At 43.5% G+C, this 140,439-nt stretch overlaps 6 protein-coding genes and 1 non-coding gene across 11 annotated transcripts; 4 read left to right on the forward strand and 3 right to left on the reverse strand.

Moving 5' to 3' along the window:
* Positions 1-4,344: 4,344 nt before the first annotated feature.
* Lrcol1 (leucine rich colipase like 1) lies at positions 4,345-7,179 on the reverse strand. Its single transcript, XM_057764749.1, has 5 exons — positions 7,081-7,179; positions 5,838-5,963; positions 5,515-5,640; positions 5,275-5,397; positions 4,345-4,365 (listed from the first exon to the last, which is right to left on the reverse strand). Exons 1-5 carry the CDS (start codon positions 7,177-7,179, stop codon positions 4,345-4,347), a joined length of 495 nt encoding a protein of 164 aa, XP_057620732.1.
* A 10,171-nt stretch (positions 7,180-17,350) lies between these two features.
* Positions 17,351-20,465, forward strand: P2rx2 (purinergic receptor P2X 2). Of its 2 annotated transcripts, XM_057765230.1 has the most exons (12): positions 17,351-17,535; positions 17,686-17,821; positions 17,917-17,988; positions 18,068-18,143; positions 18,236-18,332; positions 18,460-18,540; positions 18,651-18,789; positions 19,103-19,230; positions 19,384-19,477; positions 19,618-19,683; positions 19,764-19,841; positions 20,034-20,465. In XM_057765230.1, the coding sequence occupies exons 1-12, from the start codon at positions 17,360-17,362 to the stop codon at positions 20,136-20,138; spliced, it is 1,248 nt and encodes a 415-aa protein (XP_057621213.1). In that variant the 5' UTR covers positions 17,351-17,359; the 3' UTR covers positions 20,139-20,465. The 2 variants fall into 2 exon arrangements, with proteins under 2 accessions (XP_057621213.1, XP_057621211.1); XM_057765228.1 differs by having other exon boundaries at positions 19,764-20,465.
* A 2,529-nt stretch (positions 20,466-22,994) lies between these two features.
* On the reverse strand, positions 22,995-76,007 carry Pole (DNA polymerase epsilon, catalytic subunit). The gene is made up of 49 exons (XM_057764061.1): positions 75,935-76,007; positions 71,669-71,810; positions 71,142-71,222; positions 70,495-70,539; positions 70,269-70,361; positions 69,897-70,051; positions 67,426-67,567; positions 67,038-67,118; positions 66,351-66,458; positions 65,962-66,072; positions 65,637-65,722; positions 65,330-65,449; positions 63,819-63,951; positions 63,496-63,609; positions 63,001-63,213; positions 62,592-62,699; positions 62,105-62,233; positions 61,915-62,017; positions 61,681-61,827; positions 61,174-61,319; positions 60,042-60,190; positions 57,985-58,077; positions 57,649-57,793; positions 55,387-55,544; positions 54,835-55,030; positions 52,458-52,672; positions 47,898-48,000; positions 47,062-47,142; positions 46,850-46,972; positions 42,421-42,630; positions 41,982-42,188; positions 41,606-41,749; positions 37,361-37,501; positions 36,984-37,137; positions 36,799-36,905; positions 36,269-36,445; positions 35,960-36,183; positions 35,559-35,779; positions 34,938-35,142; positions 33,106-33,279; positions 30,377-30,502; positions 29,296-29,428; positions 27,748-27,925; positions 26,410-26,541; positions 26,085-26,278; positions 24,489-24,689; positions 24,033-24,158; positions 23,382-23,471; positions 22,995-23,295 (listed from the first exon to the last, which is right to left on the reverse strand). The coding sequence occupies exons 1-49, from the start codon at positions 75,994-75,996 to the stop codon at positions 23,194-23,196; spliced, it is 6,828 nt and encodes a 2,275-aa protein (XP_057620044.1). The 5' UTR covers positions 75,997-76,007; the 3' UTR covers positions 22,995-23,193.
* A 249-nt stretch (positions 76,008-76,256) lies between these two features.
* Positions 76,257-88,572, forward strand: Pxmp2 (peroxisomal membrane protein 2). Of its 2 annotated transcripts, none has more exons than XM_057766007.1 (5): positions 76,257-76,503; positions 78,986-79,096; positions 82,303-82,354; positions 85,330-85,449; positions 88,256-88,572. In XM_057766007.1, exons 1-5 carry the CDS (start codon positions 76,382-76,384, stop codon positions 88,322-88,324), a joined length of 474 nt encoding a protein of 157 aa, XP_057621990.1. In that variant the 5' UTR covers positions 76,257-76,381; the 3' UTR covers positions 88,325-88,572. The 2 variants fall into 2 exon arrangements, with proteins under 2 accessions (XP_057621990.1, XP_057621989.1); XM_057766006.1 differs by lacking the exon at positions 82,303-82,354 and adding an exon at positions 80,951-81,113 and having other exon boundaries at positions 76,260-76,503.
* Positions 78,518-78,578, forward strand: LOC130872293 (U7 small nuclear RNA). The gene has a single exon (XR_009056903.1). It is a non-coding gene; the product is annotated as a U7 small nuclear RNA (small nuclear RNA).
* A 4,190-nt stretch (positions 88,573-92,762) lies between the features above and the next one.
* Pgam5 (PGAM family member 5, mitochondrial serine/threonine protein phosphatase) lies at positions 92,763-103,220 on the forward strand. 2 transcript variants are annotated; one of them, XM_057766003.1, is made up of 6 exons: positions 92,763-93,007; positions 97,156-97,334; positions 98,340-98,465; positions 98,549-98,637; positions 98,731-98,864; positions 101,949-103,220. In XM_057766003.1, exons 1-6 carry the CDS (start codon positions 92,817-92,819, stop codon positions 102,097-102,099), a joined length of 870 nt encoding a protein of 289 aa, XP_057621986.1. In that variant the 5' UTR covers positions 92,763-92,816; the 3' UTR covers positions 102,100-103,220. The 2 variants fall into 2 exon arrangements, with proteins under 2 accessions (XP_057621986.1, XP_057621987.1); XM_057766004.1 differs by having other exon boundaries at positions 98,734-98,864.
* A 1,812-nt stretch (positions 103,221-105,032) lies between these two features.
* Positions 105,033-138,165, reverse strand: Ankle2 (ankyrin repeat and LEM domain containing 2). Of its 2 annotated transcripts, none has more exons than XM_057766002.1 (13): positions 137,966-138,165; positions 133,748-134,221; positions 132,060-132,266; positions 130,562-130,755; positions 128,425-128,613; positions 122,704-122,826; positions 120,624-120,690; positions 116,394-116,566; positions 114,604-114,710; positions 113,924-114,114; positions 108,519-109,131; positions 107,697-107,828; positions 105,033-107,334 (listed from the first exon to the last, which is right to left on the reverse strand). In XM_057766002.1, exons 1-13 carry the CDS (start codon positions 138,150-138,152, stop codon positions 107,112-107,114), a joined length of 2,880 nt encoding a protein of 959 aa, XP_057621985.1. In that variant the 5' UTR covers positions 138,153-138,165; the 3' UTR covers positions 105,033-107,111. The 2 variants fall into 2 exon arrangements, with proteins under 2 accessions (XP_057621985.1, XP_057621984.1); XM_057766001.1 differs by having other exon boundaries at positions 130,562-130,758.
* Between the last annotated feature and the right edge of the window lie 2,274 nt (positions 138,166-140,439).

Consider the following 140,439-nt stretch of genomic DNA (forward strand, 5'->3'; position numbering starts at 1 on the left):
CTGGGACCCAGCTGTCTCTGTGACCTGCTGTGGTCTCAGGACCTGCCCGCACTTCAAGGACCTGCTTCCCACTGCCTGCCACCGCTCACTGCTGCCACTCAGGGACTTGCAGCATTTTACTTTTTACTTAAACCATTACAAATGAGCCTTTATTTTATGCAAGTTTGCAAACTCTGTGTGTCCAGTGTATTGGAATAATCAGAGAGCCCCGAGCTCAGTTAGAGTTGGGTTTTAATAGTAGTAAAGGTGGGGGTGAGGGGTTTCTGAGGTTCAGGACCCCTGATTGGCTAACATTTGTCTAGCGGTGTCCTGGTAAAAAGTGATGGGTGTGTGCTGGCAGATGGTCCTATCTACAATGGTTGGAACTGTAGGAATTTCCTTTGGATGGTCTGTTCCTGGGTGGTACCTGGATAGTCTCAGTTTATGGTCCTTCCTGCAACCAGGTATTGCCTCGGGGTAAACTATTGAAACTCAGGCCTCCACTAAGCTTGTCATGGCTGAGTCCTACAGAAATCACCCCAAACAACACCCATTTTACTTCTAGATGCTGTGAATGAAGACAAAGTCCCCCCCTCCATCTATGCCCCAGCTATAAAGCTCCCCAAGTCCGATGTGCCTCTGGAGTAGAGTGGGACTCCCAAACTCGGCTCACCCCCTAAGGTACTGTCAAAGCTCTGAGTAACTTCCCCTTTGCCTTTCAGCAACTTTTTGTTTTGTTTTGTTTTTCGAAACTCTGTAGCTTTGGAGCCTGTCCTGGAACTAGCTCTTGTAGACCAGGTTGTCCTTGAACTCACAGAGTTCTCTGCCTCCCAAGTGCAGGGATTAAAGGCTTGCACCACCACCACCACCCAGCCTTTCAGCAACTCTTGCCTCAAGCATCTGCTTCCTTGTACCTGATAAACACATTTGCTCTTTTTCATTGTTTGTGTGGTTTGCTGCTGCCTGGGGCCTTCCCTCGCTCGATAGACTTTCCATCCTCAGGTCCACGCTCACAGTGGGCTCTAAAAAGTCCTGCAGCCTCACCAGCCATCCTGTGACAGGGCAGCTTGTGCTCTTGAGGTAACACCCCACGACAAGCCAAAGGCTCCGCTAAGCTGTGGTCTGTGATGGTAATTGTAGACTCCAGTCCTTCCTGACATGAATAAAAACGTACTGAGCAACAGCCACCTCATTTTCCATAGTATTAAAGCCATAAAGCACTTCTGAGGTGCGACTGCCCTAGAAAGGCTCTCCAGGAATCAACAACACGCAGCCTGTCGCACCTTGAATCGGCCCATCAGTTTTTTACTTCCCATGGACCAAGTTTCTGTCTCACCCTAGGAATCACTTCCCCAGCCAACCCTGATCGCTGACTCCAGAGATTCAATGCCTGTGGTGACTTGGTCCTTAAAGGTTTCCAGCCTGGGGTTTCGCAGAGCTGTACTTCCTTGTGTTTGTTTTACAACCCACTTGGCTCAAGCTGAAGCTATTCATCAGGAAAAAGAAGTGTTACAAAGCAGATCTCCACAGAGCAGCTTGGGCACAGCGGCAGTCTGTTCCACCGCTGCCCGTATTTTGTGTTTTCTGAATCAGGTGCTTTCTTGCCAAGGTGTTTCTGTTCTACCAAGGTCACAGCACCACCTGGTGGCTCATTTTGGAACAGCACAGGGTCTTGAACTGGTTAACATTAACTAGAAGTAATTTCTAAAGAATGAAGGAACAAAAAACTCCATTTTGAAAAAGAACTCCATTTTAGACAGGACCTAACTAGGGGGCTGAATGCAGTCCGGGAAAATCATAAACATTCCCAAGAAACTGTCTGCCCTGATCAAAGTGACCAGGATACCCACCAGGGTACTCAAACAACATCTGTTTAATCTGCTTACTTCAAACGTCCTGGTTAACCACTGTTTTGCCCCTGCGGTTAGCACAGAGTCAGCAGATGTCTGGGGGACGTAACCAGGGGGCTGTTGCTATCCCCCTCAGATACTAATAGCCTATCAGGAGCTAACAGCTGAGCTTTACCTCACCTTTAGCCAATGGTGATATAGGATAAGTAATTTTGTATTTTGAGACTGTAACCTTGGGATTGCTTTGTGGTTTTTTTTTGTTTTGTTTTGTTTTGTTTTTTTAGCTTTATAAGCCCCTTGCAAAAATAGACCGGGTCCTTCTCCCTCCATCTGCTGTGTCAGACTATGAGGCAAGGACCCATGCTAGCTGGTACTTAATGAACAAAACCTTGCTTTTGCATTCGGAAGTGTGGCTCCGTGGTGGTCTTCTTGGGGGTCCTTGAACTCAGGCACAACAAAGAAAACATCAAAAACCTGTGACTCAAGGCTCCTTCGTGCTTTACTCTTGTGTCTTCTTCACTCTAGGATCATGGTTTTCATTGTGTATTCCTGTGACCTTGCTTTAAAAAAAAAAAAAAGCCGGGCAGTGGTGGCGCATGCCTTTAATCCCAGCACTCGGGAGGCAGAGGCAGGCGGATCTCTGTGAGTTCGAGACCAGCCTGGTCTACAGAGTGAGTTCCAGGACAGCCAAGGCAATACAGAGAAACACTGTCTTGAAAAACCAAAACCAACCAAACAAAAAACCTTCTCACAGGTATGTGCAGTCATTTGTGTTTTGATTCCTGATGTGTCAAGTTAATAACCAAGAAGAACCATCACAGAGTCCTCGTGGTTGTTTAAGTAATGTTAACTACTGAGTCCCAAGTTATGTATTTTGAGAAACATCCATCGGGGAGTGAGGTTACCTCAGTCTTTTCAGTGGAAAGACTCAGCTAATTTTCTTTTCTTTCATTAGTAGACATCACAAAATGATATTTTATTCATTTAGACTTGCATTTATTTCATTAGGAAGAAGGCGTGCCCCCCCCTCTCTCTCTCTCTGTGTGTGTGTGTGTGTGTAGATCAGATGGCAGTTTGTAGATCCCAGAGACAAAACTCAAGTTGTCAGCTTTGTGTGTGTGTGTGTGTAGATCAGATGACAGTTTGTAGATCCCAGAGACAGAACTCAAGTTATCAGCCTTGCTAGAAAGTACCTTTACTCACTAAATCATCTTGTTGACCCAAAAATGCTATTTTGTAAGTATGGTTAAAGATAATGCTGAAGCCAAAAAGTTGGAAATAAAATGTCCTAGAAATGTCAGCAATTATTAAAAATTGCATATTACCACTTTGAACTTACACATTTATATAGTTTGCCTTACAGTTGATGTAATAAACACTTTACTATTGAGTTAGTAATGAAAAGGCATCTTCTTTTGTGGTATTGGGTTTAAACTTACAGCCTTGAGCAAACCAGGCTGGGCCACATCCTGTCCTAAGAAAGACACCAACATCTCAAACTCTTTTGGTGATCCCAGCCGCAGCTTGTTCATAGTATCACCTCCACATTCCTCAGCAATGCTCAGGGAAAGACAGAGATGGCACAAGACACTGATGACACAAGAAGACCAGAGACTGTGCTATTTCCCTTCAAACACCAGCAGTCTAAGTGAAGCATGTCTGAGGTCCAGGGCCCTGGCCATGAATAGTCTAGGAAAATATAAAGCAGATGTTGGACTCATAAGCCAAATGGAACTGAAGGACCCCCTTCTACAGAGGGCTCATTAGTAAGGGAGGAAGAAGAAAGGGAGCCGAACAGGGACAAATTCAGCTAGCTCAGCATGGGCAAGTGTGGACAACAAAGGTGGACCTGGGTCAAAGTTGGAGAGTAAGGGGGACCTCAGCAACTCACACTGGAGAAACTGCCAAAGAAAAACAGCCTGGAGAGATGGCTCAGTGGTTAAGAGCACTGGTTCCTCTTCCAAAGGTACTGAGTTCAATTCCCAGCAACCACGTGGTGGTTCACAACCATCTGCAATGAGATCTGGTGCCCTCCTCTGGCCTGCAGGAGTACATTCAGGCAGAACACTGTATCCATATTAAAGAAAGAAAGAGAAAGAGAGAGAGAGAGAGAGAGAGAGAGAGAGAGAGAGAGAGAGAGAGAGAGAGAGAGAAGCTATGGACTGCACAGATACTTTCTCACCAATCAGTAGTTTTTATTTCCATGTAGCAATTGATCACCAAATCTATGATTTGTTCTTAGAAGCTGTAGGACTCAAGTTCATATTAATAACAAGCAATAGACATCTCTAATTTCTACAGATTTTAGAACCCAAATAAGGGAACAGCATGGATGCAAATAGAGCACTCTCTGCTCTCTGAAGTCCAGTTTTAGTTCTGTGGTTGCAGGCTCTTGTTCATTCACTAAAGGGCAGCAAAAATCAGAGAGAAAAATCACATGAGTTTGATCCTAAGCACTAACCACAACACCCTTGTCTGGGTCCAGACGCTGTGACTACCTGACTCTTTCCTTCATTTAAACTGTGCCAGGATGTCCCTAGAGGTAATCAAGGTAAAACAGATCCAACAGGAGGGGGGCCCTTCTGGCAGGGTTGAGACAGGGTTTCTCTGTAGCCTTGGAGCCTGCCCTGGAACTCACTTTGTAGACCAGGCTGGCCCCGAACTCACAGAGCTCTACCTGCCTCTGCCTCCCGAGTGTTGGGATTTAAGGCGTGTGCCACCACCACCCAGCAGGTACCATATTCTTAACCTTAGGAGCCATAGACCCCTGTGCATAGGTTGGTATTATGATGTCAAACAGCAAAATATGTATTTAACTCCACATGGCACCCATGGTCTACACAGCCCATGCATACAGTCTTGCTGCTGACTCCCACAGCGTTCCTTCTCCATAGTCCTCCCTTGTCCTCTGGCTCCACTAAGGACCAGTAGAAAGTAAAGGAAACGGGAAGGAGAGAAGTTGGGAGATATTTCTACTTGGTAATTGTAATGATACCTTTACTTGATAGATACCACAGACAGACAGACACACAGATACGGAGAGACAGATAGAGGGACAGAGACAGACAGAGACAGACCTATGGATACAGAGAGAGACAGAACAGACAGATATAATACACGTGTACAGATATAGACACACTCCTGTAGGCCTGGAGACTGGTTCTGCCCCAGCTCCTGGTACTTTAAACACCAGCTTCCTGGCTTGTGCAAGCTTCTGGTCCCTCCAGGTGGGATCAACAGACCTTTATCATTGTGTAGCTTCACACCCAGAGGGCTCAGTGCCTCGTCCAGGAACTGTCAACCCCCCCCCCCAGCCTGCTCCAACTGTCTCCTCCACTTTAGCAACTGCATAGGAACCCTTAACCACAAGCAGTCACTGTGCCCTTTGTTGGTGGGACCTGCCCTCCGCAGCTTTAGTAGGTGAGGGTTGGGGTGGGTGACTTACCACTGGCAGACACAAGGCCAAGAGCCCAGTTCTCTTTGTGCAGTGGGGAGAGCTGGTCTCACTCAGCGGGAGGCAACATAGGCTCCAGCACTCTGAGTGGCTTTGGCATTTGTCCCCTTCTTGCTGGAGAGAGATGGTCAGATATCATCTAGTCCCAGGGAGGTCGTTCCTTCCCTTTTCTCACCAGGGAGCCCGCTCCCATGGGGTGGCCCCTCACCTGTTCCCTTGCTCCATGCTCACCTTGCGCCAAGATACACACTGCAAGAAGATGGTCTTTGCTGAGCAGAACTTGTTAGGGCTGTCGCCAGTCCTGATGCAGCAGTTGCTGTAGCATTCTAAGTTTTCTTCACAGAAGTGTCCATTTGGCTGTGAGTGAGCAGGAGACCAGCATTTTTTGCTGCCAGGGACTCCCTTCCCTCTAGCACCCTTGGGGACCCCCTTATATCCCGCCCCCCACAGGGGCCACTTCCTTTAGCTCATCCAAAAACAGGTAGGAGTGGGGCCAGAAGGTGTCCCCTGCTGGTTTCTTTCCCTCCCTGGGTGTTACTAGGGGCCCCAGTCACCTTCTTCCAAGGTAAACATTGCAAGAACACAGTCTGGGGTGTGCAGAACTTCTGCGGGTTCAAGCTGTTAGTGACACAGCAGTCACTCTGACATTCAGAATTGTGTTCACACGGCTCTCCGATCACCTGAAACATTCCGATTCTGTTTACCTGCCCCAGGGCAGTTCAGTTGACCCAGTCCCCAGAAGGGCTTCTTCATTCAGACACTGCCACCACCCATTTTGGCTTCCTTAAATCAACCACCCTTCAATTCAAGATGAGCTGTCTGACCTGGGAAGGAGAAGACAGAAAAGGTAGATGGCAATAGGGGAAGGATGAGGAGTGGGGAGAGAGTGTAAGATCATCTTAGGAGAGCTGAGTGGCTCACACCTTTGATCCCAGCCCTTGGGAGGCAGAGACAGGCAGATCTCCGAGTTCAAGGGCAACCTGAACTCTAGAGTGTGTGCCTGGGCAGCCTGGGCTACACAGAGAAACCTGGTCTCAAAAAAACCAAAACTCAGTCCCTCCACCCCCACAAAGCGTCTGTTGTCATAGGCCAGGTGCGCAGAAGGCAAGCTGAGACAGAAGGAAGGACCAGGCGGCAGGGCAATAGGGCCTGGGCAGGAAGCACTACAGACAAAGCCTGCGCTGTCTGGCTCACCCCTGATGCCAGGTGAAGAAATGGATGCTCAGAGACAATCACTTTCCCAGGGTCGCACAGTTAGCTCGGCAGGAGCTAGCAAAGGAAGACCAGGGGCTCCACCCAGATCCCTTTTGTCTTGCTTTTTAAAACAAAAACAGCATGTTGGCTGTAGGTTAACTGCTAAGGAGACCGCAACCAGAGGTCAGCGAGGAGCCACACCAGGGCACACGGGAGAGAAGGTACGGGAGAAGCTAATCACAGAGCAATAGGGACACAGCACCGGGTGATTTGGGTGTGTGCGCGTGCACGAAACCACAGAAAGGAATTATGGGAGATCCTCAGAGAGTCCTTGTCCCCTGCCTTCTGGAGCTTTCTCCAATCTGCTGTCTTTGGGGCTCCATTGGCAGATGGGGTTGCAAGAGGGTTAGGTGCAGCAGTACGGTGTAGCCTCAGACACTTTACAGTTGTGCAACTTGGGGTCTGTGTTCTCAAGTCCCTCCCCACTGGACCTGCCCTGATCATGGAGGCCCCGGCTTCCCCACCCTGCCACAGGCCTCTGTGAACTAGATTCCAGCCTCCTATCTAATAAGCATGCAGTAGGAAGACATAGTCTGAGCTCACCTTATAGGCTAAAATCACCTCTGTCTTCCTATCCTGGAACGTGGGCACAGCCCGTAGCAGCAGCAGCAGCGGCAGCAGCTTCCACACCATGACAGACATCACACATTAGGCCTGCTAGGGTATTATGGAGTAGGTTCTGCCCTTGATACCCAGCAAAATAACCCCTTCCTTCCCCAGTGGTTTCTCTTATAAAATAGCTTTTATAAATATTCAAATGTATTTTTATGAGCAGTTTTGGGTTTACAGGAAAAAAACGCGCATAAGGCCCACGACTGTGTTTCAATCAATGGACTGATTGCCTAGCATATACATCGCCCTCAGTTTGATCCCCAGCAGTGCATAAACATGACTGAACTCCCAGCACTGGGAAGTAGAGGCATGATAATCAGAAGTTCAGGGTTATTTTTACCCACATAGCAACTTTGAAGCCATCTTGGACCATGTGATACTCTTTCTCTTTCAAAAGAAACAAGCAACAACCTCAAAACCTACCTGGCGGCGGTGGCGCACGTGGTGGCACACGTGGTGGCGCACGTGGTGGCGCACGCCTTTAATCCCAGCACTCAGGAGGCAGACACAGGTGGATCTTTATGAATTAGAGGCCAGCCTGGTCTACAGAGCGACTTCCAGGACAGCCAGGGCTACACAGAGAAACCCTGTCTCAAAAAGCCTAAATAAATGAATAAATGTAAAATCAAGACAAAACAAACCCAACATTGTGAAGAAAATTGGTTTCCAGTTCTCACCTACCCACTTTCTTCCTCAGTCCCCTTTTGTCTGCAGTAATGTGTGGCGCCAGTTGGGGTGAGCTGGTCACACCAGTGAATACAGCGACACACACACACTGCTGCCCAGATCCGAGGTTGGCACCAGGCTTCGCACTTGTCAGTCACGTGTCCACTATCAGCACATCACACAGAGAATTGCCTGCCGTTCCTGCTCACCCTCCCCTCTGCCCATCAAGGCTGTTGCTGGTTTTTCCTCTTTTCCTGTTTTTCTGTAGTTCAGCTTTTTCCAGAAGGCTCAAACTGGAACCACGGTCTGTGGCTTCTCAGAATGATTTATTTGATTTAGGTTAAGGATCCTCTGTGTCTTTTTCTTTCTTTTCCTTTCTTTTCTTTTTTTGTTTGTTTGTTTTTCAAGACAGGGTTTCTCTGTGTAGCCCTGGCTGTCCTGGAACTCACTCTGTAGGCCAGGCTGTAGATTCACAGAGATCTGCCTGCCTCTGCCTCTCTGCCTCTGCTGGGACTAAAGGCTTGTGCTACCACTGCCCAGCTAGCCAGCTCACTTCCTCTTTTTTGTTGTTGTTGTTGTTTTTGTTTTGGTTTGGTTTTTGGTGGTTTTTTTTTTTTTTTTTTTTTTTTTTTTCCGAGACAGGGTTTCTCTGTAGCTTTGGAGCCTGTCCTGGAACTAGCTCTTTTTTTTTCTTTTCTTTTTTTTTTTAAAAGCTCTATCTTAAAGCTAATGCATTTATTTTATTTATTAAGTATACATACAGTGTTCAGCCAGAAGAGGGCTCACAACCATTATAGATGGTTGTGAGCCACCATATGGTTGCTGGGAATTGAACTCAGGACCTCTGGAAGAGCAGCCAGTGCTCTCAACCTCTGAGCCATCTCTCCAGCCCTGGAACTAGCTCTTGTAGACCAGGCTGGCCTCGAACTCACAGAGATTCGCCTGCCTCTGCTTCCCGAGTGCTGGGATTAAAGGTCTGTGCCACCACTGTCCAGCCAGCTCACTTCCTTTTAACACTGAATAAAAGTTTGATTGTAATTTGAAAGAGTTGTTTGTTTGTTTTGTTTGTGGATGTGGGTGTCTGTGGGCAGATGCCAGAAGTCTACCGTGGTTCTCAGCAACCTTGCTTTTTGAGACAGGATCTCTCACTGAAACCTGGGCTGTCTCTGCCTCCATAGCACTGGCATTATAAGAGAATGCTACCACATTGAGCTTTTTTTTTTTAAATTGTTTTTTTTCGAGACAAATTTTCTCTGGAGTTTTGATGCCTGTCCTGGAACTAGTTCTTGTAGACCAGGCTAGCCTCGAACTCACAGAGATCTGCCTGCCTCTGCCTCCCAAGTTCTGAAATTAAAGGCGTGCGCCACCACCATCCAGCCCACATTGAGTTGTTATATGTGGATTCTAGGGATGGTACCAACTCAGGTCCTTGTGTTTGTACATCAAATGTTTTATTGATGAGGATGTATCTTCACCTTGACCCTGGACTTTAAACAATCTTTCCTCCCATTGAAGAGTTATTCCAAACATTAATTTATTTTTTAAAAAAGATTTATTTAATGAGGATGTGTGTTTTTCTTGCATGCATGTGTGTATATTACATATATGCCTGGTTTCTGTGGAGCCCCAGAAAAAGGCATATTACTCTCTGGAATTGGAGTTAAGGATGGTTATGAGACCAACAAGAGCCACCTCTTCAGCCCATTATTTTTGTTTTTTAAAACAGACTCTCAATGTGTAGCCCAGGCTGGCTTTGAATGTATGATCATTCTGTCTCAGCCTCTCAAGATTATAGTTCTGTGCCACCAGGAGTGGCCATGATCATTAATTTAAGCAAGATCTACTGCTAAAATAGGGAGTGTGCCTGTACGTCTGGATACATTGGTCTTTAAGCCTGCTTTGTCGGGGATGACTGGTCATGGCTTGGGAAAAGGCCAGAACCCAGACAGTGGCCATCAAGAAGCAACACAGGACTTTTAAAATAAAATTATGAGGAAGAGGTCGTATTTATCCTCTTGTTAGAATGTTAATGGAGAAATTTAATAGACAACAGAGTATTAGAAGAAATAAGGACTTACAACGCATGTTAGCTATTAATAATCATAGAAACCAGGACATCCCTAGTATCACTAGGTAACTGAGTTATTTAAGATGAGGAAAGATGACAGTGCTCAAGTCTTCATGGATAACGATGTCAAGTCCTGGTCTCTGATCCCTCTCCACACGGGGTTTGTGTAGAGCATTCCCTGCCGCAGTGTGCACACTATGGAAAAGGCCCCACTGGGGTCAGGCGAATCTCTCCTCACTGTAGGCCTGGGTTTGCAGTAGACATAAACACCGGAACTGCAACCTCAGGCAGAGAGTTGGTGATGTGCGGAGTAAAACTACAGCTAACTGCCCAAACCCTGTCTGTGTTTCCAGGTTGATTACAATAGTCATCAAGGGAGAAGAGAGGTTTTCACAAGTAATTCAGGAACTGGGCCCAGCGGCTCAGCTCTGTCTTCCCAGCTGCAAGCAAGCCTAAGGCAGGAGAATTACAAATTCAAGGACAGCCTAGGCAACTTAAAAAAATAAAATAAAAAGAGGGCTGGAAATGTAGCTTAGTGGTTAAAGTTCTTGCTTACCACGTGTGAGAAACTGGGGAAAAGGTACTGGTGATCTAAGAGGCTGGTTATAGTGAAAGACGGACTCTCGAGAGCCAGCAGTGACCTGTACTGCAACCCCAGAGTTTCAGGATAGCTTCGATCATGTAGTAAGATCCTGTTTATACAAAAAAGAGACAGGAGGAGGTGGCTCAAGTAGTTAAGAGGGAATCTGCTGCTTTTGCAGAGGACCCAGTTTTTGTTTCCAGAACCCACGTGACTGCTTACAACTTTCGGTAACTCCAGTTCCAAAGGATCTGATGCCTTCTTCTGGCCAGGTATGCGTACAGTGCACAGACATACATGCAGGCAAAACACTTGCACACATACAATAAATATTTTTTTAAAGAGGCCAATTCCAAATGGATTAGATTAACTATGAAAGGCAAAGCCAGGAAAAAAAGAGGCCAAATGAAGAAGGGTAAAGTCAGAAGGGTGGACCATCTGTCTCCTCCCTTTACGGCCGCCACACAGGTTCCAAGAGCTTCACAGCTCCGTCCTTGAGTGCAGTAGTTGCTATGGGAGTTTCTGCTCATCCTGCTCTTGGCATGGGTTCCATTTCTTTGTACGTTTTTATTTCGGTGTGCCCTAAGTGTTGAATGATGTGTTGTTAATGGCCTGGGTTCCTTTGTCTTTAAGAATGGTGTCTATCCATCTCAGCAAGCTTGATAGAGGCCTGGACTGGTTCAAATCTGATTCTGTGTGGATGGCCTAAGTAGTGAACTCAAGTGCAATGGTGACCAGATATTCTGGCGGACTTGTGCAGAGTTCTGGGACTTTGGGATATGCCTCTTCCCCGCCTCTGCCCCTCTCACGTCTGGCTACTGTGGACTTGAGAAGCGTAACATGTGGTAGCTGCCCTGCTCTCAGACAACAGAACACAGTGCTTCCCTCTCTGTCCACAAGTAGGTTCTTTCCTCTTCACCTCCGAATCTCCAGAGTCACTTCTGTGCTGTCATTGCTGCTGTTTGTGAGAGGCTTGTTCCCATGCCAGAGGTAACTCGGAGCTCACAAAGCATGGTGTGCTGGTGGGACAAGCCATCTTTCTTATCTTCTCAATGATGTGAGCAGAATGGAACAGTTCTACCCTCATTACAATCTAACGGAAGATAAGAAGTGTACTCACTGTGACTACCTGCAATGCCATCCTATGAATATTCAAGAGAAAGAGCCTCCCTGAGGGTCTCACCGTGTGGCCAGGCTAGAGCACTGACCCTTGAGCAGTGCTCGTGAGCAACCACGTTCCAGATCATGCCCTGCCAAGGTGGTGCCAGTCGCAGACCTCTTGAGAGTGGTTAGTCAGTGGGTGCTTATCAAAGGGGCAAACTGGAATCCATTTTTCTCAGGCTACATTCTCAACCAACAAGAGTCATAGCACACTGTGAGCCATTTCAAGTACATTGCTCCATGGGTCTTGAACTTGGCATAGACACCACCTATGGTAGTTCTAAAGCATCTACCATGCCAGAGGAAACTCCACCATGGAGCCAGCTTTCCCCATGCTCGATGCCCTATGGCTCAGAGCTCTGTCGGGAGGGTCCTTGGGCCTCTGACTCCAACGTAGACAAGATTCTCCAAACACTACAGTGCAGCAATGCAACCCCCTCAGAGCCCTGATGTGCCCAAGCCCAGCCTGTACAAGCGATCAGGTGAGTCCTTAAAGCCGCTCCTGAGGCTGTCACCCCTAAACTGACCTCCAGCCCAACTCCCATTTCACCTGGAACCCTCCCACTTCACACCCATTCTAAAATCTCCTGGACACTAGTTTTCACTCACTTCAGCCCTTCCAAGCATGCTAGCCTTGGGGTTGAGGTGAATACACTTAGCCTTAGATAGGACACAACACTCTCTGGCCTCCAATCTAGTCTTAGCCATCAGGGACTTCCAGGGACACCGAGGAAATCAATAAGTCTTTTATGAATTTGGTCATCTCCCTTATGAAGTCAGATGTCCTGGTTAGTTTTTGTCAATTTGATACAAACTAGAGACTCCTGGCAAGAAGGAACCTCAATTAAGGAATTCCTTCCATTAGATTGGCCTTTAGGCATGTCTATGGTACATCATCTTGATTACAATTTATGTGGGAAGGCCCAACCCACTGTGGGGAGTACCACCCTCAGGCAGTGGTCCTGAATGCTATGAGAAAGTTGGTTGAGTATGAGTTGGGGGAAGGAAAAGCAAGCCGCTAAGCATCCTTCCTTCATAATATCTGCTTCAGTTCCCACCTCCAGGAATGCTTGAGTTCCTACCCTGATTTCCCTCAGTGATGAATTGTGATGTGGAAGTATAAGCCAAATAAATGCTTTCTTTTCAGGTGCTATTTTGTCATGGCAGCAGAAGGCAGACTAGAACACAAGTTCCATCTAGGCCTCCGGTTTTCAGAGGATTTCCATTGAGGTCTTGTTTGTTTTCCTGTGTTCTTTATGAGAAATTTCTTTCTTTCTTTCTTTTTTTCTTATTTTTGAGACAGGGTTTCTCTGTAGCTTTTGGTTCCTGTCCTGGAACTAGCTCTTGTAGACCAGGCTGGCCTCGAACTCACAGAGATCCACCTGCCTCTGCCTCCCGAGTGCTGGGATTAAAGGCATGCGCCACCACCGCCCGGCTTTATGAGAAATTTCTGTGTTGCAAAGTAGAGTTGGATTGGATGTGTGTGTGTGTGTGTTGTTGTTGTTTTTGTTTTTACTTCCCAGACTGCTTGAAGGCACAAGCAAGGAATCCTGCTGGAAGGAGAAGCTGAAGCTCATCTATTGTTCTTTAGCTAGATCCCCCATCCTGTTGCATGTTTGAATTGGCCCTGATAGGGTGCTGTGACTACAGGATGGAAGAGCTGAGCTTAAAAACAGACACAGACTGGAGTGGGAGGAGGCTCATGGAGAAGTGGGAATTTTCTTAGCACAGTTATGTTGGCCCACGGGCATTCTCTCCTTCCTCTTTGACTCCCAAACTGGGGACAGGAAGAGGGACTGAAGTCTGGAGACACTGAGAAACAGGATCAGGACTGGGAAGTCACAGGGGCTCTGGTTTCCTCCGGCACTCTGTTCCATACCACAAGCGTGGCTTTTCCACGGAGCACCTGTTATATGAGTTATATAAAATCTACTCTGCCCCAAATGATATCTAAAAGTCACCTTTCTGCCCACTGAGTGCCTCCCTGAGCAAGACATCAACCAGTGAAAGACACCTCAACAAAGAGATCCCTCAACAAAGCGGCAGGACACATGGCATTTTAGTGTGAGTTCCCTCAACAAAGCAGAATGCATGGTTTAAGTTTTGGGTTCCAAAACATCAGTTATAGAAATCTACAATAAGCCACAGCCCACTGCATTGGAACATTGTATTCAGGAGTCTGGTTCATTGGTTTTGGAAGAGCACATTGTATTCTGAAGGCAGTGTCCTGTTTTGATCTGCACTAAAAAAGAAAGAGGGAAAAAAAGGGAAGAGATGAAGGAGAAAGAAAAAAGGAAGAAAAAAGACAAAGCCCAGTGAAAGAAAGGTTTAGTAAAAGTACTGACCACTCGAGTCTCTCTCTCTCTCTCTCTCTCTCTCTCTCTCTCTCTCTCTCTCTCTCTCTCTCTCTCTCACACACACACACACACACACACACACACACACAGCCAGGTGTGGTGGCACATGCCTTCAATCCCAGCACTTGGGAAGCAGAGGCAGGCGGATCTCTGTGAGTTCGAGGCCAGCCTGGTCTACAGAGTGAGTTCCAGGACAGGAAAGAAAAGAAACACTGTCTCAAAAAACAAAACAAAAAGAGCGCATCACTATGCCTTTTGTGTGACAGAAGTTTGAAATACATTGTGGCCTTTATTTATTTGTGAGTCTTTCACTTCTTGCTGCCCAACCATCAGCCTTCATGGTTCTGCATGCCACTCAACCCTGAGCCATGTTGTGCTTCAATAAACTCTGCCATGTTCATTTATCTCAAGGTTCTCTCTTTGGGGGTGGGTGTTGAAATAGAGGCTCTCTATGGAGACCAGGCTGGTGTCAAACTCATGCTTTCCTATGAAGAGTTGCGATTAGAGGTATGCGCCACCCTGCCCCGCCTCCAAGTTCTCTTTTGATATGAGGTTGCTAAGTATCTTCACATTGAAAACCAAGAAATACTTTTCATGTTTTGGCTTGGAACGATGGGAATTTATTCTCTGACAGTTCTGGAGCTAGAAGCCCATATGCAAGAAGGCATATGTCCAGCCCGGTCTACAGAGTGAGTTCCAGAACAGGCTCCAAAGCTACAGAGAAACTCTGTCCCGAAAACAAAGCAAAAGAAAATGATAAATGGATGTGGTCTATACATGCACACCAAAACACAGGACACAATACTGAATAAACCAAGTAGCCACAGAAAGGCAAATACTGTATGACCCCACGTCTATGAAGGCCTGGAGTCACTGACTCTATTGAGACAGATGGTGGAGTGCTGCCAGGGTCTAGATAGACACTGTTTAATGCAAAGAGAATAAATCAGATTACACCCTACTCTAAGTTATCCTGTATTGTACAAAATGGGTTTTTCCGGCTGTGCATTGCCCTAAAAGAAGTCATTTTACAATTCACTTTTCACTCTGTTTTGAGGAAAAGAGATGATTACAACCGCTGGGTAGAGCAGAAACTACACTATCTACTCTTTCCTGTCAGGGTCCACCCATCTAGGACAGACTAATAAGACTCATTCCTGGAGGGAGAAAGGAGTCTCAGTACTGCTGAGTACCTGCTGGTCCTACCTCCTTGCCTCAGATCTGCTCGCTCTTCTGTGCAGAGTGAGCCCAGCCAAACTGCAGTTTCCAGAACAGACGTCAGCCTTGAAGGAGAGGTTACAGGTTAGCCAAGGAAATAGCGCTCTGGTCTTTGAGCTGTAACATACCTCTGTTTCCTACTTCCTGCCCCACCCTCAGCACAGGACCTCTTGATATGAACTTGGCCTACCACCACAGTTCGCCTCCTTTTGGCCTCTGTTCCAGGTCGGGACTAACCAATAATAGTCAAACACGCCTCTGGTGGGTGGCGTAGGACACTGGCTCCTTGTGGGTCACTCCTCCCCAGGACAACAACTCCTTAGGCTCCTCCTTGCTCTACCCCCAGGATTCCACAGTCAGGTACCTGTGTCTGGTGCTGACTCCACCTCTGAATAATAGTCTTAGGGTGTTCTCATTTATCAATGCTTAAGTCTGGTCTAGAGTGTGTGGGCAGTTCATTCGCTTGAAGTGTTTTGCATTTGTGTGTGTGTGTGTGAAGCTGTTCATTCCTGGCAGTTCAGACCTGAAATAATCACACAGAAATCTGTATTAATTGCAATACCATTTGGCCAATAGCTTAAGTATATTTCTGGCTAACTCTTATATCTTAAATTAACCCATTTCTATTATTTTATATTTTACCACGAGGCTCATGGCCTACTGGCAAAGCTCCAACTGGTGGCTTGTGTCTTTCTCCTCTGGCAGCTACATGGCATCTCCCTGACTCCGCCTACTCTCTCTATATATATATCTCTTCCAGCCTGGCTATAGTCTGTTAAGCCATTGGCCAAAAGCAGCTTCTTTATTAACCAATAAAAGCAATACATATACAGAAGGACTTCCCACACCATGTGCGTATGTGGTTTTGGGGACTGAACCCAGGGGCTCACAAACATTAGGCAAGTGCCCCACTACTAAGCTACCCTGAGGTACTCCAGCACTCCTTGTTACTTCTTTATGATTGACTATGTATACTTAACGTGTACATAAAATGTACTTTTACGATGTTCAGCCTTAGGCAAATTCAATCAGGCTTTAGTTGAGAAAGGCTGACTCACAAATCATGGCATCAAGGTCAGTGGAGGGTCCTTGGTGGAAAACAGGAAGGATGTAACCAGCTTGATGATTTCAGGTGGTAAGGGATCTGGGCAATTAATGGTCTAAGACAGGCTAAGATCCAGCCTTTTGTTATAGAACATTCTCTAAAATTATGCACTCAGTTGTTTGTTCTAAACTGGGTTTCCTTTGCTACTTAGGCACTGGTCAGTTTTAACCAAATGATTCAAATATGCACCTTCCCTCAACTGTCCTCTCAACAATAGCAAAGAGATGAGGGCAACTACATATTCAGGTCCACCGATAGGATGGAATTACTTCTGGTCTCACTCTGAAGTACTAGCACATGATAAAATCAGACATAAGTATTGTGTCTCATAGAAAAACCTAGATGAACCTAGACATGAAGACTAGTATGGGTCAGAGTTTAGGATGGGGAGCAGAACAGCTGCTCCCTAGATAGGGTTTTATTTTGAGGTAGAGAGCGTTTTGTGTTGTCTAGTGAAGGGTCTGCACCACATTCAGTATGTACTGCCCTCACTGGGTTGTTTATATACGAAGCACAACTTATTTCCATGAAAGAAAATGGCTTCAAATCATCTCTCTGTGACTGATATACTAAGATGTTTGGTATTTGCTTCAAATAACCTGGGCACAGAGGAGATCTAATCAGGTGGGAAACGGAATTACAGTACAATGCTACGTGGTCAGCCCTCTGCCCCCGGGTGGGGTCCTGTCTTGAGCTTTAAATGTGGAGCTGAAGAGATAGGGCTGCGCTCTCCCAGCGTGGCATTTTTTTCTTGGAGCTCTTTAGGCGCCCACCCCAGGCTCTCCTGGCTGGCCGAAGCTCTCCACTCTCCTTGGCACCAAACTGGAGTTGCGATCCACCATCCACCAGGATGCACTCTAAGCCGCACCAGGCAGCACCTGCAGCTTTCAGGGAGACGGGTATACACATACACAACTCCATCAAGCTTTGAAAAAGGACTGGACTGCTACTGTCACTGGGCGGGGCACGAGGCCACACCCCCGGACCGCCCAGGAGAGCACCAGGGGTGCGAGGCCCTCAGGCAGCTCTCTCTGGTGAACCGAGCTGTTTGGACCATGGCCGCTGCACAGCCCCGGCTTCCCGCGGGGGCGGCCATGGTCTGGCGCTTGGCCCGGGGCTGCTGGTCAGCGTTCTGGGACTATGAGACTCCCAAGGTGATCGTGGTGCGGAACCGGCGCCTGGGGTTCGTGCACCGCATGGTGCAGCTGCTCATCCTGCTTTACTTCGTGTGGTGCGCTGGCCGGGGCATGAAGGGCAATCGGGTGGAAGGGGATCTTTAGCTGGGGGCATGCGCGGGAGCCCTGAGGGCCCCAGGAGAGGGACGCCCTGCTCTCTTCAGGGTTGCCTCAGGAGCCGGAGCCGGCACCGCCCTGTCCTGCAGGTATGTGTTCATCGTGCAGAAAAGCTACCAGGATAGCGAGACGGGTCCGGAGAGCTCCATCATCACCAAAGTCAAGGGGATCACCATATCGGAGCACAAAGTGTGGGACGTTGAGGAATACGTAAAGCCCCCGGAGGTGCGGCGCTTCCTGCCCCAGGCCCGAAACTCCTCAGCGGTATGAATAGTCTGAGTGAGCAGACCTGCCCACCACACTTTTATTTCTACACCCAGGGGGGCAGTGTGGTCAGCATCATCACCAGGATGGAGGTGACACCTTCCCAGACCCCGGGAATATGCCCAGAGGTGAGGCGGGTACAGGGTGGTCTGGGAAACCCTAGGTCAGTTACAGAGTCTACACTCTGACCTACAGTCTCAACTCTAGAGCATGAGGGTTCACAGTTCCACCTGCCATTCAGATGACGACTGCGTTGCCGGGCAGCTGGACATGCAAGGCAATGGTCAGTATGCACCAGGGACAGTGGAGAAGGTGGTGGAGTGGAGGGGAGTGTTAGCACTGACATCAGCCGCTTAACCAGTGTTTGCCCTGTAGGGATTCGGACAGGGCGCTGTGTACCCTATTACCATGGGGACTCCAAGACCTGCGAGGTGTCAGCCTGGTGTCCGGTTGAGGATGGAACTTCTGACAAGTATGCAGGGTTCACAGACCACACTACTAGTTTCCTTTGTCCTTACTGATGAAGATCAGAAGAGAGACAGTGTGTCCTCCTCTCCTGGGCTTTGTGGGGAGACGAGACCCTGTCTGTACCTTTGCAGCCAATTTCTGGGTAAAATGGCACCAAATTTCACCATCCTCATCAAGAACAACATCCACTACCCCAAGTTCAAGTTCTCCAAGTGAGTCTGAGGGGCAGAGTAATATCAAATACAGTGCCTGGGTAGTGTGGAGGCATGTGTTGGGAACCAGATGTTTAGAGTGCAGGTGTGTGTCTTTTGCCATTCCTTAGGGGCAACATTGCAAGCCAGAAGAATGACTACCTGAAGCACTGCACATTTGACCAGGACTCTGACCCATACTGCCCCATCTTCAGGCTAGGCTTCATTGTAGAGCAGGCAGGGGAGAACTTCACAGAACTGGCACACAAGGTGAGGAAGGGTGTGGGGATGGTGAAGCTGGGTGTCAGCATCTGCTACCCAGGAAAGGTTTTACTGCAGTCAGTTGTACCTTCTCTGTCTTGGCCAGCCTTGGCTCTGTCTTAGGCAGAAATGTGACCATGGCCTGTGAGTGCACCTGCTCAATTATTGACACCTGGTCCCATGGTTGGTGCCAGTACCTCATTATGCCTTCAAAGTCAGATAGTCACTTGTTCCCCGAGCCTTTGTCTCTGAGCTGAACCATCTCCCTTTGAGGGTTTTCTGCTCTAAGTCCCTCAATGCTCCTTGACTCATTTTCCTGCAGGGTGGTGTTATTGGAGTCATCATCAACTGGGACTGTGACCTGGACTTATCTGAATCAGAGTGCAACCCCAAATACTCTTTCCGGAGGCTTGACCCCAAGTATGAGTCTGCCTCAGGCTATAACTTCAGGTACTTTTTTCTGTGACTGCCTGGGCTCATGATATACAGTAGTGTCTGCTTTGACTACAATAGTTCTAACAAAAGTGGTCCTAAAGAGAGGAAGATGATCGTGCACATTCAGTCTGACAGCTCGGACACTGCTTTTGGTTTACTTAACCTTAGGTTTGCCAAATATTACAAGATAAACACTACCACCACCACTCGGACTCTTATCAAAGCCTATGGGATTCGAATTGATGTCATCGTGCATGGGCAGGTATGCACAGCTGGAGGGGTCCACCTAGGCCTGGGCTTGCCCAGCACCATGTCCCTTACAGCACCTCACCCTCAAGCTCCACTTCTGCCACAGCAGCCTATCTATGATGCTCTAACTAAATGCAAGCTTCTTCTCTACAGGCAGGGAAATTCAGTCTCATTCCTACCATCATCAATCTGGCCACTGCTCTAACCTCCATTGGGGTGGTAAGAAATTCACTTGGGAGCCAGGGTGGGTTAGGGGGTGTCTGATAATGCCCTCACCCAGTGGTGTCTGCTGACTTCAGGGCTCCTTTCTGTGTGACTGGATTTTGTTAACATTCATGAACAAAAACAAGCTCTATAGCCATAAGAAGTTCGACAAGGTGCGTACTCCAAGGCATACCTCAAGTAGCTGGCCTGTGACCCTTGCCCTTGTCTTGGGTCAGGTCCCTCCCCCACCTAGTCACTACTCCCAGGATCCATCAGGTGGAGGGCCAACTTTTGGAGAAGGGGCAGAGCTACCACTGGCTGTCCAGCCTCCTAGGCCTTGTTCCATCTCTGCTGTGACTGAGCAGGTGGTGGACACTCTTGACCAGCACGTGGGACAAAGGCTTCCTGTCCCTGAGCCTTCCCAACAGGATTCCACATCCACGGACCCCAAAGGTTTGGCTCAACTCTGATCTCATCTTCACTAAGCTGCAGACCTGGATCTGGGAGGGCAGAGAGAGCCTCAGCTTCTTTGGCAGCCCTAGTGAGGGATCTGTACTCTGCAGTAGCCAAGCCATGTCCACGTGACTGAGAAACGACACACCTGTGCAAGAGGACAGACCCTTGTTCTGGCTCAGGCTTACACTCTTCCACTTCCTAAGGCTTATGGGAAGAACTGGGTTCCTTCCATCTCCTTTCCCAACCAAATTCCTCATAGAACCCCTTATCCCTTCCCTGGCCATACTTTTGCACAGCCTTCTGGGACCCAAAATCAGAGCTAAGACCTCTTGTTTTGTAATTCTAAGCCCTCCTTTAGAAGTCATAGCATGCTGAGCCCAATAAAAATGATGAAAAGCTTCTGGCCTCAATTTTTTGAGAGTAGCTGTGGACTTAGGAATATAAGGGTCAGTCCCCTTCCCAGGGTCCCTGCATTCTGCGTTTGCCCGCATTCTTAGGTTGGTTAACCAGCTTGGGTTTAGAATATAGGCACACCTGCCTAGGGAACCAAGGCTATATTCAGAATCCCTGGAATGGGATGGGGACAGTGAGCAGGTTGACAAAGCCAACACTATCATCAGGGCCTGGGGTAATCTAGTTACTGTATCTTTTGTTATTAGGGGAGTGATTGGCTAGGCAAAGCCTGTATCTTAGTTTCTTGGTGCCTATGTCTATGTTCAATGCCACCAGAAGGTATCCTAGCTCAGATCAGCACACCAAGTGCCAGAATGGCCAAAGACCTAGCAAAGAGACCCTTCAGTTTCTGCCCACATTACCAAAGATAGTATGCTTGTGTGTGCCTCTAGTTGTCATACCAAGTGGTTTTTTTTTTTTTTTTTTTTTTTTTGGTTTTTTCAAGACAGGGTTTCTCTGTGGTTTTGTAGCCTGTCCTGGAACTAGCTCTTGTAGACCAGGCTGGTCTCGAACTCACAAAGATCTGCCTGCTTCTGCCTCCCAAGTGCTGGGATTAACATACCAAGTGTTTTTAGGATGTTCTCAGTACCCTTGGAGCCTTCCATACCTTCCCTTCCGTGGTCATGGATTCCACAGTCCACCAAGTATGTTTTTTTTTTTTTTTTTTTTGGTTTTTCGAGACAGGGTTTCTCTGTAGCTTTGGTGCCTGTCCTGGAACTAGCTCTTGTAGACCAGGCTGGCCTCGAACTCACAGAGATCCGCCTGCCTCTGCCTCCCGAGTGCTGGGATTAAAGGCGTGCGCCACCACCGCCCGGCTCCACCAAATATGTTTAACTTCCTCCATGTTTGGCTTATAAGATCCAGTTTTAGTTTGAGACAAACGGCCCTTTCCAGTTGAGTCTTTAGCTACAGCTTAACATCCAGGGTCAGAGATGCAGTCTTCTATTTCAGAATTCCTAAACTGACCTCCAAGTGAACCAAGGGTGGGTGGTATCTATGGTGGCACTGACATATTCTGTAATGCTATAGGATGGCTCTGCTGGGAAACAAGCCAATGCCTCTTAGGCCCAGAGACCAGGAAGCATAGTTAACCATCTCCCTAATTTGATTTGATTTCCATTCAGAACGTCCCAGCACTGCCAACTCAGTCCACATCCCAAACAAGGAGGATCAAGTAGATATCAGGTTTCTCCCTACAGACAACCCGAGCTCATTAAGGTTTAGACAAGTTCCTGATGGACAGATGCTGGATATTAAACTTTCCTTTCAGAGACTGAGGCTCCCTGTGCAAATACAAAACAGTAAGCTAAGAAGTGGCAACTATAGGAGGCTGGAGAGGTGGCTAAGCAGCTAGGATAACTTGCTGCTCTTTCAGAGGATAGAATTTGGTTCTAAGCACCCACATAGTGGCTCATTACCATCTATAACTTTAGTTCTAGGGGGAACCAATGCTTTTTTCTGACCTCTGTGGGTGCCAGGAATACATGTGGTACATGTACATACATGCAAACAAAATATTCATACACATAAGTTCAGTAAGGTTTCTCATCTCCCTGTCGGGCTTCTATTATTTTGGGTTTCTGAGTTTGACACTTTAGCTATTGCTCTGGTAAACTGGCCTGGACCAGAAAGAAGCAGTAGACAAAGGCTGCATTGAGCATAGTGAGATGCACGAGTTCTCTAATTTCCTGAGACTAGTGAAAGGCTCTGCTCATCTAGCAGATGGGTCAGTGTCAATATAGAGTAGGAGCTACTTATTCCTCCACTTTGCAGTGCTGAGAGCATCATATTCTTAAAAAGGTTAGAGATTAAGCTTCCCCTTTAAGGGTGCCAGCTTCAGTGTTGCGGGTCTCTGATGTCCTGAGGGGCAAGTGGTGACTGAGTATAAGTCCTCAACAGATTTCTCGGAAACCTCATGACTGTTTCCCCTCATTTTCCTTGTTCCCTCAACAGTTAAGACTAAAATGTGAGAAGGCATTTTTCTAAAATCTATGTCTTAAACAGGGTGTTCAAGTTTATGATAAATGATGTTTAAAAACCCATGTGGGCCTTAGGCTTATGAGGTACTTGCTGTAGTCCACAGACTAGGTAGTTCAGGCCCATCTTAGCCCACCTCAAGACAGAGCCCCAGGTCTCACTCAAGACACTGAGTGACAACCCTCTTCAGACTTTGCTCTGAAGCAAAATTCCTGGGTCTCCACATGTTTAGGACCTGGACTTCTCAGAAAGTAGCTCAAATTCTACTCTCATGAAGGTGAGGAAAAGGCCCATTTGTCTGAAAATGCACAAGACTGTTGGTCTGCATCCTCCCTGTCTACACCCCTACCACATCTCAGAACCTATCTCAGGCTCAGGCCAGGAGGCAGAAGAAAGGGCTGGTAAGGGAGCAGAAAGTAGAAGCTTCAAAACATGTTTATTTAGAAGGCAACCATTGAGGACAGAGGCACTCCGTGCTCATGCTTGTTTATGACTCCTTGAGACTTTTTGGAAGTATTTTCTCTGGTCTTCCTAGACTGTGGTCATGAGACTGGAAAAATCAGGTGGCCAGTGGTTCAGGCATCTGGAACAGGCATTAAGATACCTGTTATGGGATAACAAGGTGCTTTAAGCCTAGGCTTAAGGACTTGTTTGGAGCAGCCATTCTATGGTCTCCTGGAGGTATGACATATTGTAGTACTTGGCAATGTTCTTGAAAATTCTAATCTGTTCCATGAAGACCTGTAGGGACAAAGAGACACAATGACTCTGGGTCCTCCTCAGACAGGAGGGACAAATGACCCAGTGTGTCTGCGAGGATGGCCCACCTCAGTGTGGATGGTAAGAACAAAGTCTCCTGCACAGCTGCAGTACACAGGCATATGGGTCTCTTTCATACCACGGCACTTCAGGCATACCTGAAACAAGGAAGTAGGACCACTGATCATGGCTCAAACCACCATCACATTGGATCTTATCTGCAGCTTTTTAGCCTTGTTGAGGAAGGATGCCTCATGGAAACATTGGCAAGTTTATTTCCCTACTGCAGTCACATCAGGACTCCGTGCCTTGATGAAATGCAAGGAATAAATCTCGCCAGCTCCTTTCTCTTTGCTGTGGGTACCCCCAACCTGGATTACCAAGGTCTGGGGGTGTCCCATGTCCCAGCTGGTTCTGTCCCAACAGTTGCCCAGAGATATACCCACGGACTTTGCTCAGGTGCTCATAAAGTGCTGCCAAAGCTTTCTCTGCTCTGCTCTTGTACTCTACCACTGACAGAGTTTTCTGTCTATTGTCTATCTCCTTCCACTGGATGGAAAGTGCCCTTAGAAGGTACCAATAGATGTGGACAGAATCAGTGGGCTAGTTGCATGGATGAAGACTGACTCCTGGAGCAGTACTCAGGACCCAAGTATGCTTTTATTTTCTCTGAAATGCTGATAGTGTCTGGAAACTACGGGGTAGACTGGGGAGCTCACCAGGTCCTGAAGGGTGAAGGCCATCAGTTTCCTCTGGAGGGCTTCCACCAAGGCTGTTTCAATGGCAGATGAGTCGTAGGGGGCTTGACAATTGGAGCAGAGCCACTGAGGCAGGATGGCCCCATCCTGGGAGAGTGGGGAGGGAAGACTTAGAAGTCAGTGTGAGTGGTAGCCACGGCCTACCTGGGCAATAGCACATCGGGCTGCTGTAAAGTGAAGATGTCAGGAGTGGTGGGGCAAACATAACCGTCACTGCTCTTGGCTGCCTGAGCCTTTTATTTGTGATGATCAGACCTTTTTAAGGCAATTTTCTAGCATGCTGTGGTGGGATGGCTTGGGGGTGGCGTTTTTAATCCATAAGTGAGTCTTTGGGCAGTAGGCTGGATACTACAGGCTAGGCTACATGCCCCAAACCACTTTAGACATTTAGAGGTTCTGATCACCAGCTGAGCTCACCTGAGAGAAGGAGGAATCTTTGCATAGGTCCAGGTCTCGGCAGAAATTACAGCTGTAACAAATCACCTCAGGGAGCACATAGGAGTGGCAGGGATTCCTGAACTGCGCCTCCTCAGAGAATTCACCAACGTCTATCAGGCGTAGTAGGTCTCGGTTCAGCTTATTCACCTGATTTGTGATGTTTGTGTCCAGAGACAATACCTATGGTGACCACAGCCCATTAGGAAGTAGTCCCCAGGCCTTTCTGCGACTCTGGCTGGACCAAATACCTCTTTTAAGCTCATTTCCAAGTATCATCCTAGCCCTTCCTCTTCCCATCTGGAAGCCTCAGGAAGGGCTGATTCTCTATAGTGGCAACTCTCTGACAGTGAGTGGAGACTTCACGGATGAATATATTAAACATTTCAGGTAAGAAACATCGATTCTACACAACACCTTCCAGAAACCAAAGAGGGAGGACACCGTAACCTGTATTAGGAGATCAGCATCACTCAATACTGAAACCAGAGAAACCACCATGAGAAAGGACACAAAACCCTCTACATGTACTAGCAGATGAACACACCAATATGGAAAAATACAGAATCCAAAAATAAAGCAGATAAAATAAAGTCAGTTAAATTTTTTTGTTATTTATTTTTTCCTTAAAGACAAGAGTCTTACTCTACAGCCCTTTGAAGATACGGGCTGTCCTTAAACTATGATCTTCCTACGTGTCTCAGTCTTCTCCAGTGCTGGGAATGAAGAGGTGAATACCCAGCCTAATAAAGATTCCAAAAAGGAGCCGGGCGGTGGTGGCGCACGCCTTTAATCCCAGCACTCAGGAGGCAGAGGCAGGCGGATCTCTGTGAGTTCAAGACCAGCCTGGTCTACAAGAGTTAGTTCCAGGACAGGCTCCAAAACCACAGAGAAACCCTGTCTCGAAAAACCAAAAAAAAAAAAAAAAAAAAAAAAAAAAAAGATTCCAAAAAGGAGTAAACATTCCTCAGTGGAAAAAGGCTCTGGAACTGGATACCTTCATGTTCAGACAGGAAACGTGCAGAGATGAGCTAAAAAGGACTACAGATTGCAAAGTGCAGTTCATCCCAGCTTGTTTTCTGGGAAAGGTGGGTCAGTGACTGTCCAAAGTGTATTTGTAGAGAAGAAACATTCCTAGCTCACTATCTTAAACCCTAAGGTGTAGTCATTTGATATTCACTGTTCAGCCTCAGAGTGAAGCACTGGGACGCTCAGATGGCACAATGAACAGTAAGTGCTTTGAGTAATGACCCACATGGTCACTGCTAATATCATCTCACGGTGCTGGCCTGCCTTTCCCAGAAAACAAGCTGTCACCTCATTTGGTCTCAGAGGTCTGTTCTGGCTCATCAGGCCCACTGGTGGCAGGTGATCCATGAACTTCTACTTCCACCTGCTAAAACTTTCCCAGCACACCAGCTTTCCTACCCCAGAGCCTCTTTGCCTGGTTCCAGGTCCAGACCTATCAGTGGGACTTCTCCTGTAATACCTGAGCCCAAATGCTTCAACAATGGTTGCATGTGATAGGTAACCAGCAAATCCTGATGGAATGACTGAAGGATTTATATCTGCCCTCACCTTGCACACATATTTGACGAACTCCAGAGCAGGATTATTGAGCAGCAAGTGTGAACCAGGGAGGACAGGGAACATCTCTGAGGGCTCAGTGGAGCTCCTAGAACCTGTGACTTTCTTCTGAATTTTCTGAGTGATGGTGAAGAAGCTCTGAGTGAGCTCATTTGCCACATAATCTTGAGAGAAGGTGATCATTCCTAGGAAAGAGAGAGTGCTAAGGGGCAGATTCAGCTGGCAATGGGTATCTCCTACCCATTTGCCTGTATCATCTGAGGCACACAGAAAGCAGGCACATAGCATGGTTCTTCCATGACCAGAGACTGCTCACCAGGAAGGGCTCCAGCTGTCCCATTAGTCTCTTGGGAGAACTGGCTAGCCCTCTTCCTCTTCACAGGGGTACTGCCTGGAGCACTGTGTCTCAACTCATTCTTCATGCTATGGTATACAGCCACGATGTATGCTGCAGAGAGAGGCAGAATTAGGTCACAGGGCCTGAGAGTCAGTGATGTGCTGAAAAATACCCCAGAATCTAAAGGAGCTCTGTGGCTGGCCAGATGGTTAGACATCTGAAATACCATTGCTAGTGATAACTTATCTGCTGTCTTTGGATGAGATCAAAGTCAAGGAGAGAACTGGAAAATTGGATATAATAAAGGAACTTGTAGTTAGGCAGTGCCCAGTACTCAGGGGAGAGACTCTGTGAGATTAAGGCCTAGTCAAAACCAACCAAAACAACCCCTCCCCCAACCAAACTAAACCAACCAAAACAAACAAAAAACAACTGATGTAGATGAATTCAGGGAATAAATAGAACAACAAGTGTGTGAAAATATATCCTTAACAGCAAATGCTGACAGTACCCCTAAAATCTGAACGCACATACCTGGACTATTTCTTCCTTCTTCTTCTTCCTCCTTTTTTTTTTTTTTTTTTTTTAAAGGTTTTTAAAAGATATACAGGGTTTCTCTGTATATCTCTGGCTGTCCTAGAACTTGCTCTGTAGACCAAGACTGGCCTCAAACTCAGAGATCCACCTGTTTCTGTCTCCCTGAGTGTTGGGATTAAAGGCATTATGTCACTACTACTTGGCTAACCTGGAGTATTTCTTGAGACAACTTGGAAAGGTGAAGACTCAGAGGAAGTAGATAAGGACATAAGCAATGACAACAAAACCATCTGTTGGTACAGACCTGTGGGGTGTATGAGAAGTCCTATCTACTTGCCAACAATTTAATGACCATGTTCACCCTCAGCTTTTCTGTTTTTATGAGTGGCAGTGAATTATAAAAACACTCTAAGTTTTATGCTTACTGAACATGATAACCATGTCTACAAATACTTTCAAGGTATAAGAGTTTTCCAGTTAGTGAAGCCCCAGAGGCCAGCTTTATTACTGCATGTGCATGCACATGTTCCCAGGGATGTTAGCCATCAACCTACTAGAAATAGAACTGGAAACGCCTTAGGGGCAGCTGCTTAAAAGGTCTAGAGAGAAGACAGAGAGCCCTTTTATCATCCGTCCCCAGTTCCTAATGCTGGAACAGGTAAAGAAAACAGCAATTCCACCAAATTGAAATTTCCAACAATTTTCCTCTCCACAACAAAGAGCCAGAACTATTTTTAATATAACTCAGCTGGTTGTCTGTCCAGCTTCAGCTTGACGCACCTGAGACAATCATGAGGAAGTAGCTCTGGCAAGAGGCTGCCTGTGGCAAAAACTGCAGAATGTTCCAATTGTTGTCCAGTAGGTCTTCAACCTCAGATTCCTCCATACCCTCCTCCTCTTCCTCCTCTTCCTCCTCCTCTTCCTCATCCTTGGCTTCCTCCCTTTCCTGGGAGTCTTGCTATAACAGAAAGGTAACCCCTATTTCCAACATGACAATAATATATAGCAACAAGACAGAGACAGAACTCCTCCAGCCTGAGTCTCCTGGATTCTGACATTGTAAGATCAGTGTTCCATGGAGCATGTCTAGCTCACTTGGGTGACTGGGAATTGTGATTCTCATTTATGCTTTTAGAAGACATGTCAAAATTACCGAACTCTCCCTTCCAATAGGGCTAACCAACCAGAACTTCCTGGTGACCAGCTTCTTCTTCTGAACTTAGCAATTTCTTCTTTAGCTGGGAGTGGTACCTCGAATCTGTGGCCATACTCAGGATGCTAAGGCAGAGTCACTGGAGATGAGGGTTTCAAGGCCAGCCTAAGCTACACAGTTGGAACCCATCTCACAAAGTAGAACTTCTTCTTGATTTGGTGACAATTTCCCACAGATCCAACTTGACTGGATGCCTGTATTCCTGCCAGGGTGAATTCACTACATGCAGAAACTACATTAACACTATGCCATTACCCTCATGGCCACATTTCCTTTCTTCCCTCAGTGGGGTCTATCTCCTAAACCCATTTCTAACTAGAACTGCTCCTGTTCAGGCCTTGGGAGTCATGGTACCTAAGGAAGCCTTGGCCTTGTCCCCCCAGATTCGCTGATTACTGAGACCTCAGCTTCTAGTCTTCCTGCTGGCCAGAGCTTCCCCTTTTGGTTATCTGTGAATACCCCATGGAGAGCAAAGGTCTGCTGTCTCAGCCTACTCCCTGGGTACTACTCATGAGACGATTACCCATATTTCCATTTCACAAATGCCACAGCCTGTCCCCCACATGGCTCCTTGCTGCAACCTCTATTCACCACAGGTATGGCTCACATCTGTGCATCTCCACCTGCTAGCTTCTGGACCCCATCTTTTCACAATTCTGCATCCCTTGAACTGATACCACATGCTTTTTCCCTGTGGTAAGTTATTCTCAGAATGGGCAAGTAGATGCCAGAATTCCCATCTTCACTAACCCTGAATCCCATCCTGTGCAAAGTGGGCACTGTTGGCTCTCTGTGAGCACCTGAAACCACTGCCCAGACACCCATCTACTTGAGCTGTTCCAGCTCCCAAGGTGTCTGCTCTTGCACCTCTGGCTTTGTCATTTTCTCCACTGCTCCCTCTCCTCCCTCTTTTCTACAAATTTTGCCAATTTTAGCCTCATGGAAAGCTCTTTGCCCTTACTAAGACTAATTCTATGCTTTCAACTTTTTCTATAAGCTGATGAACTGGGTAGAGTTCTTTGCTACTACTGACTGAGGCCCCAGGAAAGCATTACTTGTCACATGGGTATGAATGTGGCCCCTTACGTATGTGGAACCAGCCCTAACTCTCTTACCTGTCCACAATGAATACTAGATGGAACTTTTCCTTTGATTCCACCATAGTTGGATGGATCCATCCAGAGAAGAAATTCCCAGCATCGAGAGAAAGAGATTGTCAGGGAATGGAAGATCTCTTTAGAATGGATGCTGCAAGAAGCCAGAAAGTACTGAAGTGACATAACAGCTTTCCTTATTTTTTCTTTTCCTTTTTAAACTTACAAATAAACATCAAGTGGATTCAGACAGTCCCTTCTATGATACTGAAGAAGCTGCCTGGGAATGAAGGTGACCAAGAAGGAAGCCAGGGCAGGCCTAGGGTCCACTGTCTCTAACTTATGTCAGGTACATGGCACTGGCAGCATTGCTTCCTGTTTTCTTCATCCTTACCACCGCTAGCCAAGTTGGCCTCTATTACTTATCCCACACATGGTACCTACCAGTAAGGAAGTCCTAAACATACTCTGCCTCCTCTCTCTCTTTTTAAAGATTTATTATCTTGATGTACATGAGTATTTGCTGTGAATGTTTACTGTTCTCTCAGAATTGGAGTTCAGACTGGACGGCTCACAAAGTCCTGTAACTATAGCTCCATGGATCTGATTGATAACCTCTTTTGCTCTGGTCACACATCCCACCCCTCCCCAAGTCTCTCAAAACAAAATCTAAAAGAAAAGCTCAAGACTTCATCTTGTTTACATTGGAGCCTCTGAGCCCAAACAGATTTGTGAATATGATTCATCAAGGCAGGAATCACTACCTGAAGCCAAAGGTACAACATGGAGTCAAGGTACAACATGGAGTCCAGCAATCGAGAGCTCCATATGACTGACTGCCTGGAATCAGAACACTCCCATGTGCCCATGCCCACATCTGTGAAAAGTTTATATAACAGCGCTTTACAGAACCTTCTTAAAAATAGCAGGTATTCCCTGAGTATTTCAGACTTGAATGTTTTATATCTGAGTTGTCCATGCAAGTAAACATGAGTAACCACTTTTTCATGCTGCTATGCATGACCCTTGGTGTGTGCCGTACCCTTCAAGTATCTCTCCAAAGCCATGGCAGCTGCATCACCAAGATGCCCCCGACACTAACCTGTTTGTGATATATTCCACATAGGCAAGGGCATCCTCTATCCAGCGTTTCTTTGTACAGAGGATGATGCGATTGAAGTTGGCATAGATAACTGATGATCCCAGTCGTTTGAACTCAGCAATGAGCCTGAGGAGTAAGTTCATAATTAATGAGGTGCCCTGGTATAAAATGAAGTCAGGGAGTATGAAGAGAAACTATGAAGAAGACCATGTGATATTGAAACAACAAGTATCCTAACTATACTTAGAATGAGCACAAGGGCAAAAAGGAAGAGATTTCTTTTTTTTCCTTTTCTTTTTTTTAAATTCATTTTTTAAAAAACTATCTTTTCTCCTTTTACATGCCAAATTCATTTCTCACTCCCTCTCCTCCTCTTTCTGGCTTTTAAGATGAGGTTTGGGGGCTGGAGAAATGGCTAAATGGTTAAGAGTTTTGGCTGCTCTTCCAGAGGACCCAGGTTGGATTCCCAGCAGCACCCATTTAGGGATGTCACATCATCTATAACTACAGTTCTGGGCGGATCCATTACATTTTTTCTGGTCTCTCTGGCTACCAGAGACAAACATGGTACATGAAGGCAAAACACTCATGCAAGCCGGGCGGTGGTGGCGCACGCCTTTAATCCCAGCACTCGGGAGGCAGAGGCAGGCGGATCTCTGTGAGTTCGAGACCAGCCTGGTCTACAAGAGCTAGTTCCAGGACAGGCTACAAAACCACAGAGAAACCCTGTCTCGAAAAACCAAAAAAAAAAAAAAAAAATTCCCTGCCCTGCGGGAAGACCAAGGTCCTTCTATCTACGTCCAGAGGGAGGGGGAATGGAGTGGGGGGAGGAGAAGAGGAGTGGGGATAGGGGGAGGGAAGTGGGGGGAGGGCAATATTTGGGAGGAGGGGAGGGAAATGGGAAATGGGGAGCATGTGGAAATTTTAATTAAAAAAGAATAAAAATAAATAAATAAGTAAAAAAAAAAATTCATGCAAGTTGGGATAATCTTTTAGTACACTGTGTGAAGATGTGTTTCCTCACCTGCCTAAGGCACCTTCTGATTGGTTTAATAAAGAGCTGAATGGCCATTAGCTAGGCAGGGAGGATAGGTGGGATTTCTGAGGGAAGAGATAGAAACTCTGGGAAAGAATTTGAAGTGGGAGCTTGGCGGTGGTGGCACACGCCTTTAATCCCAGCACTTGAGAGGCAGAGGCAGGTGAATCTTTGTGAGTTCGAGGCCAGCCTGGTCTACAAGAGCTAGTTCCAGGACAGGCTCCAAAGCTACAGAGAAACCCTGTCTCGAAAAAAAAAAAAAAGTTCTGAGGTGGGAGATTTGTCAGCCAGATATGGAGGAAGCAGGACATATGGATGAACAGTACTGAGAAGAAGTAACAAGTCATGTGGCAGAATGCAGATTAATATAAAATGGCTAGTTTAAGGTTTAAGAGTTAGTTGGGTACAAGCCAAGCTTTCAAAATTAATTAAAAGTTTCCAGGTCATTATTAGAGAGCTGGCAGTCCAAAGAAAGACCTGTTAAATCATACACACTAAAAAACAAAAACAGATGAGGCCTGGCTCCATTACTAGGCCTGACCCTGAACTTTAGGACTCAGGCAATCCTCATGCCTTAGCCTCCTGAGTAGCTGTGACTACAGGTGCATCCACCATGGCAGAGCAAGATTCCCTCCCCTGATTTTAGATGGGAGTCTAGTTATATCCAGCACGGCAGAAAGATAGCAGAAACAAAGGTAACAGAGAACTACCTTATACGACCTTCATTTATGGTCCCCCCCCTTCCCTTCCCTTCTCTCCCATCCCTTCTTCCCTCCTTCCCTCTCTCCCTGATTGTGAGCCCGGTGGCGGCACATGGCTTTAATCCCAGCACTTGAGAGGCAGGTGGATCTGTGAGTTTGAGGCCAGCCTGGCCTACAGAGTGAGTTCCAGGACAGCTGGTGCTATAAAGAAACTGCATCGAAAAATCAAAAACAAACCCAAAACAAAACAAAAGAATTTCCTACAATGTATTTTAATACTCTTTTCCTTCCCCCAGCTCTTCATAGCTCCCCCGAACCTCTCTGTCCACTTAACTTCACAATCTCTCTTAATCTTAGCCATTCTTTTTAGACTTATTTATTTTTATGAGTATTTTCCTTGCATGTATGTTAAATATACTGCATGTGTGCAGTGTCAGCAAAGGCCAGAGAAGCCCAGTAGAGAGTGTCAGATCTCTTGGAACTGGATGCTGGGAAATGAACCCAAGTCCTCTGCAAGAGCAGCAAGTGCACCTAATCACTTGCTGGAGCCATATCTCCAGCACTTATTACTTCTAATATCACAACACTAGACATAGCTGACTGTCCATTAGTATAATACATTCACACTTAGTGTTTAAAGTGTATTCTTTTGTTTTTGAGACAGTGTCTCACCATTAGTCCTGGCTGGCCTGGTAATCACTATGTAGACCAGTCTGGCCTTGAACTCATAGAGATGCACCTGTCTCTGCCCAACTGCTGGGGTTAAAGCGTGGACCACTACACTCAGCTAAGGTGTGTTACTAAAACAAACAAGGTGCATGAGAACATATTAATATAAAAAGGAAGTAGTACCATGATGCTTTACATAGCTTTCTGAAAAGATGAGTGCACAAAGCCACAATAGCACCTAAGTCTGTCCTGGGATTTATGCTTCCCAAAGGCACTTACTTGGCTTGTGCCCCTCAGCCCATAGCCCGAGGTGAAGCACTCACTGCAAGAAGAGTTTCTTCATCATATTGTGTAGTGTCCGGTGCAAGGCTGGGTCATGGAGCAGAGAGCATGGTGACTGGAGCCAGCGGTAGAAGTGCATAACCTGGTTGTCAGCATAGATGTTGTGGTACTGTGTGATCTCCTTTACCCAGCCAACAACCATGCTCTTCAGGATTCTGAAAGAGGCAAAGGATGACGACCCATACTACATGTTGCTGCTGGCATCACTGTCCCAGCTCATAATTCCCATCGTCTAAATTTCATTCCCTGGTTCCATAACTTGTGAGTTTCACCTCCTTACCACTTCCCTCCACATAACTCCCTATCTTGCTCACCACACCTGGACAAGAAGACACCTGATAGGCCTTTGTCCTTCTTAAGACTCATTTTTAATTTTTAAAAAACCTACACGCAGCTGTGAGAGTACGTACAGTGAGTACAGATATCCACAGAAACCAGAAGGTATCAGATACACTGGAGCTAGATTTACAGTAGTTATGGACTACACAACAAGAATTTTGGGAACTGAACTCATGTCCTCTACAATAGCAGTGTATGCTTTTTTTTTTTTGAGGTGGGGTGGGGTTTCACTGTCAGAAGAGTAGTAATGAAGAGTCACAGAGTTGGTTATGTTCCTTCCATGTAAAGAACCAGGGACTGGCCCAAATTAGGTTTTCTAGACATCAGTGAGACACAGGGGAAGCTCCTGGGGCCAATGCAACACTCAGGTAGCACAGACTGGACATGAGCCACAAAGTATCAGAGATAGGATGCTGTGGTCACTTTTATGGCTTCCTGTACAAATGTTCACTTCTCTCAACTCGCAGTTTCTGCCATGTGTGCTGCTCAGGGTTGAAACACTTTTTTTTTGCCACAAGTCTGCTCTCAGCTCCAAACCCTCCTAGTCTTCTTATTACTTTAGCAAAGGAGGCAAAAGGGATGAAATATGTGTTCTATAAGCAGAGACATGAAATGACTACCCCATACTCATCCACAGTAACACATCATGACCTCAGCCCTTCTGACTTTGGCTTTGCCATCTCTAGCATGGCTGGAGACTGCACCACTTTGCAGCGATAAAGGAATATGGGCAGAGTGAAAGTGCTCTCTGTTTATGGCACAAAGGAACAATACACTATTCCATCACTAGGAGCCAGGACTGATCATACCTCTGACAGATGATTCTGGCTACTATGACTGGGTGCCCTGGGAATTTCTTGCAGATACTCCTTTGATTACACTGAAAGCAATTATGTATCAAAAAGTTCTCCACGAGAGAAGCTTTTATCCTCAAAAGGTCAGATGGTAGCACTTGTACTGTCTACTAATAACTAGGCAGGGTATGCTCAGGGACCCTGGATTTCATTATGTCGCAAGGAAAAGACATCTCAGGAATGCTGATTCTAACGCTGAAGTTTGCACAGCAGTTAAGAGCATGAACTTAAGTTCAATTTCCAACACCTACAACTTCCTGTAACTCCAGTTCTAGGGTATCTAACTCCTTTGGCCTCTGTGGGCACCTATACTCGTGTACACACACAAATTGAAATAATAAAATAATAATTAAAAAAGGGTAGATGTGTGGTATATGCCTTTAATCCCAGCACTTGGGAGGCAGAGATATGTGAATCACTATAAATATGAGGCCAAGTCTAGTCTATATATTGAGTTCCAGGCCATTCAGAGCTACATAGAGAGACCCTGTCAAAATATAAAAAAATGTATTGCTGACTTTGGCTTTAGCATTCTAAAGTGGAGGTTGCCATCTCCTTGTTGTCCTTGTTGTCCTTGTTGTCTTGTCTAAGAAGATAGCACATTATATGAGAGTAGTTACCTGAAGGTACTAGAACAGAGGGCTGTCTCATCATAGCTGGCTGGGGCACTGGCAGCTTGATTCCCTGTGACCATGTCCTCTAGGGAGGCCTGCTGGATCACATCAAAGCTGATGCCCATGCTGCCGGCTCCCTCCATGTCATTGATATGGTGGGATTGGAGGATGGTGTTGACGGCCAGATTTTGAATGTCCAGCTCCACGCACACTGCAGGAAAACACAGTTGTCCATGTGCCCTTTGCCAGCACTGGGATCATCTCCCAGGCCTGAGCTGGTCAGTGCTGCCTAGTGATGTCAGGCATGTCACATGATCTCTGACCAACATCTGACTTGCCGGTATCCATTTATTTTATTTTCTTTTTTTGATTTTTCGAGACAGGGTTTCTCTGTAGCTTTTGGTTCCTGCCCTGGAACTAGCTCTTGTAGACCAGGCTGGCCTCGAACTCACAGAGATCCGCCTGCCTCTGCCTCCCGAGTACTGGGATTAAAGGCGTGCGCCACCACCGCCCGGCCGGTATCCATTTCTTAAGACTTGCCTTTGGGTTGAGATGGTTGAGCACTGAGCCGCATGTGATAAGGAGTCATTAGATGGCGGGATAGAAGTGCCCCCTTCTCTCACTCACCAGTGGAATAGCAGCCAGAATTATTGATCTCCACAGTGGCTCGGTCATCAAACTCCATAACAAGGCGGTTGTCATCAGCTTCCTTCCCACCCAGGTCAGGTCGAGAGGTAGGGGACAGCCAAAGCAGGTGGTTGTGGCGTTGGAGGTGGCGTGCAAAAAAGAGGTCGGAGCCAAAGGTGGAAATGTCTTCTGGTAGGTTCCCAACAGGGATGTGGAAATACCTGTACAAGGTACAGGTTCAGTTCCAAGTACACTAGCATCATTTTGGGATCACTCACAGGGTCACACACTGTAGGCACCCAGGGTATAGCCTCACTTGCTTATCTCTCTTCTTGTTTGTGTGGCACTGGGAATCACATTTTTAGCTAAGTTCTACTACTGAGCTATACCCTATTCCTCACCTGCTCATCTCGAAGGCCTGTGAAAGGCAAGTGTCTAAATTGAGGTAGTGTCGGATCATTCGGCGGGCTCCATGGCGTTGCCAGTCCAGAACTCCATAACTGATCTTGTCAGTTACTCGGACAGGCACTAGTGGGAACTCCTCTAAGATAGGAATCTCACTGGCCAGTCTACACAGCTCCCAGTTAGACTGAACAGCGATGAGTGTGGGTCCCCGGCGCTCTTCCTGAGTTGAGCAGAAGGCAGAAAGGGCTAAGTGGACAAAGCCTTGGGATAGGAGAGTTCCACCATTGGACCCCAATTTCTCTTACCTTGTAGGCAAGCAGGAAGCGTAGGATGGCTCTGCAGATGGTTTTCAAGTTGGTTTCAGCACGAACTTCAAAGGTGTGTTTCGGGGGAGGCAGGAGCTTGGGGCCCACCTTCTCCAGCAGTAGGCTATGTTCTGCTGAGTACAGGGCACTGAGGTTGGGCATTTGGTTGCTGCGTACCTAGGCAAACACCAACTTTTAGGCCTACTATATATATGCATGCACTTGTGTTCTGTGAAGCTGGGTAGTCATGTCTATTTCTTTCTTTCCTTTCTTTTCTTTCTTTCCTTCTTTCCTTCCTTTCTTTCTTTTTCTTTTCTTTTTTCTGAGACAAGGTTTCTCTGTGTAGCCCTGGCTGTCCTTGAACTCATAGATCCAACTGCCTCTGCTTCCCAAGTGCTGGGATTAAAGGTGTGTGGAACCACTGCCCAGCCTGCTTTTCTATTTCTAATTGAATGGCAAGAGGAGTGTCTTTCTTCCCCATATTCTGTCTTACCCACATATTCTCATGTGCCCTGTGCCAAAGGACTCACAGTATCCAACACAAACACAGATGCTCTTCGCTGAGAGGGGATAAAGACTCCAAAGAGTGCCTTGTGGCCCTGTGAGTAGTGGTACAGGTAGATGTGGCGGATACTCCCTGTAGAAAAAAGTAAATTCATTGCCTGAAATGCAAGGGATAACAGGGCAGGTGATAGGGCTGTTGGTGGGGCCATACCTGGTTCCAAGTAGCTGAACTGGGCTAATGAACGCATTTCTAGGTGTTCGAGGGCAAAGGTTTCAGCTTCCCAGCCTGAAAGGTGCCTTACCAGCTGTTTGTTGACTACACACACACAGCCAAGCTGTACAAGGGCCCGGAATAACAATGGGACCTGGAAGAGTGGGTATTGTGTTGGGCCAAATGGAAGACGCTAGCACCACAGCTCAATCTGAGGCCACATACCCCAGCACAGCCTGTCTTCATTCAAAAGAAGCCACCTTAGGTAGACATGCTACTGAGAACCACTTTCCTATGGGGCTTTCCCAACCCATGCCCATTCCTGTGGAATCTCTCTTCTTATCATCCAAGTGGTCACTGGCTAGGAAGATAATCACCTGAGTTTCATATACGCCCTCAATGTCGGGTGCTGACAACTCAGTGTTGATCTCGTTGATATGTTCTTGGTACATGTCCTCTGGTACTGAATACTCATAGAGATTGTAGACCATGTTGGAACGAGGAAGAGCCCGATTCACCTGGTGACAAAGTGGTGATGAGCCTGCCACATCCTATACAGTGAACCACTGACCAACTCCCAGGGTTTTCAGTCCACTTGCTTTAAGGATTACAATTAAAAGACAAAGGCATAATCTAAAAGAGCAACCTAAGGTGTCTGGAAAATCATGAATGCTTTATAGCCGAGGCATCATGTATCATCAATACTTGTCTGGAGGATGGGCTCCCAGTTAATTATTCTTAGATCTCTCACTTTATGAGTTGGAGGTTGTAGTTACCTAAAACTCAGAAAATTATACTTTTCTGGCCAGAAAACTAGAAGGATTGCCGAAGGGGCAATCCTTATTTGTGTACTGCGTACATGTATGGGATCATGGAGAGGAGATACACTGTTCGTGAATCTTCATAAGCCAACTCAAACCCTAGTCTCACTCCAAGCTGCAAATACATATAGACATGGTCAGAAGAACGCAAAGGACTTGAAAACTGAGCTGACAATGGAACCTTTATACAAAGAAGGCAAGACTGAACTTGGGACCCAAATTAACTGGATTGGCTGCCTCAACATTCTCTAAAGAATTAAACAATTAAAAAAATTTATTTATCTACTGGGTGTGTGTGTGTATATGCATAATGAGTTCAGAAGACAGAAACTTGAAGGAGTTAGTTCTTTCCTACTGTGTGGGCTCAGCGATGCTTGTAAGAAACCCTTTTACTCACTGAGCCATTTCACCAGTTCAAGGATTTTTTTTTTTCCCCATATAAATGCCCAAAGTTTCATAGTATCAAACGTCAAGTGTTCACTGTGGACAACATTTCTTGATAATAAGAACCAGGGAAAAATGAATAATTCTCAAGGGAGAAGAGAACCATCAAATTCCAGCCCTGGGACGACTCACACATCACAATTAATAACAGTTTTATGGCATCTGTAGCTTTGCCCCACCTTGAGTCAGTCAGACAGGATGGTTCATATACCTGTAACCCAGCAGAGAGGCTGAGGAAAGCCAGTTGAGAATAAGATCAGCCTATGTAATAAAACTATTTCAATAAAACAACAAAATCTCCACAGGAGGCTGGGGAGATGGCCTAATTGGTAAAGTGCTCCCTGTATAAGTATGAGAACCTGAATTTGGATCCCTATCACCATATAAAAAACATGGAGCAAGGGTGCATGTCTGCAATCCCAGTGCTAGAGAGCTGGATACAGGAAATCCTAGGGATTGCCAGTCAGATGGTCTTTAGGAGCAAGCTTTAGGTTCAAGTGGAAAGTGATTAAGGAAGATACCTGATGCTGACTCTTGGCTTCCTCAAGTGTTCTTAACTTCTGAGCCATCTCTCCAGCTCCTGAAGTTTACATCTTAATACATTTCTACTGATGTAAACAACATCTGGGCTAATATAAGATACCATCATCCCAGAAAGATAATTATAGCATCTGTGGAATGCCACACTGACGTGAAGCTCTAATAGGTCAAATGCATCTATAGTTATATAAATGTGCACCTCACACACTAGCAGTATGGTAAGGTGGACAAGTATGCTCTAGGAAGGTGGTAATGTCTACCTGGATGGTGGTGAGAGTGATTCAGATAGATATATTTACTATATTATTTACGTGCATTAGGGAATGCAGGCAGTAACTGATTGTAAGATACTCAATAAAAGGGGCTGGAGAGATAGACCACTGGTTAAGAGCACCAGCTGCTCTTCCAGAGGTTCTGAGTTCAATTCCCACCAACCACATAGTGGTTAACAACCATCTATAGTGGGCTCTGATGCCCTCTTCTGGCACATGTAGATAGAGCACATATATACACAAACAAACAAAGCTTAAAGAAAAAAAAACTATATATATATATTCCCAAGTTCACAGTAACATTTTTTTTTTTAATTATTTGCCTTTGAGATAAGATGTCTTGCTATGTAACCTAGAGTGACCTTGAACTTAAGATCCTCTTGCCCTGGCACCCGAGTGTTGAGATAACAGGCAAGGACCATTCCACCTAGGTTCATAGAAATTAATCTATCTACCTGTCTGTCCATCCATCCATCCATCCATCCATCCATCCATCCATCCATCCATCCGTTTTATATGTATTGGTGTTTTGACTGCATGTATGCCTGTGTGAAGGTGACAGATCCTCTCTAACTGGAATTACAGACAGTTGTGAGCTGCCATGTGGGTGCTGGGAAGTGAACCAAAGTCCCCTGAAGAGCATCCATTGCTTTTAATCACCGAGCCATCTCTCTAGCCCTGGAAAACTTTTTTTTTTTTTTTTTTTTTGATTTTTCGAGACAGGGTTTCCCTGTGGCTTTGGAGCCTGTCCTGGAACTAGCTCTTGTAGACCAGGCTGGTCTCGAACTCACAGAGATTCACCTGCCTCTGCCTCCCAAGTGCTGGGATTAAAGGCGTGCGCCACCACCGCCCGGCTGGAAAACTTTTAAATCATTAAAAAAGAAAAGGAAAAAAAAATCTACTTACCCTGGAAACAATATAATTTAAGGGCAAAATAGTAAACATTTTAAGGAAAAACTAGTTTACCTCTGTGCTTGGAGTTGGGTAGGTGGGGGGAATAGAGTGTGGGCCTAGCAATTCACCCTAGGTTTGATCTCTAGCATCTACAAAAACATAATTCGTGAGCAAAGTAAGTAACAGGGGCCTATAAGCATTTGGCAGATGGAGGCAGGAGAATCAGGAATTGAAGGCCAGCCTCAGTTTTTTTTTTTTTTTTTTTTTCGAGACAGGGTTTCTCTGTGGTTTTAGAGCCTGTCCTGGAACTAGCTCTTGTAGACCAGGCTGGTCTCGAACTCACAGAGATCCGCCTGCCTCTGCCTCCCAAGTGCTGGGATTAAAGGCGTGCGCCACCACCGCCCGGCCCAGCCTCAGTTTTATAGCAAACTCAAGGTCAGCCTGTCTCAAACAATGAATATTTCTATCCTGAAAACAATTCTAACTGATATACCAAGTTTTTATACAGAAAGGGGAGGGTAGAGAACCTCCATCCTGAAACCCCAAAAGGTGACAGTCATCACCAAATACGTATGTATGTACAGTTTTACACTGAGGATCTTCAGAGGGGAGTAGATAACCAGAAAGGAAAAGTTCCGCCACACAATCACCATACACAGCTCTACATGTATGGAAACCCATTAGTCTCCTGTGTCTATTATCCTGATAAACCCTGCCCACTTTCATTTCTTTCTTTTCAATTTATTTATTTATTGGACAGGGTTTCTTTGAAGCCTTGGAGTCTGTCCTGGAGTTTGCTCTGTAGACGAGGCTGGCCTCGAACTCAGAGAGATCCGCCCACCTCTGCCTCCTGGAGGGCTGGGATTAAAGACGTGTGCCACCATCGCCCGGCCCCTGCCCACTTTTTAGGTTTACATTCCACCAAGTCAATGGGCTGAAATCAGGCCTCACATTTTCCACCTACAACTACGTACCTCATTCATGTCTTCCTTGTATATAGTTAATGTTCAACTGTGAGCAGACAGCATCATAAACCAGTTTTGGACTGAGTTAACGTACTGAGTCAAGTGAGACATTTCAACTAGGATGTCACATTAAGAGAGCTTCCTCAAAATCTTCTAAGTCTAAGAGTCTCTGCAAAGAACCTAAAGTGTGATTATGTATCTGAGATGTTGTGAATTAGCAGAAAGTGGGCTAGTGGTTGGTTGCCTGCTGTAGGAAAGGACAGACCATTTGAGAAGTACAGGCTTCTTTTGGAGATAATGAAGACTGAAATTTTTACTACAGTCATTACCACGAATTCACTAAAAACCACTGAATTATATTATTCCAATGAATAGGCTATATGGTAGATGAACTTATATCCCAATAATGCTGGTAACTACAACAATACTTACAAAAACTATTTGCAACTTCTATCCAATCCTCCCCTGCTCATCAGGTTGATGGACAGCAGCAGTCCCTGTTCCTGAACATTCATAGACATGAAACCATGTCCAGTATCAATAAAGTACTTAGGAGATGAAGACAAGGCTACATGGCTCACCAGCTCTTAGGTCTGTAAAGTCCATGCTCTTAACCAATTCTTTGTGTGGAGTCCATCATGTACAGATGCCTTAGAGGTAACCAGCAATACCAGGGGTCTCCCTACCTTGCGATATGAAGGTCCTTCCTCTGTTTTGGCTATCCGCTGGTTCACATAGAATACTCGAGAGATGCTCAGCTTGATGCAGTGCAAGTCACTGCCAATGATGGCCCATAGCCTGAAGAGACCAGCTTGGTTGGTTTCACTGATCTGAGAGGAAATGGAGAATACATAGCACATAATCACATAACATACCGACACCTGTGAACAGGTCATCTCCCAAGGAGCCTCCAGCCTCACCCACACCCCACTAGGTACAGGACCCCTGTGATAGGGATAGGCAGGAAGTTGAAGGCTGCAGGACTGGTTACATGCTCCCTCCTTTGAGCTCATGAAGGACTGCTCTCAACATCTTGCCACTCCCATGAGTGAAAGCCCACACCTGTACAATTTGCCAAGGAAGGTCCAGAATGCTGCGGGCAGTTCGTCGTAAAAAGTTCCCCAGACCCGAGGCAGGTCCCTCTCGGATAGCACCAAGCCTTGGCACATCTGTTGACTCTAGACGTTGCTTCTTTCTGCGGGCCAGGCGCTGTTGAGCCTGCAGCTGCCACTTTTTCTTGTGGAACCGGAGCCAGACCAACCACTCTTCCTGGAACATATAGTAATGGAAGATTGCTAACACGTTGTCCACCAACACCTTTCTCCAACAGTCTCTTTATTCCTAAATTTCAGGAGATTCAAATGCTAACACTCAAGCATTTCTGCAACTTGTTCCACAGACAGGATTTGCCTTAGGATTCCTGCACTATGTAGCAGACCTCTAGGTGACAGAGTACCATAGCAACTTTCCCCATGTCCTTTCTGGCTTCCTTGCTTCTTACTTGAGTGGTTCCGAGGGAGGGAGGCTGCCCCAAGACCTCTTGCCAGGGCACAGTTAGTGCAATATCCTGAGATTCCTCTTGGCTTTCCCAGACTCGCTTCCTCTTGGTTGCAACTGGGATTGCACAATGGTATGGCTTTGTGAGTCCAAGGTCCTCGATGTCTGGAGTGCAGACACTCAGACTGTTTTCTGAAGTCTGGGCCATAACAATCTGGGAAGACACAACCAAGATTTATTAATTCAGAATCTTTTTTTTTCACATAAGAGGGCACCAGAGCTCAGGACGGATGGCTGTGAGCCACGGTGCATTTAGCAGGAATCAAACTCGGGACCTCTGGATTTCAGGACAATCGGGCCATGAACAGTGCTCTTAACTGCTGAGCCATCTCTCGGGACGGTTTTAATTCAGAATCTTAATCTGGTAAATCCCATCACAGAATTCACATAATTCTAACACATCTGCTGAAATCGGCTGTTAACAGACTAATGTAAGTTTAACAAAAAGGGGTCTCACTATGTAGTACTGGCTAGCCTGAAACTCTCTATGTAGACCAATCAGGCCTAGAACGTCTAAAGATATGCCTGTCCTTGTCTAGAAGCACTGAAATGAGATTATTTGTCTTAATTCTCCAAAGGAAGCTTTAAGTTTCCCAACTGTTTATCAGAGAATGGTTAATTCTTTCAAAAACGTGTATATTGGTGACTCCTTTTTACAAGGTCGTTTTGAGTTAAAACTGAGGTTTTAGCATAGTTAATTTAAGCATAAGTATTAAGGGAGAAAAGAAGAGGGCACTTACGCAAATTGAGTGTTTCCCAAGACAGAATTGTGTGTGTGTGTGTTTTCGAGACAGGGTTTCTCTGTGGTTTTGGAGCCTATCCTGAACTAGCTCTTGTAGACCAGGCTAGCCTTGAACTCACAGAGATCTGCCTGCCTCTGCCTACTGAGTAGTGGGATTAAAGGCGTGCGCCACCACTGACGTGCCAGAATTGTTTTAGTGGTTTTTTTCGTTTTTCATTTTTGATAGGATGGTACTCTATAGCCTAGGTAGGCTTTGAACTCAGGATCTTTATGTCTCAGCCTCCCCAGTAGCTGTAATTAGAGGTCTACAACACCAAAATTAGCTTAGTGCTCTTAAAATATTATTATTTTTAAATTAAAAACTTATTACTTTTAATTATTATTATTTCATTAGTATTTCGTCTGCATGCATGTCTGTACCACATGTGTGCTTGGTGCCTATGGAGGCCAGGTGTTGGATCACTTAGGCTGGAGTTACGGATGGTTGTGAGCTGCCATGTTGATGTTGGAACTTGAACCAGATCCCCTGGAAGAGCAGCTGAGGCAAAATAGTACTGTGAAAATACCTTATATTTTAAAAGACCGGAACTTTTGCTGGACTTCACAGCCAAAATTAGTAATATACCTTAAGATTAATTAGAACAAAACTGCTAGCCTACTGTGTACTCAAACTGTTGATCCTGCTTTTAAGACAACAATGTAACAACCTTAGTTGCCTTGAATTTCCCATGTAACCAACTTTTATAACTTTCTTTTTTAAAAGATTTATTTATTATGTACACAGTGTTCAGCCTCCATGTATGCCTGCAGGCCAGAAGAGGGCGCCAGATCTCATTACAGATGGTTGTTAACCACCATGTGGGTTGCTGGGAATTGAACTCAGGACCTCTGGAAGAGCAGTCAGTGCTCTTAACCTCTGAGCCATCTCTCCAGCCCCCCAACTTTTATAACTTAAGCTAATGCATAACTATAATCTTAAGTCAGGTACTCTCCCATGTCCCTGACCCAGATAATGCACATGTATCATTTGCTGAAAGCAGCAAATACAGAAGTGTAAGCAACTTCCTAAAATCTACCACAAAGGCTGAAAGCATCCATTTATGAATACTGGCTGAAAAACAATGATGTTTGTTATCTGGGTTAGTTAGAGTCTTGTAAAACTGTGAAATATTTCTGTGAAGTCATTCCTTCCCCATGTGATGCTTTCTACTCTGTTTAATAAACACAGCAAAAAGCCCTTTTGTTAGGGACAGATTCACAGAGACAGATACCATTCAAACAGACGAATAGACAGAAACAGACATACACAAAGAGAGACAGACAAAAGGGACAAATTCAGCCGGGCGGTGGTGGCGCACGCCTTTAATCTCAGCACTTGGGAGGCAGAGGCAGGCGGATCTCTGTGAGTTCGAGACCAGCCTGGTCTACAAGAGCTAGTTCCAGGACAGGCTCCAAAACCACAGAGAAACCCTGTCTCGAAAAACCAAAAAAAAAAAAAAAAGGGACAAATTCATAAGACAGACTTTAAGCTGGCATAGATTCAGACTTATACAACAGGGAGTATGAAGTAGAGAATTCAAATATGAACTAGTCCTTGGTTAAGTGACTCCAAGGGGAAGTGCTTTTATTTCTTTCCTTAATTCAACACCAAAGCATTACTGGTGTCCTGGAGTTAATCACTAATGTACACAATCTAAGCAAGCAGCCAATGCTCTGACATGTTGAGCCAGCTCTCTAGCCCCTAATTACTGAGCAACAACATGATCAACTATGGAGCCCTCACTGGCCTGAATTACCAAGCCAACCTCAAACTCAGAGATCCTCTGACTTCCAAGTGTTGGAATGAAAAACATAAACCACTACATCTGGCTGAGTTTTCTTTCTTTTTAAAAATATGTATTTGTGTGTGTGCGTGTACTTGAGTGTATTGGGGACTGAATGCAAGGCCTTGTGCACAACAGATAAGCACTCTCATGCTGAGCTATCTCTTAGCCCTAGATCAGCTTCTTTTCACAGACATTTAGTTAGTATATATACTTTTTAGTACAGCTTTTACAAATGTCACACTGTTAAAGCTTTGGAATCTAAACTGGGCACGTAGATACATGCTTGTAATTTCAGCTCCCAGGAAGTTGGGGTAAGAGGACTGGGAGCTTATGGCCAGCCTCTGTTACACAGAGGATTAAAGACCAGCCTGGTCTAAGGCCTTGCCTAAAAAAGTAATATAAGAAAAAAAAAAGTAATATAAGTCAGAATGGTGGTATATGACTTTAATCCTAGCACTCAAGAGGCAGAAACAGGCAGACCTCTGAGTCTGAGGCCAATCTGGTCTACAATGGGAGCTCCAGGACAGTCAGGGCTATAATAAAGAAATTGTGCCCCCCCCCAACAAAAATCTATTTCAAGGTTTGTTTATTATTGAGTCTCTATAACATTCTGGCTTATAACTCACTTTTACTTTTGTTTTGAGATAGAGTGTATCATGCTGTACTCCAGCCTGGCCTTGAACTCATATCCATTTTCCTCTCTCCGCTTTCCAGCTCCTAGGACTATAGGTATAGGACATCACAACTAGTTACACTTCTAATTTTCAACCCACAAAATTTTTCCTAGGCTGATGGCTCAGCAATTAAGAGCACTGACTGCTTTTCTAGAGGACCTAGGTTCAATTACCAGGTTGGCTTACAATCATGTGTTAACTCCAATTTCAGGGAATCCAGCACCTTCTTCTTGCCTCCGTGGTACTAGGCATATATATATGCCTAGTATATATATATATGATTGTTTTAAAAATTCTTTTTCCACCAGGCGGTAGTGGTACATGCCTTTAATCTTAGCACTCAGTAGGCAGAGGTAGGTAGATCTTTGTGAGTTCAAGGCCATCCTGGTCTACAAGAGTTCCAGGACAGCCAGAGCTACACAGAGAAAGCCTGTCTTGAAAGACTTTAAAAATTTTTTTTTCCATTTCTAATTTTAGCTATACTTTTTTTTTTTTTTTTAAAGATTTTTATTTCTGTGTGTATGTCTGTGTAAATGTATGCCATGAAGTACAGGGGTCTGCAGAAGCCAAAAAAGGGTGCTGGATTCCCTGGAGCTAGACTTTGAGGCAGGTGTAAGCCACCATCAAGTATGACTAATGTGAACGGCACTTGCATCCTGTGACGAGCAGGAAGGGTTCTTATCAGATGAGCATGAGTATCTCCAACGTCTTACTCATACTTTCATTGTGCAGTCTTCAGTGTCTCCAGGAAATTTCATTTTGATTGAGAAAACTGAAGTCTACAGTAGTAATCCAGTTTAGGTCTAATTTGCATACCTTACATTTGCATATGAGTTCTTCATACACACCTGATGACTCACAATCTGCATATGAAATGACACTGGGGGGCACTAATGAGTAAAGTACCACAATGCACACTTTTAGTGATAAAGTTTCTTGACAGGCGGTATTGGGAAATTATGGGCCAGGCAGGGTGGCACATACAGGGGCAGGATCTCTGTGAGTTCAAGGCTAGCCTCTCATAAATAGGAAGTTTTAGGACCACAGAGAGACTCTGTCTCAAAAACAAAACAAGGAAAATTTATGCATAGCAGCTTGCAGACATCGGTAACACTGTGTCCTGTGTGTTACCTGTCTTTTTCCTTCAAGGACAAACAGTTCACTGATCTTCTTTTGCTTGTAGATATCATTCTTTTCTAGCAGTTTTTTATGCAGCCAATCTGGGTGTTTGACACGTGGAACTGGGTTCTTCACCTGAATGAGGATAATACAACCAAGAAGGAGTCTCACGTGGGTCTACTGGTGACCAGGTGTAGGGTGGGAATCCCTGGCTCTTGTCTCACCTGCTGGAGGGCTGCAGGAATGGTGATGATTTTCTGAATGGCACTCCCTAGCCGCTCTATGTAGTAGTCCCAGTCCAGAATCTACATGCACAAAACATGAGAAGTATCAATTTTCTACATTGTTATATGCTAAGAATTACTAAATGTGTGTGTTTCACTTTATCTTCTAGAAACTCCATGCTCATTTTAGAGATAGAAACTTGGCAGCGAGTTTAATGAGACTCTAGGATCATGAAATAGTGGATGGTTAAGATAGCACCTCAGTTACACTCCCTCTGAGAGCAGTTTAAGGGATTCTCCAGCATTAGCTTCCTGATGCTCTAGTCCAGGGGCTCTCAATCTTGCTGTTGTCACCCTTTAATATAATTCCTCATGTTGTGGTCATCTCCAAGCATGAAATTATTTTCATTGCTGCTTTATGACTGTAATTCTGCTACTGTTATGAATCATAATGTAAACATCTGTATTTTCCAATGATCTCAGGAGACCCACATGAAAGGGTCATTTGACCCTCTCAAGGGATCTTGACCCACAAGTTGAGAACCACTGCTCTGAGTGCTCTATTTCCCTACCTATCTCATGTCAGAAAAGAGGAAGTCCTAAGTAAAGCTCTAATTGAGTCATATGATACAAATCAGGTACATTCTGCTCTGACAAGTTTTTTGTCTAAACTTTTAAGAGTACAAAAATGTGTCAATATGATTCAGCAGACATAGACACTTGTCTCATGACCTTAGATTTCTGGCACCCACATGATGAAAGAATCAATTCCTGTTAAGTTATCCTCTGATCTCCACATGTGTACCTCCCCACTAATAAAAATAATTGGCACTCACTGTGCGAATATCAAAGTCTTGAAGCGATGAACTCTTTAGCCATTTCCGGAGAAAATGTTTCCTCACTGTAGGCTCTGCTTGGAAAATGGCAAGAGGAATGGCCCTATGTTAGGGAAACAAACATAAACATATCCAATCATAAACAATGCAAATCCTGCTATAACTCTTATCAAATGTACATGGGATAAAGACTCTGTACACATTTATAGCTTGTATGTGATGTTTATAACAATGAAGGATTAAGTAATACTTTATCATATTAAAACACTAAGGTTAGGAGCTAGGGAAGTAGCTTACTGGTAGACTATTTGCTTATCCTATGTAGGACTTGGTTCCATCCTGAGAAATATAAAACAGAACAAAGTATAAGGAGAAGGGGGAAAAGAAACACATGAACGGATAAAGAAAATATGGCAGAGACATACATACATGATGGAGTTAACTTATTTCATTAAGTGTTTTACTTAGTCATAAAGAAAAATGAAATTATATTAAGAGAAACAATACAGAAAGACAAATACTGCATGTTTCGTTCAACAACATGTAGCATCTAGATTTTAAAAAAAGACATTAAAGTACAAAGGAGCCTATTTGGGAAAAGGAACAATAGTGGAGGACTGCGGTGGTCTGAATGAGAGTGGCCCCTATAGATTCATATTTGAATACTTGGTTCCCAGTTGTAACTGTTTGGAAAAGATGAAGAGGAGTGGTTTTGATGTTTCCAAAGAATCTCCATTCCCAGTTAACACTCTCTCTGCTCTTACTAGGGGATCAAGATACAAAGTCTCAGCTGCCATTTCTGTTGCCATCCCTTTGCTCTGCCATCATGGACTCTAACTCTCTCAAATAGTACACCCAAATTAAACATTTTTTAAAGTTACCTTGGTTATGATTCCTATCACAACTATATAAAAGTAACTAAAACAGGGACAAAAGAGGGCAATGACAGGTTAATATGATCAAAGTATGTTATATGTATGAAAATGTCACAATGAAATCACCTATTTAATACAAATAATTGAGTAAGAAAAGGGCTGAAAGCTGGGTGGTGGTGGTTGTGCACGCCTTTAGTCCCAGCACTTGGGAGACAGAGACAGGCAGATCTCTGTGAGTTCAAGGCCAGCCTGGTTTACAAAGTGAGTTTCAGGATAGCCAGGGCTGTTACACAGAGAAATCCTTCCCTTGAAAAACAAAAACCAAACAAACAAAGAAAAAAGAAAGAAAGAAAATGGCTGAAGTTGAATGAACATTATTCTCTGCTGCTGTTTGCTCTGTTTCTAGTGTGCAGCCACTGTTCAGAGCTGTTTACAACTATTCTTACATGCGAACAAGCAGACATGTTCACTAAAACATGTTCACTGGGTAAGATACACAGGAGATGCAATGCTTTTCTAACGAATGAGTTGGTCTTCACATTACCAATAAAGCGGCTATCAACTTTCAGTTGCCACAAAACAAAATGCTTTTAATTGTGAATTATTACAAACTTAAAACAGCAAATACTCATACATGCACTCAACTTTGTCAGCTGCAATACTCTAAAATGTCATTTCCTGTGAGAGACAAGAAAGAGGAACACTGGACACCGTATGCAGTTCCATCCTGTCCCCTCATCACACAGAAGTCAACACAACCCTTATTATGACACATTATTTTTGTGCATGTCTTTTTTTTTTAAGTTTTTTTTTTTAATTTATTTATTATGTATACAATGTTCTGTCTACATGTATGCCCGCCCACCAGAAGAGGGCACCAGATCTCATAGATGGTTGTGAGCCACCATGTGGTTGCTGGGAACTGAACTCAGGACCTCTGGAAGAGCAGCCGGTGCTCTTAACCACTGATCTATCTCTCCAGCCCCCTGTGCATGTCTTTTTTGATGTAGCTACAAGTAAAGAAAACTAGGTGGCAGGGCTATCATCATCATTATTATTGGTATTATTTTTGAGGCAAGGTCTCCTGATGTGATCTAAACTGGTTTGGAACTTGCAATGTAGTCCAGGTTGGCCTGTCTCAGCCTCCTACATGTTAGGATGACAGGTGTGGTTTACCAAACCCAGTTCCTACATGGTAGTCTTGGCAAAATACTGCCTGAAGCTCCTTAGTTGTTGCCTGTGCTATAGTTCAACCCTTTCAACTCCTACATAGGATGTCTTCATCTCTCTTTTCAGTGTAGGAGACTGAATCCAGGGCTTTGTTCATACAACTAATACAAGTACAACTATATACAGGATGCCGGGCAGTGGAGGCATAGGTAGGTGGTTCTCTGAGCTCAAGGTCAACCTAGTCTACAGAGAGAGTTCGAGGACAGCCAAGGCTACACAGAGATATAAACAAGGACTGACTGGCAAGATGGCTCAGCAAATAAACATGTTTACTGCCAAATGAGACAACCTATGTTCAATAACTAGGACTCACACAGTAGAACCCACTCCTACATCTTGACTTGTACATGTGCACTGTGAAACACACATGCCCCCTCTTTTTTACATACACAAAATAGAAGGGCTAGATACCCTCTACTCTTAGACCCTCCAGATATCATACTCCCAGACACCTGGTTAAGTGCCAGTCTATCTGTTCACCAACAACTGGTATCGGCATTCTTTTTAACTCAGGAGATGTTGTTAAAGTCTGCATTGTCATGATTTCTGCTATTTTATTCTCTTTATGACTCTGTCAAAGTGGCTTTATTGTTTCTTCTTGTCTCAATACTGGCAATTTTTCTTATAAAGACATTTGCTATTTTCCCTCTCTACAGGACTGTCTAGGAAGGCAGGTAATAAACCACCCAACATTCAATAACTGAGATGACAATTACTGATGCTGATGAATTTGTAACCTATGTGGTCTCACCGGAGGTTGGTCACTTTTGTAGAGTAGTGATCTCCTCACAAAGGGGCAGTAGGTATTCTTGGTGAGTCCTCCTTATAAACATGCCCTGAGAGTTCCCTGGGTAGGAAGAGGGTATATGTCTCAACCCCTGTTGACAGGTTGAGAAGTCTCATGTCTTGTCTACCCATTCCATTTGTCATAGACTCATAAGCTGTCTAGTTTCTAGGCAAGCATATCAGATACAATGAGAGAATCAGGGATACAATAGGAAGGGCCATGGGGACACTGCAGAGGCCACATTGGCTTTCAGTTCCTCTGATGGAACCATAAATTTATCCTTCTATCAGTGGTTCTTTTTTTTTAAATTTATTTATTATGTATATAGTGTTCTGGGCACCAGATCTCATTATAGATGGCTGTGAGCTACCATATGGTTGCTGGGAATTGAACTCAGGACCTCTGGAACAGCAGTCAGTTCTCTTAACGACTGAGCCATCTCTCCAGCCTTCTATCAGTGGTTCTTAAGATTCCTGTGCAGTCACTGTGGATTTAAGGTTCTGTAATCCAAATGTGATGAATGCCCCCCCCCCCCCATATTTTGTTTTTTTGAGACAGGGTTTCTCTGTAGCTTTTGGAGCCCGTCCTAGAACTAGCTCTTGTAGACCAGGCTGGCCTCGAACTCACAGAAATCCACTTGCCTCTGCCTCCCGAGTGCTGGGCTGATGAACCCTTTCTTTAATGTGCATCCACCACAGGAAGCCAGGTTTTCTGTTTAATGCACAGTCTCTTGGTAGGAAACAGAAGCCGATCTACTGGAATCCCTTGCTCTTGTATCTAATATGTCCTAGGAGGTAAAAGGTGTTCTCTTTTCATCTGTGAAGGTGTCTGACATATGCTGGTGTTACTGGCAAGTAAAGTAGCCTCTTGTATGCCCGGGTACTACTCTACATGGCTCATCACAGAGCTACTCTTAGCATCAACTTGTCTTTGCGTGAGTAGCCCAGACCCTGCCCTTCCAAGATACCAATATCTATATCCACAAAAGAGAAGCTGACTGCCTTCAAACCAAAGTTCTCTAGATTCACCATTATTCCCTTTCCAGGATCTCACTAGGGCCCCACAAAGGCCTTCCTATGATTGATAAGCATCAGACGGAGGCCATTTTTCTTTTTCTTTCAGAGACAGGGTCACATCTGTAGCACTAGTTGGTTTGGAACTCATTACGTAGATCAGGTTAGCCTTGAATTCACAACTCACAGAAATCAACCTGTACCTCCTGCTTGAGTGCTGGGATTAAAGACATTCACTACCAGGTAGTCTTCCTTCTTTCAACACCCACAGGACCCACATTCTTCCTATGGAAGTTCTATTATTATGAGGATCCAGAGGCTCCATGACAGATGTGGATTTGCAAAGCCAGTGGCTTGGCTTTTTTTTTTCTTTTTCTTTTTTTTTTTTTTAAAGCTAGAGAATGACTATGTAGCCCAGTCAGCTTGGTCTCAAATTCACTATTACAGAGTCCAGGCTAACACTGAACCCTTTGTTTTAATTTTCTTTTGTTTTAATTTTCGAAATACTGGGCTCCCACCCCTCCAATGCCCCAGGACACAGTTTCTTTATGTTGCCTAGGATGGCCTGGAACTTCAAATATTCTGGTCTTAGCTTTTTGTGTACTGAGATTACAGGCATGCACCCAACAATTCAACTCTTTAAGGAGGATTTTACCTCTCAGTGACAGGAGACCCCTCTGGCTTTCGGGAGATGATATAGCGACAGCTTAGTCCAGCATCCTTGACCATCTGGTCTCCCAAGAACTCAGCCAGGCGTTTTGCTGTGCTGATGGATGTAGACTTCTGCTCCCCATAATCTTCTAACTTCCGAGACATGGAACGGTTCTCAGAAATCAGCTCAAACAATTCAGAATCAGGCATGTTGGCAGCCTAGAAACAACAGATGCCAGGAAGATAAAGGTTATACTCACTTTGATTCTAAGATTGTATTTATTTCTGCCCTGAAAAGCTGAAGGCAGGCTTTAGATTTCCCAAAGGGCAGAGTAATGTCATTAAAAATAAGCAAAAGGATGCTGCCCTAGCACCCTTGGTTAGAGTTCTAGCACTGCATTAAAAGTGTAGGATAGGACAGTGGCAAGATGGCTCAGTGGGTATCTACTACCAAGTTTGACAACCTGAGCTTTTGTTTCTGAATTTAGAATTGTGTATAGGTGTTTTGTCTGAATGCATGTCTGTATACCACATATGTGCCTTGTGTCCATAAAGGCCAGAACAGGGTGTTGGATCGCCTGAAACTGAAATTACAGACAAATGTTATCTGCCATGTGGATGCAAGGACTTAAGCCCTGTTCCTCTTAACCATTAAGCCAGTTCACCAGCCCCTGATAGCTTGAATTTGATCCTCCACGATCCACATGATGTAAGATGAGAACCACCTCCTACAAGTTGTCCTCTGACTTCCTCATGCACACTGTGGCACTTAAGAGTACCCCATCCTCAAAATAAATGTAATATGAAAAAAGGCACATAAAACCCTACCTTTTATCTTAAGTTTTACACAAACTATCAAGAAATATGTATGAGCAATAACAAAGCCACACAGTATAGGGAATAATTATGCTCCACACAGAAGATAAGGTGACATCTGTCCAAAAGGATTGACATATATATGGCACTGGCTGGAATAATGGGATTCTGAAACTTCCTCACAGATGGAAATGTGCAAACAGGTGGAAGTTGTCTATAACATAAAACATTACAGAAATAGTCAAATATTCTGAGGCAGAACTAAAGGCACGTTACCACTGCCCTGTATTCCTGCTTTCCCTTCTTTTGTAATTCTGGGGATAAATTATAAAAATGATATGTGCAGCCAGGCAGTGGTGGCTTTAATCCCAGCACTTGGGAGGCAGCGGCAGGTGAATCTCTGTGAGTTTGAGACCAGCCTGGTCTACAAAGCAGATGTCAAGACCATTACACAGAGAAGTCTCAAAAAATGAAAAAAGGTGTGCAGTTGGGTGCACTTTTAATAGCAGAACTCAGGAGGCAGAGGCAGGTGAATCTCTATTCAAGGTCAACCTAGTCTACATACCAAATTCCAGGAGAGCCAGGGCTACACAATGAGACTCTTATCTCAAAACACAAAACCAAAAAATTATGCATACATTAATAGAGCCTACAAAAACTTTTTTTTTTTTTTACACATAAGGGTCAAGCCTGTGATCCCAGTACTCAAGGGGCAGAGACAGGCAGATCTCTGAGTTTAAGGCCAGCCTGGTCTACAGAGTTAAGTTCCAGAAACTACCTCACCCTAGGAAAAAAAAATCAGGGCCAGCAAAATGGGCTCAGCAGGTAAAGGTACTTGCCACCAAGACCTAAGGCTTGCAAGTTCAATTCCCAGAACTCATATGGTAGATGGAAAGAAATGACTTCCATAAGTTGTTCTCTAACTTCCACACATGTACATGTGTACACACACACACACGCACAAATAAATAAATGTAATTTTTAAAAAAAGTTTTAAAAAAGAGAGTTGGAGAGACAGCTCAACATTTATTAAGAGCAACTCTTACAGAGGACCCAGGTTTAGTTCCCAGAACCTACATAGCAGTTTATAACTGCCTTGTAATTCCACTTAGAGGTGATCTGATGCTGTCTTCTGCCCTCTGATGGTACTAGACATACACACAACACACACAAATGCACACAGGCAAAATACACATAAAACAAATAAATAAAAATGCTGGGTAGTGGTGGCACATGCCTTTAATCCCAGCACTTGGAAAACAGAGAGGCAGGTAGATCTCTATGAGTTTGAGATTAGCCTGGCCTACAAATTGAGTTTCAGGACAGCCAGGGCTATTACACAGAAAAACTCTGTCTCCAAAAAACTCAAAGACTTCAAATCAAAGAAATTGACTTGATAATTGGTAAGTTTTCCTTTATGATTTCTTTTATTATCATGCTGTCACTCTACAAAGCTGGGAAATTTTAGGGTACTAGAGCTGAGGAAGCCAAAGTTCATCAAAGTGACCTAGGTTCCTGAGAGATGCTCATCTTGGAGTCAGCTGGGGAGGCAGGGGGAGCCTTACCTTGCTATAGAGAACATCTAGCCAGTAGTCAGCCACCTTGGCCACAGAGCCATACACTTCCTCTAGTGTGCTGCCCTTGAGGAAGGCCTCAAATACCGAGGACTGGAATATTTTAATCAGCTGTAACTCCCCTCGGCGCTTCACCTCAAAACCTTTCAGTTCAGCCAAGGAACCATCTTCATTGAATACAGCATATCTGAAAAGCAAGGGAAGCAACACAGAGAAAGGAACCTCAGGGTGCTGGGTGCTTTGTCTCCCCTTTGCCTTCCTTTTTCACTGCCTGACCCTCTTGTCATCTTTGAGGCAGCAAGCAGAACTCTACCCTTACGTTGATGCTTTAGCAAACCGGAAAGGATTAAAGAGCCATTGCTCACAGAATCAGAATAGATCAGGATGTGAATTTTACCCCCAAAGTGAGTAAATAAAATAACAAACAAAAACCCACCCAGTTTGTTCTCATTTTGGCTCCTGGTCCATTTTCTCTCCTAAGTTCTTAAGTCTTGTCCATCTACTGTATTTTCTTTCTAAAATATAAGGCTGTGAGATTCGTACCTCTTCTTCAGTTTCTTGCCTTCTTCCTTAGAGGCTGGAAGTATCATAGCAAGGTATGGTCCATCAACTTCAAAAAAGATGCTGTTCTCAGAGCGGGTGACATAAGTGAGTGAGGAAGGCTCTGTTAGTTCCTGGTACTGGTGGTTGGTGAAGCCTTCCTAAGAACCAATAATAAGAAAGGCAACCTTACCTCTAAGAGCTCAACCCAGGAAACACCTCCTCTCCTCAGGGAGTGGGTGGGCCAGCAAACAAGCTCTACCACACAATGGACATAACTGGTATCAGAAAAGCAGAAGGTTTTGACATACACAGCAATGCGCTACATTCCAAGTGTAATTTACAAGGTCTAGGTTGAATATTCTGTTTTCATATACATGACCTTCAGGGAAAGGCAAAAAGATAGCACAAAAACATATCAAGAGTTGCCAATGTTTCAGTAAGAGAGAGAGGATCCCTGAAGAAATGCTTGACTCCAAGGCTAAGACAGGAAAATACAAGGCTGGAGTATCTTACAGTAACAAATAAATGCTCCAAACCCAAGATCCAAAAAATAAAACAGTGTGTATCCTTGTAGCCAGTTAGAAACAAACTGAACAAGAAAAGACACTGGATTATCATCTAAGTATAAAAGATGCCCACGAACCCACATTGCTGTCAATAAATCAATAAATCAATGAACAAGCAGTAACAACTATCCATTATAGAATTCCAATGATCAAGCAGAAGGAATGGGATAAACAGCAAACTCCCATGAAGAAATACTAGCACAGGAAACTGACAGCAGTACAGGTGACCCTAAAAGTCAGGAATTACAAAGTCTAAGGAACATTTCAAAACATGCCTTCATCGGGTCTAGAGAGATGGCTCAGTAAGGTTAAGAGCACTGGCTGCTCTTCCAGAAGACCCATGTTCAATTCCTAGCACCCACATGGCAGTTCACAACTGTCTGTAACTCCAGTTCTAGGGGATCCAACAACTTCACACCAGTGCACATAAAAGTTAAATAAATTAAAAAACAAAAACAAAAAACCCCCAAAACCAAACCCATGCCTTTATGAGACTCATTAATTACTGTGATGGTGCTAACATATGCCCAGATGATCTTTGATACTCATTCCTTCAGGGAAGTCAGTGATCCTTGAGTGTGATTACTAACCAAAGAACAGCATATGAACGGGGGTTTGGGGGATCCTCATCATTAGGCTGATGAGGACAACCTGGCACTGGAGCCTATGTCCTCAAAGATGAGAAAGTGATGATCAGGCATCACCCCCGTGATATTTTTTCAAGAAAACTCAAATATACTGAGTTTTCTTATACTGAGAACTCCAAATTGACAGTAGAAAATAAGATTCCAGACCAGTAAAGACCAAGGCACTGTCCAGGTTAAAGAGGACACTGTGTGAGGACATGGAAACATATTACCTCCAAGTAATATGTAATTTAGTTAAGGGTATACCAACATACATTTCTTCATTTTGATGACTGCATACTTTAGGCATATGTAAATATTAGGGGAAGCAGACAGAAAGACATAAAAAGGTTCTCTGCACTATTTGTGTGTGTGTGTGTGTGTGTGTGTGTGTGTGTGTAGGCCAGGCTGACACTGATGTCTGTCTCAATTGTTCCCCACTTTATCTGTTTATTTGATTTTCAGAATAGGGTTTCTTTGTGTAGCCCTGGCTGTCCTAGAACTCAGAGGGTTCTGTCTCCCAAGTGCTGGTGGCAATAAAGGTATGCACCACCACTGCCCAGCTCACCCCACTTTGTTTTTTAAGATAGGGTCTTCCATTGAATCTGGAGCCGATCAATTTGGTTAGGCTTGCTGGCCAATGAGCTCCAGGCTTTCATTCATGTCTCTTTGTGTCCCCAAGTCAGCATGGGGACTAAGTTTGTGCTGACATGCTCAGCTTTTACAATGGTGCTAGGGATCCCAGCTCAGGTTCTCATGATTGTGTGAGAAGCACTTTATTGAGCCATATCCCCACTCTTCTTTGGTACTATCTTTGAGACTTTTGTTTAAGTTTAAAATTGTTTTAAAAAATTAAAGAAAGAAAATGTGAAAGTGAAAGAAACTTTCTTTGCAACCTGAATCTAACAGTCCACCGTGACAGCTGAGGAAATTAGAAAAAAGAGCATTACAGATGGGTAGTTTTTGTATGGGGCCAGAGACATCACCAGTTGAGATCTTTCCAAACACCCACACTGGGAACAGGCCAGAAGTCAGAATGGAATGTGTTTTCTTGCTGCAGACCCACTCACCTTGACCATAATGTTCAACATGGCACCAGGATAGGAGATAGTCAGTTTGGATTTCTTCACATTGGTTGTCTTGATGACGAAATTTTCAGGAAAGCTATTGGGCAGGACACACCATATTCCATCTGTGTCCAATTCTAAGGGCCTCCTTCAAAGAAAGGAGTGAAATAAAGGAAATTTATGGATACAAGGTCATGGCCCCAAGTTCTTAGAAGTCAGGTGTTGAATATCACAAATATGTTATCAAACCCAGTTCTATCTTCCCAGTCTTTATGATTTCCTATTACTGCCCCTCCCACTGTGGTACAAGTCCTGTAGCCAACCCTAGGCCACACTCACCCGATCTGCTCAATCAGCTCTCTTGCCTGGGTGATGATGTTGGCTCCTGTGAAGCAGACGATACCAGCCATCTCCATGGAGTACCAGCGAGCCCTGGAAAGGACAGCCAAAAGTCTATGGTGAGCAGAACTAATAATGGGAGGCTCCTGCCACAGGGATCAGAAGACGGAAGGGATCCCCAGAAGAGATGATGTAAGTAGCCAAACATATCTGAAGCAGGACAGAACTAAGGTGGAATTTGGTTTTGTTCTGAGGGTACTTTCTATCCCTAGTTTAGGGTGACCAGTGTGGCTCAGGAAAGTTCTAGAAGGGTTAACATGCTGTCACATATCAGTTCACAATTTCAAAGTCAGTAGGACTCTCAATCCCACTCTTATGTTCTTTTCATTCTTGTCACAGCTCTTCCCAAATCCTACCCTCACCTACCTGCCTCTTAGGAACTCTAAGCCCATATCTGGACAGCTGTCCTCAGCCTCCTGCCAATTCACTCTGCCTACAACCTCATTCTCCGGGCTTAGACCCCTTCCCTGTTCTCTCTCCATTCTTACCCAACAGCACTTAGCACATCCACTCACATTAAAAACCAACAAATAAGGAGCTGGAGAGATGGCTCAGCAGTTAAGAGCATTGGCTGCTCTTCCAGAGGACCTGGGTTCAATTGCCAATGCCCACATGACAGTTCACAGCTGTCTGTGACTTCAGTTCCAGGGGATCTGACACTTTCAAACAGACATACATAAAAGCAAAACACTAATGCAAATGCACATAAAATAAGAATAAACTATTAAAAATATTGTTTATTAGAAATGTTGTTTGAAAAAAAAACCCAAACAACAACTACTATGCTGGGCAGTGGTGGCATATGCCCTTAATTCCAATACACAGGAGGAGGAAGAGCTAAGTGGATCTCTGTGAATTCCAGGTCAGCCTGGTCTACAGAGTTAGTTCTAGGACAGCCAGGGCTATACAGAGAAACCCTGTCTTGACTTCTCCCTTCCCCCACAAAACCTCCAAAGACAAACAGGGCTGGTAGAATGGATAAGTGGGTAGATGCACTTGTTATCAAGGTTGATGAACTAAGATTGAAACAATGCACCTACATGGTAGAAAGAGAAATGACTCTCCAAAGCTGTCCTCTGACTTTTACATGAACACTATAGTATGTGCATGCCCACACAAATAATTTTTTTTTTTTTTTTTTTTTTTGGTTTTTCGAGACAGGGTTTCTTTGTGGCTTTGGAGCCTGTCCTGGAACTAGCTCTGTAGACCAGGCTGGTCTCGAACTCACAGAGATCCGCCTGCCTCTGCCTCCCGAGTGCTGGGATTAAAGGCGTGCACCACCACCGCCCGGCTGCACACAAATAATTTTTAAAAACCCCAACATACAAACACAATCAGATACAACTTAAATCAACTCCAGTCAGTTCTCTTTCCTTTTCTACAGAGCTACAAGTTAACAGCACTCTTCTCTTCTGTTCCTGAACTTGATTTGTTCCCCCAGAGACCCCAACTTGCTTTGTCCAAGGAATAGAGTTCAGGCCCTACTGGCCATACCACCCAAACCATGTCCTATTTTCTCTTCCTAGAATACTTTGGCTGTAAGACTACAGCCCATCAGTCAAATTCTATGCCCTTCATTGGTCATTCCTCTGTCCACCCCTTAAATAATCTGATTCTATCATTCCTCTGCTCACCTCTTATATAATCTGATGCTATTAAATAACTTCCTAAAAGCCCTTTCCACTCCAGTGATGGATGATACAATGACACAAAAATGTCAAAATGAACCAATCTTATCTTTAGCCCACTATACTTAAATCAAGGTATCCAGTAGCAAGTCAACACTCAGACCCTTGAACCAATGTGAACCTTACTCCTAAGGACCCATTCCCAATTAAGTCTGTATCACCAACATTTTGTGAGCTGTAAGAACATTCCCATTAATACACATTCATCTGCTGGCTTCGTCAATATCTGAAGACACCCCCAACTTTTTGTTTTTTGGCATCACATCTTGTTCATTCCCTCCCTGTTCATTTACTGCATGTGGCCCATACCCTTTGCGCATGACATAGCCATAGAAGGAGTTCAGAATGCACTTGTGAGCCAGCTGCAGTGAATCATAAAGGATCTCCATGTTCTTGCAGCGCTTCACCTCTGATGCATCACCCACCTCTACAGCTGCTGAGAGCTTCTTCTTCCATACCTGGAAGTAAATCAGGGAGCCTAAATATCTTACAGCTTCTCCAATTTCAGTCCACAAAGATCAAAAAGACTAAATTTTCTGTATTAAAACCTTTCAAATCTGGAGCTGGAGAGATGGCCCAGTGGGTCTTGTAGACAACCCAAGTTTGTTTCCTAGCACCCACATGGTGGTTTACAGCCACCTGTAGCTACAGTTCTAGGGGATCTGATGTCATCTTCTGATCTCCATGGGCATCAGGCATAAATACATACAAGCAAACAAAAGATTCAAACACATAAAAAAAAAAAACTTTAACAAAAACCAAAAGAACAACTTTTGAAAGGACAAAGACCACTCCCTCTTTAGATTGGCCACCTGTTAATACCTTAGCATATCTCCTTTATTCCATGTGCCATCTGTCCTCCAACATAAGTACTTCTAGTCTACCACACTTTCCATCAAGACTGTCATCACAATCTAGAAACAAAGCCAGTGGGGTGGTGGTAGCACATGCCTTTAATTTCGTGGGAAGATCTGTAAGTTCAAGGCCTGCCTGGTCTACAGAATAAATTACAGGACAACCAGGGCTACACAGAGAAACCTTATATTGAAAAACCAAAGGGGTGTGTGTGTGGTCATTCCTCTTATTCCTCTAAATCAGAGGGTTAAATCCTGTGTATGTGGTGGCCTTAGAGTCTGTAAGAACTACTTACTTACCTGTTGTGCTGGAAGACAAGTCAACTCATGGGAGTATTTAGTTCAGTGTCTTTTGCAGGTGTGGCTCTACATAATTACTTCTGAAACAACTGATCAGCATGGTTCCAAGGGTTTATTTAAGTCATGGTAATCTCTGCCCTTTCTGGCCATCGATTCTTTACATTTAGAGACAACTATGAATTTATTATCCAAATGCATGTGACAGTTTATAAGCTCCCCACATACTACAGCTGTAGACCAAGATGTTAAAACCTTCTCACTTCAGAAACTGATCTATTTTGACCCACCTTGTGCAGCCCTTTGAACTCATAGCGCCTGTCTCGGAAGGCTCGAACTGTGTCCACATAAAATGAGTTTTCCCGCTGGCAGATGGTTGTCAGACGTTCTTCTACCTTGGTCATATGGATCTTCTTATAGGCCTTCCGGCAATAATCTAAGATAGTTCAGAGTGTTGGAGAGGTAGCTGAGACCTTTCAGATGACAAAAGAGCAAGCTGGTACACAGGGATGCTAAGGAGCTCACTTTCCTAACATTTGTAACACAAATGAACAAAAACCCAGACACACGGCTAATTATCATTGTAAAGGAGAACAGCCCCTGAGTACTGACAGCTTGATACCAAGATTGTTACAAAGGTTACTTCCTGGACATTTGTAAAGGAGAAATAAAGAAAGGAACATCCACAGAAAGACATAATTTAATCTAAAATCCTACTGCCTTGGAGCTAAAGTATGCCCATATCTCTGATCAAAGGAGCCACTGTTTGCCAAGCTGTGGCTTTGCCAGGTGCTCACCTGCCAGCCTCCGCTTCTCATATTTAGCCTGTTCCTCTCGCGAGAGCTCGTGAAAGGCCCGTGCTGGCCCCTCTGGCAACAAAGGAGGAAACTTCTCTGATTCCAGCTGATGCTGGATTCGATGGTATTCACTGCGACTTGCTGGCACTGTATAGAAAAACGATAAACAGATTCCAAGATCAGAATCTAGGTCTGTCCTGCCCTGATGAGCACCTTTTCGGGCCTGAGACTCACTAAATTCTCCCCTCCATTGCCAGGCCATCTTCCTCTGACAATTTGCTCCAGGCTTATTGAAGTCACAGGCAGCACAGGTGGCCTCATCCACTATGGCAGAAGGCTATAAAAGGAGGGGAGGGTCAGAAAACATCTGCAAATAATCATCTGCAAAGAAAAATGATTATGATGTGGGAAACTGAGGTCTCACCTGCAGGCGGTTAGTAAGGATTATATTAGGATACATGGCTCCCACATCTAGATGGTAGATAAGAGGGCATTCAATTCTGTTAGGGACATCTTTCAGGGAGGTGAGCTTGGTCTTAATCTGATCACACACCTATAGAAATGGGAAAAACAAAGGAATGTTGGTGGTGGCACACATCTTTAATCCTAGCACTTGGGAGGCAAAGGTAGGCAGATCTGTAAGTTGGAGGCTGGCCTGGTAGTCTACAGAGTGAGTTCAGCATAGCCAGAAGTACACCAAAGAAAACCTTATGTTGAAAAACAAAACAAAACAAAAACGAAAAATAAAACAATAAAAAAGAGAACAAGTACAATAAAAGATAATGAAGATAGAAGGGTGGCAGGTCCCAGAAGCAGTATGACAAAACCACATCAAGAGCCTGAGGTGCTTTAGGCATGTAAAAAGGAACTGATCCAATTATAGGCCAATTCAACACCTCCTAGATGGCTACCTCTTGAAAGTTGGTGACTTGCTCCATAGGCACCTTCTCTTCTTCTTCAATGGCATGGCGCATAGTTTTCTCAACTCGTTGCAGCAGGAAATCAAAGGCTGCAGGATTCTAGTATAAGACAGGAAAGGGCACAGGTCAGACAGATCTTTAAATCTGCCTCCAGTGTGATACATGTCAGGATGTGCCAGAGAATGTTCTGCAAGTGTACTGTGTTGTAGGAAACCCTGAATGGAGACTCATCTTTTGTAAGAAGGGATGGGAGTGGTACTGAGCCATAGAAAGCACCCTTGACAGAAGTGGCCTATAGAAGAGATTTAGATAAAGGTTGTTTCAGGCCATGGCTTCTTGGGTTTCATAACAGCACAAGAATGGAAAAAAGCAGAACCCAAGACCCGGGAAGGAGGCATACCATCCTAAATCGGCATGGGATATCACTTCGGAAGACACCAGACTCTAGTGCCTCCACATGACCTCCCACGTAGGTCTCAGCATCCAACACATGACCATCATCTGTCAGTTTGTTGAACTCCTGCTCTTGCTTATTGGGGAAGATAATGTTGGCGTGGAAAGCTTGCACCATCAACAAGGCTTCACACAGTGTTCCAGAGCCTTTCCGCAGCACCTGCAGGGAAAAAGCTGCATCCAGCTACCCCAAATCTGTCAAAAGCCCTGACTCCTAAACAAAGTTCATGACCAGCAGAAAGGCATCTACCCTTGACCGCCATGTGAAGAAAAGTTTTGTAGCACAGCTGCTGTTTTCTGTTGCTATTCTCGCACTGGCCCAGACTCTAGAAAGATGTGAGTGAAGACACACAGGAGTTCACTATCAGTCTCTAGGACCAGTCCTAGATGAGGATCAGTTCATGTAGAAGAGGATGACTGGAAGACCATAGGTGACACTAACCTCATCAGGTTCCATGGGAATAATGGTGCACAGGGCGAATATGAAGGGATGAACATACTTCATGTACAGGTAGTAAGTGGCAACAGCATCTGACACTGAGTAAGTGGCCAGAGTCTGGGGGAAACAGAGAACAGGAACATTAAGAACCAAGGGTCCAAGGAAATTCATGAAATGCAGAAAACAAAGTTCAGGGAAGAGGCAAGGTTAAGCAGGAGTGGGTCAGGCGGGGCCAATTTAGAACCCACATCTCAGGTAACCTAGCCTCTCTAGCCAGAGAGTCTATGACTTCAGGGATGCATAAATGAGCAAATGGGCTTACGTGCCTGAGGCTGCTCAGTGGCCATACGACACATGTCCTCAGGGTCCAGCTCTACAGGATCATAGCCAAGTTTGGCTTTGGCAGCTGCCTTGAGATTATGACTGCCCACAGGAAGGTAGCTGTCCCTCTTCACCCACCTGGCAAAAGGACAAATTCTAGAGATGATGGTAACACAAAGGCTGGCAAAACCAGACACAACACATAAAGTAGTAGGGTTTGGAGACATTCAAGAAACAAATGCACATTCTCTCATAAAACCTTCACTTGAATCTCACATGTGTCCACAAAGTACATGCAGATGTCAAAGAATCTTTTATATCCCTTGCCTCACCCATCACTTTCAGCAAAGTATTCAGCCTTTTGTTATGGAGAAATGATAAGGCAATATAGCACGAATTCCCAGGCCTCGCTGCCTCTCAAACCTTATTTCAAAACTACCTGGTCATTTTTTTTTCTTCTTACATTGTCCTTTCAGTATGAGCTCTCTCAAGAGCATCTTCTTTAGAAGACACCTTCTAGGGATTGGAAGATGGCTCTGTGGGTAAAGTGCTTGCCATACAAGCATAAGACCCTGAGTTCAGAATCCCAGCATCCATGTAAAAGCTAGGCATGAGCCGGGCGGTGGTGGCGCACGCCTCTAATCCCAGCACTCGGGAGGCAGAGGCAGGTGAATCTCTGTGAGTTCGAGACCAGCCTGGACAGCCAGGACAGGCTCCAAAGCCACAGAGAAACCCTGTCTCGAAAAACCAAAAAAAAAAAAAAAAAACCAAAAAAAAAAAAAACGCTAGGCATGGTGCTTTGCGGCTGTAACTCCAGTGCCAAAGGAGTAGAGACAAATGGATCCCAGGGACTTAGTGTTGAGCCAGTCTAGCCAAAGGAGCAAGTTTTAGGTTCATTGCCAGCTCCTATATCTCAGAACATTAAGTAGAGAGCAATGGAGAAAGATACCTGATATTGACCTCTGGCCTTTATACGTACACACACACCCTAGAAGGTAGTTCCTCAACATGGAACCTGTCTCTACACGACTAATACCTTTGCTAGGGATTATACTACCCAGTGATCATATCTAAATCTCTACCTCTCATAACTTCTGTACTAACAGCTGTCTACTTCTTCTCTAAATTCTCCATGGCCTCCTCCTCTAAAGATTCTCAGGCCTTCTCTCATTACACTTCTAAAGTTGATAGATCACCATCTATTAGGACTTTCCATGAGACCCTAATTTAGGATGAAAGTCTCAAACAGCCATGTAAAACTTTAGAGTCACAAAGATAAAATAAATAATAGAATACTTCCCCCAAATTTGCCAAATACAAATAGACTAGATATTGTAACTATAATATATTCTTACTTGATAACTGTTTTTGCTGTGTATAATTATGTTTATATGTGTAAACTATGTTTCTTGGAGGCTAATCTCCTCCCTTAACAGGCCCCAGCCTGCACAAGAAACCTTTATCAGTCACTCATGGGATCAGAGTGATGAGCCCCTACTACGTGGTATATACATACCTGAGGCAGTCCATGTGGATGCATTGTGGTGCCTTATATTCCCCCTGGCTATCCTTCTGGAAGCCTATCTCCTGGTACATGCTCAGTCCATGGGCTGCTGCTCTAGCCTCCACAAATGGCCTAACAACAAGAGACAAGCAATGGGATAAATGAGTCTTCAATTCTTCCTTTGTTCCTCCTTGAATGCAGAAAGATGGCTCCCAGGAGACACTTTTCTGTGAAAATAACAGAACAACTGATACCACCAGGCAGACCTGTTCCTCTCCCACCTCCCCTAACACAATCACACACAGCAGGAAGAACTCACCAGTCAAAAAAGTCCCCATTGTAGGTGACCATAATGGTCGGTTTGGTCTCCTGGACATGCTCGAACCATCTCTGGATCAAATGGGCCTGAGCTCAATGAACCACAGAAGTCAGTGGGACCCTTTTCTCTGCTTTCAGCAAATTGCAAATACCTCCCCAAATACCCAGAAGCAGAAGTTTCACATCAGCCCATATGCTAAGGACCCTCTACCCTTGGCCATGGAAGAGGACGCTTACTGAGCAACAAGCACCTGTGCTTAAAAATTGGTTTCCCTCTTCCCACTTTACACCAAACACCAGGAAGTTTCTACAGGAAGCTTCTTTACCTCATCAGGTTCATTGAACACGCAAAAGGGCCCTTCGTATTCTGGCTTGGGGGTGAACTCAAAATCTTCAATATCTTCTGAAACAATCTCCCTGTTAGTGATGAGGTAGCCCTGGTAAAGTTTATGAACAGACAATGCAAGTCAACCACTGAAAAATTGAGATAGACTCTCAGCCTTCTCAAGAAACTAATTTCAAAGAACTCCACAAAAACAAAGGTGATCTGGGCATAGTAGTACCTGCCTGTAATCTCAGAATTCAGATGGCTGAGGTAGGAGGCCCACTAAGCGTATGGGGCCAAGCTAAGTTACACAATGACACCCCGTTTCAAAAACAATAACAAAATCCCCACAAAAGCATTTTAAGTTTCCAAAGAAGAGTGTCTGTTCACCTGGCCATCAATCATATAGGAAATCATCATAATCTGGTCTGTCTCAGCATCAGGAAATTTGAGAGGCAGTTTGGTTGTCTCAATGTCAAATGCCAAAACCACAGGGTCCTAAAAGAACAAAATATAACATGAATTCAGGTTTGGATACATCCTTTGGACACACACATTCCGCCCTGGGTTCAATTACTAATTAGCACTACAAATAAAATAACCACACATATCTCAAAACAATAACAAAACCCCATGATGACATTTATTGAGGGTATGAAAATGAAAACATACAAGGGATAAAGCTACTGATCAGACCACTTTAGTTTCAAAGCTCCCTAACATGCACTGTCTCATTTGAACTTTAGGACAGCACTAGCAAGTGACTTACAGTTGACATTCGTCTTGAAAACAAGAAAACTGAAGACAAAGATTTTCCTGATGACAAAAAGTGGTACCTGAACTAATATCTTCTACTTATGAACCTACTCTCAGTCACTTGGCTATCAAGTACCTAAAATGAAAGCTCAAGGGTTCAAATCCAGTCTAGTTCAAATATTGACATTTATGGTTAACACAAGTTCGAATATATACTTTTAGGTTTAGAGAATAATGAAAATAAAGAACTACCTCCAATTATTTTCAAAAAGTATTTAAAGAAGAAATAGATTTTAGGACTGAGAGGAGGCAACAACTTACAGGTCGTTCAACAAGATCATCTCGTCGTGCAATTTCCACGGGAAAAGCATTTCCTCGAAATTTGACATTGTACCAATGAGCCTGTATAATAATGAAGCATACATTAACTAAAGAGTTATCCATCCAGAAGTACCTATTTATTTAACAAAAAAAATTTTAATTAATTTACTTAAAGTGTGAATGTGTGTGTGTATTATGCATGTGTGAAAGTCAGCAACTTGCAGGAGTTGGTTTTCTCCACCATGTGGGTCCTGGGGAATCAATCTCAGGACAGCAAGTGCCTTTACCTACCAAGCCATTTGCCAGAAAAATCAATTTCTGAGCCGATTTATCCATAGGCCTCCCCCTTCCCTGAATTTAACTCAAGCAATAGCTACCTTCACCTTACCACATGGATTTTGAGGTCAATGGAGAGGCGAATGTGGTAGGGAACATCATACTCCCTCATGTCCACTATGTTGTCCAATTGGTCAGTTATCTTCTTAGAGGTTTCCTCTTCATCAGTAATTACATTGCCTCCTTGCAGAAAACTGGAGAGGAAGCGAGAAAGCCACTAACTCAATTATGAACTGCTGGGTACTGGGGGAGTGAAAACTTCCAAAGTGAGTAAACACAAAGGCAAATGGGGAGGATGTAAAGACCAAGGCAGTTTTTCAAGAAATGGCCTTGGATTATCACCCAACCCGAGCATCAGGTCAGTTAAAAAGAAAATTAAGGGGAGCTGGAGAGATGGCTCAGTGGTTAAGAGCATTGCCTGCTCTTCCAAAGGTCCTGAGTTCAATTCCCAGCAACCACATGGTGGCTCACAACCATCTGTAATGAGGTCTGGTGCCCTCTTCTGGCCTTCAGGCATACACACAGAAAGAATATTGTATACATAATAAATACATACATAAATAAATATTTTTTAAAAAAAGAAAATTAAGGTAACTGGAAATGTATACATTTTTCATGATGTAAGTTAGACTTTGCACTATAGTCACGAGGACCTCCTCCTGGCCCCCAGTGTGGATATTTCCAACACATCATCTCTACTAGCAGGTTGCTCCATGCAAAGCTGAAGAGACCAGAGTTGGCACCACAGAGATTGTGGACAGCTGCAGTATTAACAGATGTAGCCCACCCTTGCAAAACACCCCATAACTCATTAAGAAAATGAGGCTGACAGTAATTTGACTATCCTATAGGAGTTAAGTATTAATATTATAAAGCATCCAGCTTGGTGTAAGGCAAAATGACTAGATAATGTCAACTATTTCTATAATAGTCTTATATCCAAGTAGAAAATTTTCAATGGAATAGCCACTAAATATCCTAACAGTTGGGAAGCTAAGGCAGGACAACAGCTTTAAATATAAAGCCATCCTAGTCTACATAATGAGTTCCAAGACAAACTGGGCTATAGTGTGAAAACCTGAATCCAATCAACCAATCAAAGAAGGGAGAGAAGGAAAATGTCAGTGGTATGCACAAGGCTCTAGGTTTGATCCTCAGTAACACACAAATACACAAGCAATTTAAATTAAAACAATACAATCCACCACTTTAAGCTCAAAATGGAATGGTTTGAGAGAAAAATGACAATCATCAAAGACAGTTCACAGATTCCTACAGATTCAGTTACAAACTACATCTTAAAATATTCCAAAAAGTAGCCGGGCGATGGTGGCGCACGCCTTTAATCCCAGCACTTGGGAGGCAGAGGCAGGCGGATCTCTGTGAGTTCGAGACCAGCCTGGTCTACAGAGCTAGTTCCAGGACAGACTCCAAAGCCACAGAGAAACCCTGTCTCGAAAAACAAAAACAAAAAAAAAACAAAAAAAAATATTCCAAAAAGTAATGTATGGCATCACCAGATGACTGGAGTTGGGGGATGCACTGCAATGTCCAAAGTCTCAAACTGATTTTATTTTCTTTTTAGTGTGTGTATATATACCACAATGCACACGTAGAGAACAGAGGCCAATATTGGGTGTTGGTCCTTGCCTTGCTTCTTATTGAGATAAGGTCTCTTTTGAAACAGGGTCTCTCTAAATAGCCCTGGCTGGCCTTGAATTCACAGAGATTCATTTGCCTCTGCCTCTTGAGTGCTGGGATTAAAAGCATGTGCTATCAAATTGATTCTTTATCAAAAGGTTGTGATCAGTGTTTCTAAAATCATGCAAATACCCAAGACTTCTGTTTTGTTCTTACCTTGCTTTTTTATTATTAATGTGCCTAAACATATAATAACAGAGCCGGGTGGTGGTGGCACACTCCTTTAATCTCAGTATTCAGGAGGCAGAAGCAGGTGGATCTCTGTGAGTTCGAGGTCAGCCTGGTCTACAAAAGCTAGTTCTAGGACAGGCACCAAAGCTACAGAGAAACCTTGTCTCAAAAAAACAAAATGAAACAACCAAACAACAACAACAACAACAAAAAAAGAGCTAGTTCCAGGAGAGGCACCAAAGCTACACAGAGAAACCCTGTGTTGAAAAACAAAAACAAAAAATAATAGTACTTAGTATTCTGCATAAATTTCTCTGTATACTCTAGGTTCTCTGGAGAAGGCATTTATATAACAAAACACTTGATAACATTTGTAGATTGTTAAAGTGGTAGGTAGGGGAGGGATGCCTCTAAAATATCCTCATTGTCACAGCAATTCAATTTTAGAGCCACAAGCCTACCTCTTATGTAAGAGGAACTAAAGCACAAAACAGAATACAGCCTTGGGAAGCTAGTGCTCATTTAACAGAAAGGACATCTAAATGTCTGCACATAGTCAAACATTCAGGGATTTTTCTCTGAAGAGTTCCTGCCTGTATCAACCTGTTATTCTGGAGTAACCAACACTTTGCTCATGTGAAGAAAAGTTACCTGGAGAGCATTGCTGTGTACTCATCACTGGCATGGTCCTGCTCTCGGTTCTTCTTCACAGCAGGGGAGATCTCCTTCCTCACTTTGACAAGGTCTTCTACAGTGTGGAAGGACAGCTTGATGTAACTCCGCTTCAAGCCGACCAAGTGATTTGGCTTTAAAGTAAAATGACAGCTCATGAGCTAATGAAACTGTTAGGTAAACACTTACACAAGTCAAACCATCTAGCTCACTCACCTCTGCATGCTGCACAGGCAATACCACCATCTCTAATCCTCCAGGTTGCCCCACTACCCAGTAAGTGACCTGACCCTCTATCTCATGCAAAACCATCTTCTATAGACAGTATGGACACCAGCCTCATTTACTCACCAAGTCCAGATCTTCTTTGGGGACATTCTCTAACTCTGCAATTTTACCCTGGAACTTCTTGGATAGGAAAGATGAAACTTCTCTCTCACAACCCTAAATCAGGACCAGATTTCATGTATTTCCTATTAGTAAGATCTATCTTCTTACTTACCCATTTTAGTTTTGAAATCCATTTGGTAGAATAAGAACAGATCATTTGACCCGTTTCTACTAAGCACAGACTTACCTTTCTGGATGCAACGTAGAAATACGGCTTATAGGGCAAGGCCACCTATAAAAGTCACCAAAAGGATGTGACAAGGAAGTCGAAAAGGGAAAAAAGATTTCAGAGTGGCAACCTATGAGCAACTTCCTGGAGGGCTTTTTTTTTTTTTTTTAGATTTATTTTCATTTTATGTGTATGAGTGTTTGCTTGAATGTACGTCTATATACCAAGTGTATATCTGATGACCACAGACAATAAAAGAGGGCACTGGATTCCCTGGAACTGGAGTTACAGACAGCTGATAGCTACCTTGTAGGTTGCTGAAAATTGAACCTGGATCTCCGGGAAGAGTAGCCAGTGTTCTTAAACACTGGGCCACCGCTCCAGCCCTTTCACAGCTCTTTAACGATACGGCATACATGAAATTTGGATCTGCACATCTCTCTCGGGCAAGAACCCATGAAGCAACACTATTCAACCTCCTCAGCTACCTTCCCTCAGGATATTTAAATGTGACTGATGAAGTTCATAGGAGCTATGTTCTTGATAGGCTGTAAGCAACTGCGCACAGCAGCCTATCATTTCCTCCCTAAGTGAATGAATAGCCCTTATTTTAGATCACTTACTTGCCATAGGTAGATTTTAGTTTTCTTAGGTCAAGGGCTTACCTTAAATCTGCTTCCATCATCTTGAATGAAGTAGTAATCCACCGCACTGACTAAGCGTTTGTCTTCATCTAAAATCTCAGTCTGTAGGAGAACCATGGAACATAAGCACATCATCTTCTACACAGTCCAAGAGCTCTTTCAGGGCCACTCTTGGAGAAACTGATAACTCTAAAGACAAAATCCTTGCACTTTGTCCTTTATTTTGCCCCTATACAAACACCACCAGCCTCATTCATAAAACGGCATTATAATGGTTCCCCAGTGGGGAATTTTCTGAATTTCTCTTTAATAATTCTTGAAAGCTTTCCGCTGATGGTTAATATAGCTTTCACCTTGGTCTTACCATGGTGGTCATTTTGTGGTCTCCATGTTAAACAGGAAAGGAAAAACACTTCCAATAAGTAGATTTCTCAGACAATGGCTTCCCTCTTCCCTACCACTAATCCATTAGACAAGATTGATGATTATAGCAACAGGTGCAGCCACCCAGTGGAAGCAAAGACTGAATAGTATTCATTCAGACTTACAGGGTGCATGTTGATGAGCCATCCCGTCCTTTCTCCAGGCTCTTTCAGCCTCTCAAAACCAAACCTAAAGTCCATCTTATCTGTCCACTGGCTCCGTTCCAGACGCTTAAGTGCTGAGACTGAGGAAGAGGAACCATCATCCCTGAGTAAAAGAAGAGAATCAGGCTTACGATTCACAACATTTCCCACTCTAGATCCCTATCTTTCATCTATGTGTTTTGTTGTTGTTTTGATTAGGAGGCAGGGTCTTACTACATAGACCAGGCTGACTTCAACCTATAGCAATTCACTTGCTTGTTTTTCAAGTGCTGGGATTAAAAGCATGTGCCACAATACTTGATGTCTCTGTGTTTCTGATATGGCGTGGCATACATGTCCCTGAAAAAACATCAAGGCTGGCAGAAGGCTCAGTGAAAATAAAAAAACACCAAAAAACCAGCATTTATAGAAAAAACACAACTAAGGTAACCCCTAGCCCCAACCTATTTGACTTTATTACCAGGACACTAACAAAAAAACAGCAGCCACACCAGGATGCATCTTCTTGGGATATTAAAACTGCACAAAGCTCAGAACTGCAAGGCTAAGTTCTACGTAAGATAAATGAAATCTCATTTCACAAATTTGTATGCAACTATCACAGCACCATTATTTATAAAATTTAAACCTGCGAACAATTCAGATATTCCTCACCAAGAGTAATTTTAGTTTATCCATATATGAATACTCAGCAATAAATCGATAAACACAACTTGGATAGATCACCAGAGAATTAAACCAATGATCTCAAACTACACATCTCACTGTGCCATTTTACACAGCATTTAAAAAATAAAATTATACCCAGCACTCGGGAGGCAGAGGCAGGCGGATCTCTGTGAGTTCGAGACCAGCCTGGTCTACAAGAGCTAGTTCCAGGACAGGCTCCAAAGCCACAGAGAAACCCTGTCTCGAAAAACCAAAAAAAAAAAAAAAAAAAAAAAAATAAAATTATAGAGATGGAGAACAGATCACCAGTTGACAGACACGGGAGAGGGAGAAGGAATGGTCTTGGTCATGAAAACCAGCATCTAAATCCTTGTGACATGCATTCTGTGTCTTGAACGTGGTGATAAAGTCATGAACATATATGTGACAAAACAATACAGAACTAAACATGTGTAAAAGTGCAGTTGGTGCAATCTAACTAATGACAATTGGCTGCTGTGACACTGAGCGTTCATGGTTACACGTTATCACTGGGTCAGTACGGATCTTCAGCATTTCTGACAAGTACATGAAAATCAACAATTACTTCAAGATTAACACTCCCATGCTCGCTCTCTCTTCTCTGTGTAGCCCTGGCTGTCTTGCAACTTCTTCTGTAGAGAAGACTGGCCTCAAACTTAGAGATTCATCTGCCTACACCTCCCAAGTATTGGGTCTATTAGAGGTGTGCACCACCATGCCCAAATCTCCATGCTTCTTTTTTAGACAGTCACAGGCTGGCCTTAAACTTATAATCTTCTTGCCCTTGCTTCCAAAGTGGTGGAACTACAGGTGTGCACTACTACATCTTGCTTGGATTTACCTCTAATTAAAACCATAAACTATTTCTGACTTTGCTAGAAAAAAATAGTTTTAGTCTGCACCTAGATATTCTTCAAAACCAGGGCAGAGATAAACAATATTAGATTACTTTAAGAACTAGACTTGAATAAAAGAATAAAACAAACAAACAAACAAACAAAAAAAACCAGGGCAGAATGAAGTGTTACTTCTAAGGAGCACAAAACTCTCTGCCCTTTAAATACCACCCTGATGGTAAAGTAGACTAGGAAATTGTTCATCCAGAACCCATCTCCTCCCAATATGCTTTCCTCTAAGCTGTCTACCTTACGTTTTATTCAGCAATAGTACAAAAATAGAAAAACAAAGATGAACGTAACAAAGACAACGGCTTACATATTACTACTACACACAGGATACATCTCAGTTCACTTACATAACAGCATCTCTGAAGAGTACCACACATTTCCTCATTCAATGAAAAAAAGAGACAGTTATATTTAAAGCTCACACTCTTTACCGTTGCCTACAGCCCCAATGAGACAAGCTTTCCTCACAGGACTGTTGCAAGGATTAATTGAGCTAATCCACATAAAGTATACAGGATATAGTATAAGTATAAATTAAAAGTTGTTACTTGCCACCATATCCAGAAGTACATAGGCAGCAGAGACTGGGTTATTAAAAAAAGGGGTGGGGGGAATCTTGTCAGGCCGTGGTGGCACACACCTTTAATCCCAATGCTTGGGAGGCAAAGGCAGGAAGACCTCTGTGAGTTTGGGGCCAGCCTGGTCTACAGAGTGAGTTCCAGGACAGCCAGGGCTGCACAGAGAACCCCTGTTTTGAAAAGCAAAATAACAAAAAAACATGGTCTTGAAGTTGGAGAGGGATCTATCTGGGAGGAATTAGGGAGCTGGGTGTGTGTGAATATAAACAAAAAAGTCTCTAAATGCTATTTTATTATTATTATTATTTTGATTTTTCGAGACAAGGTTTCTCTGTGTAGCCTTGGCTGTCCTGGAACTTGCTCTGTAGACCAGGCTGGCCTTGAACTCACAGAGGTTCGCCCCCCTCTGCCTCCTCAGTATTGGGATTAGAGGAGTGTGCCACTACTGCCTGCCTATTATTATTTTTAATAACAGCTTTCCATGTGATCTAGGGAAATCAAGTACTTGGCAAAGTTGAATGATTAAGGGCATGTCCTTGGTGGTGATATAGCTTGGTAGTATAGTATGTCTTCACGTGGGAGGTTGCATTCCATTTCTAGCTTAAAAAACAAACAAATACCAGCAGTGAATGCCTTTAATCTCAGAACTCAGGTGGCAGAGGCAGGAAGGTCTCTTTGTTCAAGGCCAGACTGGTCTACTGAACTAGTTCCAGTACAGCCAGGACTATACAGAGAAACCCATCTCAAAAAACATTAAAAAAAGAGAAGAAACCACAAGCAGTTGTGACAGTAGGTAGGTGAGTTATGTCATACCTCTCACTCCTAAACTGATGTACAGCATGAAGAGAACAGTCTAAGAGCACTGCCCACCTCAGGTGCCTTTTCATGGCATTCTGGACACGAAGCAGCCAGCACAGGAGCTATCATTAATGTTGAGGGTTAGAGTGAGGCTCTACCTGAGGCCCTGATGTATGGAAAAGGAACATAGCTACTTTTGTAAGCCAGGGGTGAGCTTGATAGAGCAAGTAATAGCCTGTGACTGCAGATCCTGAGAAGCCAACTCTTCCCACCTAAAGGGTCTAAGGTTATCAATTCAAGGCTGCTGTGTGCCCTGTGACACCGTCCCATTCCCCTCCCCACAAACCTGTAAATTAGATGCTGTACTTTTTTTTTTTTTTTGAGACAGGATTTCTCTGTGTAGCTTTGGCTGTCCTGGAACTCACTCTGTAGACCAGGCTGACCTCAGACTTAGAGAGATTCATCTGTCTCTAGTGCTGGTATTAAATGCATGCATGTACCACTACTGCCTGGCTGATGTTGTACTTAATAAACTTGCTCACATGAGCCATCAGATTGCGGGAGACGTCCTAATCTTGAACTTTCTTCTCATCCCCTGGTCATCGCTTTCTCGGGAACCTGTTACTAAACTACCTGCTGGTCCAGATCAATTACCATAGCTGTCATGGAGATGTTGTACATCAAACCCAAGGCTTCACATACATGCTAGGAAAACACTCTAACACCACTAAGTTTTGGGAAGGGTTTCTGCTTAACTAGGGCTCCCATTCTGATGTCTCAGAATCGTCTCACAGCAAACCCAACTGTTTCTGCCACTAGGCAGTGTTACCAATCTCAACATAAGATACACACATCTGGTTGTTGTTGTTGTTGTTGTTGTTTTTTGTCCCCGTACTCTAATCTCCTGCTGATGCATGAGTGTTGGGACTTTTGGTGGTGCAGGTGCCCATGAGTAACTGAGGTTTCTTTGAGAATCCCAATAAACAGGTTTTTTTTTGGTTCCCTGTTTCCTCCTTGTTTGATGAAAACAGACGTTCTCCTATAGTAAAGTCACATAACAGGCACAAATACGTCTAGAGATGCAGCCTGGGCTACGGAGTGAGTTGGCATCTCGATAACGCTACAGAAACACACACGGGGAAGGCGGGAGCCCGCCCTGTCCGCCCAGGCTGACCGCGCACCCACACCGCCGCTCCACCCGACACGGCACCCGCTCAAGCTGGCTCCCTTCGCGGCAGGACGCCGGCTCTCACCGGCTGCCTTCGCTGTCCGCGCCAGGTTCAGCGAGCCGACGTCCGCTGTTCCTGAGGACCATTGCGCTGCTCACAAGTTTCCTCACGCTCCGGGGAGAATTTGGCGCGCTCTCACCTACTCTCGCGAGATCAAAGCTCCGGCCAATGAGAAGGCAGGGCTCTCAGGCGTCGGGCAGACTTGGCACAGGACCCGCCCCACCCCGCCCCGCCCAGCCCTCGGCTCTCCAATGGGCCCCAGAGCACGGAGGGTGGGGCACAGGGACCGGGGGAAAATATGTGGCGGCGAGCCGTGCGCGCGGCGGGGTCGGCCGGGCGCGCTGGGGGCAGTGGGAGGTTAGGAAATGTCAGGTTGTCCCTGCCTTGTGCCCTGGGCCCGGTGCCCTGGGCCGGTTGCCTGATGGCCCGCTGTTCGGTGAGCGCCGGGGATTACTTAGAGCTGGGACGGCGATGGCACCAGCTGCGTCAAGACTGCGAGCGGAATCCGAATTCGGGTCGCTTCCGCGGCGAGCGCTCGCCCAATACTTGCTGCTCCTAAAGCTGTATCCGGTGTTTACCAAAGCCGTCAGCAGGTGGGTTCACGCGGGGAGGAGGAGTGGAAAGGACGGGCGCCAGTAGGGAGGGACTGGCGCAGGGCAGGGTAAAGGAAAGGGCGCCGGCAGATGAGGCTGCGCAATTACAGCCTGTGAGGCAGTGGTTTTCAACCTGTGGGCCGTGACCCCTTGGGTGTGGGGAGGTCCAATGACGCTTTCACAGGGGTCGTATATCAGTTATTTACTTTACTATTCATAACAGTAGCAAAATTACAGTTATGAAGTAGCAATGAAAATAGTGTTATGGTTTGGGGGTCACCACATGAGGAACTGTATTAAAGTTGTCCCAGCATGAATGTGAGTGACAAAGTCCTACGTCAAGGTGCGCCCAAAATTCTGCTTAGCCAGGAAATGCTGTTTGTGTATTGGGTCCTAAGCAGTAAGTAGCCTTTGCAGTTTGAATCTTATGAATCCCAGGGAGCTAGGGACAACCAGTCCAACCCTGAGTGCTAAGCACTGTTGCTGGTGAGCTCTGCTCTTTGCCCTTTGATCTACATCGTTCGATTTCTTAACTATTCCGGTTTCTGTTAATTTTTGTTAGCGAATTTTATGTTTGTCCTCTTTTGATTTAGACTCTCATAGTATGTACAGAGTTCTTCCTGTGTGCTGGACATATTGCTGTGGTTAAAATAGTTATGTGGGCCTTTTCTCTCATGGAGCTAAGAAGAACTAGACAACAACAACGAAAAGGCAGGGGATAAATATGTAACCTAGAGCAGATGGGGAAGTTTTCTTGTGTTGTTGACATTGATCAGAAGCACACAGAAGAGAAGCAGGAGTTCACAGTGCAGAAGTTCTGAGGCAGGAGCTCAGTGCGTGTTGGAGAGGGTCAAGAGGACTGTGCAGGTGGAGACAATGAAAACGGGGTGTGGATGGGAAGAGGTAACCAAGGGCTGGGTCAAAGGGGTCCTTATGAACCACACTAAAAGCTTGGGATTTTATAGTTTTTAGAAGACAGCTTATAGATTTGTGATAGTTAATGGCAATTGTCAACTTGATAAAAATTAGAATCACCTGGGAGATGGGCCTTTATGCATGCCAGTAAGGGATTGTTTTGATTACCTTAATTGAGGTGGGAAGATCTGCCCACTATGGGTGGCACCCTTCTTGCTTGAGATCCTTGACTTGAAGCTCGCTGAGCAGAATACCTTGTCTATGGCTCAGTCTCTCTGGCGCTCTCTCTCTCTCTCTCTCTCTCTCTCTCTCTCTCTCTCTCTCTGTGATATTTCATTTGTGTTTTAATAATAAAGCTTGCCTGGACATCAGAGAGTAAAACAGCCTCACTGGACAGCCTCATAGACTAGGCAGTGGTAACACACACCCTTAATCCCAGTAGCCACACTAGTTAGCCATAGAAATTGGGTGGTAGTGGTGCATGCCTTTAATCCCAGCACTGGAGAGGAATATAAGACAGCTCTCAGACACAGTCTCATTCTGAGGATTCCTGGAAGCAGATCACCATTTTGGACTGGGGTAGACGTAAGAGCCAGTGTCTGGCTGTTTTGCTTTTCTGAACTTCAGGTTGAACCCCAATGTCTGTCTCTGGTTTTTTTTTAGACATGCTACACTCTTTCTCCTTGGTTTTTTGAGATAAGACTTCTCTGTGTAGCCCTGGCTGTCTTGGAACTCCCCAGTAGACCAGCCTGGCTTAGAAATCAACAGAGATTTGCCTGTCTCTGCTTCGTGGGTGCTGAGATTAAGGGGTTAAAGGTGTGCACCACTACACCCTGCTCATTCTTTCTGTTTCTTGATTTTGGGTGTGCTGTGACCAGTGCTTCAACCTCCTGCTGCTTTAACTTTGCTGCCACCATGGCCTGTACCCTTGAACTGTGGAACTGAAATAAACATTGCCCTCTTAAGTTGCTTTTGACAGCTATTGTCACAGCCATATGAAAAGAAACTAAGACAAGACTCAACTTTAAGAAGCAACTGACCCTGTCTTTTTACCAGAAATTTTACTTTAGGAGTGTAAATTTATACAGAAATACTACAGAAGTGTTACAGCTCTTTTAGAATTTGTCTAGCAGGTTTTCTGACTTGTTTTGCAAGTCAAAAGAAAAATAAAGAAAAAGAAAAATCCCTGATGACTTCTGCCCCATTTCAAACATTTTTAAAAACTGCATACAGGTGTCAGCCCATCCAGATGTGTACAGCCCATGGACCACAGCCAGCTACAGAAGTGTTCTCATGGGAATCCGTAGTCTCGCCCTTTACACCCACGCCTTCAGTGGAGCAGCAGTGGGAGTGTTGGAAGGCATGAGCCCAACAGGTGGCGCTCTCACTATGCTCGCTTGTGTCTCTGGTTTTAGGTTGTCCTATAGAGACCATTAGGGGCTTTGCCTGCAAGCTGCTTTAGTAAGGACTCATCCCACGATCCATAGCAAGGTCTTACAGCAGCTCTGTTGTTGCCATGCATGCCTTTGGGTCTGTTACTCATTTCTGATTTTCTATTCCTTCACAGTGGCATCTTGTCAGCCCTTGGGAACCTTCTGGCCCAGATGATTGAGAAGAAACAGAAAAAAGACTCTCAAAGCCTAGATGTCAGAGGGCTTCTCAGATATTTAGTTTATGGGTAAGCGCCACCAAGAGTTGGCTCACCTCTGCAGACTGAACACAGCAAAGCTGGCTGCCAGCATCAAGGCTTTGGAATACTTTGGTTTGAAAACCTAATTCTGGGGTTGGAGAGATGGCTCAGACGTGAAGAGCACTGACTGCTCTTGTAGAAAGCCCAGGTTTGATTCCCAGCTCCCACACAGCAGTTCACAACTATCTTTAACTCCAGTTCCAAGGGATCTGATTATCTCTTCTGACGTCATAAAGCATCAGACACATATATGGCGCACAGACATACCTACCAGCAAAACATCCATGCACAGAAACTAGAAAATAAAATTAAAAAACCAAAAGAGAAACTAATTCTGTAAGAAACATCAGAGAGCCGGGCGTAGTGGCGCACTCCTTTAATTCCAGCATTTGAGAGACAGAGACAGGTGGATCTCTGTGAGTTTGAGACTAGCCTGGTCTACATAGTGAGTTCTAGGACAGCCAGAGCTACATAGTGAGACCCTGTCTCAAACAAAACAAAACAACAAAACAAAACAAAAAAGCATCAGAGACTGGATGTAACGACATAGGCTTGTAGCTCTAGCCCTTTGGAGGCCAAGGCAGTATGGGATTGCCACAAGTTCCAGACCTGGACTTGCTATGTCGGGAGATCTGCCTTTAAAACATAATCCACCTTGAGCTCTTTGGCCAGCACTAATAAGAAAGATGTCTAGATGATTCGAAAGTCTTTTCAGTTAGAATGATTAAAAACAAAAAACCTTTGTGTGTGTGTGTGTGTGTGTGTGTGTGTGTGTGGTGTTAGGATTAAACTCATAACTTCATGTACATCTCCACTTAGACATCACTCATTGCCATCATTTGGCTGGGCGTGATGGTACATGTCTTTGATCCCAGTACCTGAGAGGCCAACCTTATCTGTGTAGTGAGTTTCAGGTCAGACAAAGCTACGGTGGGATATTGTCTCAAGAAATAAATAAATTTAAAATAAATAATCAGAATCACTATTTGTGTGTGTGTGTAAGAAAGACATACTGAGACGGTCTCATAATATCCCTTGAACCATTTGCCTCTGTCTCCTGAATGCTGGGATTATAGGTGTGTACCACCATACCTAGTTTTTGTTTGTTGTAGTGTTGGGAATCAACCCCAAGGTTTCTTGGCATGCTTTGGAAGTACTCTACTAACTGAGACTCAGTCTTAATCTCATAAAAGCTTCCAAGAATAATAATTTGAGTCATTTACTATAATGTTTATAAAGCCATGTCTCCCATACTTTGTCAAGTAACAACAACAGCTAAGGCATTCAACCCTCTCACTAGGTATTAGTCTGCCAAAAACTTCAGTTGTTGGCCCTACTGTAGCCCACAGTGGTATGGGAAAGTGCAATTGAAAGCCTTCTTTACAGACTTTGGTTGTTGGAATTGAAAGACCTTGGTTCCTGCCCCTCTGTATTATTGTGCTTTGTGAAACTCACTTCTGGTCACTTCTTGGCTCACAGTTGGCCAGGCTGGGTTATGTCTGTTTACTTCTTAGAGCCTGTTAGACCTGTGGGCACAGATGTGGACAGATAACATAATGGCCTGGAATACAGAGGAGTCAGCTGAACATATATCTTAGCCAGAACCATCATCATGACTGCCAGCCGACCAAGTACAGGAACTGACAAAGTAACTTCAGTGTTTTCAGGCAGAAAGACAGCCTGAAACTGATTGAAAGAGGTCTATACAAATTTGTGTGGTCAGTAAATACTTTGGGGGAAGAAGAGAGCTTAGGATCTGAGGGGAATCTTGGTGTGAGGCTGAACCAAAGAAGGAAATGTAGAAAGAACTGCATTCCTGCTCAAACCCCTGTGGTACTCCAGATTCTTTATCACAGGTCCACTGAGTCACTATTTCTACCTCTTCATGGAGTACTGGATCCCTCCTGAGGTTCCCTTGGCCATTGTCAAGAGGCTCCTTCTGGATCGCCTGCTCTTTGCACCAGCTTTTCTGCTGCTGTTCTTCCTCATCATTAACTTGTTGGAGGTGGGTGTTTCTTCTGGCACTTGCTGTATCTCCAGTTAACAGATTTATTGGTAGCCCCCTTCCTAGGGTGGGCCTCAAGGTCTGAACTTGTATTGCTTTTCCTTCCTTCCTTCCTTCCTTCCTTCCTTCCTTCCTTCCTTCCTTCCTTCCTTCCTTCCTTCCTTCCCTCCCTCCCTCCCTCCCTCCCTCCCTCCCTCCCTCCCTCCCTCCTTCCTTCTTTGTTATCTTAGAATTTCATACATGAATCTAATGTGTTTTAATCAAAACCACCCCTGTTCCCACACTACTTTTCCTTCCCAACTTCATGTGTTCTTGTTTTGTTTTGTTTTGTTTTTTCGAGATATCTGTGTAACAGTCCTAGCTGTCCTGGAACTATCTCTTGTAGACCAGGCTGACCTTGAACTCACAGAGATCTGCCTGCCTCTGCCTCTCAAGTTCTGGGACTAAATGCGTGTGCCACTACCACCTGACTTCATGTGTTCTTTTTAAAAACCTACTGTGTTTACTTAGTACTGCCTGTATGTGCATGGATATAGACCTTGCAGGGACTGCATCTTTGAAAAGAAACCAAAAACTCAAAACCAAAAAAACTCAACTGACTTTCCCTTCCCAGCAGCCATTAATTCCAGTTACTCCATACTGTGATTTCCTGGCTTGATTGTGTTTGTGTATTATACATGTTGCCAAAGCTACTTTGTGTTGATGTGTACAATAGCATTGTCATGTCCAGCAAATACTGTTTCCCTGATTTCTCTTGAGTGCATGTGTATGGGCGTGTATGTACTAAAGGACGTGTGTAGAGATCAAAAGAGTTGGTTCTTTCCTTCCACTATGTGGGTCTCAGGTCATCATGCTTAACAGCAAGTACTGTTGCCTGCTGAGCCATCTCGCTATTCTTCAGCTTTCTATTTTCCCTTGTGAACCTAGGAAACAGACTACAGGAGTGTTAATAGTGCCTCTCTAGTAGAAGTCATAAACTATATAATTCACGTGACAGTTGTTACATATGGTCCTGTCACCACATCTGTTGTCAAAGAGGGATGTGTACTACTCTATCATAGAATTGGTTTCCAAATATTTTGATAACTTTTATAGAGTTATGTTTTTGTTTTTACTTGTATATTTTCTGTACTAATATGATTCTATACCAAGCTTAGTGGCTTATTATGCCTGTAATTGATATACTCAGGAGGCTGAGAAAGGAAGATTGCCACAATTTCAAGGTCATCCTGGACTGCAAGGTGAGATCCTGTCTCCAAATACAAATAAATAAAAATATAAAAAGTACCGGGCGGTGGTGGTGCACGCCTTTAATCCCAGCACTCGGGAGGCAGAGGCAGGCGGATCTCTGTGAGTTCGAGACCAGCCTGGTCTACAAGAGCTAGTTCCAGGATAGGCTCCAAAACCACAGAGAAACCCTGTCTCGAAAAACCAAAAAATAAATAAATAAATAAATAAATAAATAAATAAAGTAAACTAACACATGGCTTTACCAAATAGATCTGTGCTACAAAAATCTTAAGGTTGCCTGATTGTTGCAAAATCCTTCAAAAAGGATTTGTAACTATCAGATGGAAAGTATTTTAATTTGTTTACCATTATTTATAGGGTCAAACACTTTATATACCATATGCTGTGTATTCCATGAACTTGGCTTTTTTTTTTTTTTTTCTTCTTTTTAGTTTTTCAAGACAGGGTTTTTGGAGCCTGTCCTAGAACTTGCTCTGTAGACCAGGTTGGCCTCAGAATGCAGAGATTCATCTGTCTCTGCCTTCTGAGTGCTGTGTGTGCACCACCACCGCCTGGACAACATCGCTTCTTTTATGGAAATTCTTTCTTTCTTTCTTTCTTGCTTGCTTGCTTGCTTGCTTTCTTGCTTTCTTGCTTTCATTATCTATACAGTGTTCTGCCTGTATGTATGCCTGCAGGCCGGAAAAGGGCACCAGATCTCATTAAGATGGATGTGAGCCAACATGTGACTGCTGGGAATTGAACTCAGGATCTCTGGAGGCCTAGCCCATGCTCTTAACCTCTGAGCCATTTCTCTAGCCCTGTGGCAGGGTACATTTTGAGACAGGGTTTCATGTAGCCTAGGATGGCCTTGAACTTGCCATGTAGCCAAGGATGACCTCAGATTCTCAATCCTCCTGCCGCCAGCTCCCAAGTACTGAATTTACAGATGTGTACCATCGTGCCATTTTTTTCTTATATTAACTTGTGTGTTTGGATATATTAAGAATTAACAGTCCTTTTTCACGAATACAAATAGCAAGTAAGTTTTCCATTTTTTAGGTGTTTCAAACTTTCATGTAAGTTTAAGTGTTTATATAAAGGTAAAATGTAAACTTGTATAAATAAAGTAGTGTGTGTTTGTATTTCCACACAGAAATTTTAAAACTTCATATTCTGCTTTGGTACTCTTTCCCCTTTGGATTCTCTGATAGAAAGATAGTAGAAATATTCTTAATATTTTCTAGTGATTTTGTTTTTTTCTTCAACTTTTTGATGTTTGTATTTTATGTGTATGAGTGTTTTGCCTGCATGTATGTCATATGCTTGCTTGGTGCCCATGAAAGTCAGAAGAGGACACTGGATCTCCTACAACTAGAGTTACAGACAATTGTGAGCCTCCATGTGGTTGCTGGGAATCAAACCGGGGTTCTCTGGTAGAGAAGCAGTGCTCTTAGCCTCTGACCTGGACCAGCAGGTTGTTCATAAGTAATAGGGTCATAAGGGGGAGGATCAGGGAAGAGAAAATAAAGAAGATAGGAAAATTGGGACCAGGAGGTCCTTCATAAGCAGACAGCTCATGCAAGCAAGTTTGTTAAGGAGAGCCACAACTTATATACAGGTTTCGGGGGGAGGGGGAATGAGACAGAGCGTCACAGACAGAGCACAAAACAGGCTTGGGACTAACAACCATAGCCCCTTTAGATGGAAAGAATTAATTTCTTAGGATCCAGAGCCGTAGCTCCCCCAAGGCCCTAGCCCCCGGCCCCAAGCCATTGCTGGTTCTGTGATTTTAGAGAAAGAACTGCATTCTTATACTTCAGGGCTTCAGGGAAAAAGCACCTGGCTTGGCTCTCAGCACTCTAGCCCATGTTTGATATGTCTTGATAAGATACCAAGAAAAATAATCTATGCTTTCCCTTCTATCTTTTGAGTTTTGTTTTTGTTTACAGGGAATAGACTTCTGTTTCCATTTTTTGCGCTTACGTTGCATATTGTCTCCCACTTACTGAAATCTCCAATATTTCAAAATAATTTCATACTTTTATACATTCAGTCCATTATTTAGACTTGGTTCTTTCCCTAGATTTTCACTTTCATTGCATGTAGTTTTGGTTTTTGTATTATTTTGTTTTGTTGGGTTTTTTACTATGGCTTACAGATTGTCTTAATTACCATAATTTTTTTTCGAGACAGGGTTTCTCTGTGTAGCCCTGGCTGTCCTGGAACTCACTCTGTAGACCCAGCTGGTCTCAAACTCACAGAGATCCGCCTGCCTCTGCCTCCTAAGTGCTGGGATTAAAGTGTGCCACCACTGCCATAATTTTACAGTATTTTAAAAAACAACTATGGGAAAGGCAGGTGCTTCTATTCTTTTCAATGTGGTTACTCCTTTTTTGTTGTTGTTTTGTTGTTTTGGTTTTTTGTTTGTTTGTTTTTTGAAGACAGGGTTTCTCTGTGTAGTTCCTGGCAGTCTTAGAACTTGTTCTGTAGACCAGGCTGGCCTCAAACTCAGAGCTCAGATCTGCCTGCATCTGCCTCCTAAGTGCTGGGATTAAAGGCCTGCGCTGCCACCACCCAGCCAGTGTGGTTACTCTTAATATATTTATTCTTTCAGATAACATTTCGTGGGGGCCATCTTTTAAAAATTGACAAGTTTTGACTGGAAATTCATCACCTTTGGCAGTTAATGTAGGAAGCCTTGATAACCGAGCCCTCAGTCTGGCCCCAGCACTGGTCATCATCAGATTGCTATAAGGAGCTAATTGGGACAGACACCATGCAGTGCAAGAGACAGTTTGCCACTGAGGTGTTGTAACTGAAGATTTTCCACCTAAATTGTGACTCCTCTTAGCTGCAGGGTAGTGAGTGCAGGTGTGTTTTATAATATAAACAGGTTTTACAAATCACTGTCCAGGTCAAGGGGCCACATTACACCTGCTATGGCTGGAGGAACCACTTACAGTTTCCCTTATCTTCCTGGCAGGGGAAGGATGCCAGTGCCTTTGCCGCCAAGATGAGGAGTGGCTTCTGGCCTGCACTGCAAATGAACTGGAGGATGTGGACGCCCTTGCAGTTCATTAACATCAACTATGTGCCCCTGCAGGTGAGACCTGCCTGTCTTCACTGGGGTCTTTGTCATTTTTTCTAACAAGTGGTACTGCTCTCAAGCCATATATTCCTCTGTTTCTGGAGTTCTGGTCCACTCCTGCTCAGTGTCCATGAGCTCTGGATTCATCGCTGCAAAACTACACAGGGACTCCTGTGCAGCTGTTTCATCCCCATTGAGCAAATTCAAGTGTTTTCTAGTAACTGAAACAATCTGGGTTCATTGGACTCAGAGGGAGCAGGCAGCTGTGAAGTAGAGCAGGTAAGTAGGAAGACCCTGGCATAAACAGGGTCTTCAAGGGGCTGGCTATTCAAAGAGAAGGCCCCTTGGGGATAACTGGGAGAATTTCAGTGCTTGTAGGCACACAGGTGCTGCTGTGGACACTGCCTGCTGAAGGATGGGTGAACCTGACCACTGAGCAGTGGAGAGCACAGGAAAAGAGTAGTCAGGGGTTTCGAGAGTTTTTTTGTTTTGCTTTGTTATTTTGTTGCTTGTTTGTTTTGTTTCTCGAGACAGGGTTTCTCTGTGTAGCCTTCTCTGTCCTGAAACTTGCTCTGTAGAACAGTCTGGCTTTGAACTTATAGAGAGCTCCCTGCCTCTCTTAAGTGATGGTTTAAAGGCGTGCACCACCACTACCCAGCTGGTTCAGTGTTCCTCAGATGCTATCACTTGTGCACTGCTTCAGGTTGCTATAGAGCACCTGTCCTGTGCCAGACTCATCCCCATGTTTTCCTAAGACTTCTCTGCAAATGGAAGGATTCACAGTCCCAGTAATTCTATACAGTGAGTGGCAGGATTCTGCTGAATTCTAGGGGAGAAGAGCCCTCAGAGATGCAGACTTTTCTTTCCCCCAGGGCATTCTTCCTCTTGCTCTGGGTCTTGTTCTACCCTGATGGAAGAATTGGTACTTGGTACCTCTGCCAAGTTTCAAGCCCAGGAGCTAGGTCTGTGTACACTGAAGAAGGAAAAGATGGGGAACCTTATGACTTCCAAGTTGCCAACCATGGCCATCCTTCCAAACAGACCTCTCTTGGATAACCAGCCTTAGTTTATGCCAGGAACTTAACCCTCTTCTGTTCTCTGTTAAGCATATTTCCTACAGGGAGCTCACAAACTAGGGGCCACTGAAGAAGGAGGAACAGAGTAGGGTCAACAAAGGACTCCCATTGGGTAGAAGAAGGGGGAGGTTGTCCAGTCTGCATACACATACACTGTATATACTACAAATATACATGCCATGTAGACCACACTCTACACAGACCACCACATTATGCACACATACACAGGGAAGGGAAGAGAGAATTAATGAGTGAGAGAGCACATTATACACACAAGTCCATACACACTACATGCACATCATTCCATATATAGGCCTCACTTTATATCACACACACACACATAGAGCACCCACCCATGCTCACTTCATATTTACATATGCATTACTTAACATGCACATATACCTACCACCCACATTTGCATATGTATTCATATATCACACAGACCACAAAGTAGGAGAAAACCAGCAAACGTTTAGAATATAACAAAGGGCTGGTAACCCTAGCAGAAATAGTGGGAAATTCAAAACAAAACAAAATGCCACAAGTATCTGGTTTATCATATTGGGATGGACTAGGAGCTAAAGGTAGATTGCTTTGGAGAATGAGTAGGAAGCACACAATTCAAGCTAGGCATGCTAGGGCCTGTAATCCTTCACTCTGAAAGCAGAGGCAGGAGGACCAGGAATTCCACATCAGCTCGGGAAGAGACGGAGAACAAATCACAAGTCTGGAAAATGTTCCTGAGACATTTGAAGATGGAAAGAAATGGCCAGGAAGCCAGGAGTCTTGAGGCCAGAGAAAGTGTCATGTTTAGAAGACTGTGTTATGCACATCCCTCTGGAATGGGTGGACATTCAGGTCCACAAAGAGAGTCTTCTGGAGCCACCTTAAGAGGTGGAAAAATGGGGTTCCCCTGGATGAGTGCAGAGTAGTGCTTATGTGGAAGCCCTTTCTCTGTGATTGCAGAGAGCTAACATGAATGGTCAAGACTACTTGGCCTCTCTAGGTCTGAGCAGAAAAGGGTGATTACAGGTTTGGAAGGAAGTAAAGAAAGTTTCAGGGTAAAGACTAAACCTTCTTAGTATGGGCCTGGGACAGTTGTACTCATAGTACTAGAACCTACACTCAGAGTCACAAAGAGATAGTGAAGAAAGACCTTCCCAGTGTGTACATGAGGGCCACAGACCCGAAGGCATCCTGAAAAAGTAGAGAGGGATTGGAGGGTTGAGGAATGAAAAGGCCAGAAAACTGCTTCCGAGCAGGGCTATGAGGTTAGGGTTAAGATTCTAATTTTAGATAGTTGCAGAGGAATGTTTAAGGGGAAAGGACGTTATGCAGCAAGTATTGTTAAGCACTGCTTTGTGCCCTAGTGCCAAAGACTCATAATTAGGAAGACAGGAACAGATTGGTACTGTCACAGAACTGTCTTCCTGGAAAAGAGAGCGCCTGACTGAAGGTGCTTTGAGGTTGGGTAAGTCCAGATGATTAGGTACTGGGACAGTGATGTATATTGGGCTGAGGCCAAGTCACAGCAAGAACATTATTAGGAGAGGATGATTTGTACTCCAACCTCTGCTGGATCCTCCCAAATCCAAACTAAAGGCTCAGGACATTCAATAGTGGGGAGGTAAGATAGATCAAGCAACAAACAGTTGGAGGAATGAGTTTCATCTTGGGTGACTGATGTGTGAGGGATGTGGTCAAGATTCCCACTCACCATGGGCTGATGACTGTTCTTTTGGCAGTTCCGGGTGCTCTTTGCCAACATAGCAGCTCTGTTCTGGTATGCCTACCTGGCCTCTCTGGGGAAGTGATGTCAGACACACCGTGGATGAGGTCTGGGGAAATCCACCCACAGCAGGAGAGATCAGAATCCATCATTCAGGACATCATCTGACTAAATTTTGTGATTCAAAGATGCCTTAAAATTACAGAGGGAGCAAATGTATGTGTTAGTGTCCGAATCTCGTGTTTAGAGAGATGGCACCAGACTCAGACAGTAGGTAATCTTTATTTGTCACTGTAAGCAAGGTAAAGTTCAATAAACAGTAATGCAGCTGTTTCCATGATGGTTGTGATTTCTCTGAAAAGTTACTGATGCTTGGAGAGAAATTCATACCCAGATCTCCTTAAATTCTTTTATGTTATGTCAGAGTACATACGACACTTAACATTTAAGTGTACAGTTCTGTAGCACTCAGTACAGTCATGGTGCTATGCAACTATCGCCAGCATCCATTTCTAAATAGTTTTCATCTTAAATAGAACTGTTCCTCTTAAACCCCAGCTCCTCATTCTTCCTATTCTTTCTAGCTCGATAACCACCGTCCCTATAAAGTCTTGGTCGTGAGTCTGCATACCTTATAGGATCTGCTGGCACTATTCTTAGGACTGGCTTGTTCACCTAGCATAATAATTGCACATTGGTTAATCTTGATCATCAGGTTGATGGGATCTAGAATCACCATGGAAATATACCTCTAGGTATGTCTGTGAGGATGTTTTCCAAAAAGGTTTTTAACCACTGGGGCTGGAGAGCCAGTGGTTAAGAGCACTGGCTGCTCTTGCAGAGGACCTAGGTTTGATTCTCAGCATCCACATGACAGCTCATGACCATCTGCAACTCCAGTTCCAGGGAATCTGATGCGTTTTTCTGGATACACATGCAGGCAAAACAACCATACACATAAAAATAGGTGGATGGATAGATAGATAGATAGATAGATAGATAGATAGATAGATAGATAAAAAGGTTTATCTGAGGAGGGAAGCTCCGCCCCAAATGTGAGCACTGCCATTTCCATGGACTGGGGTCCCAGACTGAATGAAAGGGAGAAAATGAACTGAGCACCAGCATTCATCTCCTTCTGCTTAGTGTTCCCAGGTGTCTCATGCTCTTGCTGCCATACCTGTAAGCTGAAATGAATCCTTCTTCTGTTAAGTTACTTGTTGGGTATTTGGTGACAGCAATGAGGGAAGTAATTAATTGCATTTTGCCATGGTTTGAATGTCCTCTGCAAAATTTGTGTTAAAACCCAATCTTCGTTTGTAGTATTGAGAAGTTCTTTATGGAAGTGTGATTAAATTCAGCAAAGAACACATTAATACCCCTGTAAAAGAAGCTTCACAGAATTTTCCTCTTGATCTCTGGCTGTGTGAGGACAGCCTTCCTCTTGCAGGCACATATGAACACCATTTCAGAAACAGCTCCATCTTGGACTTTTCAACCTCCAAAGGAGATGTGAATTTCTGTTGTATGTATTATATAGTCTGTGGCATTTCTGTTGTATGTATTATATAGTCTATGGCATTTCGTTACATTCAGGATTCATCCATGTCATAATTCAAAATGTCACAATTCCCTTCCTTTTTGAGGCTAAACATTCCAAAGTGTATGTACACCACATCCTGTTTATTCCTCATCAGAGAGTCTCTGTATTGTTTCTAATCCCAGCACTTGGGAGGCAGAGGCAAGTGGATCTGTATGATTCTGAGACCAGTGAGTTCCAGGACAGCCAGAGCTACAACACAGACAAACCCTGTCTTGAAAAGCAAAAAACAAAAAAAGAAAAGAGAAGAGTTGGTGACTCCGATGCTGATTTGAGCATGGGTGCACAGACATTGTTCCCACACTGGCCCTCAGGTCTGGACATTGCCGATACCAGTAATACAGTTCACAACACAGCCTTAACTTGACACTTCCTAGTCCATTCCACCCTGCTTGGCAGTGAGAGAGAGTTAGGGATCTGGGTCCCATACACAGTTCTAGAGATCAACAGCTGCAGTGCTGATGGGTGTGGTCCAGCCCCTTGGGACACTGAGGTAGGAGGATAGCTGGAGCTCATAGAGTTCAGGCCCAGCCTGGGAAACCCAAGAACTCTTAGAGGCCAGAAGAGTGTGTTAGATTACCTGGAACTGGAGTCATAGAGAGTTTTGAGCTGCATTGTGAGTGCTGGGAATTAAGCTTGAGTCCTCTGGAAGAGCACCTCCTACCTTCCTTTTGAGACAGAGTCTTATATATTCCAGGCTGGGCTTGAACTCTTAAGGATGACCTTGAATTTATAAGTCTGCTTCCAACTCTAAATTGTTGAGATTACAGGTGTGCTCCATTACACCTGGTTTATGCAATACTGAGGGTGAATCTTGGGGCTTTGTATAAGATAAACAAATACCTACCAATTGGGCTGTTACCCTGTCCACCAATATTTATATTTGTACAATATATTTAAATCCATAAAATGGTCTTTGAAACTACTGTTACATGGTACCACAATTCAGCATGCACCTCCCTCTTTATTATGCCATTGCCTCCCCACTTTTTGCAGTGATGTGTAATTGAAGGAGTACAGTAACAGAAGCAGTTTCTTGAAAAAAACAGATTTATTGCTTCAAAAATTTAATGATCAGACTGGAAAGATAGCTCAGTGGTTAAGAACACTGGCTGTTCTTCTAGAGGTTCTGAGTTCAGTTCCCAGCCACCACCATCTGTTATGAGATCTTTTGCCATCTTCTAGACTGCAGGCATACATGAAAACAGAACCCTGTATACAAAATAAATTTAATGCTCAAAATAGCCACATAAGCTAGGCTTGATGGCACATGCCTTTAACCCTTTAATACCCCTTCAACACCCGGGGTAAAAGGCAGGTAGATCTCTGTCAGTTTGAAGCCAGTTTGGGTTACATAGCAAGCTCCAAGCCAGTCAAGGGTACATAGAATGGTGAGGCCTATCCGAGAAGGAAACAGCAACCAAAACCAGAAAAGGACACCCAATCACAAAAGAACAGTCTGTTGGGAGTCCTAGAACATAGATCAGAGGGACCTACCTCCCCATGGGACACTGAGGCAGTAGGTAAGCACTGTTAAATAAATACTATAAACATTAGTTAGGCCGAGAGGTGGTGGCGCACGCCTTTAATCCCAGCACTCGGGAGGCAGAGGCAGGTGGATCTCTGGGAGTTCGAGACCAGCCTGGTCTACAAGAGCTAGTTCCAGGACAGGCTCCAAAACCACAGAGAAACCCTGTCTCGAAAAACAAAAAAACAAAAAACAAAAAAAACAAACATTAGTTAGTTCCATATTGAAATTTTGTTAAGCCTTTATTGTACACACCCTATAGATACTTTCTATGAAAGATTAAAACATTTTACAGGTCCTGCTCTGGTGTGCGTGGCAGAGGTCATTCCAGGAAAGCAGCCTCTTATGGGCAACTAGTCACACTGCCTTCATGGCAGCCAGCTGTTTTGACTCTGGGACCTAACTGTGCAGACACCTCTGTAGCTGCAGTGGACCACCACAACCTTAGCTATAGACTTGCTCCCATCATGACCATTCTAGACAGCACCCACTGATACTGGAAAGTAGTACTGTGAGCAAGATGAGCATTGTGAACTCTGATGACCTTGCAATGATTTCATCCAGGCCAGAGAGAGAACTCTTCCTTGGTGGCTGTACAGAAAGCCTCTGATTGTTGTGAACATTCACGAAGGACTACCAGGACAATTGTCACACTCCTTTTCCCTCTATAAATAAGTGGGCTGATACTCATTTTCCAGCCAGTGGAAATGTAATGTGGTATTAGCCATTGTCAAAGGCCAAGGATCCTGAGAATGTCTGAGGCTTGAGGTTTGTTCAGGAGCAATAATATTTCCAAATGCCTGCTGCTGCTCACTGCTGGTCAAAGCTGAAAATTATAATAGCTGCAAAGTACTAGGCCTGCTGCTGGTTAAAGTCCAAGGTAGTAAGCCTCTGGGCCTGCTAGTCTGGTCCCTTGGCCTCAGGCTCAACACGGCTAAGAGCTGCCAGCCCTGAAAGAGCAGTTGGACTACTTTCTTACTCAGAAGGTCCTGGTCTGGTCTAGGACTAGGATTAGGGCAGTAAAACTTGGAGGCAGGATGGAAGGTGCCCGGGCCTAGCTGTAGGGAATGGAGAGTTGATAGTTTAATGCAGAAGGTTTATAATTGCAGGTAAATGGAATGAATTCTGCAGGTGAAAGTTGATAGTTGAAGAACAGTATGCATACACTTAAGGATTACAAAAGAAAACAAAAACTCTAGCTCTACAGCAAGAGCAAAACCTGAGGATTTTCAGTTCACCTAAACCCAATACCAGAATTTGATCCCCTGGGGACTTACCCACCAAAGGAAGGGCAGCTATGCTTGCCACATAGAGGCTACCGGTAGGTGGCGCCCGAGTCCGCCTTTCCTGCTCTATAAAGGGAGGAGGGCGGAACTTCCTCCAGCCGGAAGCAGGCACATGCGGAAGTGTGTCCCTGGCGTACTGCCGTCGGGCCGCGCGGTTTGAGGCATGGCTTTCCGGCAGGCGCTTCAGCTAGCGGCCTGCGGTCTGGCGGGTGGGTCGGCCGCTGTCCTCTTCTCCGCGGTAGCGGTGGGCAAGCCGCGCGGCGGCGGGGATGCAGACGCGCGCGCGACCGAGCCTCCGAGCTGGACAGGAGCCTCGCGTCCGGGGCCCAGCGTCTGGGATTCCAACTGGGACAGGTGCAGGGACCGGAGGGTGGAGCTCGGGCCTGGTTCCTCACCCTTCACAGATATCGGTGCACTTGAAGGGGTGTGTGTGAGTGGTCTAGAGTTACTATGAACTGGGACGGCTGGTTCTTTGAGAGTCCCAGTACCAGGACGACGCGTCCTCCAAAGGGTCTCAGTGCCTGAACTATCCGTCCCTGAGAGGGTATCTCTACCCGGCCGGATAAGTTCGTCGGGGAAGTCTTGTTCAGAGACAGTACACCCGAAGGTCTGTGTCCAAGGACTTATCTTCTAAAGGATTAGATTGGATTAGATTGTGTGTGTGTGTGTGTGTGTGTGTGTGTGTATAGTCAGTGTTTTGGTATAGTGTGTGTGTGTATAGTCAGTCAGCCAGTGTTTTGATATATAGCCCAGCTTGTCCTCACAGATTCTCCCGAAGCCTGCGGAAAATTGGGTTTTCAAGCATGCTGTTTACAGAGAATCTGTGCTTAGAATTAAGTAGAACTAAAAGTTAGGTTACCCATGGATGCCTGATATATAGTGGCACATGCCTTTAATCCCAGCACTGGGAGTCAGAGGCAAGCAGATCTCTGAATTCTAGGACAGCATGAAATATGTAGAGAGAAAGTATCTAAAAAACAGAACAACCAACCAAACAAACAAAAAAACCCAAGAATTGAGTTGCCTTATTTAAATTTGTTTCATATAGCAAGGGTTGCATAGAGAAACCCTGTCTTGAAAAATAACAACAAACAAAAAGTTTGCTTCGTATTTATTTGCTTGCCATATCAGCACGTGTGCATGGACTGGCACAGTGAATGTTAGGTGGGGGAAGGATGCATCACAGATGGAAAAACAACTGCAGGAAGGGACTAGGAAGTGGGCATATCCACTTGGTTCTTTTCTCGTGGGTTTTCCTCTCTGACAGAAGTCTCCAAACTGTATGGTCCATCCAGCCCGACACATTTCTGCATCTACAACAAGACTTTGACTTGGCAATGTATGGGACTAACACCCCAGTTTAGTCTGTACAGATAATGCTTGAGCCACCCCCACACTTCAGTCCTTCCTCTTCCATCATGGTTGTAATTTTGGCAGGTTTGACTTGTGCTGTTTCTGCCTCCTACGTTATTTTTTTTTAATATATTTATTGAGCTCTACATTTTTCTCTGCTCCCCTCCCTGCCTCTCCCCTACCCCCTTTAATCCTCCTCCAAGGTCTCCATGCTCCCAATTAACTCAGGAGATCTTGTCTTTTTCTACTTTCTACTTCCCATGTAGATTAGATCTATGTAAGTCTCTCTTAGTGTCCACATTGTTGTCTAAGTTCTCTGGGATTGTGGTTTGTAGGCTGGTTTTCTTTGTTTTATGTTTAAAAACCACCTATGAGTGAGTACATGTGATAATTGTCTTTCTGTGTCTGGGTTACCTCACTCAAAATAATGTTTTCTAGCTCCATCCATTTTCCTGCAAAATTCAAGCTGTCGTTATTTTTTCTGCTGTGTAGTACTCCATTGTGTAAATGTACCACATTTTCCTTATCCATTCTTTGGTTGAGGGGCATTTAGGTTGTTTCTAGGTTCTGGCTATGACAAACAAAGCTGCTATGAACATAGTTGAACACATGTCCTTTTGGCACGATTGAGCATCCTTTGAATATATACCCAAAAGTGGTATTACTGGGTGTTGAGGAAGGTTGTTTCCTAGTTTTCTGAGAAATCGCCACATTGACATCCAAAGGGGTTGTACCAGTTTGCATTCCCACCAGCAATGCAGAAATGTTCCCTTTTCCCCACAACCTCGCCAGCATAAGTTGTCATCAGTGTTTTTGATCTTGGCTATTTCAGGTGTAAGATGGAATCTCAAAGTTGTTTTGATTTGCATTTCTCTGATAACTTAGGATGTTGAACATTTCCTTAAGTGTCTTTCAGCCATTTTAGATTTCTCTGTTGAGAATCTCTGTTTAGGTCTGTACTCCGTTTTTTTTTAATTGGATTATGTGTTCTTTTGGTGTCCAATTTCTTGAGTACTTTGTATATTTGGGAGATCAGACCTCTGTCTGTGTAGGATTAATGAAGTTTTTTTTTTCCCTGTCATTTTGTCTTGTTGACCATGTCCTTAGATTTACAGAAGCTTTTCAGTTTCAGGGTCCCATTTATTAATGGTTTCTCTCAGTGTCTGTGCTGCTGGGGTTATATTTAGGAAGTGGTTTCCTGTGCCAGTGCATTCAAGTGTACTTCCCACTTTCTCTTCTATAAGGTTCAGTGTGGCTGGCTTTATGTTTAGGTCTTTGATCCATTTGGACTGAGTTTTGTGCATGGTGATAGATATGGGTCTATTTTCATTCTTCTACATGTTGATATCCAGTTATGCCAGCACCACTTGTTAAATATGCTTTCATTTTTCCATTTGATATCTTTTGCTTCCTTGTCAAAAATCAGGTGTTTGAAGACAAGTCTTCTATTTGGTTCTATTGGTCCTCCTGTCTGTTTTTATGTCAATACCAGGCTGTTTTCAGTACTGTAGCTCTGTAGTAGAGTTTGAAGTCAGGGATTGTGATGCTTCCAGAAGTTCTTTTATTGTACAGACATTATTTGTTTTTTGAAGTCAGGGATTGTGATGCTTCCAGAAGTTCTTTTATTGTACAGACATTATTTGTTTTTGTTTTTTGAGACAGGGTTTTTCCATGTAGCCCTGGCTGTTCTGGAACTCACTCTGTAGACCAGGCTAGCCTTGGACTGGAAATCTCCCTGCCTCTGTCTTCTGAGTGCTGGGATAAAAGGTGTTCACCACCATGCATGGCTCTCGCCTCCTACATTTATCTGAGTAGCTTCAGTTTCTTCAGCTCCTGTATACCAAGTCCACTAATTGCAGTCCTCAACCATTGTGATGACCATTGTGATGATCACAGTGATTTAGTGTGACTTAGAAAAGAGCTCTATTTTTATTTAATTTTAATTTAATTATAGTAGTCCCTCTGTATTCTGGGGGATTGCTTCCAGCATCTCTAAACATACCAACATCTATGTATGTTTAAGAGTGTAGTATTTGAGATAACCTAGATGTCTAGGTTATTCTCCTGTATACTTTAAATTATCCCTGGATTACTTATCATACTGAATACAATAAACTTGCCATGTAGGTAGTTGTTAAATTATATACCTTGAGGTAAAATCACAAGAAAAAAAAAGGGCTGTTTGGTACTGGTGCAAATGTTTTTGAATATTTTTGAAACCTGGTTGATTAAATCTATGAGTGTGGGATTTACTTATTATATAACTCAAGCTAGCTTTTTCTGATCCTTCTACCTCAGCTTCTTGTTAGGACTGTAGATTTATACTATGAGAAAGTGCAGCCAAGGGCTCCAGTCTAGTATTTTTTATTTAAATTAGGAATGTTAGTGTATACCTGTAATCTTGCTACTTGGAAGGCTGAAGTAGGACTGCTGTGACCTCAGCCTGGGCTATGCTAAGAGACCATCTCATAACCAACAAAATGAGTAAATAATTAATGACACAGCCCCATAACTAGTAGATCCATATAGATAATACAGTTCGAGGCTCTGCTCCATTCCAACTATTCATATGCTCACCACCTCTTGTCACCTGGCTGCATATTTGCAGCATTACTGAGTTTCTCCTTTTTTTCTTCTCATATGCATGTGTGTGAGGTCACATGTGTAGGCCTGTGTGAACCTCTGAGGTAGTAGATATTGAGATTCTTCTTGATCATGCTTCCAGATTATCCTTTAAGGCATGGTCTGTCAGTCAAACCCAGAATTGCTAATACGAATAGTCTCACTAGTCAGCTTCTTCTGGGGATCCTGTCTCCACTTTCTGAGGCTGGAATTATAATTATAGGTGGGCCACTGTGCCTACCAATATTTATGTGGCTTCTGAACTCCAGTCTTCCTGCTTGTACTTTAACAAGCACTTTAACCTCTGAGCCATCTCCCTAGCCTGTCTTTGCCAGGAACATGAACCTTAGGCTTCACATATCTCTTGTGCCCACTGTTGCATTTTCCTTTTGTCTGATCTTTTGGTAAAGAGTACAGGTATGCTCTGTAAGGCTGATCTCCCTGGGCTTGAGTTTCCCTCTGTCCTTTTCCCAAGTACTGAAAGGTGTCTTGGACAAGAGGTCATTACGGTATGTTTTCACAATTAGGCGAGAGCCACTATCTCTCGTTAACCTGAAGAAGAGGAACGTGGAATCTGGAGAAGAGGAGCTGGCATCCAGGCTGGACCACTATAAGGCAAAGGCTACGAGGCACATATTCCTCATCCGCCATTCCCAGTACCATGTGGATGGCTCCCTGGAAAAGGACCGCACTCTGACCCCATTAGGTAGGACTCTTTTTTTTTTTTTGGTTTTTCGAGACAGGGTTTCTCTGTGGTTTTGGAGCCTGTCCTGGAACTAGCTCTTGTAGACCAGGCTGGTCTCGAACTCACAGAGATCCGCCTGCCTCTGCCTCCCGAGTGCTGGGATTAAAGGCGTGCGCCACCACCACCCGGCCTAGGTAGGACTCCTTGAATGGTCTTGAAGTTAGAGCAGCTAAAATTGGAATATAGGTCTTCTCCCCTTCTTTCCCTGTTACAGCCCTGGTGGTGATGGAGACAAGAGTCTCAACTGTGTAATCTAGGCTGGTCTGGATTCCTGATCCCCCTGCTTTGCTTCCCAAGTAGGTGGAAACATTAGAATACATGGTAGTGTGCATTTACATTTTAAACTTTTTTTTCTTGAGACAAGAGTTTTTCTATGTAGCTTTGGAGCCTGTCCTGGCACTCATTCTGCCCTCAAACTCACAGAGATCCGCCTGCCTGTGCCTCCTGAGTGCTGGGATTAAAAGCATTTACCACCACCACTTGGCCTTAAACATTTTGTTGGGATGGCATATTTCCTATTTGTACACATATTCAAAGTTGGATGGTAATATGTCTCCAGCCATGTTCTCTAGCCGATTGTGTTGTCATGTTATGTCTAATTGTCACAAGACAGTAGGCCACTTTAATGCTGAGACTTGATTTTGTTCTCCGCCAATCAGTACTGGAAATTGAAGCCAGGGTCTTGCGTGCTAGGCAGTTGTTCTACCAGTAAGATATGTTCCCAATTGGAACTTTATTTTGAACATAGTTGAGTAAAAATAGGAGAAACAACAAAGGGTTCACATTCCACTGCTTATAACTCATTGCTGCTAATCAGGTGCATTTTTCCTTGGGGTTGAGGACAACTTAATGTTTCTTTGCTCCCTGAGGACCTGACCCTGGTTAAGTCTATAATAGGACAACGTTTTCAGTGGTGCTTGATGGCACGTCACTGGTATATGACTTTTCAGTTATTTTTCTTTCAAGGTCGGGAACAGGCTGAACTTACAGGGCTCCGACTTGCAAGCCTGGGATTAAAGTTTAATAAAATTGTTCATTCCTCCATGACCCGTGCTGTAGAGACCACAGACATCATCAGTAAACACCTGCCAGGTGAGTGTTGGTTGTCTACCATGTGGAGGGTATAAATTCACTCTTGGGGATACATTGCTGAACAGGGATCAGCTCTTTTCCAGGTGTCTCCAGAATCAGCACAGACCTGCTACGGGAAGGTGCCCCTATTGAACCGGATCCACCTGTCTCTCACTGGAAGCCAGAGGCTGTGGTAAAAATCCATTCCTTGTGCCACTGGATTAGGGCAAGGCCTGTCCTTAGCCTTGTCTGCTTCTACACTGACAACTCCTTGGTCTACTCCTAGCAGTATTATGAAGATGGAGCCCGGATTGAGGCTGCCTTCAGGAACTACATCCACCGAGCTGATGCCAAGCAGGAGGAGGACAGCTATGAGATCTTCATATGCCATGCCAATGTCATCCGCTATATTGTTTGCAGGTAAATGCCATGTCTAATTCACTTTGTTAGCACCCATCTTTCCTGGCCTTGGGTTTCTTCAGCCTAGGGGCTTCTTCTGTCTTGACTCAGAAGGGAATATGGTGAAGCTAGATTAATTGTCTATAGAATGCCTGTTTCACCTTCCTATATTAGTAAACCCCCAGTGAAACTGGCCTTGACAGTGTATATGGTCAGGGAGTTGTGTTCTGGCGTCCTCAGCCTTTTGAGAATGGTGAATGTCTAGGGACCATTCAAGAGTCCTGTTTTCCAAACACTTGTTCCAGCTGCCTGTTGCTGGATGCTGCCAGTAGCAGTCAGCAGTAGACTTATTCTGAGATTTTATTTCCTTTGTCCTGTTGGTATCAGAACTTCTCTATTAAGTACCATCTTTCTCCATGTTTGTGTCCGTGAACAGTGTGGGCACCTTGTGTGTCAGGATACTTGTCTGCTAGTCCTGTACATGTCATGACCTGTGATTGTTTGCTGCTCAGTTTACTTTGTTTTTGAATTTTTCTTCACTTTCCGTAACAGGCTCATGCTGTTTCCCTGAATGCCCTTGTTTTAGTCACTTTTCTGTGTGCCAAGGTAGTAAGTAGCCTGCTCCCTATTGTCACGTTTACCATGATGCATGTTCCCATCACCAGCTGACCAGCAGTCCAGGGAACTAGGGAACCTCATGGTCAGATAGATAAGCATCAGTCCCAAGAAAGTACAAGGTTGTGCTGAAAAGCTGGGAGTCCCTACTGGGCTCCAGGAGCTCCATATCAGACTGAGAACTGTTAGTAGGAAGGAGGATGGTGTGGTGGACAGGTGCTTTGTTTATATTCTCTAGTAAGAGCAAGTGCTTCTAGGATGATGTGGTCCCAACTGCTTATCAGGATAAACACTATATGTTCCACTCAACATGTGAACAAGCCAGGAGTGCCCCATTTATTTTTACCTCATTATTCTGTATCAGCCCCTGATAACTGACAATGTTGAAAATGCAGAAAGCAGCTCGGCAGTAGTACCAGGCCCTATTCAGGAGTGATCATCCTGAGTTGTGAAGGGCAACACTGAGACCGCATAGTAGTGTGGGCTGAGGTGTGGCTTAATGTAAATAGCTTATCTGGAATATATAGGAGCCTGGATTTGATCCCTCATCACAAAGAAAAAACTGCTTTAATATTTAAAAAATGTTATTTTATGTGTGCCATAGAACTTGTGTAGAGGTCAAGGACAACTTTGTGGAGTTACTTCTTTCTTCTATCTTTATGTAGGTTCCAGAGGCTGAACTCAAATTTCCAGGCTTGCACAGCAAGGGCCTTTGCCCAAGTTGAGCCATCTTATGGGTCTACTTTATTGTTTAAAACTATACTTTGTAAAACCACAGAGAAACCCTGTCTCAAAAAACCAAAAAACAAACAAACCAACAAACAAACAAACAAACAAAAAAGCTATACTTTGTATCAGATGTGGCACACATTTTCAATTCTTTAATCCCAGCACTTAGGGAATAGGCAGATCTTTGTGAATTACAGGCTAGCCAGGATTATAGTGATCTCTTAAAGTAACCCATTTATGACCTTGGTGTGGTGGCACATACCTTAATATCAGCACTTGGAAAGCAGAGGCAGGTGGATTTCTGTGAGTTCTAGGCTGGTTCTATTTATAGCAAGTTCCAGGTGAGCCAGGGGTTGCACAGTGATACTCTGTCTCAAATAAAACAAATGAAACCTGTTTATGTGAAAATCTGTACAGCCCCTTGAGGATATAGAAGCTCTTTTTTTTAAAAAAATTATTTTTTAAAAATAAATATTTATTTATTAGGTATACAATATTCTGTCTGCGTGTATGCCTGTAGGTCAGAGAGGGCACCAGACAGACCTCATTACAGATGATTGTGAGCCACCATGTAGTTGTCGGGAATTGAACTCAGGACATTGGGAAGAGCAGGCAATGCCCTTAACCGCTGAGCCGTCTCTCCAGCCCTCTAGAAGCTCTTTTTAAGCAGCAAGCCACCACAAAGTATACAGTGTTCTAGCAGACTGGGCTAGAGATGTAGCTTCTTGTCAAGTGCTTGCCTAGCATGTACAAAGACCTTGGTTTGTCTCCAGCAGCACAGAAACCCAGTGTGGCTGGGCAGTGATGGTGCACTCCTTTAACCCCAGCACTCAGGAGGCAGAGGCAATGGATCTCTGTGAGTTCAAGGCCAGCCTGGTCTACAGGGTGCGTTCCAGGACAGTTAGGACTATTAACAGAGAAACCCTATCTCAGAAAACTGGGGGGAAAAATAGGCCGAGTGTGAGTTTGAGTTATATAAAATTCTATCTTTAAAAACCAGGGGTTGGGGTGGGATTTCCCATGTTCTTTTTCAGTATTAGCCAGAACACATCACAGGATTTTTACATATTTACAATTTAAAATTGACAAGCCTACTAGCAGGAAATGTCACACGTGTTGGTAGACTAAGTCGAACTCAATTCAGACTAATTCCTGAGGATAGAGCACATTCTATTACTAGAAAATGGCAGAGACAACACCAAAATGCTCAGCAAATACTCGTGTGTGTGTGTGTGTGTGTGTGTGTGTATGTGTGTGTAGGTGCCCTTAGAGGCCAGAAAAAGGATTCCTTGGAGCTGGAGGCATTAGAAGCTGTGAGCTGCCCAACATAGGTCCTGGGAATTGAACTCTAGTCCTCTAGAAGAGTAAGCAAGTGCTCTTAACTGTTGATCTCTCCAGCCCCAATACTTGTGTCCTTAAAAAGGAAAATCCTGTCAGGGTCATGCATTACAGCCAAGTCCTGTCAGAAATATTTCTCTCCTAATTTGGATGCTTCTTGTTACAGTGCAAAACAGCCTTGATATCATTAACTCTAAGTACATTTCTGACTTAATTGGGTTGAAGCCTTGTCCCCACAGGTCAGATTCTTATTTAGTGTACTATTAGGACCTTTCCAATGAGAATCTTTTCCCTGAAGACAGTATGGCTTCAGTTACTGGCCCAGCTGAACATACCCACTCCAAAAGACTGTCAAGCTGCCTGAACCAAGAGCAGTTCTTCACCAGCCTGAGCTTTTTGCTACTATCATCTCTTTCTCCCCAGAGCACTGCAGTTTCCCCCAGAAGGTTGGCTCCGCCTGTCCCTCAACAACGGGAGCATCACCCACCTGGTGATCCGACCCAACGGTCGTGTTGCGCTCAGGACCCTTGGGGACACTGGGTTCATGCCCCCAGACAAGATTACCCGGTCCTGAGGCTGCCTGCAGGACTGCACCCTCCTCTGCTGGTGGCCTGGCTGCAGCCTTCCCTTCCCTGTCCAGATTGTGCTGTGGCTTCATGTTGTCTCCAGGAAGAGGATATCTGAATGTCACATTTGGGTGCTCATTTCTGGTCTGGGCTGCAGAAAGCAACTTATGGGTTAGACAGTCTTTCTGAAAGCTTCCTACCTTACCACTACCACTGGCACAGCTCCACAAGGTACAGGAACCTTCTGGGGCAGAAGGCAGACATAATCATGAGGACTGAAGTGGCCTGGCTGTGTTTTATCAGGTGATTACAGCAGATCAACTCAACAACCCATAAGCTCTGGCAGAAAACCTGTCAGGCAGTACAGTGGTTGTCTGCAACTCATTGTTTCATATCTAGGAACTTTTGTTGCTTAAATATTTATCAGATATTTTCCTCACATGGGTTCTTGCTTTGTAAACTCACTTGTCAGCTCAATTAAGAGACTCTGTGTCTATTGCATCTTGAAGGGCTAAGGGACTGGCATCCTATAAGGTAGACTACAAGCCATGGAAGAAGTGATATTACAAAAAGGCTGTGGTCTGTAAATGGCAAATACATGACAGCCCTGTAAGAAGATGTTTGGAGGCAGTGAAATAATCCAGACTGACAAGATTTAGGTGGCATGTGCTTGTAATTCTAGCACTTGGGAGGCTAAGGTAGGATCATGAGTTTCTTGCTAGCCTGAGCTATGTAGAAAAACCGAGTCTTAAAGAAAATATTCTAGAGTGCTACTGGTTACTGTAAACCTTTGGGCTTTCAGGTTAAGTTATTTAGCAATGATGTATTTGTTTACTCCAGATAGTCTAATAACGTAGAAGAAACTGGTTTGTGTGTATGTGTTTTTTGTCTGCATATTTGAGACAGGATCTTACTGTTGCTCAGGCTGGCCTCAAACTTGAGACCCTTCTCAGTCTTTAGAGTGTTGGCATTGTAGATATATACTACCATACCTGTCCCCCAAAAATCCCTATACAGTTTCTATGAAGTGGTTGTGCGCATTTTCTGTAATCAATACAATGAGTTGGAATATTTGACCCATCTCTCTGTCCTGTTTGAAAACAAGTATGTAATAAAATTTTACTTCTTTGTTGTTTGTTTTTGTTTCAAAAAAAAAAAAAACAGTATAATTAGAAACCCTTTCTCAGTATCTTCTATCCCAGGGCTGATCCTAGGTATCCTGCTTGGAGGACTACCTCCCATAGAAGGTACAATGCTTCCTGTTCAACACTAGGCCTGAGAGGTGTCACTTGGAAGTAACCTTGGCTACCCACATTTCACTTTGTAGAAGTAGTTGGAACAGACATGCCAGGCTGTCAACTTCTAAATACAAAGCTCAAGGCTACTAGTCGACCTTCTGGGAATGTAAAAGCATTTCACAGGGAGATAATGACTTGCTTGGGGTCAGTGTACTACAAGTATCCCCACACGGTACAGCCTCCATAACTTTCAAGGACTGGTAGTATTTTAGGAACAAGCCTTAGCTATGAGGTAAGGCCAGCCCCTAGTATATATAATGTCATCTTTCTTGGAGGCTGACAGTCATCTGTAAAGATAGTGACCACTCATAATAGCAATGATCCTGCAAGCTGACAGCATGGCCCCTAGTCAGTTTCCCTGTCCCTTCAGATCCCAATTCTCCTTATCAGTGGTCAAAAAAATCACACTGCAAAGTGATAGCAGAGAATGACCATAAGACATACTGAAAAGGGGCTGGAGAGATGGCTCAGTGGTTAAGAGCACTGACTACTCTTCTAGAGGTCCTGAGTTCAATTCCCAGCAACCACATGGTGGCTCACAACCATCTGTAATGAGATCTGGCTCCCTCTTCTGGTGTGCAGGCATACATGGAGACAGAATGTTGAATACATAATAAATAAATAAATCTTTAAAAAAAAAAAGACATACTGAAAAGCAGGGACAAGAAACTAAGGCCTGCAGAAGTTTGTTGGTTGGTCATGATACTAATGATCCAATAGATTCCAAATGCTCCCGAGTCAGGCATTGTGTGCTGGGGCTGTTAATACACACAATGCTATGTCAAAATCTAATTTTCTGACTTTAAAATTATACTGTTATTTCTCATTTGTCTCAGGAAAACTTTGAAATACAGCACAAGCCCAAAAATGACCATACTAATTATTAAATTTGAAGCCAACCATGCTGAACTGAGTTTCTAGAGTTTGTAAAGTTATGACCAGAATGTAGCATTAGACTCAGTTTAAGAGCTCAGTAAGTTCTGGGAATAACCTGTTTTCTTAAATATGAAACTTTTTTATAATTTTTAGTTTCCTTATGGTCTATGCCTACATGTGCTATGAACACTGGGCAGGAGTGGGTGCCCACCAAGAGGCCCAATAGCTGTGATGGCAAATGCTTCCGTGGTGCCGGGTACTGAGACCACATGCCTTGGTTTGGGACAGATGTTTAATGATTTCTGAAACACTGACCAAGTAAGTGGTGTGCCGCTAAATGGCATTGATTCTTCTTGACTCTTGTGTTTTACTTCATTTCAGTGGTTTCAATGAGACAAATGAGAAATACTGAAATGACTAGAATAAAAATACTGAAATGACTAGAATAAAAATACTGAAATGACTAGAATAAAAATACTGAAATGACTAGAATAAAAATACAGAAAATGACTAGATCTTGACATAACAAGTGTGTGTGTGTCAATAGCCCAGTGAGCAAGGTCCAACTCAGAAAGACAGTCCTAACTACTTCCTCTGAAAACAGCAAAGATCAATAGCATCTGGTATTGGTCCCTGCCACAGTGCAGCACGCACTAATTTTCAACAACACTGTACTCTGCTCTTCTCTAGAAATGAACACTAGGGATTTCTGCTGTCTCTAGTACAAAGTTCATCCATACCATGCCACTTCAGGAAAGATGCTTTACACACTCCATCACACATTACAAACTAATGATTGTTTAATAAAAAGATTAGTTTCCTACCACTTCCCACTCCCATAATCAAATGGTACCAACTATGTTAGAATGAACGAAAAACCAGCAAGTAAACTTTACTTACTCAAGGCCATTGAGTCAACAGAAGACTATTTCACAAATATCAATGTGATACACAGATTAATGTACTTTCCCATGAAAATACTGCTTAAAGTTTTACTCAAAAGGAATTCTGCCCATTAAGTGATCTTTCTGAAAGCATTGTGTAAAAATGATAAAACAGTGTTTAATGACATAGAATTATCAGGTGTTACTAACAGGTATCACACTACACATTAGTGGAAAAACAGTCCAAAGGTGGCTTAAAGCTTATGGCTCAGCATGTAAAATTGTCACATCCAATGACCTGAGTTGGAACCCTGCAACCTACAGAAAGTAAAATCGGAGTTCCAAAAGTTGTCTTCTGACCTCTACGCTTGTAAAGCTAGTCTGTGAAGTGAGCACAAAGCTAGTACTTCAATTTTTATTTGAGTATTGACCAACAACAACAACAAAAGAGGACAAAATGGTAAGAAAATAAGATCATAGCTGGATATATAATGCATGGATTTTTGTTTCTTTTGAGAACAAAGATAATCCTTTTAGAAATGTATTGTTTTCAGGTCACTATATTGAGTTGCTTACACAGGGGAATGAAAACCCTTCATGTAATAAACTTTGAATCCAAAGTCCTAAATCTCAATTGTAGTATTTCTGACTCATTTGTCACATTAAAATAAGTTTTAAGAAATCCTAAACATTTCAACTCAGAATTTTTTTATTTTTATTTTTTTTTGAGGTAAGGTCTCTATCTGCAGTCCTGGCTGTCCTCAAAACTCACAGAGACCTACCTGCTTCTGCCTCCTGAGTGCTGGGATTAAAGGCGTGTACCACCAAGTCCAGCCAGAACTTTTATGAACAAAAAAGAATCTCAATACCCATTTAGTTCCATTGTACAATCTCAAAATCTAAATTCAGGAAAATTAAAAATGACTCATAAAAGGCACCGAAGTTGGCAAAACCAGCGGTATAGTTTTTGATTGGGATTAAACACAGCAAGTGTCTACAGAACACTACTGCCTGCAGGCCAGTGTGCCAGAGAGCCAGGAACTAACTTCAGCAAGTTGGTTTTACACTCTTGTGGCTAGTGACAAAGAAAGTAAACATAAGCAACTGAATCGAGTTTACAGTTTAAAAATGTCAAGTTTTAAACTGTAGTGTAATGCTCTTTAAATGAATTCTAAAATATGAGATCTACTTGTTGTATAATCATGCTCAATTAAGTCTCAGGAAAAATATTAAGACTAGGAAACTTCCACATTACTTAGTTATTACACTGACAACTAAGTAAAAGCATACTGAAGTTCTGAGAAATAAGAATTGCTTTTTCAGTTACTGCTGGTAAGTTTTCTATGATTACTGACAAGACTCCCAATGGCTTTAACTTTTTCACCCCCACAAGAAGTTTTTAATCTAGCAATGTTTTGAGCATTGCCACTGAAGTCTGAGATAGTCAAGAACCCTTTGTTTCCCTGCCACCTGCTTTCTCACAGTTGGAACAACTAGGATTAAGTGACAAACACATTGCATATCAGAAAGCTGATACCACCCTAAGAATGAGACAATCTTCCTCAGAAACTGGGTGTGCATCCAGGTACTGCAGACCTGCTGCTGACACTGTAGGTAGCTAGCCCCAATTAGAGCAGCACCTCACTTGCCTATCAGCTGCTTTTGTATCTTTGCTCTATTCCAAAACCAAAAGTTTCCTCCTGAAAAGTCTGCATTGTTACTACAGCCACACCTTCAAACAACTCGGATCTGAGTTTGCTTTCATTAACTTCTTTCAAAATAGCAGAAATTTAAATTTTACTCGTAACATTGTATATTCTAACATTCTGGTATCTTCAAAGAGAGGATTAAAAAGTTACTCAGAATACAATTTTTTTGTCATGGAATTTTTACCAATTAACATATTACCCCCTCTTTTTAAAAACAAGTAAATGAGCCCCAGGAGCGAGCATTTGGTTGGTTCTACAGAGCTGCAAGTCGGGCCATGTGTGCCATCCTTTGGAAGTGACTCCCATGTGCCGGACTGTAACGCCCAGGGCTGTGAAGGCCAGGGGAGGAGGTGGTGTGACAAGGCTTGCTGGAGCTGCTACCAGCTGGACTGCTTCGCCCTGAGCCGCAGCTACGAGAGCAACCAAGATCCAGCAGCTCAGTTGTGATTTTCCCTTTCAGTGCAGGACTTGGCCAACTACAGAAACCAAAAAGAGACTTGTTACCACAAAAAGGCATAACTACAGATTTAAGAACAGAACAAAGACAGGCATGACACCCATCTTACAGAGAGGAGGTACTTCATCTTGAATCTGAAGATTTTCTACACAATACCCATGTTACCCCAGCTACAAATCCTAGATGCTGCCACCCCTGGTACAGTTTGCTAGGAGCAAGCCTGGTCTACTTTTTTCCACCTACCTGACTTTTGTGACATCTATGTGAGCATATAGGCCAGGCTTGCACTGGGGAGCCACACAGCTTAGCTGTGTCACTACGGAAAAGCCACCCATACATGATAACCCTGTCAGTCTGTACACTTTGATGTTGTGATAGTACCTTTGTCTATCTGAGGGTGAATAGCACAGGACAGTGCTTTTCCATCTGTGGACAGCTGGGTACAGACTCGGGTCAATATAGGCACGCTCAAGAGCTGCTAAAACATCCCGATCTAGTTTTGATGGCTCCTCTCTAGAACGCAGAGCAGAAGAGATGTTGAAGAAACAAAGACAGGAGAAACACTGCATAAAAAAGCCTGAAGATTTTTAAGGTATCATTCTATATTTAACTTAGGAACCAATCTGGAGGGGCTAGAGAGATGGCTCTGCAGCTAAGGGTGCTTGTTGGTCTTACAGAGGACTGGAGTTTAGCTCACAGCACCCAGGCTAGAAGGCTTACAACTGCCTGTAACTTTCGGTTCCAGGGAATCTAACACCCTCTTCTGGCCTACACAGGCACCAGCAATTATGTGCATGTAAACATGCACAAAATAAAATGGGGAAAAAAAAAAAAAGGAACTAATCTGGGCTGAGCACATTAGTCAGCAAACCTGCCTGTGTTCCAGAAAGCCTGCACTGGAGGGATGAATGCTAGTATGCAGGGCCAGGGCTGGTCAAGGTAAGAGCCATAGTGGAGGCTCAAGACCACATAGGTCTTGTGTTGTAGTATCATGTACCTTCATTATCAACATGGTTTTGAGTCTTAACACAGGACAGAGTCAAATCATTCTGTTGGCACACCCTTATTGACACTGGATCAGCACAGTCCATATACAACTGAACTATGAGAGCAGCCAAGATCCAGCAGCTCAGATATATATAACTGACCCTGGAGGAATATTCAGAAACTACATAGTACAGTGCTACAAGCAACTTAACTTACCCAGAAAGGAAGAGCCTCCAGGTGGAATCTCCCATAGCAGATGAGAACACAGGTTCCAGACCATCCTGAACCCTAACCTGGGGGCTGTTGGGATCCAAAGACATTTCAGCCATTGCCTCTGACACTTCACTGTTGGTTCTGATTTGGTTATTTTCAAGTCTCACTATTGCAGGAGGGGGTACCAGTGAGTCACTCTCTATGGCATCCTTTCTTGAAGTCAGAATCTTATTTTTATTTGGTGTATCAAGAAGGCTATCTCCTACACTCTGCAAATTCAGTTTATCAAACTCTAGAGTCAAAGCAGAAACAGGTAGTAAAAGGGATTCTTCCCCACTGGTGGTCTCTAGTCCCTTTCTATCTGCAGTCCTGTGATTCAGAGGATGACAAAGCCCATTTCTGCTGTTAAGGAGGCAAGATCCAACTGAGGATTCTCCAGGGTCCACCTGTCCCAAGGGAAGGGAATCACATTCAGAGTTTTGGAATTTATTGGTTATGGGATGACTCTGACTTTGAGCTGTATCTTGCTGATTTTTAATTTCATCCAAGCTAGTATCATCCTCTCCATCCAGAAATGCTCCCACGGAGATGGAATTGCTGTACTTCTTTCCACTGCCTGTGAGGGCAACAAAGCAGCATATCAGTGTGCAGGATAGAACTGGAAGCCCTTCAGCTCAGGCAAGAAATGACTAATTCTACCAAAGGCAATCTATAGATTCAATGCAATCCCCATCAAGGTCCCATCAAAATTCTTCACAGATCTTGAGAGGACAATAATCAACTTTATATGGAAAAATAAAAAACCCAGGATAGCGAAAACAATCTTATACAATAAAGGAACTTCTGGAGGCATTACCATCCCTGACTTCAAACTATTACAGAGCTACAGTAATGAAAACAGCGTGGTACTGGCATAAAAACAGAGAATTCGACCAATGGAATCGTATAGAAGACCCGGATTTTAACCCACAAACCTATGAACACCTCATTTTCGATAAAGGAGCTAAAAGTGTACAATGGAAGAAAGAAAGCATCTTCAACAAATGGTGCTGGCACAACTGGATGTCAACCTGTAGAAGAATGAAAATAGACCCATATCTATCACCATGCACAAAACTCAAGTCCAAATGGATCAAAGACCTCAATATCAATCTGAATACACTCAACCTGATAGAAGAGAAAATGGGAAGTACCCTACAAGATATGGGCACAGGAGATCGCTTCCTATGTATAACCCCAGCAGCACAGACATTAAGGGCAACATTGAATAAATGGGACCTCCTGAAACTGAGAAGCTTCTGTAAAGCAAAGGACACTGTCACTAAGACAAAAAGGCACCCTACTGACTGGGAGAAGATCTTCACCAACCCCGCAACAGACAAAGGTCTGATCTCCAAAATATATAAAGAACTCAAGAAACTAGACGTTAAAATAATTAACCCAATTAAAAAATGGGGCACTGAACTAAACAGAGAATTCTCAACAGAAGAAGTTCAAATGGCCAAAAGATACTTAAGGTCATGCTCAACCTCCTTAGCGATCAGAGAAATGCAAATCAAAACAACTTTGAGATATCATCTTACACCTGTCAGAATGGCTAAAATCAAAAACACCAAAGATAGCCTTTGCTGGAGAGGTTGTGGAGAAAGGGGTACCCTCATCCATTGCTGGTGGGACTGCAAACTTGTGCAACCACTTTGGAAATCAGTGTGGCGGTTTCTCAGAAAAATTGGGATCAACCTACCCCTGGACCCAGCAATACCACTCCTGGGAATATACCCAAGAGATTCCTTATCATATGACAAAAGCATTTGTTCAACTATGTTCATAGCAGCATTATTTGTAATAGCCAGAACCTGGAAGCATCCTAGGTGTCCTTCAATGGAAGAATGAGTGCTGACAAGAGGCCAAGGACAATGGCACGGGGTGTTGATCCTACTTCAGGTTCTGGCTTTGTGGGAGCCTAGACAGTTTGGATGTTCAACTTCCTAGATCTGGATGGAGGGGGGAGGACCTTGGACTTTCCACAGGGCAGGGAACCCTGACTGCTCCTGGGACTGGAGAGGGAGGAGAAGAGGAGTGGGGGGAGGGGGAGAGGGGCGGGAGGAGGGGGAGGGAAATGGGAGGCAGGGAGGAGGCGGAAAATTTTTTTTCAATAAATTAATTAATTAATTAATTAATTAAAAAAAACAAAACAAAACCTTCTTAGGTTTTAAAACAAGGGCCCCTGGCCAGTTTCCTACAAGCTGACTTGATAAGGCTCTAGAAATATTATGTAAAACAAACCCATGAAAAATGGCTTCATGTCTATTCTGCAAATGAAATATATCAACAACTTGAGACACTGTAGTTGCTGTAACTATGGTACATGCATGGGATTCTTTGGACATTAACTGCTTACAGTCTCATGGAACATGAAGCTACATCCTGGCACTGACTCCCAGCCTGGTACATCTTCTTCCATAGCCTTCACCCCAGAACTATTCTCTATATTCAAGGTTCCTTCTTAAATACATTTCTTATTATCATGTGTGTACAGGTACATAATATGTGTGCTGTCGGTGTATGTGTGTCAATGCAGTGGCATGAGACTAGAAGTCAAAACCATTTTATGGAGTTCTTTCCTTCCTCCTTTATGTGGGTTCTAGACATTGAACCTGGGTCACCAGGCTTCTGTGGCAAGTACCTCTGTCTGCTAAGTCATCTCAAGGCACTAACTTGTTTCTTTTTACATGGTTTATATAATGTTCTCCCTCCTTCCCCACAATGTTCCAGGAAATTTAATTTTCAAAGCAAATGCTTTATAATCTAATAGTTCAATTTTAATTTAGAAAGCTTTAAAATACATTTGTTTAACTTCTATTTTGGGGGACCCAAAAGTCTAGTTATTATGAAGTTTCTATTTGACTTTAAAAATTTACTTTTTTGGTTTGTTTTCTTTTTAAGGCAGGGTCTCCCAACTTTATTCCTGGATTGCCTCTTCTTATATGGCTTAGGCTGGCCTTCAACTCACTATACTCTTCCTGCCTCCTGCCTTCAAAATTCTAGGAGTATAGACATAAGCTACCACACACAGTAAAATTTGAGACAGGGTCTCATGCAGCCGGACAGCCTGGTCTCAAACTTACTGTGTAGCTGAGGTTTGCCTTGATCCTCTCTTCCTTTCAAATGCTAATACACTCAGCTAAAATTCACCGTCTTTACTTTGATTCATTTTAATACTTAAGTTTTATTTCTGATAAATAATGAAAGTGTCTCTGAGGTAAGAGTAAAGTGGTACTGTACTGACAACAACTCTAAGCCACTTCTTCTCCAGGGAGGGCGGTGCTCTACGTGGGAACAGCAGAAGCCCAAGGGAGAGGGAGGAAGAACTCACCTGGAGGACTTGTGAAGGTTCTTCTCCCAGCTCCCTTCCAGTGCACTATCAAATTTACTAGTTTTTTTTGTTTTCATTTAATTATATTTATATATATATATGCTAGTTGTAAAACATATCTGGAAAACTTTCAAGTGAGGTGCAACAATGTTGCTATAGTCATCTTAATATTTTAAAAATTATGTGAATATACTCAAAACCAATGATATAGTTTTCTTCCCCATTAACTGCACACATTGTTTATATCACTAATTATAATTGTTCACATCATTCACTACTCCTTAAAACATGCTTTTTTGTTGTTGTTGTTGTTGAGACAGGGTTTTTCTCTATTAACAGCTGTAGCTGTCCCGGAACTAGCTAGCACTTGCAGACCAGGCTGGCCTCTAATTCACAGAGATCTGCCTACTTCTGCCCACCACTGCCCACCTAAAACATACTTTTTAAAAGCATGATTTTTCTGCCTTAGGATAGAACTACTTCCTCAACCAATCCTCAACTGTAGAACAAAGTAAGCTATGTTGAGGTTTCCAATATTATATATAAAGTGCTTGAACACTTGAATAGACACTGGACTAAGCGAAATGCCAGTCCAGAGTCTGGATAACACTTTACACATTAGGATCTTATAATCATGTCTTAGTGTACTTTAAGGCGTTTTTCTTTTTTTTTTGTTTTTTAAGACAGGGTTTCTCTGTGCACACTAGCTGCCCTGGAACTCACTCTGCAGACCTGGCTGGCCTCAAATGCAGAGATTTAACTGCCTCTGCCTCCTGAGTCCTGGGATAAAGGTGTGTACCACCACCACCCAGTTTGCTATGTGCCTTCTTCGTTAGTTGAACTTTTAAAAAATTAATTAAAAAAAAACCCTATCTTTTCTCATTTTACATACCAATCCCTTTTCTTTACAGTATTAAAAATTTTAGTATCTACCCCCACCTCCCTCCTTGTGACTGAACACATGGCTTTGCTCATGGTAAGCACAACAGACTAATTTTCCCTTTTTAAATGGTGTTGGCAAGTTTTGACCTTTCTTTTTTTTTTTTTTTTTTTTGTACTCAGTTTTAACCTTTTCCAAGCATTTCATTAACTTGCTTTGTACTATAGGCACTCCATATATCTCACTTGTGTTTTAATAAAGCTTGCCTGAAGATCAGAGAGTAAAACAGTCACACTGGTCAGCCATACAGACCAGGCAATGGTGACACACACCTTTAACCCCAGCAGCCACACTAGTTAGCCATAGAGGCTGGGCGGTAGTGGTGCATGTCTTTAATCCAAGCACTAGAGAGAAATATAAAACGGGAAGAGACAGGTCTCAGTTTCAGTCAGAGGATTCCTGCAGGCAGGATAGTCACGTTGGTCTAAGGTGGAGGTAAGAGCCAGTGGCTGGCTGCTTTACTTTTTCGATCTTCAGGTTGAACCTCAGTATCTATCTTGGGTTTTTATTCGTGCTACAACTGGCACCCAATGTGAACCCACGGTCCTGAGATTGAGAGTCTCATGTCCTACTGACTCCAGTGGCTGACAAAATACAGTGCCCAGTATTCTGGAGCCTTTTTTTTTTTTTTTTTTTGATATTACACATTATATTCAAATATAAAGTATATCTAGGTCAGGAAACAAAGCCAAAAGCAGCAGACTTCTTGACAGGATGTCATGTTTTCCACTTATACCTTTACACACACCTTGCTTGCTGTGATTCTGTATTTTTATGTACTTTATATTCATAAATGGGTGGCTCAGACACACACAGCTTTCTGTGATGCCTTTTTGCTTGTTTGGTTTTTAAAGACAGGGTTTCTCTACGTAACAGCCCTGGCTGTCCTGGAACTCACTTTGTAGACCAGGCTGTCCTTGAACTCAGAGATCTGCCTGCCTCTGCCTTCTGAGTGCTAGGATTAAAGGTGTGCGCCACTACTGCCAGGCTGAAAAGACCTGTTTTTTTTTTTTTTTTTTTTAATGTTTTACAGTAAAAGCAGGTTAAAAAAGAAGGAAAACCCACAGACACCTCAAACCTGCACTTGCTTACCAAAAACTGAGGCTCTGTCCTGAAGGCAGCTTTTATTTTCTCCTATTTCTTGTTGAGCCTTTTTGCTTATTTCCTGCCGGGTAAGGTATTCTTCTAGTCTTTGCAAGCCTTCCTGGGAAGACAGATCAACAAAACATCCCAAAAATTCCCAGTATTCAACCCAGGGATACCCCAGCTCATGAGCTAGCTCCCTGTAAGAAATAAAACACAATTAACCAGTTGAGAAAACAGAAAAACAAAAACAAAGTACACAGAAAATAGCACTTAATCTTTGAAGTGCCAAAATACTAATTTTAGGAATCTTACTTTTCCCTAAACTTGGGACATTTCCTAGTGCTCCCCTATTGGTAAGATCCTGCAGTGTCCTTTGAAGAGTTTCTCTCTCTCTCTCTCTCTCTCTCTCTCTCTCTCTCTCTCTCTCTCTCTCTCTCTCTCACTCACTCACTCACACCAACTTCACAGCAAAAATGTCACACATAAATCCTAACACATATCCTTGTTTTGGCAGAGTCTGTTGCAGGGTCAAATTGGCACATAGTATGAATAAAGGCTCTATCAGCTCCCAGTAAATCCTCTTGGGAACTATTACATTTTAGTATTCACAGTTAAGATTTTTCTATCATCTACCTACACCACATAGCACACTTTGCTCAACTTGTCTGTCATGGTTCTGTGAATACCTTCCCACTCTCTCAATGCCTCGTTCTGGGTCAGACTTTCTGATGTTGTGGAAGAAGCCTGCTTTCTTTCGAGGTGGAGTTTTCCAGAGCTTTCGAAAATCTTCTGCCTAGAAAAAAAAAGTGGCAAGACAGGCTTTGCTTCCTTCCTGTAGCTTACCTGAGACTCTGAACCAACACCACAGACTCAATGGCTTTCTACCACTTTACAGATTCTGCAGTCATTTCTACCATATAGCCAGGAGTAAGCATGACCTCATGGGATCAGGGGAAGGTGGGATTGGCTGTGTGACTTCTCCTAGGTAGATGTTTGTTTACAACTCTCCAGGAAAAGTGATGCAAGGGAGAGGTGCCTTCTGTACTGGCCCATGCTGAGGGTCAGATCTGGCCTAGGATGGCGTAAGTGTGAGGCCTCATCCTAAAAACAACAGGTATTGTCTACTGTGGTAGCCCACGTGTGACTCAGTTTCCTTTTGGAGTCAATTCTGACTTATAAGCCACTGAGTTCCAGCTTGCCTACTCTGCCTGCAAATTTGAGGGCTGTAAGAAAGTTCTGATTAACTCCATAAGAGCATTTTTGCCCAGATGAAAGAACACATTATTATTAAGATTTGGACTGGTGTATTGCATATCTAGTTAGAGTTAGTAGGTGCTTGCTGCTATCTGAATTCTTGCGACAGATAATGCACCTGCTTGCGCTTCCTCCCAAGGACAGTGCAGAGAGGCGGTTAGCTGACTATACTGCTCTTTGTTCTGCCTTTAATCTATATAAATCTGGGCTGGTTGGTATTCACCTTCAGTCCTCCTGGTCTATCCTGTGTTTCTGTCTTTGTTTCTCTCAATCTGCCATTTCCTTATTCTTGCCCCTTCCCAGATACCCCCTGCTGATTCCTGCTGGAATGGGCCCCAACAGTCTACCTGCCAACTCATTGGTACATATTCCATTTTCCCCTACATATAAAAGATAAGCTGACATTAATTTCTCATAAGTAATCCTTACTGGAATTTTATGTTTAATGTAGCTCATTTATGAGATTGACATATCACCTACTATGCTAACAAGGCATATAATGAAGCAATAATATCAACTATCTAACATCATTTTAAAAAAGTTTCCATTCTTGAAAATTATTTAAATGTTTTGTGACAAGGTCTCACTATATATTATATGTATAACACAGGCTGGTTTTCAAATTGTGATACTCCTGCCTCAGCCTCCCATGAAGCTGGGATTAGCCTGTACCACCATGACCAGTTTATTTAGATTTTTAAATAATAGTTTATGCATGTCAGTGAGATATTTTCTGGAGAAAGTCATCAATTGTAAATTTGGCATAAAAGCATGTATAATCTGTGACCCAGAAACTCCACCATTATAAACTTCTTGACCATCTCATGCCAGGAACTCAACTGGCTATAGCCTCTAAGAAAGACAGGTATATGACAGAAACTCAGGAACATGGAGAGAGGGTTAGGAGTTCCAAGTGTATGAAGCTCAGCTTGGAATTTGAATTTGAAGTCACAATAGACTGGTAAGGGACAAATGGGGCTTGCCCAGGAAAACACTATTATGCTGGTAGGTCTGGGCTTCCAATATACCTTCCCTGGCTACATCAACAACAACCCAAAACACTCTTAAATCCTCATTACCACTTTATCAGAGGTTGTCTCAGATAAGGATGACCTTAGATTTTCATGAGTTGGCTCCAAGACAAAACAACAGGCTGGAGCACCAAACCCTAAAATGTAGACAGACAGAATAGCTCCTGAAACTTCCTTCCCTGATTACTCACCTTGGATGGACTCAGAGGCCCCACGAAAGCTCTCAGTGTCATCACAGGATCTCTGGGGCTACTTCTATAGTGCTCAGCATTAGAGGTTTCAGCTTTCTGGTCTGAGGACCACAGCTCACCAATGACAGGAGAAGAAGTGTCTTCTGCTCTCAGAAGTGGCACATAGTAGTGACCTGAGAAGGAAATGTCAGCCACAAACTTCTCCTTACCTAGTTTTGATATGACCGAGGGTTTGGGGGAACAGCAAGGAAAACAATTCACAGAAGGGACCAGGTAATAATATAGGTTTGAGTGCCAAGACCAGTTTTTGCCAGCAACTACTTAGCCTCCCTCCATTCTCCACTAAAACAGGTTTTTACTTTTTGTTTTTTCCCTTGAGCCTTGTTTGCACAATGGAGATGATGATACACCTTGCAAAGCTTTGAGATTACTGGTGAAGATGCATACTTTTGGTATTCAAGTTCTTATATCTGCATGAGTATGTTTGTAAAAAGAACTATGAGCAAACAAATAGGTGAATAATATTCAGACCTATCCCATATCGTCTCTAGTCAATTTTCAATTTCCTGTTTTGTTCAAAGGTTTACTAATGCTATTTTGTCAAAACTTCACATCTAGAAGGCATCATGTAATTTTTAAAAAATTATCTAATCTGTTACTATTCTAGACAACCCTACTTTGTGGTAAAACTTTGGGAGTCAAACTACCTTTTCTTTCTTCTACCGTTATCATGTCTCTTACCACAAAAAAACCTTTTCTTTATATTCATCTATAATATAAAATATACCATTGAATTCCTGTCATGATACACACTGAATACAAATGAAACAAGCAACAACAGAGTAAGGAGAGACAGGGCAAGCACACCTAAGGAAGGGACAAGCAACAGACACATCTAACTAAGGAAGCTAAGAGTCTGGAGTCAGGAGTCTGACTGGGACAAAGAGGGAGCTTAGTACACAGAGGTCATACTTCTTAGTACACAGAGGTCATACTTCTTAGTACAGAGAGGTCATACTTCTTAGTACATAGAGGTCATACTTCTTAGTACACAGAGGTCATACTTCTTTCTTCCCTGACTCGGTTTCTTGTTGTGTGAAAGAGGTGAGAGGTGTGCTGGAATAGCCTGTCATGCTGCTCACAATAACCTGGGATTTTTTTTTTTATTTCAAGTGCTTTAAATAGCTTTTATATCTTTATTTTTCTACTTAAAAGAATGTTGACATAGAGCATACTAAAAACCACAGCATTAAAATACGTCTTTAACAATTCTCACTTGCCTAGCATACAAGAGCCCTCAGGTTTAATCCCAAACATTACCTAAAACTGGGTGTGATGGTTTATGCCTACAATCCCAGTTCTTGGGAGGCCAAGGGAAAAGGATCAGAAATCAAGGTCATCCTGAGTTTTGTGAATTTGAGACCAGGTTGGGGTATATGAGATTCTATCTCAAAAACCAAAGTGGGTGGTAGAGACAGAGTTCAGCAGTTAAGAATTTACTGCTTTGGTTCCCAGTATCTAGATGAAGACTCACAACTGTCTTAACTCCAGCTGCACTGAATCCAACACCCCTTTCTACTCTCCGTGGGCACCAGGCAACTGGAATGCACATACATATATGCACACAAAACACTCATGCAAAAGTAAAATAAAAAGTTTTTTAAAAACAGGGAAATGGCTGGGCATGGTGACACAGGTCTTTAATCTCAGCACTCTGCAGGCTGATCTCTGTGAGTTTGAGGTCAGCCTAGTCTATATAATGAGTTCCAGGACAGCCAGGATTATATAGTGTGACCCTGTCTCAAAACAAACAAAATCAATGTATTTAACATTTCAATATTTTAACTTGTGACTGAAACCACATACTTATAACATTTTTTTAAATGACAGATTTCTATCCCCTCCCCATTTTGTGAATTTTGAAATAATGGTTGTCTTTTGCAAAGTACACACCAAAATTCATGTAGAAACTACTCACTCATAAAATGATTTATTTTTTGAATATTCAAATTCTTAAATATCTTGTGCCCCCCTGTGTGTGCATTGTGTGTGCATGTGCTGCGTGTGTGCACATGCTGAGGATGGAACCTAGGACTTTGTATACTAAAATGTTCCTGGAATATACCCTATCACTGATATTAAAGCTTGCCTGTAGAGGGCTGTGGGTAGACCAAAGGTAGCTTGAGGCCCAGAGTTCAGTCCCCAGCACTTTGGAGAAAAACACAACACTGCATCAACAAAACTGGATCCATGCCTTTGGTTCTTGTGTCTGGCTTTTGTATCCTATTCATTTCCTTAAGATGTTGTATATTCTTTCCCTCTATTTATCTGAGCGCGGGTGTCTTCTTGGTAGTTAGTCTTGCAGCATGCTCCTTGATCATTAAGTCTAGAATGTGAAAGCCACCACAGGACATTCACTGAAGCTCTTGTCTGGGCTTTAAGGACCCTCAGCAGAAAACAAGGAAGGTGTGCAAAATATTACAAGACTGAGTAACAAAAAGAAATATAAATGCAGAAATACCATGCTTACCTCAGAAAAAAAGCTAGGCAACCAGATCTTAGCAGTGATCAAGTTATATGATCACGGACAAGAAAAGCCCTGCTACAAAGTGTAACTAGTTACATTTTAAGGTATTTCTGGAAGTTTAATTGTGTTCTGTAACACAGCTGTAGCCTCCAACAAAAGCCAGATAGCCCAAGAGACATCTCTGCCACCTCCACCACAAAAGAAGAGATTAAAGTACAACTAAAAATTCAGGGGGCTGGAGAGATGGCTCAGTGGTTAAGAGCATTGCCTGCTCTTCCAAAGGTCCTGAGTTCAATTCCCAGCAACCACATGGTGGTTCACAACCATCTGTAATAAGGTCTGGTGCCCTCTTCTGGCCTTCAGGCATACACGCAGACAAAATATTGTATACATAATAAATATTTAAAAAAAAAGTTCAGATAATCTTAGATTGGGAGTTAGTACTTGTTTCTACAAAATGTCACAGACACACAGGCTACACAGACTCTGACCTGAGAAAATACCCAGAGACATTGTGCCAAGCCATAACCATGGTTATATACACCTAAGAAGGAAAAAAAGGGAGGAAAACAGAGGCTAGAGAGCTACATTTTTACTCAGTGATCAGAAACAATAAACTGCGTAAAGAGACAGAAGGAAAGGTACACCATCTTCTGAAAGACACAGTAGGTCAGTCCCTCCTGAACTAACATTTCCCTATGTGGAAACACAGACAAGAAGCACAGAGGCCACAACAGGAGCTCCTGACCAAAAGAAAGAAATGAAGTGTAGTGGGCTCCCAGAATTAGTACAACTAATGGAAGTACTATTCAGGTCATAAAACTCAGCACCTAGCACCACCTGCCAAAATGAAAACAAAGACTAATTCATCCAAGTTTATAGTTCTGGGAAGGTCTCTAAATATACCAACCTTGCCTTTTGGTTTCTGTAGTTCCGCATCTGGCTAACTGTACTTGCTAACTGAAGAATGACAACCAAGGATATATTTTTTTTAATGTGTGCTTAAATTAAGCTCACCCTGAGAAAGGTTCGGGGCTATACTAGGATCCTGAACAATCAGTGACGTTGCTGTCCAGCTAATAAAGACTTTCTGTTGGCTTAAACCTGTGTCTGAGTAGTTTTCTCTGGTAGATACCCCACAACTATTAGGAGAGAGGGATGAAAGTGGAAGAGGGGAGAAGGGAGAGAGGAGGAGAAAGGTGGAGAGAAAGAGATACAGAATAAACATGAATGAATATTGTTCCTCCACAATTCAGCACGATAATGGCCTCAAGGGTCCCAGCTTTGAAAGGCTGAGCTAAGCTGGACAGCCTCAGCGGGGCAGAGTGAGGCAGACCCAAATACACTTCAGAAACCAACTAACCAAATGAGGGGTTCTGGGCTTTAGCCCTCTCTAGTGAAAAGTGATCAGAGAAACCTGCCCCAAGGACGGGGTGAGTCCTTGAACAGCAATCAAGTAAAAAAAGAGCCTAAATTTACAACAAGAACGTGCAGTATGAAATCAGGCAAGGAGGTACAGTATTCAGGGGGAAAACAAAGGATAATTTCAAAAGGCTCTGAGTTCATAGCATTTTTTCAGAACTTAGGAAAGCAGACAAACCTCTTCTGTACTGCCCCACGTTCGCTCACACGTTCACTCACACTCTTATCCAGGGGTCTCTTGCAAAGGGCTTTCCATGCCAGGTACTGAGTTCACAACTCACCCATTAAATATTCTCTAATCCTTTCTTTCAGTTCTACAGATTTGTTTTTGCTTCTTTCACAAATTACCTATTTAAACAAAACAGATAAAATGAACATTCTAAATAGTACTGTATTTCCTATCAAATAAAATCTTTTAAAAGTTTAAAACCAGTAAAATAGGATAATATCTTTAAACTTTTTATTATTTACTATGTGTATCTGTTGGGTATATGTATGAGGTAAGTGCAGATACCCCAGAGGTCACAAAGGGTGCTGGTTCCTCTGGAGTTAGAGTTGCAGGTAACTATGAATCATTCAACCTGGGTGCTGGAAATAGAGAAGTCCAGTAAGTGTTCTTAACCACTGAGCTATCTCTCTAGCCCTAGAATTATCTTAATGCTAAAAATTTCACAAAACTCATACATAAAAAACTTGTGCTAGAGGGCTAGAGGGCTCAGTGGTTACTGAATGCTCCTTCAGAGAACTTGGGCTCAATTTCCAGCACCAATGTGGCAGTTTACAACTGTCTATAACTCTAGTCTCAGGGGATCTGACACCCTCTCTTGGCCTCCACAGGCACGAGGCATGTATGTGGTATAGATATATATGCTGGCAAAACACCCACACACATAAAAATAAACAAACAACAACAAAAGAAGAAAAAAAGAAAAGGAAGGGGGGGGGCGTGGTGGCACAAGCCTTCAATCCCAGAACTTGGGAGGCAGAGGTAGGCAGATCTCAGTTCAAGGCCAACCTGGTCTACAAATACAGAGTGAGTTCCAGGACTGGCCCCATAGCTACTGAGAAAAAAAAGAAAAAGAAACCCTGCATTCAAAAGCACAGCCTATTCTATTTGATCACTGTAAAAGCCCATTGGAGCCAGGGAAGAAAACAGACTCCAGCAATATGGTAAACTTCATTTATTTTTTTTCTTCACACAACTTTACATTTTCTGCAAGGAAAATAAAACTTAAAAGTATAATATCAAGTATAATAAAAGTATACTGCCAAATATAAACACATGGACAAGCTGACAATTTCTCAGCTGGAGCTTTACAGTCTGAAAGAATCAACTTTCTGAACCTCTTGGTAATTACAACAATAATGTTAGAAAGAACTGAAAAGCAATTACTTTCAAATAAAAACAAAATAACAACAACAGAAACCCCATGAAGTACCACCTTATGAAAGAACTAAAATTGTGGGCTCAGTTATAAAGGCTTGCCCAGTGTATTTGAGAGCCTAGGTGCTGTTTCAATACTGCATATACACACACACAATAGTCATAAGTTTTAGGTTGGTTATCAAAAATCATTTTATAAAAACAGATAAAACTATATTTTTATGTAGTAAAATTTTATTTATTATTTTCATTCTCCCTTCTATTCCTTAATACCAGGGCCTTATGGATGTCAGGAAAGTTTTCTACCAACTGGGTTATGTGTTACTAAATGTAGTAATAGCTAAGGGGCCTGAGTCTACAGAAGATACTCCCACTACAAGTATCATGTAGGTTTTAATTCTGAAAGTAGTAGATCTAGGTCAGTCAGCAGCATATAATGCCTGATTCTTAAATTAGCATTTCAGTTCTTATCAGAGTCAGGTCTGTCTTTATATTACAGACACAGGATGCAATGTAGCGCATTTTGTTCTATTTGCTAAGTAACACAAAAAGGCTTCCTTCATTAGGCATGAATGCAACAGAATGTATGTGGGCTGTACAATGAGTTCAACAGTATGTATGTGGGCTGTACAATGAGTTCAACAGTATGTATGTGGGCTATACAATGAGTTCAACAGTATGTATGTGGGCTATACAATGAGTTCCTCTCAGCTGCTATCAGCTGCTCTCAGCATTATAATCGCCATCACTGCTACCACGATAGCCACCATTCATTATTACCATGGTCACTACTACCATCACCTTCCTGACTGTACAGATACACATTCACACTCTTTCACAGAGCACATCAGGCTCAGCAGCAAGCAGGCAAACACAACTTAGTTACTTATGACTTCACTAGCTACTGTCACAGAATGCAAATTTATATATTTTAATTTATAATACAAGATAGTAATTGCAATTTAAAAGTTACTTACGTCTTCTGGTGTTTTACCATATTTATTCTTTGGATCTTTCACAATCAAAGGGTGTGAAGAAAGCACATTGACTACATCCACATTCCCAAATTTACAAGCAAAATGCAATGGTGTATCAAAGCCCTAGGAAAAGAATAGAAGAAGCACAACTGCTTATTCAAATTATTAACATGGTTGCTCCACAGTGAAAATAGGTATTTATTTTAAAAAGTGGTTCTTACCCTTCATAATGCTGCAACCCTTTAATGCAATTCTTCATGTTGTGGTGACCCCAACCCTAACATTATTTTTGTTGCTACTGCCTAACTGTACTTTTGCTACTGTCATGAATCACAATGTAAATATTTGTGTTTTCCAAAAGTTTTAGGTAACTCTTGTGAAAGGGTTGTCTGATCCTCAAAGAGGCTAAGACCCACTAGTTGAGAACCATTGATTTAAAACAAAATCACTAGCTGGCCATCAAGCCTGACAACCTGACTTCATTCCCTAGGTGGAGAAAGAGAACTGCGTCCTGTGACATTCACATGCCAAAACCCTTCCCCTACCACTAAAAAAAAAAAAAAAAAAAAAAAAAAAAAAAACCATAATAAAAAATGTATTTTGCTGGGCGGTGGTGGCGCATGCCTTTAATCCCAGCACTTGGGAGGCAGAGGCAGGTGGATCTCTGTGAGTTCGAGACCAGCCTGGTCTACAAGAGCTAGTTCCAGGACAGGCTCCAAAAACCACAGAGAAACCCTGTCTTGAAAAACCAAAAATAAAAAATGTATTTTGAGCCAGGGTCTCACCATGTAGCCCTAGCTACCCTAGAACTCCCTATTTAGTCCACACTGGCCCTCAAACTCAGATCCTGCCTACCTCTGCCACCTGAGTGCTGGAATTAAAGGTATGAGCAACTGCTGAGCAATGGTGTCACACGCCTTTAATACTAGCACTTGGGAGGCAGAGGCAGGCATATCGGTGAGGCTAGCCTGGTCTACAGAGCAAATTTCAGGACAGGCTCCAAGGCTACATACAGAAACCCTGTCTCAAACAAACAAACAAACAAACAAACAGGTGTGAGCAACCATAGCTGGCAATAAAAAAGGATTTTAACAAAAAAATTAAAACGCCTCAGACCTATATGACAACACTTGACAAGTGAAGGGAGAAGGATCAGGCATTGAAAGTCATTCTTTGCTACATAGTAAGTTTGCAGCCAGCCTGGATATATAAGACCCTGTCAAAAACACAAAAACTAAAACCAAAAAAAAAAAAACCCCAAACCAAAACAAAAACTGTAACTTTCAAATAAAAATAAAATAAGAACAACAAAAACTCTCATAAATTACCAGCTTGTGAAAGAAACTAAAATTGTGGGCTCAGTTGTGGAGAGCTTGCTTAGCATATTTGAGACCTTAGGTTTTGTACCCAGCATTGTGTGTACACAATGTGTACATTTGCACACACAATAGTCATAACTGTATTTTTCTGTAAAATGTTACTCCTTTCTTTCTTCTCATTTTGTAGACCAGGTTGGCCTCAAACTTACAATTAATTCTCCTGCCTCATCTTCTCTAGTGCTTTCTTTTATTCTTTCCCACAGTTTCCTAAACTCCCAGATTTCTGAGTTCTTGGTTCTAACTTCTCATTGCATTCTCCTTCATATAAATAAATTCTGGTGTCTCAAACCCTTACTGAAAATCTACGCAACTAAAAGCCATGCCTTTGAAGTTTTAAAAAAATCTTTTATTTTAAAATTTTGTTTACTTATTTAATGCACACACTGTGTGGGCAGGTGCTTAATGGAGCATAGTGGACAACTTGTAGGAGTTCTTTTCTTTTACAGTACAGGTCTCAGGGACGAAACTAAGGCTGTAGGTCTGTAGGCACAAGCTTCTTTTCCTGTTGAGCCATCTCAATGGTTTTTTTTTTTTGAAAGTGGTACCAGGGATCAAACAAAGCCTTACACACGCTAGTTAAGCACTCATAATAAACCTTTTAGTACTTTCTATGCTTTTTGGCATTCTTGCTAATCAAAGCCTAGTTGACACCTTTCTTGAAGGAACCCAGGCATCTCCTAGAGTACTCCATCCGCCTACATTCTGACCATAAGTCTGGCTGAGAGCAGCCAGAAGTTTTTTACTCTCTACCGATGAAATCTCTTCATGAGCGTTACTTTTATAACCACAAGATTCTTGTTTTTTTGTTGTTATCTTAATTATTTTATGTGTGTGGGTGTTTTGCCTGCAAGCATGTCTGTGTACAACATGTGTTCCTGGTACTGAGGAAGTCAAAGGAGTCAGATCCCCTGGAACTGGAGTTACAGGTATGTGTGAGCTGTCATATAGATGCTGGGACTTGAACATAGGTCCTCTGGAAGAACAGTCAATGCTCTCAACTGCTGAGTCATGTGTTGGTTTGTTTTAATATACAGTCCCATATAGCACAAACAAGCCTTAAACTGTATAGCCAAGGATGACCTTAGACTTCTACTCCTCTTGCTTTCATCTCCCACATACAAATACTACCAGTTTGTTGCTGGTGACCTAACTAGGACTAGCTGACAATTAGGCACACACTCTACCTATTGAGCTACATCCCCATCCTTCTGTCCTTGCTTAAGTTTCCTATGAGATTGAAACATTCCACCCTACAGGAAAGCTCTTTAAAAGGAAGGAAAACTCAAAATAGCTTCAGGAAATCCCTGAAACTTACCAGATTCATTAGGCTCTTCCCTGCCAGAGTAAACAATAAAAGCTGAAAGTACCCCTCAGACTGAAAGAAGCTGAGCACAAAGAAAATTATGAGACAGACCATGTGGTAGTTTGAATAAGAATGGCCCCCACAGGTGCAGAGATTTGAATGCTTGGTCATCAGGGAGAGGGACTATTAGGAGGTGTGGCCATGTTGGAGGAAGTTTATCACTAGGAGTGGGATTTAGGGGTTTCAGAAGCCGCAGGCACTGACTGACTCACTCTCGTCCTGCTGCTTGTGAATGGAGAGGTAGAACTCTCAAGCTACTTTTCCAGCACCATGTCTACCTGTAAGTTGCCATGTTCCCCACAATGACAATGGACTAAACCTCTGAAGTGTAAGCAAGCACCAATTAAATACTTTCCTTTATAAACATTGCCATCATCATGGTGTCTCTTCACAGCAACAGAATACTAAGACTGAAGTTGGTACCAGGGACTGGGGTATTGCTGTGAAAGGCCTGACCCCACCACCTGAAGACAGTATTTTTCTGTGCAGCCCTGGCTTTTAGAGCATTTACTCTGTAGACCAGAATGGCCCTGAATGCAAGAGATTCTTCTGCCTCCACCTCCCAATCCTGGGATTAAAGGCATGTATCATCATCACCTCTGACCATGCTTTGTTTGGACCCTTTAAACTTAAATGGGCCATCCTAGCTGGAATATGGAAGATAATGTTTCTGAGGGTGATTTAATTGTGGGGGTTCAGCTCAAAAAGTTTCAGAGGGGAAGAATATTAATATATGGCCCAGAGACCATTCTTGGTGGTATTTTGGCAAAAACGTGGCTGCTTTTTATCCTTGTCTGAAAAATTTGCATGAGGCTGGGTAAATTGAGGAGTTTTGAATTAATGACATTGGCAGAGAAGATGTCAGGGGAGCCTAGTTGACTCTGTTATTAGTGGTGACTCTCTATAATGAAAAGGAATGAATTAATCAAGGAGAACTATAAAATAGCCGGGCGGTGGTGGCGCACGCCTTTAATCCCAGCACTCGGGAGGCAGAGGCAGGTGGATCTCTGTGAGTTCGAGACCAGCCTGGTCTACAGAGCTAGTTCCAGGACAGGCTCCAAAGCCACAGAGAAATCCTGTCTCAAAAAACCAAAAAAAGAAAAAAAAAAAAGAAAAAAAGAAAACTATAAAATATACAGTTTTGAGGAGAAAAGGGAACACCAAGAAGTGTAACAGAGCTAAGTCCGGTGCACAAGGAGACAAAATGTTTAAAGAAAAGTTTGATCCTAAATGGACTAAAGCTCTAAAGTAGTGACCTCACAGAAAGACTTCACCCATGTAAGCTTCCAACTTGTGAAAAAGAATTAAAGAAACACTTTAATTTAATTCTCCTCTACTCAGGAGGTAGAGGCAGATGGAGCTCTGAGTTTGAGGCCAGCCTGGTCTACAGAGTGAGTTCCAGGACAGCCATCCATAGGCAGAGAAGGAAACCATCAAAAAACAGAAAGCTGGTGAAAATGTATATGAACGAGGGGGCTGTGTTTCAATCCTAGCAAGCAGAAGAACCTGGCAGCTTTGGCTATGTGGTTCTGGCATTAGAGTCAAGGACATAAAAAAGGAGTTGTGAAATCTCCCTGCATGCATAAGCTGCTGAGGTCAGGCACATGTCAGGGGTGTCCCAGCATGAAGACCCAGAGAGGTCACTGAATGAAGCTGTGAAGATGAAGTCTGGATCGCCTTGGAGACCCCAATGTTGGAGATGCCAGAGCTGTGGGATACCTGTCAAGGATAGCTGCAGCCCAGGAATGACCAGCTCAAGAAAGAAAAGTGCATCACAATCAACAAAGCTGAATAGAGCTGGACATCTGAGGAGCACTTTGATATCAGACATGGAGATGAAGAATCTGGAGTTTGCCCTGTTGGTTTTTGGTCTTGTTTCAGCCCAGTATTTCCTCACTATGCTCCCTTTCCTCCCTTTTGGAATGGCAATGTATTATTTTGTGCCATTGTTTGTTGGAAGCATATGATCTGCTTTTTGTTTTTTACAGTTAAGTGATTGCCCTGAGTTTCTAAAAGGACTTTGAACTTTGGAGTTTTAAACAATGTTAAGACTGTTACAGGCTGTGGGGATTTTTTAAGTTGGAGTCAATGAATTTTTGCACTGTGTTATAGCTATAAGCCTATGGGGCCAGGGAGTGGAATGTAGTGGTTTGAATAGGAATGGCTCCCATTGACTCATATTTGAATGCTTGATTGGAGGCAGTGGCACTATTACTAGGAAGTGTGGCCTTGTTGGAGGAAGGGTGTCACTGGATTTTAAAGTGCTCAAACCAGGTCCAGTGTCTCCTTTTCTTCCTTCTGCCTACAGATCTGGAAACTCTCCAGCACCAGTAGTGCCTGTATGCCACCATGTTTCCTGCCATGATGACAATGAACTACACCTCTGGACTGAAACCAAGCCCCAATTAAATGCTTCCCTTTATAAGAGTTGCCATGGTCATGGTGTCTTTTCACAGCAATAGAAAATTCAGACAGACCAGCTGCTTGGAAGAAACAGAAACCAACAGAACTGCCTGGAAGAGGTTTAGATTAACAAAGGTACCCGGGAAGGACACTCTTCTAACATTGAGCTGCCAGTAGACTGTGTAGTGTATTCCAGGTTCCCAGCTCTGTGAGCTGTCAGTCCTGTTAGGGTGGTCCTTGGTGATGCAACTGTCTTTGAGTCCTTTCTGCTCCTGCAAGCAACCCTTTACCTATATTCCTGTAAGTAACCCCAATAAAACTCACGGTTCATGGTGGAATCTGTACTTTGGTCTGTTATGAGTTCCCTATCAGGAGTTCCCAACATGTGTGTTGCATCTCCCCAAGAAAATTTTTCTTGTGTAACACCTCCATAACCATCTTCCTATCTAAGTCAATAAGCATTTGTGTCTTCCTAATATTCCATAAGCCTTGCACATTGACGTAGCGTAGAAAAGAAATCCTCCCACATATAAGGAACCTAAACCTCCAGCAGACAGACTAACGAGGAATGCTCACCACTTTGTCAGGAGTATTAAGATAAAGGTCGACAATGTAGAGGATACGCTCCTGCAGCATGTCCATGTTATCATCTGGGTACATTAGACGCATAAACTCAGGGTTCTCCAGAGTCTCTAGTGTCATCTGACACAGAGAAGCCTGATTTTCTTTGGCAGCAACGTGCATGATATTGTACCGACATCCCTCCTAAAAAAAATAGGACGAGCTTTGTGTTTGTTAAAACATTGAACTTCTTCAATGCAATGCCCATCAAAATCCCCGCAAAATTCTTCAAAGACCTCAAAAGAACGGTACTCAACTTCACTTGGAAAAGCAAAAAAACGCAGGATAACCAAAACAATCCTGTGCAATAAAAAGAACTTCTAGAGGCATCACAATCCTTTCAAATTCTACTACAGAGCTACAGTACTGAAAACAGCCTGGTATTGGCATAAGAGCAGACAGGAGGACCAATAGAACTGAATAGAAGACCCGGATATCGGGGCTGGAGAGATGGCTCAGAGTTTAAGAGCATTGCCTGCTCATCCAAAGGTCCTGAGTTCAATTCCCAGCAACCACATGGTTGTCAACCATCTGTAATGGGGTCTGGTGCCCTCTTCTGGCCTGCAGGCATACACACAGACAGAATATTGTAATATTGTATACATAATAAATATTGAAAAAAAAGAAGACCCGGATATCAATCCACACACCTATGAACACCTGATCTTTGATAAAGAAGCAAAAAGTATCAAATGGAAAAAAGAAAGCATATTTAACAAGTGGTGCTGGCATAACTGGATAGCAACATGTAGAAAAATGAAAACAGACCCATATCTATCACCATGCACAAAACTCAAGTCCAAAATGGATCAAAGACCTCAACATAAAGCCAGCTACACTGAACCTTATAGAAGAGAAAGTGGGAAATACACTTGAATGCATTGGCACAGGGAACCACTTCCTAAATATAACCCCAGCAGCACAGACACTGAGAGAAAGAAACAATAAATGGGACCTCCTGAAACTGAAAAGCTTCTGTAAATCTAAGGACATGGTCAACAAGACAAAATGACAGGCTACAGAATGGGAAAAAATCTTCACCAACCCCACATCAGACAGAGGTCTGATCTCCAAAATATACAAAGCACTCAAGAAATTGGACACCAAAAGAACACATAATCCAATTAAAAAAAAAAATGGAGTACAGACCTAAACAGAGATTCTCAACAGAGGAATCTAAAATGGCTGAAAGACACTTAAGGAAATGTTCAACATCCTTAGTCACCAGAGAAATGCAAATAACAACTCTGAGATTCCATCTTACACCTGTAGGAATGGCCAAGATCAAAAACACTGATGACAACTTATGCTGGAGAGGTTGTGGGGAAAAGGGAATAATTCTGCATTGCTGGTGGGAATGCATGCTGGTACAACCCCTTTGGATGTCAGTGTGGCAATTTCTCAGAAAATTAAGAAACAACCTTCCTCAAGACCCAGTAATACCACTTTTGGGTATATATCCAAAGGATGCTCAATCGTGCCACAAGGACATGTGCTCAACTATGTTCATAGCAGCTCTGTTTGTCATAGTCAGAACCTAGAAACAACCTAAATGCCCCTCGATCGAAGAATTGATTAAAAAAAAAATGTGGCACATTTACACAATGGAGTACTACATAGCACAAAAAAATAACGACAGCTTGAATTTTCCAGGAAAATGGATGGAGCTAAAAAACATTATTTTGAGTGAGGTAACCCAGACACAGAAAGACAATTATCACATGTACTCACTCATAGGTGGTTTTTAAACATAAAGCAAAGAAAGCCAGCCTACAAACCACCATCCCAGAGAACTTAGACAGACAACAATGTGGACACTAAGAAAGACTTACATAGATCTAATCTACATGGGAAGTAGAAAGTAGAAAAAGACAAGATCTCCTGAGTTAATTGGGAACATGGGGCCCCTGGGGAGGATTGAAGTAGAGAGGGGAGAGGCAGGGAGGGTAGCAGAGAAAAATGTAGAGCTCAATAAATATCAATAAAATAAAATTAAAAAAGCAAAACAAAACATTGAACTTCATGTTTGTTAAAGTACAGGGCCACTGGTCAAGAATACAGTGACTGGTAATGATGCTGAAGGCATACTTACTTGTACAATGGTTGGGTTATCCCCAGAACCAATTAGATATCGGGGATTATTCCAGATAAGATCAGAAAAGGTATGTTCATCCCCTTTCTCAACAGCTTTCCGAAGCTTGGCAGTGAGGTCCTGTGTACGGGGACTTTTATAACTGTTTGCTCGTTCTTTATTTACTGTTTCTGATTCAGCCAGGCATAAACAATCTGCTATCAAGAGAGAGAATTATAGAACACAATCTCACAAATATTTTCTTCTCACTTAGTCTGCAGTTGGTGTGGGAAGTCCTTCTGTATATGTGTTGCTTTTACTGGTTAATGAATAAAGCTGCTGTTGGTCAATGGCTTAACAGAATATAGCCAGGCTGGAAGAGATTATCAAAGAGAAGCCATGTGGCTGCCTGCAGGAGACAAACGTGCTGGAACCTTGCTGGTAAGCCACAGCCACATGGAGATACATAGATTAAAGGTTCAGCAGCTCTTGGGAGTGATGGGTAAGAAATGATAATGGTATAAAGCACACCATAGTACTAATGCTCAATTGAGTGTTGAGCTCAATCAGGTGACTAAAAACTGAGATTAAGAATTATTTGGTGTCCTTTTTTTTTTTTTTTTTTGGCAACAGGGTCTCACTCTGTAGCTCAGGCTGGCCTCAAACTCATAGAACACATCTACCCTCATGTGCTTCCTGAGTACTGATAGTAAGGACATGCACTATCACGTCTGGCCATTTAGTATACTTTGAAAGTAAGTCAAGGAACTGAGTGTGGTGGAACAAACCTAGAATCCTAGAACTCAGGGGGTTGAGACAGGAGGACTGCAAGTTCAAGGACAGCCTGGATTAACAGGGTAAGATTCTTTACCAAAAGAACTAAAAATATCAATTCTGTTAAGTGAACAAGACATTAGCAGCAACTGTAATTATCTCTTAGAGAAAAAAGTTCTACTCATAGCTTCTAAAACCTTAATCAAAACTTGAGAGTATCTTAAAACAATTTCCTGCATAGGCACTTTCTCAAGCTGGAAGGAGAGAAATCTAAGTAGAGAGCAGTAGACAGGCCCTCAAATGAAAGACAGCACTCTACCTCAAACAAATGTAGGAAGAGGGATGTGTCAAGGTCAAGCCTCTCCAAACCAGCTGCTGATTCTGAGTGGCATAGTGGGTGTAGTCAGATTTCTAGCTTTCATTGATTTCATCTGATTCCTGCAGACCCCTTCTTGCAGAAGGTGTTCCCTTTGCTGCTTCTATGGTCCGTATGCTAAGATTTGGTCATCAGCTTCAGGGCCTACTAGCAGCAGACTACATTTGCCTTTACGTCCTGATACCTTCCCAGGGCAGCCCCTAGTCTCTTTCTCTTTGGTTATTTCATTGTAGGGCGCTTCAGCTCTCCACCTCCTCCTACACCATATTTATCTCACAGATGATGAAATATTGAAGTGCCATACATCAGGAAAGAGAACAATAGTGGTAAATCAAGTAATGACAAGACAAGTAGTACAACATGGTTTACCTTTTAACCCATCACTGCCAAAGAGTGGCACTGCCTTCAGAGGAGACAGTGGGGACATGGTTTTGTTAGGAGAAGGGAAATAATCACATACTCCTCTAGCAAATTTCTCAGCATCTTCTCTTGTTGGAAAAGCTTTAAACCGGGACCCTTTGATCAATTTGACAGCTTGCAATGCTTCCTTTTTATCTTCGTAAACATGGATCCTTTCTGGGTATGAAAGTAACAAGGGAAAATTAAGAGATGAATAGTTTGAATACTATTAATTGTACTCAGAGTTCAACAGTCAATTTAAATTTGTTAATGAGTCTCTTGGTTTTACTCTCATGTTCACAATTCAGATTTGCAATCTTTTATTAAAAATAGTCCTTCAGGATTAAAAAAAAAAGTGTGTTTATGTGAGTGTGTATTTCTGTGACTATATGCACATAATTTATGTGCGAGTATCCTTGAAGGCCTAAAGAGAAGCAGATCTCCTGGAGCTGGTGTTATAGGCAGGTTATGAACCATCTGACATGTGAGCTGGGATATGCAAGAAGATTATCAAGTACTCTTAATCACTGAGCCATCTTTCCACCCACTCTCAATTTTTTTATCTTAAGGAGGTCCTGGGCTATCCAAAAGATTCAAATGAATACACTGACAATATATGTGTGTATATATAAGCAATGCTATCATACATGCATGTTAATTTCATACCACAAGCTACAATAACTTACTAAAAATGAATTTTAAATGGTTAAGTAAAGATCTAAATATAAATAATTCAAAACTAAATTTACTCTTCTTGTATTGAATAGTTTATACCTATTATCCTAACATTCATAAGGAAAAGTCCACGCAGTTAGGAGCTGAAGCCCACCCTAGGCTGTACAGCAAGATTCAGGCTTGTCTCAGTAAACAATAATCCTGACTAAATTTAAAAAAATTGCAATTCTTTTATTTCTTTCATTCCTTTTTGGGGGCATGGTTTCATGTAGCCCAGGCTAGTATCTACCCCTAGTGCTGAGGTAATAATAGTTATGTGCCACCACATCAGGCTTTTATGGTGCTGGGTATTAACACAGTGCTCCCTGCAGAATAGGCAAATGCTCTCCTAACTAAAACAGATCTCCAGCCCTAAAATACAATTCCTTGAGATTAAAAATTATTTATACACTCACTGGAACATTTACATTTATTAACCTAAAAGCTGTTCAGGTTGTAATGAATTTAAGAGGGAGAGGGAATGCCCGGACACATGCCTTTAGTCCCAGCACTTGGAAGGTAGAGGCAGAGGATCTCTGAGTTCAAGACCAGTCTGACTTACAGAGTGAGTGTCAGAAATTCGGGCTACAAAGAGAAATTGTCTTGAAAAACAAACAAACAAATAAATGAATGATATAAGCAAGCATATTTTTCTAGGATAGCAAGGGCTACAGAGAGAAACCGTGTCACAGGGGGTGGGAAAAAGGGAGAGGGAAGATGATCAATCAGTAAAATTACTAACAAATGGAAGTGATCCAATCATTTCCAAGTCAAATCTATATAACAGAATAGTTTTTCTAGTAACTTAAAAAAAAAAAAGTATTGCTTAGATTTACCAAACTCAAAAAAAAAAAAAAATCAGAGGGTAAACAAGTACAAATAATGAAATTAATCTTGGGTGATGAGATTATAGCTTCCCAGTCTATAACAGCACAGCCCGTTACCATTTCTTATAAGGCCATCCTCATATACTGGACACACTCCATAGTACAGAAGTGGCTCCTTAGCAGCTGTCATTCCAGCCTGGTGGTTGTCATTCCTGGCAGAGGCACTGAAGGATATTGGGTGGGACTTAGATGTTACAGCTTCATCCTCTGGAGGGTTCAAGCCCACACTGTAACCAAAATCTTTGTCTTCAGAAAAACTGGCCTGCTGAGTTTGTTTCTCTTCCACAGACGCAGGAGTCCTTAGGGTGCCCCGGATAAACGGAGTGGCAGTCACCTCACTGTGATTGGGAAGAGAGGAAGTCAGCAATCCACCTTGCTCTAGTAAAGCCTGAGCTAATTTCTTCTCAAAAATAAATCTTGTTGTTGATGTAATGGGTCCACATTTCAATCCAGCTTTTATAACTTCCTTTCTAAGGTCATCTGGATTCAGGAGTTTCAATCGTGCCAACATGGCATCCATTGTCACTTCACCTATGTTCAAAAAAGCAAAAATTAACTTGAACCATGGAATCGTAGCTCATGTAAACCACATGCTTAAGCAAGTGCCAGTTTCCTCACAGGACCCTACCTTAGACACAATTAGTATTCTTATTCTAAACCTACCGTTTTACCTTTAGTTGTTGAAGGAAGGTTTTGTCTCTGCAATTAACAAACATAAACAGAGCTCCATACATTACTAACTTCAATCCTAGGCTAATTATTGAAACTCTAAGCCTCAGTTTCCTCATCTACAAAGTGGATATAATAATAGATCCACTCGGCTAATAATGAAAAGTAGATAAAATAATGAACATAAATTCTGTACCACTGGGTCTGACACTGATAACATATCCATAAATGTCTGCTACAGCTACTGAGATGTTAAGGAACACAGGCTCATTAATCTTTAGAATGAGTAAGCACTGAAAAGTCAACTAAAATTAAAAACAAAATACTCTCATACACTCAAGGGCAGCCACCTATGACACATGGAGAAGCCACCGCTAGTTGGGTGGTGGTGGCACAAGTCTTTAATCCCAGCACCCAGGAGGCAGAGACAGGCAGATCTCTGTGAGTTTGAGGCCAGCCTGGTCTATAGACTGAGTTCCAGGACAGGAATCAAAAGCTACAGAGAAACCCTGTCTCGAAAAGCCAAAACAAACAAAACAAAACACAAATGCTCTCCAAAAAGCCTCTATCAACAGACAGGTGATGTTTATAAAGGCGCCAACTGCGCTAGGACTGGGAGTATCAGCACAACCTTTGCGGCTTAGAAAGACGGCTAGATTGGCAGACATGAAAAACTGAAGTAGGTCTGCAGATTAGACAGCAGTATCGTCACTGTTAATTTCCTTGCCATACTTGTGGTATGACTATGTAGCAAAGAAAATCTAAAGACTAAGGCAATAGTATACAGAACTCTTTTATCTTTTTATTTTGAAATGATTTGTAGACTCAAAAATTGCAAACTCTGGCCGGGCGGTGGTGGCGCACGCCTTTAATCCCAGCACTTGGGAGGCAGAGGCAGGCGGATCTCTGTGAGTTCGAGACCAGCCTGGTCTACAGAGCTAGTTCCAGGACAGGCTCCACAGCCACAGAGAAACCCTGTCTCGAAAAACCAAAAAAAAAAAAAAAAAAAAAAAAAAAAAAATTGCAAACTCTGTAAGAGTTCCAATGGGACCACCATACAGCTTTCCCTAAATGTTGGCACTTTTTATGATAGTACATCATCAAAATCAGGAAACTGACCTCATAGAACAATTCAGTGAACAGACTTGGACTTTGCAAATCTATGTAGCTTCTATTCTTTTTTTGATTCTTGGTGGACAAGTTTGTGGCAGCATACCACATCTAATGTAATCATCCATCCATCCATCCACCTACCTACCTATCATCTATCTATAGTGTATGTGAGAGAGACAATAAAATTTCAAAGACAGGTATGCTGACGTATTCTCATAATTCTAGCACTTACGGCTAAGGCAGGAAGATCAAGAGTTTAAGGCCAGTCTAAGCTACATAGCAAAAACATTAGATAAGTAAGTTTCATTTCTCTAGGACAAAAGCTTATGGGTGCAGGACAAACAAGCTTAACTTCTTTGAAACATTGCTAGACTAATCTCCAGAGGGACTACACTGTTAACAGACCCACCAACAATGCAGGACAGCCATCTTCTCAGTGTTTACCAACTTTTGGGAATGCAGAATTATAAATCATAGTTAATCTAATAGGTACACATTAATACCTCACTTTAAGTTGACCGTGTTTTCCCTACCAGCTGGTAATGTTAAATATCTTTGTACAGGAGTTGAACTGTTCTGTATTGTTTTATAATTTTTGTACACCTAATATGATTTTCAAAATGAAAAACTAAAACTGAAAATAAATTTTTAGTGAAACAAGATGCTGCAAACCCTGGTGTTTTGGCTCTATACCCTGCTAGCCACATTAGTCACATGCATTGTTCTGTTTCAGTGTCTGGATGATTTTACTCACTGACCTTCTCTTGAGTTTTTGGTACAATGTTTACAGAGTCAATGGACTAGTGGACATTACACTTATTAAAGATGCCCTTATTGCTTTATGTGTTCTTAAAAATGCACATACAGGTGTATGTACATGCATGCAGAAGTTAGAGAATAGCCTCAAATGTTATTCTTTAGGTGCCACTTAATTTTATTTATTTATTTGTCTGTTTTTCAATACAGGGTTTCTCTGTATAACAGCTCTGGCTGTCCTGGAACTCATTTTGTAGACCAGGCTGGCCCTGAACTCAGAGAAATCCACCTGCCTCTGCCTTCTGAGTGCTGGGATTAAAGGTGTGCACCACATCCAGCTCAGGCGCCACTTTCTTAAGGGAACAAGAGAATGTAAAATCCAAAAGACAAGGTGTTAGACTTGTTGTCACAACACATACATTTTATCTCCCCACAGCTGTGTACAATAGCCAGCATGATCTTGACCTTCCTGTTCCTGCTTCTCAGCAAAAACGGAGAAATCAATGACTACTAAGGAAGTGTTGAAATGTACTTCAGTGGTAAAACATTGGCCAATACACACCAGGCTTTTTGTTTTCTTCCCCACACTGCTAAATAAATAAAAAATGAAGTTGTATAGAAGTTCAAAGAGGCAAGTGAAGCCTCAGTTACTCCTAAGAACTTCTTAGGGTTCTGCTGTGCAATTAACTGCTTAGAATGTCATCTTCCTTCTAGAATTCGTGGGGGAATTACTATTTATCCTCCACTAAGAACTAGACTCAAGTGTTAATGAAACACAGCTTCTGATGAACACAAAATGAACACATGCTGATGAACACAAACCGGTTAAGCATCGGGAGTTCAGGGAGGTGGAGGGCTGAGAAGAAAGAAGCACAGAGGTGTGGACTCACACCAGGAAATTCCAAAACAACCAAAAAGACCACAAGATCCTACGAAACAGCCAACCTTAGAGTGTACGGATGAACTCTGTTGAAGACTCCGGGTTTTATCCCAGCTCTTTCCCCAGAACTGAGACATGTACCACCTCAGCAGCTCTCAGATGGACTATGCCAGTAGGTAGTAGGGCTCAATTTCCAGCAATGAGTGTATTACTCTCAAAAACAAAACAAAACAAAAAAAAAACCAAAAACAGTAAGAACTATTATTATTCGTATGTTGCTAATGGTGGGGCTGAAAAATAGCGGGTGAATGACCTGCCCATTTCTGAGAAGTTCCATAGCAGCAGTGGCAGAGTCAGGAGCAGATTGGGACATGATTTCATTCCGGACACCAGTCACCTCGATCTTATAGTGACCAGCAACCATCCTCCCATCTCTCCTCATCCAGACCTAACAGTCCATTCGAAAGAAATTAATGAGAGCCATATTCCTTTATTTCCCCGATCCCCAAATCAGGGAGTCACACCTAACTTCACTACCTCCTCCTATCACTTATTTCGTTAAACTGCGAACCAACTTCCTCTTTCTTCGACTTCCGACTTTCACCAGTGTTGTTTACTGTTCACTCTTCCCGCAGCCCTTGCCAGGCCTCCCTGGCTCACAAGATCCTTCCCCTGGAAGCCCCAGACGCGCCCTGGCAGCCGGGTCTCCAAGGATCTCACCTACAGTGTCAGGAATGCTCCTACAATGGAACAGAAGTTCCGCTTCTCGGTCAGCCTTCCCGCCAGGGGACTCGGGTCCTCCCGTGTCCACGGGGAGGGCAGAGTGAAGCTCGCTCCCACTGCCTATGCGACCTTACCTGGCTGAGGGGCCACAGCTGCAGACGCGCCGGTCGGCGAGGAGGGTATCCCTCGACGACTCAGGTCCTGCGGCCGCTTCTCCAGCCGCCGGACCAGCCAGCGCACGGCGATGAGCAGCACCGAGGCGCCGAGGAGCTCCCAGGCCAACGCCGCCCACTCAACCACAGCCAACCGCTGCCACAGCATCGCCACCGTCGACGTCGCGGCCTTGAGCGCGGCCGCCGGAGTTAGAATCCGCGCCGCGCACGCCTCAGGCCCTCACTAGGCCGCTCGCTTCGCTGCCGGAGCCGCGCGGGCCGCTAGGTTCGCTGCCTCCGCTCCGCCGCGGGGTTACAGGAGTCGTAGTCACACAGGAAAAGATGAGGCGGGGTGCGCGTGCAGTCTGGTATCTTTGGTTTCCCGAAAGAGCCAGAACGCCGACAGGAACCCAGCTTCAGGCGGCTTTGGAGGCAACCGGGGTCCTGATTCAAGAGAGACGCCGTCCGGCAGTGGCGCGGACAGCATGTCGGGGTCCTGAGTCGGACTCGGCGCTCTGGCTGGGCGCAGTTTGCTCTCCCAAGCTGTAGGTGCTTGGCCTTGAGTTGCTTCTTCACCAGGGGTCTAAACACGGGGGAGCGAAGAGCTGGCACCTGGGCCACCCTGACTGTGGCCAGAGGAGCCGGTCAGACAGGTAGGTACTGGGGTCCAAAACGGTGGCCAAGTCTAGTAACCCTGGTCTGTAGCTCTGGGGTTGTAAATGAAGCTGTTTCTCTGGAGCAACAGACCGTCCCCACAAAATGCCCGTGCCGTTTTGACACGCTAAAGCCTCCCCAGTACTGGGATTAAAGATATGTGCCACCATGCCCGAATGCTAATTGCAGGTCCTTTTCTAACTTTTTTTTTTTTTGAGCCTTGCTATAGAGATCTTCCTGCTTGAGCCTATAGAATGTTGAGATTACAAGCATGTGTCACCATATTTTTACTTCTGACCACAAAACACGAGGGCACCGAATACGATGACATCCCGTATTGGTGTAGCGGCTTCTCACATGTACTTTGAGCGGTCTTCAGCAAGAAAGGTGTCGGTTGCTTGTTTGGGGAATTAGAAGGCGGCAGAGGGGCGAGGCGGGAATGCCTTTTCTGTCCAAATGTGCACCCTGCTTTCCTGCCAATGAGGTCTTGACGTAAAACCAGTTCTCAATATCAGAAAATGGTCGCCTGAGGAATGCCCTAGAAAGGTTTGAGTGAAGGCCAGCAGGTTATGATACAGAATCGATTTACAAGCTGGCCGAACTTCGGATGTACACCATTCAGGTCATGTCTTCAGTTAAAGATATTACTCCTCAAGACAGACTCAGGGAAGCCTGCTGAACTAGATCCAAAACAAAAACCCAACCAGATGACTGAGAAATGCTGATATGAATTCCCAATGGTTTTTACAGCCCCAGGATTTATAAGGCAAATTTAGATATGTCCAATTAAGCAGGGCGTGGTGGTGCACATTTTTAATCCCAGCACTTGGGAGGCAGAAGCAAGCAGATATCAGACTTCAAGGCCACCCTGGTCTACAGAGTGAGTTCAAGGACATCCAAGACTACACAGAGAAACCCTGTATCAAAAAAAAAAAAAAAAAAGAAAAGAAAAATTCAGTTTAATTGTAGGCCGAGGGAGATGGGTAAAGTGGTATTATTTCTTCAAGGAACAGGCCCGGGGAATATGTCCTAGAACAGTGGAGACCAACTTTTGATGTTTTGTTTTTTGCTTTATTATTGTGTTTATTTAAAAAGACTGTTGTTTACTAAGACTGTTAGAAGCTTTGTGTAGTGGCTAACGTATTTACTTGAAACTAAGATCAACCTGTCTCAAAAAAATCAAAGACTTACCAGAAGTATACTGTACTTGTGGAGATCTAGCCATATATTAAGATAGATACAGATGGTCTCATAGAAAACAGCCTTTGGCAGAGAATTCAGTAGAAAAAAATTGGGAACAACAGCGAGGAGCCTGAGATTCTCAGGTAGGGACATGCTAGTTCCATATAACTAAGCTGGGAAAGCAGCAGGTTGGGAATTCCGGGTTAAGGATTATAGCTAAGCCAACAACAGGCTGGCCCAGCAGGTTGAGAAAGGTCTGGATTTATTTTCAGAATGATGAGGCATTAAGTGTTGAGAAGTAGATTTTGATCTGCCCGATGGAGGTAGTGCAGTTATACAAAGGTGGACAAAGGGTAGACGAATGAATATTTAATGCTCAGAAAACTTCATGTGAGGTGAGGTGTATAAGGCAAGGCTACCACTCCATAGTTAAACTACCATAGTATGTTCATATATTATCCTGACCCAGATTATATGTAAGCAAAGTCTACAAAACACCTCCTGCAGATAACTACCTGAAAGAGGGATAAAATATGTTTATCCATGACTCTATCCAGAGAGCTGCCCCCATCCTAGGAGCAGCTGGAGCTCCAACTCCAGGGAAGAATAAGCACTTCCTT

This window comes from Chionomys nivalis, chromosome 3 (assembly GCF_950005125.1).
Source record: "Chionomys nivalis chromosome 3, mChiNiv1.1, whole genome shotgun sequence".
NCBI lineage: Eukaryota > Metazoa > Chordata > Mammalia > Rodentia > Cricetidae > Chionomys > Chionomys nivalis.

Coding starts and splice junctions, on each gene's coding strand:
- Lrcol1 (XM_057764749.1), bottom strand. CDS start 7,179: ATGTCTGTCATGGTGTGGAAGCTGCTGCCGCTGCTGCTGCTGCTACGG. Junction 5,641..5,837: donor AATGTTTACCTTGGAAGAAG/GTGACTGGGGCC, acceptor GCTCACTCACAG/CCAAATGGACACTTCTGTGA. Junction 4,366..5,274: donor TGGCCTTGTGTCTGCCAGTG/GTAAGTCACCCA, acceptor GATTACCTCTAG/GGACATCCTGGCACAGTTTA.
- P2rx2 (XM_057765228.1), top strand. CDS start 17,360: ATGGCCGCTGCACAGCCCCGGCTTCCCGCGGGGGCGGCCATGGTCTGG. Junction 17,822..17,916: donor AATACGTAAAGCCCCCGGAG/GTGCGGCGCTTC, acceptor TTCTACACCCAG/GGGGGCAGTGTGGTCAGCAT. Junction 18,144..18,235: donor GCTGGACATGCAAGGCAATG/GTCAGTATGCAC, acceptor TTTGCCCTGTAG/GGATTCGGACAGGGCGCTGT.
- Pole (XM_057764061.1), bottom strand. CDS start 75,996: ATGGTCCTCAGGAACAGCGGACGTCGGCTCGCTGAACCTGGCGCGGAC. Junction 55,031..55,386: donor GGCAAGAAACTGAAGAAGAG/GTACGAATCTCA, acceptor CTTGCTTTTCAG/ATATGCTGTATTCAATGAAG. Junction 23,296..23,381: donor TTCTTACCATCCACACTGAG/GTGGGCCATCCT, acceptor TTGTCCCTACAG/GTCTTCATGGAACAGATTAG.
- Pxmp2 (XM_057766006.1), top strand. CDS start 76,382: ATGGCACCAGCTGCGTCAAGACTGCGAGCGGAATCCGAATTCGGGTCG. Junction 76,504..78,985: donor TTTACCAAAGCCGTCAGCAG/GTGGGTTCACGC, acceptor ATTCCTTCACAG/TGGCATCTTGTCAGCCCTTG. Junction 81,114..85,329: donor TCATCATTAACTTGTTGGAG/GTGGGTGTTTCT, acceptor TCTTCCTGGCAG/GGGAAGGATGCCAGTGCCTT.
- Pgam5 (XM_057766003.1), top strand. CDS start 92,817: ATGGCTTTCCGGCAGGCGCTTCAGCTAGCGGCCTGCGGTCTGGCGGGT. Junction 97,335..98,339: donor CCGCACTCTGACCCCATTAG/GTAGGACTCTTT, acceptor TTTTCTTTCAAG/GTCGGGAACAGGCTGAACTT. Junction 98,638..98,730: donor ACTGGAAGCCAGAGGCTGTG/GTAAAAATCCAT, acceptor GTCTACTCCTAG/CAGTATTATGAAGATGGAGC.
- Ankle2 (XM_057766001.1), bottom strand. CDS start 138,152: ATGCTGTGGCAGCGGTTGGCTGTGGTTGAGTGGGCGGCGTTGGCCTGG. Junction 116,567..120,623: donor GATTAGAGAATATTTAATGG/GTGAGTTGTGAA, acceptor TTTCCTTCTCAG/GTCACTACTATGTGCCACTT. Junction 114,711..116,393: donor GGCCTCTGAGTCCATCCAAG/GTGAGTAATCAG, acceptor TTTTTTTTCTAG/GCAGAAGATTTTCGAAAGCT.